Raw genomic sequence first — 139,895 nt, forward strand, 5'->3', positions numbered from 1 at the left:
GTCGGCCCTAGGTCGCATGCGAGACCTGGCTCACCGACTCAGTCGACTCCAGCATGCTCCTGTTTCCCGGGTACACCATCAGGCGCCGCGACAGAGAGGGCAGGACGGGGGGCGGAGTGGCACTGATCTGTCGCAACACGCTCAAGCTGGACGTGATGCGTGTGCCATCTGCCGGCTCCACACTCGAGGCGGCGTGGGTACAGATCACCGATCGATCTACCATAATCGTCGGTACCGTCTACCGTCCCCCATCCGGCCCGTACGCTCCAGCTGTCGATGATCTCCAGCAGCAGCTGACGCACGTGCTGGCACAAGGTCGACCGACATACGTCCTGGGGGACATCAACTTCGACCTATCCCGTCCCGACAAGCCGGGTGTTACAACATACCTTCAGCAGCTTGCCGAACTCTCTCTGCATCAGCTGATAACCGAGCCGACCCACCCCGGAGAGTCGCCGTCTATTCTCGACCACCTTATAACGAACAGACCGGACCTGACCTCCAATGCCCGGGTCATACCTTGTAACATTAGCGACCACGACCTTATCACTGCTTCGATCACCAACACCAAGACACGACATGTGCCGGTCACATGCACCGTGCGGTCCACGCGCCGTGTCGACACTGCTGCCCTCTGCCTCGACCTGCTTCTGGCGGACTGGGCGGAGGTCGACCGTGCCGACTCCATAACCGACAAATGGAACGGCTTTCTACGCGTGTGGGACCCGGTGATTAACCAGCACATGCCGATGAGGACCGTCAAAATGAAGCATCGACACCGCCCCTGGATGGATGATGATGCTGTGACAGACGCGATGGCGGCTCGAGACCAGGCGCGGATCGACAGAGACACCATCCCGTGCGATGACACTGACCGAGAGTTTCGGCAATGCCGTAACGCCGTCAAAGTGGCCATTAATCGAGCCTGCGCCTCCCACTATGCCTCTCTGTACAGAAACTCGCGACCCAAAACGTGGAAGAGCATCAGACAGTTTTTGATTGCATCAAAGAAGGCCGAACCGAGGACTACCGACCTGAATGCTGCGGACAACGGGTGGCCAGATCGACTGAACCGATTCTTCGCGTCAGTCGGCCCTGACGTGGCTGACGCCCTGGCCTCGGAGGACACCGGGGACAGACTGACACCCCGTCCGCCACGTGTGTGCTCGGGTGCATTCAGACCGCGGGCCGCCACTCTCCCCGAGCTTTCTGCGGCGCTCCAGCGGTTGGGATCCTCGCGGGCGTGCGGATCAGACGGCATCACTGTGCACATGTTGCGTGAAACGTTCCCAGTGATTGGCCCCAAGCTTCTGGCGCTAGTCAACAGTTCTATTGTTAGTTGTGACGTACCTGTGTCATGGAAGGCCGCCACTGTGACTGCGCTTCACAAGAAGGGTGACATTAGCGACCCAAACAATTACAGACCCATATCAGTGTTGCCTGTTGTCGCCAAGCTGTGTGAAAGAGTTGTTTGCTCCCAGCTAGTGACGTATTTAAGCGAGCACCACATCCTGTGTCCCCAGCAGTACGGGTTCCGGCCGGGTTTGTCCACGGAGGCGGCTCTGCTCGATGCTGTTACGTACGCGGTGACGAACATCGATAGCGGCCGCGTGACGTCACTTGTCACCGCTGATACGTCGAAGGCCTTTGACAGCGTTGAGCATGGCCGTCTCCTGGACAAACTCGGTTGGTACGGGATTGACTCCGGATGGTTCTCGGCCTGGCTGAGAGGACGCACACAGTGTGTGAGAGGTGGGTCAATTGCTATGAACGTGTCTCATGGAGTGATCCAGGGTTCGATTTTGGGGCCGATTTTGTTTTTGATTTTCACCAATGATTTACCTCAGCACATTCCACATGGTAAATTAGTCATGTACGCTGACGACACCCAGTTCCTTGACACTGACTCTTATGCAAACTTGCAAAACTTGAAGGACCGCATCGAAACTTCTCTCTCAGTTGGACTGAGATGGTTCACCCAAAATCGTCTGAAAATTAACCCAGCTAAAACTGAACTGATAATAATTAAATCTAGACGTCAAAATCTTGATTCAACATTCTCGATTCATTTTGGAAACGATGAGCTTAAACCAAACCGCAGTGTCAGGGTTCTGGGGGTCGTCATCGATTCTCACCTGATTTGGGATGAACACATCACGGGTGTTGTTCGTAAGTGCTTTTGCGTGCTGGTGTGCCTGGCCAGGATCCGGCATAAGCTACCGAGATGCACAAGACAGCTGATGATCGAAGCTCTAGTATTTCCCCACATACGTTACTGTTTAAGTGTGTGGGGAAGCTGTACGGTCACACAGAAGCGTCGCATCCAGAAAGCTATTAACTTTGGTGCGCGTATTGTTAGCGGTCTTAGACGGCGCGATCACGTGACTGCGGCGCTACGGGAACTGGGGTGGCCCACCGTAGACGAGTTGATCGCCGAGCGTGACCTCGCAAACGTCACTCGCATCATCGACTCATCTATCACTCCCGAACTTCTGCGCCAACAGTTCGCACTGCGAGCCGATGTGTCATCCCGCAGCACCCGCGCCGTGTCCGACGGCCGGCTGCAGCTGCCCCGGGTCCGTACCGAGTTTGCCCGCCGAAGTTTTCTTTATCGTGCGGCGAGTGCGTGGAATAGCCACAGGTAGTCAGCTGTCACTTGTCATGTAGGTATAGGCACGGTTCTCACATGCGTTTTATATTCACTGTTTTATGCCAGTGTGTCATTTTTTATGTAGCACCTGTCTTGCCTAAGCGTTTTTACAATGTCTGTTTATTTGTCATTGACGTAGACACCATAAAAACCATGTCAATGGAGGGTCTTAATAAACTATCTATCTATCTATCTATGCGATAAAAACTCACGCAATAGCTACCGCCTTCACATGTTCATTACAATAATCACGGAACATAGTTTGACCAGTGATTTATTTCGTGCATTATGTGTTGTGTATGTACCTACGTGTGCAGCAATTTTTTGTACTTTTAATTTATTGCCAGGTGAGGACATTGCATGCATTTTTGTCAGGCGATATAGCTGAAGTGGCAGGGATAATTTGATTACTGTGCCGCTCATTCACATGTAGGTAGGCACTTAGAAGCACCAATATATTGTAGGCATACATTGTCGTGAAGAGCGGACTGTGATTTTGTTCTGAGACGGATGGCTGCAAAGGAGCTGCATAAGGGTGCAGTTAAGTGGAAGTAAGGTGATAAGCTACTGGATATTCGTCCACAGACATGCGAACTGCAAAGCTCGCATACGCTTTTCAAGGTTGTGTCTCCTCCAATGAGAGATCAACGGTCGCGTGATGTGGTCATATAATGAATCGATGACTGTTGCGGCTTTGTGATGCGTTATATCATCAGATTGCTCAGAGGGCTTAGTGTGAACCGTTTGACGGGCATGAGTGGACTTGGTATCAGGTATGGAATATGGATAAACTTCAGCTGACGTGAAACGTTTACGACATCCGGTTCTGTCAGCTGAGAGCAGCCCGGAACCAGGCCAGCTGGTTGGTTATTCTCTTCTCAGACGTTGAAACTGGTCCGAACTCCATCTATATCTAATTTTACTTTAAAAAATAGGTATCAGGAAGTCTGGCATATGCGGGGAATGCTTTGTTCCATCCGCTTTACACTAACCAATCATCAACATTTCAAACCAATAAGTTATGGCGAATGAGAGGGGCATAGTGTTGGTTAGCCATACCCCTATGAATTGTATTCCAGTTGGGTTTACGTGTGGGCATTAACAGCCTATCGATCCATTGCTATTGGTTACGATTCAAATCCCAAGATTCCCGTCAGATTAGAAGTACGGCGCACCGTCTGCTTGAGTTTCGATCAAATGCATTCGACGATCACTTATTTATGAACGTGCGTGATTGAACGATGCGGATGCCTATTTTTTGTCTGTCGCTTTCATCTGCCCATCTTCTATCACGATTGTGATGCTTGAGAGGGATAAGAGATGAGATGAGGGATGAGAGATAAGCTTTGTATTTGCGATAGACTGGTCCCAAACCGAAGCGCCTTAGATTGTGTTGTGTATAGATGCGTCGCTTATGAGTCCGAAAATACACTCCATTGTAGATTGATGATCGGTTTTGCAAGAAGTGAAATGATAGATTTTGAATTTTTGAAATTGTTTAAAAGTCTTCGATGGGGCACGCATAGGTTTTAAACCTATGTGTGCCCCATCGAAGACTTTTCAATACAAGTCGGAGTACCGGGACCAATAATAACTTTTACCCACTACCCAGTGAAAGTCCGTTAAACAATTTCAAATAAGCATTTACCTGGGTATTAACTATTAAGACATGACTCTTCAGTCTCACTTATAGATTTTGAAGTTTGAAGTAACAGACTCTGTCTTACCGGTCTTGGTCCTCGATCATCGGAGACATGTTTACTGATGGGCTTTATTGGTTCGTGATACATATCAGTGCTGCACGACGCCATCGCCTCTAGCTTGAGCTTGCATGATCTTCCAAAGACATCAATGCGGGTCGGCAGCTGGGCTGAAGTCAGGTCACAGGGTTTTGCGACCACTTGCCGGTGCGGCTCGCCGAACATTAGGTGCATCCCCTGCATGACACTAAACGAAATAAGCCTGTCATAAAAGATTCCTTGTGTAATCGTTGCTTACATTGCTGGGGCATTACCGTTTCACCCAGGCCAGATTGTTTGCTTTGGGCTAGAAAAGGCCTTATTTTAGACATTGTTTAGCTAAGGAAAATGACATACTGATGCTTGAAATTTCTTTCAGACGAACAGATTAATGGTTAATGTATCTTTTGGCAAGGAAGACATGATGATAAAACGTGTTAATGATATCACAATGACCTATCAAAGATTCGAAGTTTGGGGAGCAGCGCTGCCACCTACAGGCAGACATGAATCACTTTTAGTTCGATACTCGCCATCAGAGGCAAATTCACCGGCGAAGGGTGCGGATATTATTGAATGCTGTCGCCAAACCAATTGAGTGATGTTGCTGGTTTTAGCGGCATTGTGACGCAAACAGACCATGTTTCACGCTCATATAAACTTTTCAGCCTAAACACAACGCAGCTTTCGATTATGCAGTGAGACGTCGATATTTTCACTTTATCCAAAAACTTCAAGGACGTTAATCAGGGGTCAAATTTTTTTTACGAATTTTTCATTTTTCTCGACGGATTCGGAATCAGCATGAAAAAATGCATCAGAATCGAGGCTTGGAGCGGTGATTCCGCGTACTTTGCCAAAAAAATGGCCACCCTGCTCTTCATGAATGCTAAAAACTAAAAAGCGAGCGGAAACAGAGTAGGTTCGCATGGCATGGGGTGACGCGTAGGAAAACTCGCCCAATAGATGGCAGTAGTAAAACGCCTGCAGGTAGTCTGTACCGCAGTGCACCACTGCCACTTTGACAAATCGTCATATTATCACTCATGTTTAAATACTTTTATCTAAAAATACATTGGAAAAAATGCAATTGGAACTCAAAAATTTAGTAGTTAGGAGTTTCGGTCAGTATCTTTAAAAGAAACTTTAAGTGTTTTGCGCTATATTGCTTTACTTTATTTTAGCGACGGCATTTTTTGCTTCTCATCTGCGATTGCGCCGGTTTTCGTCGCAGAGTGATGTTTACGTTCGTTACGTTCAGTCAGTTTCCGCCACGCAACTGCTCCACACCCAGCTCGTTTCCTGCTGCCGGGGCCGGTTTGATTTCTGGTTAGATTCCTGTACTGATAGGTTACGCCGACCCCCACCGGACACGATTTGGTAGCCGAGGTCTGTGACGTCAGCTGGGCGTGAAGTTTTCCCTTCACCATAGGCTTTACACACAAATTGGCCAAAGTTCATGCCAGGATATCTCAGTCTGGAAGTGCAAAAAGGATTAAATCTTGGCGTCATTAGATTCAGTGTTTCATTTTATATCTGTAAACGTCCATTATTAGGCCTCAAAGAAGGTACAAGTACTCGAAATCGAAGTTCAAGAAGATGCTGTCGTGTGCATGATCTGGTAGCATCACGTGACCTCTTTACAGCAGTTTATTGATAATTTCAAAATCTAGTTACACGATTGCTGCTTCAAACAACATAAATAATACATCTTCAACATTTATTACTTCCGTTAAGGTCACAACATTGCAAAAAGCGAAGATCACCACCGTAGTCACGTGACCAAAGGTGTAGCGGGGGGTTGGGACAAACGCTTGAAGGGTTCTAATTTTTTAAAATAAATTATATAGTTTTCGTGATGAAATTGAAAGATTGTAATTTTTCATTACATAATACGAATTTTCGTATGTGGGATATTTTATTTGTAGGCGGAATTCTCCACATAAAAAAATGATAATGACGTCACGGGGGCTTTACTCAAAACCAACTCAAAGATCGGACCCGGCCCCCGCCGAAGTTAGTTGGTAGCACTGCTGCTCCACGGCGTACATTTCCTACCAGCCCATAGGGTTTACATGTTAAATGGCCTGTTTTCGGCGAGCGATATCTCGGTCAACCTTTGAAGGAATCAATGGTTCTTAGTCTCAAATGATAGATCGATGAATTTTCTTTCGACAATTCCTCTACCATTTTTCACGAAACCCAGCCGATCTTCTACGGCGTACAGGGTAAAGATTTCTCTGCACGCCAGCACCCGCGATCCGCCTCTCCGATCGTCGGGTCGCGGTCCTCGGTAGCGCAGTCGGTAGCGTATCGGGCTACAGATCCGAGGGTCGTGAGTTCGAATCCTGGGAGCGCCGCGAGATTTTGGCTAGAATTAAATGATGTAGATTCATGAATGTTTGCATAATCAGTTATTAATAGCTAATTGAATGTATCTGCCCACTAATCGGCCCTTAACACCTGTTATTTAAGAAATTAAAGAAATGATTGTCACGTGCGCGTCACGACTGCAAAAACATAAGCGCTACCATATTCTAGATTGAACTAACTTTTTGCTAGTCCCGACCACATATAGTAGGTTTTCTAGTAGTTATACTAGAAATTCCTACCAAAGTTCGTCCTACCCTTCACTCAATATACCCTGGATCGACGTGCATAAAGTTGCATTATATTCACATTCAGATTCGCGTGCACATTCGCGGACCCCTCAGATTTGGCTCAAAATTGCACAGCTTATAGATTTTGAGCTCCTGATTGCGAAAATCATGTTTTTATTTCACGCCGTCAAGTGGTTCTCAAAATATTTACATTTGTATTACTGCTAACATATTCTGGACCGTAACCCTTATTGGAAAAATCGGACCCCTCCAAATTTTTCAAAAACTCCTGAGTTGATGTAAACATAAGCGCTGATCCCAAAAAACTAATTTGTACTTAACGCCGTCCCATAGTTTTCTCAGGATGAGCATCTAAAGTTCAAGGTCGTTCAAGGTCATGTACCTTTTCTCACCTTTTGGCGCTATTTGACACGTGACAGCTTTATATTTATGATGGACATTCGCACTACCTCCTACAAAAACGATATACTGAAATCCAAGGGGCGTTGCTGTACCAAAATGTAAAAAAGGCGTCAAAACCTCTTTCATACAGCTAACAGTTAAATACAAGGGATATTCGAATTTGCCACACATAAAGCAAAGTTGTCGGACATGGTCGGACCCCTCCGATATCGTTCAAAATCTCAGGAATGATGCTCCTTGACCTCCTGAACATGAAAATGGTACTGCCTTTGAACGCCGTCAAGAACTTTTCCAGATATACGCATCCATGCACAATGCACATTCAAATTACATAGGTGTTGCATATGGACGTTCGGCGGACCCCTCCGATTTCGTTCAAAATCTCAGGAATGATGCTCCTTGACCTCCTGAACATGAAAATGGCACTCCCTTTGAACGCCGTCAAGAACTTTTCCAGATATACGCATCCATGCAAATTCAAATTGCATAGGTGTTGCATATGCACGTTCGGCGGACCCCTCCGATTCCGTTCAAAATCTCAGGAATGATGCTCCTTGACCTCCTGAACATGAAAATGGCACTCTCTTTGAACGCCGTCAAGAACTTTTCCAGATATACGCATCCATGCACATTCAAATTGCATAGGTGTTGCATATGCACGTTCGGCGGACCCCTCCGATTTCGTTCAAAATCTCAGGAATGATGCTCCTTGACCTCCTGAACATGAAAATGGTACTCCCTTTGAACGCCGTCAAGAACTTTTCCAGATATACGCATCCATGCACATTTAAATTGCATAGGTGATGCATATGCACGTTCGGCGGACCCCTCCGATTTCGTTCAAAATCTCAGGAATGATGCTCCTTGATCTCCTGAACATGAAAATGGTACTCCCTTTGAACGCCGTCAAGAACTTTTCCAGATATGCGCATCAATGCACATTCAAATTGCATAGGTGTTGCATATGCACGTTCGGCGGACCCCTCCGATTTCGTTCAAAATCTCAGGAATGATGCTCCTTGACCTCCTGAACATGAAAATGGCACTCTCTTTGAACGCCGTCACGAACTTTTCCAGATATACGCATCCATGCACATTCAAATTGCATAGGTGTTGCATATGCAAGTTCGGCGGACCCCTCCTATTTTGTTCAAAATCTCAGGAATGATGCTCCTTGACCTCCTGAACATAAAAATAGTACTCCCTTTGAACGCCGTCAAGAACTTTTCCAGATATACGCATCCATGCACATTCAAATTGCATAGGTGTTGCATATGCACGTTCGGCGGACCCCTCCGATTTCGTTCAAAATCTCAGGAATGATGCTCCTTAACCTCCTGAACATGAAAATGGCACTCCCTTTGAACGCCGTCAAGAACTTTTCCAGATATACGCATCCATGCACATTCAAATTACATAGGTGTTGCATACCTATGGACGTTCGGCGGACCCCTCCGATTTCGTTCAAAATCTCAGGAATGATGCTCCTTGACCTCCTGAACATGAAAATGGTACTCCCTTTGAACGCCGTCAAGAAGTTTTCCAGATATACGTATCCATGCACATTCAAATTGCATAGGTGATGCATATGCACGTTCGGCGGACCCCTCCGATTTCGTTCAAAATCTCAGGAATGATGCTCCTTGATCTCCTGAACATAAAAATGGTACTCCCTTTGAACGCCGTCAAGAACTTTTCCAGATATGCGCATCAATGCACATTCAAATTGCATAGGTGTTGCATATGCACGTTCGGCGGACCCCTCCGATTTCGTTCAAAATCTCAGGAATGATGCTCCTTGACCTCCTGAACATGAAAATGGTACTCCCTTTGAACGCCGTCAAGAACTTTTCCAGATATACGCATTCATGCACATTCAAATTGCAATTTGAATGTGCTTGGATGCATATACTTAGAAAAGTTTTTGACGGCGTTCAAAGGGAGTACTATTTTCATGTTCAGGAGGTCAAGGAGCATCATTCCTGAGATTTTGAACGAAATCGGAGGGGTCCGCCGAACGTGCATATGCATCACCTATGCAATTTGAATGTGCATGGATGCGTATATCTGGAAAAGTTCTTGACGGCGTTCAAAGGGAGTGCCATTTTTATGTTCAGGAGGTCAAGGAGCATAATTCCTGAGATTTTGAACGAAATCGGAGGGGTCCGCCGAACGTCTATGGGGCATTCCACGTCAAGTGGGACAAAAAATGATCATTTTGAACCTCACCCCCTCCGATTTTTGCGAAACTTTGTGAAACTACTCATCTATATGTGAAAAGAAAGGAGACATATTTTTGTCAAGATATGACGTCACGTTTCCGAGATACACGTCATCAAACATTGACTTAGGCAAGGCACCTTATCATCTTTAAAGCGTCATAACCATTGAAGTTTTAGACATATCACCACGAGACAAAGTGTGAAATAGAGGGAATAGGTCAGGCTTTAATTTGAGGATAACAATATTGACGTAATTAACTGATTAGTGAACTTAATTAAAATTCAAAAAATAAATTTTAGTTTTCTGAAAAATGGGTACCCTTCGATTTTGCTGATTTTTACATATTTTATTCTCCTATACATTCGCTACATCATATAAAAAATCCAGAATGGGCCGACGTCTACGTAACTGTCTTTTGGACTTCGTAATGTCTGGCACTCGCGTGTTTCGTTTTAGCAACCAAGTAGAGGCGCTACCTGGAGATGCTTCTTTCTACCTACCCCAAACCAAAGCAAACCTAACCTGACCTGACGTGACCTGACCTAATCTAACACGCGTAAATATGTACAGCCCTCACGGCAGTTGCCAACTGGTCAAATGCTACCTAGATCCGAACATTAGCCCTCACAACTTTGCCGGCTGGCCAGATGCCACAAAAACAAATGTGTGTTAAACACTTCAGGGCTCAGGCTGATCCGCTGCGAGCCAGCGACCTTTAGATTTCGAGGTGGGTACATTCGGCACACTTACTACTAAGCCACGAAAATAGCTGGTCATCGTAAGCCAGTTTTTTAATGATGAAATTGGGCATTCTCCGGGCAGCGCCTCCCTTTGGTTGCAAAAAGAAAATACGCCAGACTCTCCCAGCGCTAGGGGAGAAAAGCCCGGTTTAGACAAAATAAGGTATTAAAAAACGGAATTTGAATTGTAGGTGGGGCGGTGGGGAACTTTATCGTGTGCCAATTTCATGGCCCTAGATCAATACATTCAAGATCAAATGAGGTTAAACGTGATCAAATTTGCTATAGTGACTATTTTGCGTTTATACGCCCATAGCTCTAAGAGATACTGGCCCATTTTCCTATTTCTTCCTTTATACGACATTTGTAGTGTTATGAGAATCTCTAGTTAATCTTACCATAAATTTGGCAGTTAGTGGCATAGGTGTAGCAACGTATCTCTTTGGTGAAGGATACCTTTCACCAAAGTTTCAGATTGGTGAAGGATCCTTCACCAATCTTGGACAATGCAAGGGAGGGTCTTCACCTACCTATGCTTAGAACTACTGGATTCGACGGTTGATCAAATGTCTGTTTTATAACCCGCGCCCGGCTGGGGGTCCTGGATTTCCACGCCCTGCTGGGGGGGTGTTTGAACACCCCCCCCCCTTCTAACTCGGCTCCTGGGCCACGTAGCGATACGCGGAAGGCGGCATTCGAAAGAGCGCCAAAAATAATGACGAAATCACTTCGGTCACTTTTTTGGTCAGGTCAAAGGTCAGGTCACCAGAGGTCATTGAAGGCAAAATTTCGCCGATTTCCAGGTCGAATGTCGACAATTTCCAAGAAGCCAACGCATAGCTCGGGAACCAATAGAGCTACAGCGCCACGGAAAAGCGCATTCGATAGCCCTATTAACGCCCTTTCTGAGTAATTCTCTCAGATTTGACCTAACGTCAACGGTTTTGCCTGCAGGGGGCAAAAACTGCCAAAATAGACGATTTTTCGGGAACAGTTTTTCTGCAATAACTTTTGACTCAAGCCTTGCACGAGCTTTCTTTTATCGACATCGTGTTCCTCTTGTCAAGACGCATCGAATGAACTATAATTTGACATTGAAAGTTGAACTTAAAAATTTGACCTCTGGTCAAGGTCGTGATTTGACCGGACATTGTCATGTTGCATATTAGTGGATCTGTATCGTCGAGCTGAACATATATAAGACGTTTTCATCGCTCTAGCATGCCTCTTTCAAAAGTAAGTCGCAAAAAACTGTTAGATACCATTCGTGACCTGAGATGACCTTAGGGGCATAAACAGGGGTCACGGGTGCCGTTTTCATGTTGAGTGTGTCAAAGTTACTTGTAATTTGGTGTTTGAGAGTGTTTAGAATGACTTTCGTCCGAAAAAGACGGTTTTGAATTTTCTCCCATTGACTTATAATACCTAGAGAGGTCGCAAAATTGACCCGACCTTAGGTCACCGATATGAAAATTCCGAATTTTGTACATACTGTTGCACTTATCAATTGCTGAAAGCTTCAAAGCGATCCGTCACTTGGTGTAGCTATGGCATACATTGAAACATTTTATGATGTGTTTATGAGGTGAGGTCACTTGTAGCGACCTGGTGACCTGACCTTGAAGGACCCTGGTCTGAAATTTTCACAAAATGTATAAAATTGATAGATGATAAGGTGCCGCCGTTTTTCAGATATCCGCGAAAAACCGCAGGGGGGGGGGGGGTGTTCAAAAACCTCCCCCCCCCCTCCCAGCAGGCGCGGGTTATTAAAGGGACCCTCCCACCTTAGCATTAGATTTGAGTTGAGATAGCCAAAATGGGGTCCCTGGCTCACAATTACCGGTTTCGGCACTCACAACATCGAGAAATGCCTTAAATCGGAAATATTGAATTTCAAAATTGCAGCATTTTGATTCAGAGGGGCTAATGCTTAGGAATACCCCTCTGAATGTGTGACGTCAGCGCAAATATCTAACGATTTTTAAATGTTTGACTAAAACGTTTTGTAGCACGCGGTGGTATATGCTATTTGCGCGCAACATCTGCCGCAAACGCCGCACTTCTAAAATAAAGTCGCTAGAAACAGCGGAGATCCCAAAAAAGTAAACAAAAGTAAAAGTCTAATAGCTTGAAAACCGGTGAATATTTTTCGGTGAAATTTGGTAGATATTCGTTTTCGCTCTTTCTGAACCGAGCGACATCACTTTCATGCCAATTCATAAACTTTTTTGAAGGTGGGAGGGTCCCTTTAACACACTTTGACCATTTGCCCCAGTAGTCAAAATTCCTTAGCCGAGGCCCTGATTTACATCTTGCTGTCATGGCAAGATGCACAATTCAATTTTAGGCAGGCATTGAAAATTTGACGTTAATGGGATGATAAGGGCGTAAGATATCTGCGAAAAACAAGGGGTTGGCGAAATTCGCCCCCCCCCCCCCCGCTTGCACTGTGCGTGTTGGTTGACACGGTCCTGTCCCTTTTCATAAGGTTCAGGTGGCATCCTTCACCAATATTTTTGGCGCTCCTACACCCATGGTTAGTGGCTTGCTAAGAGTAAGATGTCGCCGGCAGAGGCGGGGATCGGCCGACGAGGGAAACGTCATAGTCACATATTGTGTTTGCACCCTAATGGCTAATAGTTAATTTTACCAGTTGATTTTCGTATTTATTTAAACATTAGGTTGCCTGTACATTTTTAAGCCTTCACACAAAATTTGACACGAATCGATCATAATCAGCGGTAAGAAGCGATGTGCAAAGATGGAACCGTCCTGCGCCGGCACAGTCTACCATACAGGCGGCAACGGCCGGTGCCGGCCGCCAAGCCGCTCCGACAGGATGTTTGACTTTACACCGCTATTACTAGAAAAGTTGTGGACCGATTTACCTATTTCTTGCGCGGGAGGATTTGCAATTCGATTTTGGACTGATACTGAAAGTTTGACGCTAATATAATAATTATGGCGTGAGTTATTGGCGATAAACAGGTGGAGTTAGCGAAATCGGCCCCTTCCAACGCCCGTGCTACGTTGCACTACTTGTTGCTATATCATCCAAAGTTATCGTTGGCCCACTCTAATTTTCTCAGCACATGTGCCTTACGTGTAGTGGAAGACAATATCTAAATTTGAGCAAAATCGAAGGGTACCCATTTTTCACAAATTACATTTTAAGAAATTAATTCAAAATAAAATAAATTCAAAATCACCAAAGAATGTAAAAATTGTCAAATTTTACTAGCATAACTCCTTATGTACCCGTTTCAGTTTGTTTGAAATTAATAGCTTCAAAAATGTTGAAGCTATAGATCTTTCAAGATTGCAATACACGTCCAATTCTGCTCAAAAAGCAGAAGTTTAGCGACTTGTATCTCTGTAGCCCGAGGGCATATGACAAAATCCTTTCACCCTCAGAGGTTTTACCCAATAGCGAATAAGTATACCAACTTTGAATAAAATCGCAGAGGTGACCGATTTTGGCTGTCCCGGTTGACATGGAATGCCCCATATATGCAACACCTATGCAATTTGAATGTGCATGGATGCGTATATCTGGAAAAGTTCTTGACGGCGTTCAAAGGGAGTACCATTTTTATGTTCAGGAGGTCAAGGAGCATCATTCCTGAGATTTTGAGCGAAATCGGAGAGGTCCGCCGAACGTGCATATGCAACACCTATGCAATTTGAATGTGCATTGATGCGCATATCTGGAAAAGTTCTTGACGGCGTTCAAAGGGAGTACCATTTTCATGTTCACGAGATCAAGGAGCATCATTCCTGAAATTTTGAACGAAATCGGAGGGGTCCGCCGAACGTCCATATGCATCACCTATGCAATTTGAATGTGCATGGATGCGTAAATCACGAAAAGTTCTTGACGGCGTTCAAAGGGAGTACTATTTTCATGTTCAGGAGATCAAGGAGCATCATTCCTGAGATTTTGAACGAAATCGGAGGGGTCCGCCGAACGTCCATATGCATCAACTATGCAATTTGAATGTGCATGGATGCGTATATCACGAAAAGTTCTTGACGGCGTTCAAAGGGAGTACTATTTTCATGTTCAGGAGGCCAAGGAGCATCATTCCTGAGATTTTGAACGAAATCGGAGGGGTCCGCCGAACGTGCATATGCAACACCTATGCAATTTGAATGTCCATTGATGCGTATATCTGGAAAAGTTCTTGACGGCGTTCAAAGAGAGTGCCATTTTCATGTTCAGGAGGTCAAGGAGCATCATTCCTGAGATTTTGAACGAAATCGTAGGGGTCCGCCGAACGTCCATATGCAACACCTATGTAATTTGAATGTGCATGGATGCGTATATCTGGAAAAGTTCTTGACGGCGTTCAAAGGGAGTACCATTTTCATGTTCAGGAGGCCAAGGAGCATCATTCCTGAGATTTTGAACGAAATCGGAGGGGTCCGCCGAACGTGCATATGCATCACCTATGCAATTTGAATGTGCATGGATGCGTATATCTGGAAAAGTTCTTGACGGCGTTCAAAGGGAGTACCATTTTCATGTTCAGGAGGTCAAGGAGCATCATTCCTGAGATTTTGAACGAAATCGGAGGGGTCCGCCGAACGTGCATATGCATCACCTATGCAATTTGAATGTGCATGGATGCGTATATCTGGAAAAGTTCTTGACGGCGTTCAAAGGGAGTACCATTTTCATGTTCAGGAGGTCAAGGAGCATCATTCCTGAGATTTTGAACGAAATCGGAGGGGTCCGCCGAACGTGCATATGGAACACCTATGCAATTGAATGTGCCTGGATGCGTATATCTGGAAAAGTTCTTGACGGCGTTCAAAGGGAGTATTATTTTCATGTTCAGGAGGTCAAGGAGCATCATTCCTGAGATTTTGAACGAAATCGGAGGGGTCCGCCGAACTTGCATATGCAACACCTATGCAATTTGAATGTGCATGGATGCGTATATCTGGAAAAATTCGTGACGGCGTTCAAAGAGAGTGCCATTTTCATGTTCAGGAGGTCAAGGAGCATCATTCCTGAGATTTTGAACGGAATCGGAGGGGTCCGCCGAACGTGCATATGCAACACCTATGCAATTTGAATTTGCATGGATGCGTATATCTGGGAAAGTTCTTGACGGCGTTCAAAGGGAGTGCCATTTTCATGTTCAGGAGGTCAAGGAGCATCATTCCTGAGATTTTGAACGAAATGGGAGGGGTCCGCCGAACGTCCATATGCAACACCTATGTAATTTGAATGTGCATGGATGCGTAGATCTGGAAAAGTTCTTGACGGCGTTCAAAGGGAGTAATATTTTCATGTTCAGGAGGTCAAGGAGCATCATTCCTGAGATTTTGAACGAAATCGGAGGGGTCCGCCGAACGTGCATATGCAACACCTATGCAATTTGAATGTGCATGGATGCGTATATCTGGAAAAGTTCTTGACGGCGTTCAAAGGGAGTGCCATTTTCATGTTCAGGAGGTCAAGGAGCATCATTCCTGAGATTTTGAACGGAATCGGAGGGGTCCGCCGAACGTGCATATGCAACACCTATGTAATTTGAATGTGCATGGATGCGTATATCTGGAAAAGTTCTTGACGGCGTTGAAAGGGAGTGCTATTTTCATGTTCAGGAGGTCAAGGAGCATCATTCCTGAGATTTTGAACGAAATCGGAGGGGTCCGCCGAACGTCCATATGCAACACCTATGTAATTTGAATGTGCATGGATGCGTATATCTGGAAAAGTTCTTGACGGCGTTCAAAGGCAGTATCATGTTCATGTTCAGGAGGTCAAGGAGCATCATTCCTGAGATTTTGAACGATATCGGAGGGGTCCGACCATGTCCGACAAATTTGCTTTATGTGTGGCAAACTCGAATATCCCTTGTATTTAACTATTAGCTGTATAAAAGAGGTTTTGACGCTTGTTTTACATTTTGGTACAGCAACGCCCCTTGGATTTCAGTATATCGTTTTTGTAGGAGGTAGTGCGAATGTCCATCATAAATATAAAGCTGTCACGTGTCAAATAGCGCCAAAAGGTGAGAAAAGGTACATGACCTTGAACGACCTTGAACTTTAGATGCTCATCCTGAGAAAACTATGGGACGGCGTTAAGTACAAATTAGTTTTTTGGGATCAGCGCTTATGTTTACATCAACTCAGGAGTTTTTGAAAAATTTGGAGGGGTCCGATTTTTCCAATAAGGGTTACGGTCCAGAATATGTTAGCAGTAATACAAATGTGAATATTTTGAGAACCACTTGACGGCGTGAAATAAAAACATGATTTTCGCAATCAGGAGCTCAAAATCTATAAGCTGTGCAATTTTGAGCCAAATCTGAGGGGTCCGCGAATGTGCACGCGAATCTGAATGTGAATATAATGCAACTTTATGCACGTCCTGGATCGGACCTACCTGTTTCTTATAGGTATCTTGGGTTACGCCATGTCTGACCGATTTTACCGGCTACGCCCCCGCGTTCCCTAACCATTCTGCGCACCATGGCCTTGGGACTGTGACCTCTTACTTCTCAGCAGCGGTGGGGTGCGGGGAAGTTGCTCGAACAGGAAAAGGACGCTGAAGCTGGGGACAAACGACTGAAGTTAAACTGCTGCTGGATATAAGTGCATTGAATCAGTCGGGCGCACTATGGTATCGGCAGTCCATTTATAGAAACGTTTCTATTTTTGGAAGAAAGTTCCAAAAATGGAAACGCTAAAAACCAACTGTTCCAATAATGGAAACGCTCCGTTTCTATTTTCGGAAACGCAAGGAGCACATAAACCTGTTCGGTAGTTTCCGCAATAAACCATAGATTTCCGCATCAAACAAAGGCCACCAATCAAAAGACAGCATTTCGCTTCATAATTCCAACGTTGAACAGAAAAATCGGCTGTTGAACAGGCTTGCACGGTCCACTTCCTTTTGTAAACAATAGAATTTTTCATGATAGGTGAACTTTTATGTGTCATTAATGAAATATACCTCATTTTTTTGTGGAAAAATTTGATTTTCACAAGAATGGCAATGTTTTAATTGACAGACTTGCTGTCTGGTATTCATTAATATTTTACATTGCTGTAAAGCAAGCCCTGAATGGCGTGTTGGTGACCACGTGCGGAGATCGTCTCTCCGGCTTTGGAAGGCGGTAAGTTGGAAAATATTTCGTACAGATGCTTCTAAGTGGGCAAACTGAACTTCTTAGCACCCATTTAACTTACGAATGTGTGAAAGTTGGTAGAATGTATGTAAATAATTGCATTAAAGGTCTGATATGTTACTGCTTGTCGGAAGCGATCCAAGCTGTCGTCCAGTTTTAAACGATTCAATTATATGAAAAAGCGATGACAAGGTGTTATAAACAATTTCTATGGATAGGGAAATGCTCAAACTGTACTAATTGCCCATTTTGCACCGTATTAGTTCAGTAGGCCTTCAGTTAGTGCCTGTGTAAGGCCCATTGAATAATGCTTTATGAAGCACAGTTTCCATTTTTGGAACAAATGACAAATTTTAACTCAAGCTGTACATACAGCTCACAGATGCAGTAGGTTATAAGTATTTCAACTCTTATTTGCATTTAATGTTTTTAGAAGCACTTTCTGCCTTTCTCATTTCTAATAATCCACGAGAAGGTTGGAAAAGGTGCACCCTCCGACAGCATGAAATGCGAACCGAAGCTTCTGAACCGACCTGATTAGGCCGAAGTTTAACTCCAACCTTACTTATAAAGCCTTGCTTTTCTTGGGAAGCCAGAGTCTGTTAACCACAATTCAGGGCACATCGCGACGCTTACTGCAGTCACGCATGCATGCTTGCAACAGTTAAAATATGTTATAATGTGGGTTTCGTAAGCAGTAGCAGCTTAGTAGGCAAGAGGGTTGGACAGTTCTGGGGTTTATGTAGGTGCCCAGAAATTGGGGACTTTCCCCAGAAGACACATTTCCGTCAGCATTATTGTACCAACATCGGCTTTCGGGCACTATGCCCAAGCAATTGGAGGACCATTCATACGAAGTTTAGATGCAAAGGGAAATCACCCATATCAGAACATGTACCGGCATCAATAGCTCGGCAATTACTAAGAGGGCGTGGGGTAGACAGGCCCACATATCAATAATATGGTGCTTATGCCTTTTCCTGTGTTGGCTCATAGTTTCCATTTTTGGAACCTTCCGTTTCCAAAAATGGAACGTTGACAAGGGTTTGCGTCAGGGCATCAGATTCGCCATTTGCGCACGATAATATTGTTGGATTATACTGTTTTGGGAGAAAACATATCGACGAAAAGACAAGCCAGCTGAAAAGATTACTATTAACTTAAGAAATACAGAAATATGCCTGCTTAAAAATTGGCGTTTCTAATTTTGGAACTGGCGTTTCCATAAATGGAACAAAGTGCCTTCCAAATTTGGAAACGTTTCCTTTAATAGATACGTATCCATAAATGGACTGCCGATACCATAGTGCGCCCGACTGGAATTTGTTACCTGCTTGGTTGTTTGTTAATTAGAGGTAGGTATTTCAAATTGTGTTGGTCAATTACTGGCAGGCCAGCCCACGCCCAATCCTGGGCCCAATCTTACCAAATTCCGTGAATGCGCATTCACAGCATTTGGTAACATTCAAAACTATTCCACATTCACTTATTCTTTCGCTTAGGCAACATTCATAATCATTCGCGCTATCAAAATAATTGGACAACATTAGCTGGATGTAATGAAAAAGGATATCTTTGGTATCAGTGCCGTGAACTGCAGCCAGTGCTACCAAATCCTATTCACGGCATTGGTAAGATTGGGCCCTGATCAATGTTGATGCTCATTCATCACATTTTCAGAAGCTTGTAATGAGTGTGACAGTAAATTCATTCTTACAATTTCAATTCGTATTCATGTGGTTTTGAGCCTCAATGACCATTTCAACGGTGCATTACATGAAGAAATTTATATTGGCAGGGAATGGTGCTTAAGTTGCAAGGTGCATGTAAAGGAGTTCTAGCATCATTACCTACCATGGGTGTAGAACTTGTGAAATAATCATAGTTAATCATCACAAACACTTACCTTGTGGCAAAATTGATGAAAATGATAATATTTAAGCTAACATTGTATCATTGCTTTAGCTCAATGGGATGGGCTGTGGTATTAACTGGGTAATTTGCCAGCTGGCGCCGTATGATGGTGCTAGCAGAGCTGGTTATATATCAATGCTAGATATACAAGACTAAATATCTATGTAATGATTTGTTTATTAGTGCATTTTTACATGTTTATGTCCATCTACTACCATGCTTAAATCCAAATGTCAATGGCTATCGTACGTTGCCAGATGGCCAGCCAGATGATGCAATCCAGATATTACTAAGGCCCAATGGTAGTTTGTTTTAAAATTACTGCACCACAATTGTATTGAAACAAGTTTTCAAGAATAGAAATAAATATTACTTCCACCATAATGCAAGTAACATTATAGGCTCAAACAAACCTTGTAAAATCTTGCAAGTTTTCATGAATTCTGCTCTCTTAAAAACCTCTCATTCTATACAGCCCTAAAAGATACATGGGTTTCCACTTTCCAAGCAGTGCCACTGATGAAACCTCCATTGAAGTCCAGAAGCTTACCTAGTTCCTGATGCTTGATCATGCCAACTGTTCATACATATCTCTTCTTAGTTGGATGGCTTAGACCTCAGTCACATGCTGGGCTGGATGAATATCAATCCTATTTAGTTTTTGGGACCTCCTTCCAGGATAAAAAAGCTGTTCTGTGCTGGTCAAGCACTGCTAGAGATTTTTAGAGCTGCTAGCTTCTTATCCCGGCAGTTGCTGGGGTATTTCGCCACCCACCGTTTGCTGGGGGGGGGGGGGGCGTTAAACGCCCCCAGCCGATAACTCGAGAACCAATAGGCGCAGCGAAACGCACGAGGTGGCAAACGAAAGAGCGCGACGAGACGCTTCAGATGAGTACTTTAAAGTTGAATTTTGAGGTCACAGGTCGGGTCAAGGTCAGGTCAAACACCTGAAATCGGGCTTTCAGTAGCATGGACTTCAGGACTTCGCAATGGGAGCCTCTCGTCATAAACTCTGTCAAAACTGTGCACAATCCATCATATAAGGCCTACAAGAGTGTCAGCTCCATGTAGGGGTCAGTCAAGCATAGGTCAGGGTCAAGGTCAGGTCAACCGGGTAGGCACATATCCCCGAAAATCAAACTGATATTCGCAGCCCGTGACACATGTTTTATGGGTAATTTGGGGCGTAGAACACGATGGTGACATTCATTTTATCATATGTGTACGTGTTTGGCTCAAAAAGTTCAATTTAAGAAATGCATGTATCATGGTCGTGAAGTAGTCACGAGAAATTGCCAAGATTCAGTTCAAGATTTTGGAAAATGCAGAACGATAATCAATAATCGAAGATAGCCATTTGATTGTTCATGGTATTGGCAGTCTAATGGCGTTTACTGCTGTCTGTATGTCTGTTCTGTGATTTTATATGATTTTTTGAACATATGCCGTTTTTGGTCGAAAACTCAGAAATCATGACGTCACTAAAACCTCGATATCTCAATTTTTTTTTTTTTCGGACCGATTTTTTTGAAACTTTGTCACAATAAACTTCAATCAATTCCCTACAGGTACCCAAAATTTGGCGCGCCTGCGGCGCGCCGTTTTTATGCTATGGCCCGGCGAAAAAAGTGGGGGCGTTTAACGCCCCCCCCCCCCCCAGCAACTCGCGGGTTATGTCACAGTTTATGAATTTGGATGCATTACCTGCATATTAACATTCATGAGCAGCCCACAGTTGGCAGATATGGGAATTGCTGCTCATGATGTGACTGATGCTAAGTGGATCATGCAGCTGGCACCTGGCTACCTGTTGGTTGGAACTTGTTTCAAATATTCCCTTAGAAATGCCCCAGTTGTGTAATAACTGTTACATAGTTAATAAGTCACTGAAGCTTAAGCTGTCTCCAAAATTTATACATCTCAATGAAGTTTTTATGTCTATATTTCTCCAAAAGCACTCCAAAAGGTGTTGTCTCTTAAGTGACACTTGAAGGAACTGGTAGGGATGCTACAAATTCTTCCTCTGACATGTCAAATGGCTTGGGTTATAGCTAGTTGCTGCTAGTGCCTAGTGGTCATTCTTATTTGGGCACCTATGTATAATGTGTCATTGAAATAAAAAAGCCAGTTTTTTTGTTAGCTATTTGAAACTTGATACACTGCTCTTCATCTCAGTATTTATACTGTTTTGCTTATGATTTTGCTCGCCTCGCTACTTCCAGGAAGTAGCAGCAAATGCCTATCGTCACCTGACGCAGTGGGCATTTGATACCACTGTTTCCATTTCAGGCCCTGTGTAAGGACTGGCAAAAGTCGCCATGCAGCGCGCCCTGATGAACCGGAGGGCGACCTCCTCCCTCGACGCACAGCGCATCGAGTTTGAGAAGGCTCAGGTGCGTATTGTATGGATTGAAAAGGCTAAGCTGTTTATGGTATGCACAGTGACTTAAAACTCCATTTATTACGCATGCGGCCGACCATCGCGATTTGTTTCGTCAGAGCAGGACCAAGGTGTCGTAACTGAGTGGCATACTATGAGATAGCTGCAATGAATGATAGTAGGTAGCTCGTTTTATGACTGTTGATAAGATAGTCAAAGGCATAACAAAGTGTGCGTTGAGATGATGTGTGATAGGCTGGCATTGTCAGCTCCGGGTGTTACGACTCTTTGCTGCTCGATCTCAGCATCTCAATCAGAGCCAGTGTGGCTGCTGTGTTTTCTCGGTCCCGTATAATTGCAGAGGAGACATTTATCATACGATACGTCATCTGTTGAGCAATCGCCTTTGCTATGCGGTTCAAATGGTTGTCTCGGTGGTCGGCTTTGCTCGCTGCTATTTTACCGTACCAGTGCCCTTTCTCCGCCCCGAGTTTCATTTCCCGGCCCACGTTTCTTTCCCCCTCACTCCATACCGTTCTGTCGGTCAACCACTGCATGCTTACATACTTACATATGTATTGTCTCCCGTTCTACAGATGCAGCACTTCTCCAAGGCGACCAGCTCGCAGGAGCTGCCCGTTAAAACCAAACACGTGCGTGGTCTGATTATCGGCACGCACCACGAGCGGTCGGCGCACACGTTCTGGTCGCTGGCCGAGCGGATACCACTGCAGGACCACCCGATCACGTGCTGGAAATTCTGCCACGTGCTGCACAAACTGCTGCGAGAGGGCTACCGCAGCACGGTCCGGGACACCTTCAACCGGCGAGAGATGCTGCGCGAACTGGCCGGATTCTGGGTGAGAGCGAGAGGGATTACTGGAGGGAATAATGCTCGTTTACCTGTTAATTGTTCATGATCCTCCTTTGTCATGCAGAAGTCGTTCAAAAAGGTAACAACTGACTGGCCTGGCCGCTCGGATTGTTTGACTAACGTGTCATACAAGTGTTTATTCATTGCCTAACCATGCATTTCCGATCTTGTTTTTTTAATCGTATGCTGAACGAGGAGATGTAATGGCAATTTTGTCATTGATTTGATATTGCGTTATCTTTCTCCATATAATGCACCCATTCCTGCTCATTGTCATCGGTACTACTGACTTGTTAAATGCCGACCGATGCTCCCGTCGTGACACCCAGCCCGCTCCGTTCTCAGGGCCACCTTCCGGACGCCTACGGAAAGCTAATCGAAAGCTACATCCAGGTGCTGCTGGCAAAGCTGCGCTTTCACGGAAAGTACGCCGGCTTTCCGGGCACGCTATCACTGAGCGACGACGACCTGGAGAAAATGGGCGAGAACGATCCCAACAGCTACTTTGAGATGGCCGTGGATATTCTGGATTACCTGGAGGCCATCGTCAATATGCAAACTGCTGGTTAGTGCAGCTGAGGGGATGAGAGCTGAATGGCTCGGAAACGGGGAACAGTGGCTTTCGATTTGTGCCGATACTCGTAACGTCAATGAACGCAGAATGTACTGAGCTTTAGTTCTCTCGAAATTCTCATTTTACTTATTCTTAAGGTCGGTTTCCTCAATACCATACCCATGTTTCGTTATTTTCTAGTATCACAATAGACGACAAACTCACCAGTCACCACCCTACTGTCTGGATTATTATAGTCTATCGCGACGGTACTGTATATCCGTCCGGTGCGGCATGCCTTCCCTTCCGGTCGGGGTCACAGCCCGCCGACCGCCGTGTCACCGTCACCGTTACCCTCAGCCGTGACGGCCGCTGTGCCGCGCCGGCCGTGCATGGGCGCACGTCCGTGACTGCCAGCCGTCTGTGGTATACGCGTCTGCGGTGAACCGGTATACGGACGTCTGGATATGTCCGTTATGACTCCGTGGATGGCTCTGATATGATATCCCACTTCTGAAAGTGTTTGACCTCATGGACTGTCTCTCTCTAACGCACCCTTAGCAGTTTCCCTGTGACTGCCTGTCGTCGTTCTGACCCACCTTCGTGCTTCCCAACAGCATTCTGAGCGCTGGTTGTGTGAATCACGACTCCCTGTCCCTGTCGCCGCTCTAGACTTACCCGCCTGGCCTATTCTTTCCGGCAGTGTTTGGCTCTCTGGACATGTCCCGTTCGTCGTCGATGACCAAGGAGGGCCAGTGTCGGCTGGCGCCGCTCATACCCTGCATTCAGGACTCGATCGCTCTCTACAACCACGCCATGAAGATCATGTTCCGACTACACTCACGTGAGATTCCGACGACGGACCGATGGGTGATGAGCATGACACTTAACCGGGACAATGACCACTAGACGGTGACCTTGACGTCCTGTGACACAAGCAGTGACGGCTGTAAATGACCGTGACGTGAAGCTGTGACGCTGGCGTATGTTGCCTTCGACTGTCATTCCTCTGTGCGACCTTGTCATATTTACGTCTGACTGTCCTGCGTCATCTCTGTCTTCCTCGTTACGTTTGAACTGACCAGGCTGCTCTACTAAATGTCTCCGTCTCCCTTATATGGACTATGGCGGTCCTACGTGGTTGCGTCAACTGCCAATATCGCAATCTCAGCTAATTTGCGTCAGATCGATACACTGCGATAGGTTGTTGACTTTCGTCGTAATCTATGTTCGATCGTGACTTATCGAACAAATGACTATCACGTGAGGTTTTGATAACGGGGTGATAGCGAGGCGATAAGTGGCTGAGGTGCGTCCGACTGACACACTGCGCGGTATTGTTGACGTTCGTCACGACCTGATGTGTTTCGTTTTGACAAACTATAACTACAGATAAGGTATTGATCAAGATTGTATTGATAACCGACCAGGGTGTTTCGCTACTCGTAGCCAGATTGGGGGAGTAGGGTGTTCCCAAGATCGTCAGCCGTTGTGTATGGGAAGAAGTGTGAGTGGGTGAGTCAGGTAACCGCTGACGCATCCCAAACGTTCTGTTTGCTCCTTTTGTGAGACTGATGCGCCTCAATCCATCCTACTAAATGATTCGTCGGACGTTCTGACGGAGTTCTGTTCTCGCTGCCGTCAGTTCTTCCCCCGGATCTACTATCGGGGCACAGACAGCGCTTCAACAAGCTGTTCACGGCACTCAAACAGTTCTACGCCAAGTCGGCCAACTTGCAGTACTTCAAGACGCTCATCCAGGTGCCCCAGCTGCCCGATGTGAGTGGAGTGTGCTACACAACCTCTGCAGCTGTATGGGTGCCTAGTGAAAGCCTAGGCTAGGTAGTGGTTCCTAAAGGGCTTGATGTGTTTTGGCAGAATCGATCGGCACGAAACTCCATTGTTAATTGTTTCATTTACTTCAGCAATATCCTAAGCGCTGACGTCAACGATCGGTGTTAAGCGTTTACCGACGCCCTTTGCCATTGAATGGTTATATATTCTGCGGTATGCGTATTTCGTCCTGTGTTATCCTTCTCCAATACAGGCATCGAATCTAACTCCATCGGTCTCTAAGTTTTGGGTTCCATGACAACTGAACCAGTGACAACTGAACCAGTGACAACTGAACCAGGGTCAACTGAACCAGTGACAACTGAATCAGTGACAACTGAACCAGTGACAACTGAACCAGGGACAACTGAACCAGTGACAGCTGAACCAGTGGACCACTGAACCAGTGGACAACTGAACCAGTGGACAACTGAACCAGTAGACAACTGAACCAGTGTCAACTGAACCAGTGACAACTGAACCAGTGACAACTGAACCAGTGACAACTGAACCAGTGACAACTGAACCAGTATGACAACTGAACCAGTATGACAACTGAACCAGTATGACAACTGAACCAGTGACAACTGAACCAGTGACAACTGAACCTGTGACAACTGAACCAGTGACAACTGAACCACTAACCAGTAGCCCAGCAAGCAATTTTACTCCGGGCCCAAGCAGGCTGAAGTGCGGCTTGCCCGAGATTTTTAGTCGGGCTAAAGTCGGCTAGCGCTTGGACCTAGCGCTTGGACGCCTAAAGTCGGCTAGCGCTTGGGCTAAAGACTAAAGTCGGCATATGACACAAAAACGCCGTCTAAAGCCCATGCTCTGCCGGAGGTATGACCTCTGGGCCTCTCGGCGAGCTCAGGACAGCCGTTGTTTAGCCCTAGTTGTGCGACGTTTGGCGTAAGCCCGATGTAAGCCCGAGCAGTGAATCCATTTATATACCGGAGATTCCTCTGGGCCCAGGCGGGCTGAACTCTGCCAAGCCCACGTTGCGTGCCCTGTCTGTCCCGAGTTAGGCCATCAAAGTGAACATTATTTATACGTTGCTAACTATTCGGGCGTCCCAGGTGGGCGTAACGGTTACCACACCAGTTCGCGACCACCAGGCTCTGTCAGCCCTGTCAGCCGTCGTACGGCTCTCGGCTCAACTAATGTCGGACGGTGCTCCCGGCTCAACTAACTAATGCTCTCGGACGGACACTAATAGATCAGACACAGATCAATTGGCAGACCGGCAGATTGGCACAGACCGTCCATCCAGCCACGCGCTACCTTATACCTATACAGCGCAGTACGACAGTAATTGTCCGCTGGTTCAGTTGTCCGCTGGTTTAGTTGTCCGCTGGTTCAGTTGTCCACTGGTTCAGTCGTCCACTGGTTCAGTTGCCACACTGGTTCAGTTGTCACTGGTTCAGTTGTCACTGGTTCAGTTGTCACTGGTTCAATTGTCTACTGGTTCAGTTGTCACTGGTTCAGTTGTCCACTGGTGCAGTTGTCCACTGGTTCAGTTGTCACTGGTTCAGTTGTCCCTGGTTCAGTTGTCACTGGTTCAGTTGTCGCTGGTTCAGTTGTCGCTGGTTCAGTTGTCACTGGTTCAGTTGTCGCTGGTTCAGTTGTCACTGGCTCAGTTGTCACTGGTTCAGTTGTCCCTGGTTCAGTTTTATTGGTTCAGTTGTCACTGGTTCAGTTGTCTGCCTACCAAGTTTTGTCCGTACAGATAGTGTGTATTCCGTCCGTTGGGCGGCGCCACTGACGGCCACCCTCACTCTCTGCAGAGTCCACCGAACTTTTTCCGGTCGTGCCAGCGCAGCGACCAGGTGGAGGCGGCCGTCATCCTACCTGAGGAGGAGGAGGAGGAGGTCGACCTGCTGGTCGACATGTCAGACACCGCCAGCACTGTCGACAGGTGCGGGGAGCGACGGGGCGACGGGGCATCAGCGGGGTGACTATAAGCGTTTTGATGTTGTAAAGGACATGCCCTTGGACGGTTATAGGGATCAGGAGCACGGAAAGGACGAATGGGGAAAATGGAGGTCAGGGTCTGGGATTTGGCTGGAAAATTTTGCCGGCATGTAGTAGATTACGTTGATTTGCACAGAATTGCCGGCCTGGCAAGGTTTCCTTGCGTTTAGCTGAGTGCAGCAGGGTAAGGCTGGATCAAGGCTGTATACTTCTAGCTGGGCAATGTTATGGCCTATCACCCTGTATATTTTCAGCCAGCTATGCGTTTCCATATGTCGGTGCCTCTGTCCGGTGTGTGCTGACGTCGATTCCCTTCTCCAGCCGCCTGGTGACCCCGCTGGACGTGGTGGACGAGCCGCCGCCGCCGCCGCCCCCGCCGCGGCCGGACGTCGAGGAGCAGCTGCGACACCAGCTGCTGGCGCGGCAGCAGGAGGCAGCTGCCCTGCGCAGCCGCGCCGAGCAGCTGGAGATGCAGCTGGCCGAGCGCGAGAGTCTGCTGCTGGCCGAACAGGAGAGTCGCGCCGAGCTGGCGGCGCGACTGGCCGCCGGCGAGCGCACGGCCGCCGCCGCCGCCGCGCAGGCCGGCCGGGCCGCCGAGGAGAAGTTCCAGAAAATGAAGGGCGTCTACCAGCAGCTCCGCGAGGAGCATATTCGGCTGATCCGGAAAAAGGCGGAGGTGGACCAGCAGGTACTGGCGCAACAGGAGGCGCGCCAGAGGGCCGAGTCGGCGCACAGCGCGCTGCAGGAGCAGCTGAGCAGCGTCTCGGAGCAGCGCTCCGTGGCAGAGGAGCAGCTGCAGCGGTCCGAGGCGCGCTCCGCCGAGCTGGCCAACCTGCAGGTCAGCAGACTGTGGGAGAGGGGGGAGGGGATGGACAGGACGGTGGGGGAATCATTGAGGCGGGGCAGCAACAGTAAGGGATGGGCTGGGTTAGGGGACTGAAAGGGTTAGGTCAGGGGAAACGCGGCGCCGGGCCGGTCAAAGCAGAAGGGATTCGTGGCAGGGAGGGGAAGTGAGATATGGAAACCGTGTAATCTGGTTCTTAGCTTTATTTGCGCAGTTTATATTTTTAGTTTTACTTCTTGCATTGCTTTTGCGCTTCTGCGCTTCTTACCAGTTGCCATGACCAGACGTGACCATGCCTTATGGCGCGACTCCACCCGTGCCTTGTCTAGAGATATGTCTTGACTCCAGAGAGACGAGCGACACCCTCGTTGTTTTGTGCCCTGACCGTCCCCCCCCCCCCTCCTCGGCCTCTCCCCCACAGTCCGAGCTGCAGTCGTCACGCAGTCGATGTGCAGAGCTGGAAGCCGAGCTGCAGGTACAGACCACTCAGGCGCGCCTGTCTCAGGTGGACAGCGACGAGCAGCAGGCGCGCTGTCGTCAGCTGCAGACAGAGCTGGAGGCTGAGAGACAGCGGCACCGGCAGCTCAACGACCAGCGGGCGGCCGCGGAGCTCGGTAAAGGGGTGGGGCATTGGTGGGATGGGTGAATTAGTGGGACGGGGGGGGGGGGCGGTAACCCGCCTAGTTACCAATTAAAAAAGCAACGGCATGTATTCTACAGTTTTTTCCTGGGTTGGCGTATTCGTAGTCAAATTGCTAAACAAAAAATCGGTTATGCTATATGTCCACTCATTGACGAGTTTTCGATAATGCAACGACCTTGGGCTGTCAGTTGACTACTCTGATTGTATAGAGAGTTGGAGACCTAATGGTTACCTCACCTGACCGTGTGGTGACCCCGTCTGACCTTTCCCGTGACCTCCGCCAGGTGACGCCGTCTCCACGGCCGAGCAGATGGTCCAGGGAGCCCTGGACGAGTGCGACAACCCCATGTTCTCCGCCGTCACCTGCACGCCAGGTGAGAAATGGGGTCGGGCTCTGGGAGCGCCGGCGTGAGCGTGCTGGTGTTTTGCATAGATATCTGGAATTTAGCCCGCATGTAATGATGGAACATCTGGGATTATTGGTCCAGAGCATATCAGTTTGCCGCTCGATGATCTTGACGTAGTCTTTCTTAGAAAACCAGCTCAACCTTTATTCTGTCGGTATGTTTTCTCATGTTTGAAGTAAATTTGACAATCAGCTCCTGGCGTACCCGAACAGACTCTCACTCGCCTGAATCCAGCCTCGCGCGGACCCTCGCTGATCCTCACTGACTCTGACTAACCCTCACTGCCTCTCCCGCAGAGTACCTGCTGAGTCTGGTGCCGGCGCTGGAGGCGTGCCTGCCCCCGCTGGCCGCCTCCCCCGAGACACTGACACCGGAGCAGCGCGGCAAGATGCTGATGTTTGCCCACCTGACGGCCCAGTTCCTGCTGCACGGCCGGGCCACGTCCAGTACCAGTCCCAACATTCAGCTGGGAGAAGGTAAGGACCAACCAGTCCCAACATACAGCTGGGAGAAGGTACGGGCTGCTGCACAGTGGGGAAAATGGAACTAGCAGTCAATTCTGAAGAACTTTGCATTGCATATGAAGTCCGATTAATTTATTCAGCATTCTTTCTTATCTCATGTAGGTGCGGACCGTTGTGGAAGCCATGTTTCAACAACTATCTAGTTGGCCAGGGGGATATCTGAACAACGCCGCTCTGACTGCTGTTACTCTTCAATCTGTTAGCGCTGATGTCTCTACCTAGTAATGACGACCTACCTCTGACCGCTACCCTCCCCCTTCCCTCCCCAGAGATGTGGTCGGCGTGCGGCGGTGTAGCCTCGGCCACCCTCCAGCTGCTCTCCGCCTGCCGGTCGGCGGCCGACCGCGGCCCGCAGGCGGGCGCCGTGCGCTCCGAGCTGGCCCGGCTGGCCGAGCTCACCCGGCGGGTGACGGACTCGCTGCAGGCGGTCAGTGCCGAGCAGATCGCCTCCATGGTGGAACAGGAGATGTCGGCAATGGACAGCGCCATCGAGGCCGCCGCCGCGCGGATACAGGTACGGGACGGGTGGGGCGGGAGGGGACAGTTAGGGTGCTGTTTTCTTCAGGAGTGTGAGGGATATGGAGAGAAGGAAGGGGTACCTATGACACGTTGGAGGGAGGTAGAAATACCAGAGTGAGGCGTTTAGTTCAAGGAAGGGAGGTTGGAATGAGAAAACACTCGAGGGAGATGGTGTTAGGTCAGAGAAAGACTCTGAACCCATTCCAGTCATGTTGCTGCACGTTGCAGGGCTGCAACGTGCAAGGTGGCTCCACCTCACTTGCCGCGGATCCGTGACGAATCTGACAGCTCCTTGACCGTCCCCTACGTCCTGCGCCTGCACAGGAGATTCTGACGGCGTCTCGGTTGGCCGACTCGGGTCTGAAGCTGGAGGTCAGCGAGAAGATCCTCGACTCGTGCACGGGTCTGATGCGCGCCGTCAAACTGCTGGTACAGCGCAGTCGTGACCTGCAGGCTGAGATCATCGCACAGGGCAAGGTTAGTGTCTGGGGGAGCCATGGAAGGGACAGAGTGAGGGCCGGGAGCGTCGCTGGGGACAGGTTAAGAGGTTGGAGACCGGACTAGAGCATCACCAGTGGCAGAGTCTAATGGCTTGGGGAATGCATTTGATGGCTGATGGCAAGGAAGGGACATTAGGGTTTAGGAGTATCACTCGTAGCGAGAAGAGGACGCACAATTTGTGATACACCTTGCTGAGTTGGCGAAGAACGTCAGTTGTCGCTTCTATGAAACGCTGACCCCTTCCGCAGAACCGGCCAGGCTTACCGTGCTGTTCTCTGCCCGTGCCAACGTCAAGCCAGGCCTCCGTGCGTCTCCCCGTGACTGCACGATGTTATAATTGTTGACTTTCTCAGTGAGCACAGTTCGGTGCTCTCGCAATGTCCTCGCTCCCGTCTCGTCTCTGTCTATCTCTCCCCGCTCACCATTCCCCGTCTATATCTATCTCTCCCCGCTCACCATTCCCCGTCTCTGTCTATCTCTCTCCGCTCACCATTCCCCGTCTCTGTCTATGTCTCCCCGCTCACCATCCGTCTCTGTCTATCTCTCTCCGCTCACCATTCCCCGTCTCTGTCTATGTCTCCCCGCTCACCATTCCCCGTCTCTGTCTATCTCTCCCCGCTCACCATTCCCCGTCTATATCTATCTTTCCCTGCTGACCGCTCCCCGTCTCTGTCTATGCCTCCCCGCTCACCATTCCCCGTCTCTGTCTATCTCTCACCGCTGACCATTCCCGTCTCTGCCGTCCATCAGGGCACGGCGTCGCCGACCGAGTTCTACAAGCGCAACCACCGCTGGACCGAGGGCCTCATCTCGGCCGCCAAGGCAGTCGGACTGGGCGCCAAGTCGCTGCTGTACGTATCTCGGGGAGTACCAGACACGGGTGATCAGCGTATGCTGGATATTGTTTGTGGTTTGTAGATAAGTTTGAGGGTCTCTCCACCTTGAACGTGGATTTTGGTATGACTGACGGGATGTTCCTAGTTCGACATTTAATTAGATAGTCGCTGTCTGTGACTGTCTTAGAATCGTCATAAAATGCAGCACTAAAGAGCATTTTGCGTGTTATATGAACCCCACCCCAGTGTGTTCAGCCTGTGCCCGCCACCCAGCAGTCAGCCAGCCTCGCAGTACCCGTGCCCTTGCCCCGCTAGCATCCTCTGCCCCTGTACTAGCTGTCCACCAACCACCCCATACGGCCCTTAGGGACGCCGCTGACCGGCTGGTGAGTGGTAACGGCAAGTTCGAGGAGCTGATCGTGGTGACGCACGAGATCGCTGCCTCCAGCGCTCAGCTCGTCATCGCGTCAAAGGTCAAAGGTGAGTAACGCCAGCTGGTTACAGCGTCCAAGGTCAAAGGTGAGACTCCAGCGGCCAGCTGTTAAAAGGCGAGAAACTCCATTTACTGATGGTGATAGCGTCTTAGGTCAGAGGTAAGTAACTCAAGGGCCCAGCCCCACATCTTGCTTATTCTCTCCCATCAGATTCACTCCTTGTACGTTTTCTTGTGCCACGGTTTGTGACCCTTATTACTGCCGGTGTGCCCCTACCCACGATTTGACTCCCTGTACCCGCGCTCTGACCCCGTATCCCGCCCCGCAGCTGACCGGCACAGCCAGAACCTGGCCAACCTGGGCCAGGCGTCTCGCGGAGTCTCTGAGGCCACTGGCTCTGTGGTGGCCACCGCCAAATCCTGCATGGAGCTGGTCGAGGACAAAGGTACGACTAAATGCTGCTGCATCGGTCCGGGCCTGGGACTGTGTGATGATCATCGCGGTTGGGTTGACTCCTTGCATACAGTCGTTTTAAGATAAGCTGATAATGAAATGATGACCCGGCTCCCCTCTTTGCGTTGCTGGTAATTATAAAGTGATGCAGAGCCCCTAGTTGCCGGCCGCCTTCGTCACAGGGGAAATGACACCCTATAAGGATCAATCACTGCAGTAGTATTTAGCGTTGGTGATCTAACATAACACGTCTATGCTTTCTTGCAATCCAGTGGACTGCTTATCTGTACCGCCCGTGACCTAACCTTTTACCACTTTTTTCCCCGCAGCGGCGCTGGACTTCAGTAACCTGTCGCTACACCAGGCCAAACGTCAGGAGATGGAGGCCCAGGTGCGGGTCCTGGAGCTGGAGGCTCAGCTGCAGCGGGCCCGGGTGCACGTGTCGGCTCTGCGCAAACAGCACTACCAGCTGGCTGGCGAGCTGGAGGGATGGGAGGAGGTGGATTCGCCGCCCCTCTAGGATCGCCCGCCGGCCGCTGACTGGTCTCAGGGGACGGGCGCACGGAGCGACAGCAACGAAACCTGCAGGGCGGCGAGCTTGGTGGGCGTGTGATCGAGTGTGTGTGTGTGAGAGAGGCGAGCGGCAGCGGAGGCGGACGCGACACACGGGACTCGGCGGGGAGACACTGGGCGGGTAGACCTCAGTCTAAGCAACAAGAGCGGAAACCAACGAAGTCAGCCAGATTCTGGGTTCTGCTGTAAGTGATGAAACGCTTCGGATGTCGTCTGTCCCGAGACGATATAATACGAGCCGCGGCTGACTACAATATACGATGTCACACTGCTCCGGATAATACGATATGACGTCACGACACGGTATGACGTCACCCACTGCCGCCGCTCTTGTTATTCTGTAGCGCATCGCTCTCTCGCCCGCCGCCGCCGCATGAAGCTAACTATGCTGTTACGAATTGTATTTTTCTGCGTGCGTTTTCGCATATTTTGCTGCACCGGTACGTGGCAGCGCTGACACTTTGATATATACTTGCCTTTGATAGTCTATTCTTGACCGCACGCCAATCATGAGCGAGCCGCCGCGCCGCTCTGATGCTTGGTATTGATGTACGTTAGCTGTAGTTTTGTTGATAGCTGTGACGCGACTCGGCGTAGAGGGGCCGGCTGCGCGCGGCTGCGTTCGTCAGGATCTTCCAGAAACGGTCCTGCAGTTACTGTCTACTTATGCGCACCGGTCGACAACGTGGCATTGTATTTTATGCAGGAGGCTTATCTGTATACGTTCAGCAGTGATAGTGTTATGTCAGTGCATGTGGAAAATAAAGCGTATCTGAGAGGATTTTCGACTGCTTATGACCAAGTTCTATGTCTTCGTGAAGAGTTGGGCGTTTTGATTTTGCCCGGCTGTCAAAAGTCAAGCGACTGCCGTGATCCTGTCCGTTTACAAATCTATCGCACACTCGACAACTGTGTATTAACCACACAAATGCGTCAGACAAAGATCATGTGCATACAACAGTGGCGGCAAAACAGACACTCAACATACATACCAACGGATAATACCGCAAACTGACGGATAATTACACCGATTAGTGCCAACATGGCAAACTGAGTGTGATGAATTACGGCAGCTGGCTATGAATTATGACCGACAGATTAACACAATGGTGTGGCGTAAAATTCGCCACTGCAGCCTTCCGGCTGGGGCAGTAGTTAATACCGCTAACTTGAGTACTAATCATCAAACGTGAGATCAGCAGGGTCGTCAAGAAGTGACGAACATATAATACTGGTCTGTCAACATGAGACATACCTAATTCACTCACCGGTACAGCACTGCAAGACCCATCACTTAGACGCGGGTCCCGCCTCCGTCTTCTAAGAGATTCAATGCCTCTAGGAGAGAGTGCGGTTCACAGCGCTACTCGGACGGAGTAAGAGACAGTCGCGCTGCCGGGAAAGCTCAAACATTGACACTCGCTGACACACCACTGGGTGGCTGAAGACGGGCCACGCTGCATAGGCTGGGATCGGCCTCCATCCGGTAAGACATTCACGCTATACACAGACTTCGGCGAGCCATCCGTCCAGCCCAGCGAACATATTGAACAAACGATCTACTGACTAGTGGTGATTCAGACTAGTTTATGCAGCGAACCTCCACACCTTGACTAGTGAGTAATCCTAGTACCCCAGGCCGTGGGCCTTCCGCCAATCTCAGCGCGCCGATGACACTCCTTAGAACACCTCCGCTCTTTGGCTTGACTTACTGACTGGATAAGGCCAGGCTTTCAGGTATGACCCTTACTGATTCCCAGAGGCCAGGCTCTCCGGCCCACCTATCACTGACTGCCAGATACCAGGCTCTCCGGCCCACCTCTCACTGACTGCCAGAGGCCAGGCTCTCCGGCCTGACTCACTGGCTGCCAGAGGTCAGCAGCGGCGCCTTGCTCGGCGACCAGCTGCGCTCGTCCCCGGAGCCGGGCCGGCGGCGGCGCGGGGATCCGGAGCCGGAGCCGGAGCGGGGCCGGGAGCCGGCCGAGCCGGGGCCGCACACCCTGCCCAGGAAGGCCGAGACGGCCGCGCAGTACTCCTCGCGGTGGTAGCGGTAGTGCTGAACGTGGGGCGAGTCGGCGAACCGGCGACTGGAGACCTCAACACCGCGCGCCCGCCGACCGGCCATAAACTGGTCCACGTCCTGCAGACAAGCGAAAGACGGGAAGTCAAAGAAACATCGGAAATGCACATCTAAAATGCATCAGACGCAGAGAGAAATAAACAAGGGCATGGCGGAAACAATACAAGGGTAAGACACGGAAGTGTTCAAAGACCGGAAAAAAACAGTCAAAGGTCACTTGCCGAATCCCGGACACCCTCTCAGCCCAGCTATAGCCCCCTTCCCCCGCTCAGTCCCACTCGCCGCCCGATGCTGTCCGCCGGACTGACCTGCGCCGGTGTGATGTCATCCTTGTCCGAGTAGATGAACAGCTGCGGCCAGCGGTCCGGACACTCGAGCAGACTCCAGGGGTGTGTGTCCGTGTCCGCGGAGCCGAGCGTGCACCACCAGAGGTAGCGACACAGCACCAGCAGCACGAACAGACAGGCCAGGAACCACCGGTACCAGGCCGCTCCTGAAGGGGAGACCAAGATGTTTGTGACAAACGTTACGTCAGCTCAGGATAATTTCAAGTAAAACTGGACTGCTTTCACGTCAAGCTGGTGCGGTCATTTCAAAGTAGTCGACTCTCCAAAACACGACAAATGATACGTGAACAAGTATTCAAGAGACAAATAAATCTTCAAGTCCGATGGCAATGCCATAAGCACGTTCGCTAGGCCATCCCTAGGCAGGTGATCCTCCAATTCTCCAGGCCATCCCCGCTGGTGAAAACCGCACCACTCCATATCATTCCGCAGTTGAGCGTTCTCCTTCGCGCCTCTCCGAATTTTTCGTAGACTCAAAATAACCATTCGGTGAGCTGTCGAGTCCCAATAGACAAGCGCACAGGCCGACCTCTCACCTTTGGTGCACTGGTGGATGGCTCTCCATCCGCTGGTGACGCGGCGGCGGATCGGGCCGCTGTCGAACACTGCGCCGCGCACGTCCAGCGAGAGGCGCCGCTCGCGCAGCCGGCGCGTCAGGCACCGGTAGACGAGCGCGCCGCCGTTACTAAAGCAGTGGAAGAGCACCGGGTGCACCTCGAGCGTGAGGTCGGTGATAAGGTCGATCAGCTGGTCCGACACGTCCAGCAGCTCGCGCGGCGTGAAGAAGATGTAGTTGGTCGGACTGATGTACCGGATGGTGACGCATCTGAAAGGTGAGGTAAGTGAGGGTCACAACTGCTGGGAAGATTAAATATTGAAGAAAAAAAGGGGAAGATAGATGTGCAAGAAGACATGGTGACATCGACAGTGATAAGCGACAGGTATCTTAGAGAGACCAGAAGATTGATACCAAAGTGGTTTAGGGGATAGTGGCAACAGTCATACTCTATTTGGTGACATAAATTGAGTGTGGCATACTAAAGGCACGTAAAAAAAAAAACAAATGTTCAAGTAAGATCAGATGCAGCAGTGCAGCAGTGAAAGAGAGATAAGATGAGTAAAATGAGGTCTACCTAAGCCTGATAGTACACAATTAGTGGGCTTCATAAATCATATGAAGAGCTTGGACTTTCAGGACAATATCAATTGCAATAACATGGAATATGACCAATATTTATGACAGCCTTCACTGCCTCATGCCTGAGGAGCATCCACTGGCTAGTGACCTTTGTGCTTATTTAGCAAAACTTACCCCAGATCCTTATACATCTCTGCATATTTGGACAGGTGTCTATCCTCACAGCCTGCCCAGCCAAAAAGGAAAACAACTGGCTCCCTTTCACTTTCTCCATAAGTATCTTCATTGAACTCTGGTGAAACTGCTGCGGGAAACGTTACATAGTACTCCAACTCATCTTCGTCTTCCTCAGGATCCATATTCATGTTTGATGGGTACTTTGTTTACTGTTATAAAATGGTGTAATCTGGAACAATTAAATAAATCATTTGTCAACCTGCTGATCAACACTTACAATAATGCAATTGAATGTTCTCTGTAGTAAATGTCTAAGGACTGCCTGTAGTCCAGACTGCAAAGTATGGCACGCAGGTCGACGAGGTGCAGCACCGGCCCAAGTTCAAAATCCGCACCAACCCCTCAAACTGAGCCGGAAAATCCGCACCAAAGCGGGCCGAGAGTCCAAAAAATTCGCACCGAACCCACAGGCAATGATAATGCAAGGGACTTATTCATCTCACTATAATTATTTCCCGTCCAATTTCAGTTTCACTTACGCTTGAGCAACGCTCAACACGGGACCGCGCCACGCACTTGTGCCGGAAGTTTGAAATAGAGCAAATAGACGGACGCCGCGGTGAAAACAGGGCGCCGGAGGGCATAGTGGGTCACGTGACATTCGGAACTTCTCCCCTAGTCTGTGGGCCTTCTACATGCTAAATGTCACGTGTGAATTTCACGAGACTTGATCAAATCGCCCCAACAAACTTTTGTACGAGCAAAACCAATGACGTCATTCCAAAGTAGTGTGCTGATTGGTAATCCAAACCAGCTGCTCGCAAATGTGACATACCAGAGCTCTGTTCGCATCCCGTTTATTTATCAGCAGGCTGCGACCATGCTGCTACTTCTTGGCTCCTCATTGGTCGAATTCAAGTGGTCTATTCGTTAGAGCAATGACAGGCCAAGTCGCGCCAGCAATAACTTCCTTATATGGGGAAAACCGACAGCACACTGATATAAAAACAGCGACCGAACAGGGCCCTGGCACCACCGCAACCAGTCTTCATTCTAATGACGTCGTCATCACAACAATTCCCGAGGCGATAATGGATTTGTTCTGCCGCAATTGTTAGTTCGTAGAGTAAACTTAAAACCTTGGTCCGTCACCATGCGTCACCTTGGTTGGCACCCATTTGTTGGGTTTTCAAAGAAGAGTCAACGAGGGAACCCGGCCGGGTAAGAAGACCAAGCGGAGTCCGCACCGCACCAAGGTCCAAGCCAAATCCGCACCACACCAGGCCAAATCCGCACCGCACCACTCCGAAATCCGCACCAGCCGAACAAGCCCGCACCGACGAGATCTCGTCAAAATTGCCATACTTTGCGGTCTGGCCTGTAGTTGAAGCTTAGTTCATTTTGTAGGTACTGGTAGGGTGGGACAGATTCTCTCCTAGTCCTAACAAGACTGCTAGGGGATAATCTGTCTGCAGGAGAGAAAGTACCTAGACATGGGGACTGGGAAGGGTAAACAAAATGGGTTCTGGACTGGCCCATTCTATGGAAAATATTGATATGCAGATTTAAAAGAACAATATGCAGACAGCCTGGTGTCTTACATTTTCTTAGCAGCAATTACTTAATTACTTCATTGTACATTGAATTATAAAAATGTTTACCTGCTTTGGGTTACATACCTTGCTATTTCTATTCTGCAAATAAATTTCACTGGCACTCAACTGGACTTCGATAAATATTGATAAATAATAAATATATTATCCAAGCTTTATAAGAGGCCTCCACGGTGACGTCACAAACTATTTTTCGTAACTGGCAACGCTGACTGGTAGGCAAAACAAACCGGGCGATCGCGGCCATTTGTCTATATAGGGCCTTGGGCCATTTGCACTGGCGTCTCGTGGTTTATCGGATTGTGAGAGCTGTTTTCGATAGTTTTTTCTCTAGTTTGTGTTTTTGTTCGTGATGTACGACTCCTCACGATACAAAGCAAAGCTCTGCCTGGGAGAGAAGGTATTTCCTGATCCGTACAAGATCGATGAGGCCTACTGGATCTCGGACAGTTTCGAGAAGCTCCCACTCGTGCTGTTTCCAGATATATTTGCGTATCTGGTCTCCACTTCTGGCACTTTCACGTCCGACAACTTGAAAGCTTTCAAGTCACTAGATGCTTGGAATGTGTTTTTGTCTAGTCATGTTGGCCCACTCAAGCTCTGCTCAGTGGATACCAGTGGTGTTTTCGTGAAGGCAGAGGTACAGGCCAGTCAGACGGCTTCAAAGTCGTATAATGCATGGGTGCTCTGCCACCCCAATGGCAGTGTTATGTCTGCCCACTGCCAATGCATGGCAGGACTTGGAGAAGTGTGCAGCCATGTGGCAGGTGTGCTCTACAAGATCCAAGCAGCCGTACTCCACGGACTGACAGAGAATGCACCAACAAGCAAGGCCTGTCAATGGAATCATCAGACAGCTACGAAGAAGGTGGAGCCCAGCAAGGTCCTTGACATTGCAGCAGACATGGGCATTCCTGCCAAGCGAAGCAGCGTCGAGTTCATCATGTCTGATGCTGCATTTCAGACAGAGCTGCAGGATCTGCCTGCTGGGTGTGCGCTGCAAAGCTCTCTGCCAGTCAGTGGTGATGTTGTGGATGGCAGGACTGAGCTGCCATATCCCATCTACAAGATGTTCTCCATCTTGAAGAAGATAGCTCCTAGTGATGCTGAGCCATCGAGGAAGTACTGTGAGATGCTGGTTAACAAACTGAAGAAGATGTACCCGAGTGATGTGATAGGGAACGTCGAGCGAGCTACTGTGGATCAGGGAGGATCGAAGGAGTGGCTTAACCAGAGGCATGGAAGGGTGACTGCTTCAGTGTTTGGTGAGGTGGTGAGCCATGTCGAGGGGGGACGACAGAGTGCATCATTGGTGCGTAAGATCGTGGAGCCAGCGTCCTGTAAGCTTACAGTGCCTGCTGTAGTCTGGGGACATACACACGAGGCAGATGCTTGTGTTGCTGTAGAAGGGGTTCTGAGCTCTATGCATAGTGAGCTGACAATTCGTAAGTGTGGGCTGTTCGTCAGCCCTGACCACCCCTACCTGGCTGCCTCCCCAGATGGTATCATTGAGTGTGCATGCTGTGGGACATGGGTTCTGGAGGTGAAGTGCCCCTTTAGCCTGAAGGACAAGTCTCCGCAGGAGGCTGGGTTTCTAGATGAGAATGGGCACCTCAAAGCAGAGCACCCGTACATGATGCAGGTGCAGGGACAGATGATGGTCTGTGGGCTAAAGTCATGTGCATTTTGTGTGTATGTGCCGGGGCAGAAGCCCCATGTTCTGGTGATAAAGTACATGGAGAGCATGGGTGACTACCTGGTGAAGGTTCTTGAAACCTTTTATGTGAAAGAGATTGTGCCAGCACTCCTGAAGTGATGTCATAGCTAGCGACTGTGCCGGGTGCCCATTAGTGCACATGTAGGTTGTTCTGTCACTGACACCAGATGGTCGTGTTGATTTTGCTATGCTGGCTGCATTGATCATCATTGTCTGGCTGACAAATATATCTTTTGTGCTAGCTTATCTTTATAACAAGGGTTTGGGTTATGGCGTGATGCTGGTGCTACAGGTGATGCTGATTACGAACTATAACATCTGTTTGTGACCTCACACAAATCATTTGCAAGTCTGTTTTATTCATCAACAATGTCACTGTCATGAAAACAAACTCAATTGAGTTTGTTTTCAATACATGATCGGAGCATGTTACCAGCACTTAGTACCATCTAATCATGCATTCCATGGAGTTTTGGGGCATCTCACGGAACCACACTTGGATGCAGGTTTATGATACCTGCACACACACAAACAACATCATCTACCTGCGTGTACATGGTGACTGGCAATGTAGACTTCAGAATGCGAAACTTCGTTCTCATTCTACCAATGACTCTTTCAACATGGATTCTAGCTCGAGACAAAAGCCTAGACTTCTCTACTTCTGCCCTAGGAAGCTGGGCTTGACCACGAACAAATGCTGGTGTCAAAACTTTGAGATTGTACAGAGCCATTTCTGTAGAAACGGTAAACCCCCGGTCCGCCAACACCACATCGAATGGATCAAGGATGTCAATGAGCTCAGATGACAGTGTGATCTTTTTGTCTGATGATCGACCTCCCCAGACTGGAGACAAGAATGTAATTGCCCCAGCTGGTGACACACCAATTAGAACCTTGCATGTGTTATGGTGTTTGTAGGAACTGAACATTTTCTTTCTGGATGTGAGATGCCTTGGCCTGTCTGTAAAAATTTCAAAGCAGTCAACTACCACTCTGACCTTTCGAAGTTCGGGATAACGGAAGCAGAGAGGGAGGTTGGCCTGTATGCTTTCCCTTGATGGCCAGATGATGAGCCTCCTGCACATTGCAGCCATTGGACTGAGGGTTCCTTGAACGATCTTTGATACCAAGGACCTGCTTACACCAAAACGCCATGCAAGATCCTGATTGGTTGTCCCAAGCCTGAGCTTCATCAACACCATAAGAACCATGTTGTGCACAGACAACCTGGATATTTTGCTAAGGTCGCACCCCAGACAAAGAACCCTTACAAACCACATGAACATTGCTAGGGATGGGAACCCGGTATAAAATTTAAATTCCTCTTCATTCTCTTTCAAAGTCTCAAATGAGTTATGCTTTTTGCTGTTCAACAGCTGCTCACACTCCTCCTTCAACGATGTGACTTCAGCCTCCAGCTTATGAATTCTATCAAGTAGAGCTGAGACGACTGTCTTGTGGTTTTCTCCCCATGTACCATCAGTATTGCAGCCAACCTCACGCAGTGGCGTATCTAGGATTTCTCTCAGGGGGGATCCGCAGTCAAAAGGGCCCTTGACTGACTAGGTTGAAAGGGCCCTTAAGTGGCAAAAGGGCCCTTGTAGCCTGAGTTGAAAGGGCGTTAACCCGTGCCCCGTAGGGAGGGGGGAGGCGAAACGGCTCCCTGTCCTCTTCCGTAGCTTTCTCCTAAATGACTGCAAATATCGCCACCAAACTTTCAGGACCTCTCTGGGCATCCATTTTACACATTGTGACTAATTTTTTTTCCCAGAGGCTATGATAGGTTGGCCGCAAATGACGTCAGAATGACGTCATGTTCTGCCATTTTCGACCAAAAAAAGGTTTCGCAAGAAGAACCACAGGCCTACAGAGCTGTAAAAGCATAAACATGTTCCGACTTAAAAGGTGTAGAATTGACAGGCCTAGGTCAAATCTGAGCACAGTTTACAGAAAGAGCATTAAAAGAGCTTTGATTGTTTTGTTGGGTTGGGCCCAGGCCCTTTCGGTCTGACGAGTCCATTTCAGAGCCCTGTTCGATCGCTGTTTTTATATCAGTGTGCTGTCGGTTTTCCCCATATATGGAAGTTATTGCTGGCGCTTCTTGGCCTCTCATTGGTCTAACGAATAGACCACTTGAATTCGACCAATGAGCCCAGAAGTAGCAGCATGCTCGCAGCCTGCTGATAAATAAACGGGGTGCGAACAGAGCTCAGGGCCGGAAGTATGATAGGAAAGGAATTGAGGGAGACATTGGTCTGGTCTGGGCGGGCACCTTGGTGAGTCACCGGGGCTGAGCCTGTCCAACAGGACAGGCCGACCAGCCCCCCAAGTGCTCACTGCACCCGGTTACGAGCGTGCTTGATTAGGAGCTGCAGTGCGCTCCAATGGGAGCCGCCCGCATGGAATAAAGTTGCCCGTCCAGGTCCAGCCCGGATCAGGGTTTGCGGCATGGAGGAGAAGGATTTGAATGCCATGAGGATGGAAACGGCGAAACGGGTGTTGAAGAGCTATTAACTACGCTTTTCCCCGGCACTGTAGCTCCACATTTCCGAGTCATGCGATGGTTTGTTGAAAATTGTCGAAATTGGATCTGAAAATTGGCGAAATTTGCCCTTGATGACCTATGTGAACTGACTTTTGACCTGATCTAAAAAGTGACCAGAGTAATTTCGTCATTATTGTTTGCGTCCCTTCAAACGCTGCCTTTGGCGTGTCGTGGCTCAGAAGCCGAGTTAGAAGCAGGGGTGCGGAGTCGCGGAGCTGGAGCTGCAGAGCCGCCGGAGCAGGCATATTTTGCCCGGAGCCGGAGCCGTGAAAGAATATAGCCCGGAGCCGGAGCCGGAGCCGGAGCATTCAAAAAAGGCGGCGACTCCGGCTACTTTTTTTTTGAAGAGGAAACAATTATTGACCTAGTTCGGTTTGACAGTACAAGGCAGTAAAACATGTGACATTCAAAACAGCCTTGCTATGCAAATACAGAAGCAACGTGAGCCAATACTTCATCTTTTCTCTTCCACCCGTATTTAACTGTAGGGGAAGTTGGGGGAACGCCGAATACTTTTTTTTCTGACGCCCGTAGCACGCAAGGTAGACAACATAAGCTATTCTTGTTGGCGTCATTCGAGAGGCCAGTCTTTTGCCTTTCAAACATACCAGGCGCATTTGATGAATTCGCATACCGTTAAGCGCACAAACTAAAAATATCAAAGAAGTGACTTTTTCGGCGCTGCCCCGGACAGCGGGGAAAGCCGAAAATGGGAGAAATGATCTACGGGGAATGCCGATGTTGTGGCGAGAACTAATTTAGTGGCGCTGACCGCGCAGCCGATTGGCGCGGACGCGCAATTATCGTTTGAGTTTTACGCCTTTGTTGATAGTGTTGGTCGTTGCGGTGATTATGATTTTATATTACGATCGACACTTAGTTAGTAATATGTTTGGTTCGAAATGGCTTTGTTCAGTTTCGATCCTTTATTTCGCATAACCTGTTCACCCCCTCTCTTTATGATTGCCAACTGTTTTGGGTCGTAAGGACGAAGAGGTGTCGAGTCACCTCTAGAGCTTCTTCCGTTCTTGACCTTGGCCGAGATAGTGCCATGTGTTTTTCTGTTGTGTGTGTGGGGGAATAAACCGCAAGTGAGGCGGACGCAGGTTTGTCCAAACCTCCCCCACCCCGAGGGCACAACAAGTGGCGACGAGGCGTAAGTTTTTACGCGGCCGTGATAACTGTCGGCCATGGATTTTTCGGTGGCCCCTGCGCCGTTTTTGCCGGCGGCCGGCGCCGAGCCCGGTACGGCCTGGCCGCGGTGGATAAGGATGTTCGATAACTTCCTGGTGGCCGTGGGCGGCGGCTCATTTTCAGCTGCGCGCAAGGAGGCCATCCTTCTCACGTGCCTGGGGGCGGAGGGGCAGCGAATTTTCGAGTCCCTCCCAGCTGCTGTCAAGCAGGAAGGCGAGGACCAGTACGCCTTCACCAGGCGGCGCCTGGAGGCCCAGTTCGCTCCTCGCCAGAACGTGTGTGTGGAGCGTTACCGTTTCAGGAGCCGGGTGCAGCAAACTGAGGAAACAGTCCAGCAGTGGGTGTCGATACTGCGCCAGCTGGCCAGCTCCTGTGAATATGGTGACAGAACCGACGAGTTCATAAGGGACCAGGTCATCGAGCGTACTAACTCTTCCAAGTTGCGACAGCGACTTCTTATGGAGGGCTCTGACCTGACTTTGGAGCGCACCCTCACCATCAGTGACACACTTGAGTCGGCTGAACGTGAGGCTCGGGTGATGGAGACACCAGCTGCTCCAGTCCCTGTTCAGGCTGTCCAGCAGCAGCAGCAGCAGCGTCGGCGGCCTCAGCGTGGTGGGGCCAGGACCCGTGCTGCTGGTCGGGTCTCCACTCATCAGCAACAGCCTCAGCAGCAGAGGCCGGCAGGGAGTAGCAGTAGCCTGTGCTGGGGGTGCGGGCGTGCTGGACACAGGCGAGGGGACCAGTGTTGCCCTGCTGTCAATGTGAAGTGCTCCAAATGTGGGAAAGTGAATCACTTTGCCCAGCACTGTGTCCAGAAGCGAGTGGTGTCCAGTGTTCAAGTGCTGGCAATCGGGGCATCACCAATGACTCTGACAGCCCAGGTGGAGGGGAGGGAGGTCGTGTTCACGGTAGACTCTGGCTCCCCAGTGTCCCTCCTCCCCAGACACCTGGCACCTGGGGCCCTTGAGCCAGCAGCAGAGCGCCTGTGCTCATATGGGGGGAGTGTGTTAGATGTGTTAGGGGTAAAAAGTGTAAATGTGTCATGCAGGGGGGAGTGTCATGATGTAACTGTGTATGTTGTGCCGCATGGTCGTGCTCTGATGGGCCTGGACATGATGAAACTGTTCAAAGTGTGCATCATTGGTGACAGTGTATGCTCTGTGTCCACAGACCCGTCCTGTCATGCCAGCCCAGTCCCTTCGCCCGTCGGGCCAGCCGAACCTGCCAGCCCTCACGCCGGTCAACCTGCCTCACCGTCCGGACCTGCCTCTCCGACTGGACCTGTTTCTCCGTCAGGAGAGCAGCCAGCCATCCTGGGCTACCAACACCGGGTGACCATCGACCCAGGGGTGGCGCCAGTGCGCCAGCCCCTGCGGAGGCTGCCCTTGGCAGTGCTGGACGAGGTGAGTGCCAGGCTCAAGGAGCTGGAGGAGCAAGGGATAATTGAGAAGGTCAGTGCATCTACCTGGGTCTCTCCTCTTGTGGTGGGAAGGAAGCGGGATAGGTCCATCCGCCTGTGTGTAGACATGAGGCGGGTCAACAAAGCTGTGATTACGGATGGCTACCCGCTCCCCAGGATCGAAGATGTCCTTGACCGCCTGAGTGGGTCTCAGGTCTTTTCCAGGCTGGACTTAAAGGATGCATATCACCAGCTGGAGCTCCATCCTGACAGCAGAGACCTAACGACTTTTATAAGTCATCAGGGACTCTACCGGTTCCGGCGCGTCAACTTCGGCCTCGCGAGCGCCGGGCCGTGCTTCCAGAGAGTGATGGCGTCCATGCTGGAGGGGGTGCCAGGCGTGGAGGTATACCTGGACGACATCCTGGTCCACGCGCCGTCCCAGGCCGAGCACGACGCCCGTCTGAGGGAAGTGCTGCGGCGTTTCGATGCCCACAAGGTGCGGGTCAACTGGCCCAAGAGCGTGACGAATCAGAGCGAGCTCTCCTTTCTGGGATATCTGGTCTCGTCAGCTGGTGTCCGCATCGACCGGGAGCGGATCAGGCCGTTATTGGAGGCGGCCGAGCCGCGGGACGAAAAGAGCCTGCGCGCATTCCTCGGTGCCGTAGGGTACCATGCGCGGTTTCTGCCGCGGTTCTCGGACGCAGTAGAGCCGCTGAGGGCCGCGCTCCGGGCGGACCAGTTCGAGTGGACGGCGGCGCTGTCCAGCGCGGTCCGCCGCGTCAAGGACGCGATAAGCGAAGCACCAGCACTGTGCATGTTCAGCACGGAGCTACGAACGGTGCTCTCCACTGACGCCAGTGACGTCGGCTGCGGTGCGTGCGTGACGCAAATGGACGCCTCGGGTCAGCCCAGGGTCATTGCGTACGCCTCGAAGTCTTTCTCGGCGGCCGAACGCAACTACTCGGTAGTGGAGAAGGAGGCGCTGGCATGTGTATGGGCCGTCGAGAAGTTTCGCCACTACCTGTGGGGTCGGCGATTCACCCTCCGAACCGATCACCAAGCTCTCTGCACCATTTTCGGTGTCAAGGGCTCCAACCGCGTCGGCCGGCGAGTCGCGAGGTGGGAGGCCCGGCTGCTGGAGTTTGCGTTCGACGTCGAGTACGTCAGGTCGGAGCGGAACGGAGTGGCGGACGGCCTGTCCCGTCTGCCGGTCGCCGAGACCTGGTGGCCTGATGATGATTCTATCCAGATCGCGGCTCTGTCGTTAGCAGCAGCAGTCACGGAGGAGGAGCTGCGGGACGCCTCGGCGTCAGACGAGTGTCTGGACGTGATCCGGGGGTACCTCGCCGGACGGTGGCCTCGCCAGAGGGATGTCGATCCTCGGGCGACTGGTTTTTACCAGGTGAGAGACGAACTGTCCCAGCTCGGACCGCTGCTTTTCCGCGGCGAGCGACTGGTTGTGCCGGCGGCGCTGCGTGAGCGCGTCCTGAGGAACGCCCACGAGGGTCACCAAGGTGAGACAAGGACCAAGCAGCGCCTGCGCGCGCAGTTCTGGTGGCCGCGGCTGGACAAGGAGGTACGTGACCTCCTGCGGAGCTGTGAGGTGTGCACGCAGCATGACGGCCACGTGCGGCAGGAGCGGCCCCCTCTCCAGCCGATTCCTCTTCCGGACGGTCCGTGGCAGCGCCTCATGATCGATGTGATTGGGCCCATGCAGGGGCCCCAGCACGAGCGGTACGGCATCGTCTTGTGCGACATGTTCAGCAGGTGGCCAGAGGTGGCGCTGTGTCGGGACGCGACGGCGGCGTCTATAATCAGCTTCCTGGAGGCGGTGTTCAGCCGCGAGGGGTTGCCGTTGGAGCTGGTCTCCGACAACGGTCCAGCGTTCCGGTCTGCCCAACTCCGTAATTTTTTGACCCGACTGGGGGTCAAGCAGACTTTCAGCTCACCATACTCTCCGCAGTCCTGCGGCATGGTGGAGCGTCTGAATCGGACGGTAAAAGACGCCATCCAGTCGGCCCGGCTGGCCCGGGAGCCGCGCTCGGAGTACTTGAGGCGGTTCCTCACTGAGTACCGGGCTACCCCGCACGCAGGTACGGGAGAGACGCCGTTCCGGCTGATGCGGGGGCGGGAGGCACGGACGTTGCTGGACGTCGTGCCAGGTGAGGTTTCCTCGCCGGACACCGGCGGTGAGCTTCGTGCGCGACACGAAAAGTATCAGGCGGCCTACAAAGCCAGATATGACCGGGGGTCGACCGGCGCCCCGCGCTGGCGCGTCGGCGACTGGGTTCGGGTCCGACAGCCGGTGAGTGGACGTGTGGAGGGCCAGAGGGCCGTGCAGATCAGCCGGAGGACTGGCCCGGTAAGTTACCGGCTCACCAGCGGCGAGCGTGTCCACGCTAGACGCTTGGTGCCCGGCCGGCCAGAAGGTGAGGACGCGGCCGCGCCGCGGGGTGGTCCCGGCGGTGGTGCTTATCCAGTTCCTGAGCCCCGCCCCACGCCAGTGCGCACCCGCTCCTCGGCACTCAGAAGTCCTGCTCACAGCCGCTGTCCAACCCCAAAGTGTACCGCCCCGGCGGGTGAGCCAGGGCCCCGCCGTAGCAGGCGGGGTCGCAGAGGCCCAGATCGGTTCACTCCGGGCGAGTAGCGTTTAGGATTGGGCTATCATCGTAAGTTACGTTTGATAGCTGTGAGTGTAATGGTTTCCGCGGATAGTGGGAGGCTTAAGAAGCGGGAGTGTTTCCCATTAAAGAGAGGGGTGGTGTTGTGGCGAGAACTAATTTAGTGGCGCTGACCGCGCAGCCGATTGGCGCGGACGCGCAATTATCGTTTGAGTTTTACGCCTTTGTTGATAGTGTTGGTCGTTGCGGTGATTATGATTTTATATTACGATCGACACTTAGTTAGTAATATGTTTGGTTCGAAATGGCTTTGTTCAGTTTCGATCCTTTATTTCGCATAACCTGTTCACCCCCTCTCTTTATGATTGCCAACTGTTTTGGGTCGTAAGGACGAAGAGGTGTCGAGTCACCTCTAGAGCTTCTTCCGTTCTTGACCTTGGCCGAGATAGTGCCATGTGTTTTTCTGTTGTGTGTGTGGGGGAATAAACCGCAAGTGAGGCGGACGCAGGTTTGTCCAAACCTCCCCCACCCCGAGGGCACAACAGCCGACATTGATGTTTTGCCACTTTATCTCAAACTTTATCCAAAATTTATCAAAGCTGACACGCGTTTTAAGAGCTTGAGGACGCTTAGTGCACACTGGAAGTTATAATTGTGTGATATAATAAGAAAATGCCAGGTTAATAATTCCTTATAGGTAACAGGCCGTTGTGTCGGTTGAAAGTGTAATTTGTGTGACTAAAAATTCGCGTTGCTATTCTACAGCAGTAAAGTCCACGTAGCGTGCTTTAACGTGCGTAATTGCACGTTTTCGGCATTACCCCAGCCAGCCATGCTTTCATTTGCAGGCCCATAACTTTTCAACGTGCCGTATAAATTTCAAATAGGCAGCACACTTATGCAAAGACATGCTGAAGATTACTTGACCGAATTGGCCAGACAAACGGTAGCATAATGAGTAAGAAATGCAGCTTCAAAGGCGCATGTAGTACAAGGAACGCGTACCTTGAAAACGCTCTTGGCGCCCTCACAGCCGAAGTATTCCGAATGACGACTCGTAACAAACATGCGATAATTGTAGTCACTTAAGCTTCAGAGCATCACTGACAGGTGGCATCCATGTCTTACGGTTTTCGAAATATCTCGAATTTCGGCTTTGCCCCAACTCCGGCATTGCCCCAACTTCCCCTATAGAGGATTACTGAGTTCTGGAGCCGGAGCCGCCGGAGCCGGAGCCGGAGCCGGATCCTATTTTTTTCTCCGGAGCCGGAGTCGTCTGAAATTTCCACGGCTCTGCATCCCTGGTTAGAAGAACCCTGGCCAGCAGAGGGGGGCCGGGGGCGTGGGTGCCACCACATCGTTATTTTTTTTTGCGACAGTTCGGAACACGTCGGCAACAGAGAGTCAAAACTGGGCATAGCTACCTAACCTTTGATGCAAACCTGGCCTTGTGACACCTGCATTTTCACGGGGGGCCTCTGGTCGTCTTAAGGACTCTCTGTTACCCTCAGAGGGAACCTCTGATGGCCTCTGAAGACCATCACTGGCCTCAAAGGGCCCTCTAGTGGCCCCCATGGTCCTTCTGAGTACCCAAAAGGGCCCTCTGTTTTCTCTCCAGGGACCCTTTTTACCTCAAAAGGTCCTCTTTTACTTCAGAGGCCGTATGTTGGTCTAATACATGAGACCCCTGGTGGCCTAAAAAAGCCCTCATATCATCTAAGGGGACCCCCTGTTTGCCTTAGAAAAGAGGTCCCTCCGGGTGCCTGAGAGGCCGTTTGTGTCCCAAAGGGCCCATTGTTCAGGCCTCATAATGTCCCTAGTTGGCCTAAAAAGTCCTCTGATTGTCCTAAAGGGCCCTCTGTTCGCCTCATAGGGCCAGCTTTTTCCTCAGAGTGCCTGATGACCTCATAGAGCCCATAGTGGCCTGACATAGCCTTCATATCACCTCAGAGGGCCCTCTGTTGTAAGGCTCGAGTGGCCTTCTCAGAGGGCTCCGACTGCGCTGTGACTGACAATTGTCCACTCTTATCCCCCTTTTGGGTGACCTATTTCCCCCTCTGACACTCAAGCCAAAATACAATTTTGGGACACTGACTCCGAGGGCCAGTTGATTTTCAGAGGGCCCTCTTTGAGGTGTATGTGAGGGCCCTCTGTTCGCCTCAGGGGGCCCTCTGGTGGCTTCAAACTTCAGAGGACCCTATTTTGGCATCAGAGCCGAGGGCGCCTCTCTGTGACATCAGAGGGCCCTCGGCTGCCTCAAATGGCCCTATTACATCTCAGAGAGCTGTCTTTGACCTCAGAGGGGTCTTTTTTACTTCTTTATGGTGTCTAAGGGGCCCCTCTGGCCTTTGTTTGCCTCAAGGGGCCTCAAGGGGTCCTCCGATGGCTTCCAAGGACCCTCTTTGATCTCAGAGGGCCTGATGACCTCATAGGGCTCATGATGGTCTGACATAGCCTCATAGCACCTCAGAAGGCCCTCCAGTGGCCTCAGAGGGCGCTTTGTGGCATTTGAAGGCCCTCCATTCGCCTTAGAGGACCCTCTTTGATCTCTTTGATCTCTTCGACCTCAGAGGGCCCTCTTTGAGGCGGCTGAGAGGGCCCTTTGTTCACCTCAGAGGGCCCTCCGGTGACCTCCAGGGACTATCTTTGATATAAGAGGGCCGTCTGGTGGCCTCATAGGACACCTTGTGGCCTGAAATTGACCTTGGTACCTCAGAGGGCCTTCTGTTAGTCTTAAGGGGCCCTCTGCTGGTCTTAGCGGGCCCTTTGTGTGTCTGGGAGGCCCCCCTGAGTGCCTGAGAGGGCCCTCTGTGTTTGAGAGGGCCCTCTGTGTGCCTGAAAGGGCCCTCTGTGTACCTGAGAGGGCCCTCTGTTTGCCTGAGAGGGCCCTCTGTTTGCCTGAGAGGGCCCTCTGTTTGCCTGAGAGGGCCTCTGTGTGCCTGAGAGGGCCCTATGTGTGCCTGAGAGGGCCCTCTGTGTGCCTGAAAGGGCCTCTGTGTGTCTCAGAGGACCCTCTGTGAGCCTGAGAGGGCCCTCTGTGTACCTGAGAGGGCCCTCTGTGTGCCTGAGAGGGCGCTCTGTGTACCTGAGAGGGCCCTCTGTGTGCCTGAGAGGGCCCTCTGTGTGCCTGAAAGGGCACTCTGCGTGTCTCAGAGGCACAGTGATGCAAATGGGGTTCACGAGTGGCCATAAATACGAAAAAGGCCCAAAATTCAAGTTCACTTAATCGAATAAATCGTGATATGGTCAGTCAGGCAAATGTTTCGGGTGTCTGAAAAAGTATTATTTTAATGTTGTTGTCAAAACCGGCCTCGTGTAGGATTGTCAGAAGTCGAGACATTTTCGATGTCGTAAAATGACTATCAGGTACTTGAAATTCAAGTGCCGCTAACGTGCGTTTATGTCATACAAACTGCAAAAATTATACATGAAAATGATCCTCGAAACCTGCTGCTTCTAATGCCAGATCATAAACAGCCGTATCTATTTTGGTTTGGCGGTGAGCTAACTATTTGTAATCATGTTACACCGCAGTTTTTTACCAAACATATTTGCTTTCAATTCACCTACAGCACTTCACACAGTGTGTGCCCGTTAGTGCACCATATCATAGCATTCCCTAATCATTTCTGAGTCGCATCGTGAAAGAATTAAGGCGCTAGCACAGGGCTGACCGGCGCTACAGAAGTTTTCGTCCGGCACGTTCGGGTGCCGCGGCGCAGCGGGCGGCCCGGGCGGCCGCGCCGCCGCGCGCCGCCCGGACGCCGCGCGGCGGCAACCACCCGCCCACCTCGCGCCCACTGCGGCACCCGACCGCCCGGACAAAAACCTCTGTGGCGCCGGTCAGCCCTGTGCTAGCGCCTTAATTCTTTCACGATGCGACTCAGAAATAATTAGGGAAGGCTATGGTATGGTGGACTAACGGGCACACACTGTGTTAAGTGCTGTAGGTGAAACGAAAGCAGTTTTTTCTTAGTAAAAAACTGCGATTGCAACATGATGATATATCGTCAGATTACCGCCAAAGCGAATGAGATACGGCTTTTTGTGACCCGGCATTAGAAGCAGAAGGCTTTGAGGATCATTCCCATGCATAATTTTTTTCAATTTGTACGAAATGAACGCAAACCAGCGGCGTTTGAATTTGCGAGTGTCTGACCGTCATTTTACGACCTCGAAAATGTCACGACTTCTGACGATTATACACGAGGCCGGTTTTGACAAAAACATGAAAACCATGTGATTTCAGATGACCCAAACATTTTTCTACTCGGCCATATCGCAATTAACTCGATTTGGTAAACTTGACTTTTGGGTATTTATGGCCACTCGTGAACCCCATTTGCATCACTGTGAGAGGGCCCTCTGTGTACCTGAGAGGGCCCTGTGTGTTTGAGAGGGCCCTCTGTGTGCCTGAAAGGGCCCTCTCTGTACCTGAGAGGGCCCCCTGTTTGTCTGAGAGGGCCCTCTGTGTGCCTGAGAGGGCCCTATGTGTACCTGAGAAGTGAGAGGGCCCTCTGTTTGCCTGAGAGGTCCCTCTGTGTGCCTGAAAGGGCCCTCTGTGTGCCTGAAAGGGCCCTCTGTGTGCCTGAAAGGGCCTCTGTGTGTCTCAGAGGACCCTCTGTGAGCCTGAGAAGGCCCTCTGTGTGCCTGAGAGGGCCCTCTGTGTGCCTGAGAGGGCCCTCTGTGTACCTGAGAGGGCCCTCTGTGTGCCTGAGAGGGCCCTCTATGTGCCTGAAAGGGCGCTCTGTGTGTCTCAGAGGGCCCTCTGTGTACCTGAGAGGGCCCTGTGTGTTTGAGAGGGCCCTCTGTGTGCCTGAAAGGGTCCTCTCTGTACCTGAGAGGGCCCTCTGTTTGCCTGAGAGGGCCCTCTGTGTGCCTGAGAGGGCCCTCTGTGTGTCTGAGAGGGCCCTATGTGTGCCTGAGAGGGCCCTTTGTGTGTCTCAGAGGGCCTTTGTGTGCCTGAGAGGGCCCCTTGTGTGCCTGAGACGGCCCTCTGTGTGCCTGAAAGGGCCCTCTGTGTACCTGAGAGGGCCCTCTGTTTACTTCACAAGGCCCCTCATTGGCCTAAAGGTGTCCTCTTATAGTCCTCAGGGGGTCCCTAAAAGAGTTCTACAATACTTTTTCTTTTTGCGAATAAAATGGGAAGTGGTCAAAAGGGCCCTTGAAGTCATTTCAATTTTTTCGTGTTATAAAAAAAAAAAACGTTTTGTCTAGGCTCCAGGGGGGATCCTAGGACCCCCAGGGTCCCCCCTTGGATACGCCACTGACCTCACGGGTGCCAGTTGCTGCTGACATCTCCAGCAGTGCCTCTGCAGCTCTGGCCTCTTCAATGCTGACCTGCAAGATAACAAAAAGTAGGCATTGTTATCAACAAAATAGAGATAGTTACCTACTTCTTGGTGCCAGGAAAACTGGTTGAACTGGTAGGTACCTAAGTAGCCAATGTTTGTAGCTCACCTGAGACACTGGTTCTTCGGCTGTACACATTTCATCTTGATCTCCAGATGAAGCCGACAGGTGGAGAGACGCATGCTGTTTCTGAGCTGATCTTTGTTGGGCCCTTTCTGCTCTCTTCACTCCGCCGATCCCAACGTTGCTGGCATGCTGAGATGACGGGAAGTTGAAGACACTTGGTACCCAGTCAGGACTCCCTTTCTCACTGACTGGTGCCCCTGTAATTGAATAAATATATCAAAATTTGTCTAGGTGGTGGATCAACTTTCACTCACAAACCATAGACAATATGTTTGATAGCCTGAGATGCCATGCAAAAATATTGTGGCATTTTGACTCCACAATTATGTATGACGTAGAAATGACATTCATATTAAACATGTACACAGTTTTTTTTTAACTAGGTACTCACCAGTGATAAAATGCTTAGAGCATATCCTTGCCCCAGCGCCGGGCACAAAGTTTTTCCTCCTGGTAGCACGTACCCAAGCATTCAACCGGTCATTATCTTTGGGGAACCGATAAAAAGACACCTTATCTTTTCCAGAGCGAGAAGTGCAACCATAAGCAGCACAAGAAGTCGGCATTTTTCACGATAAAACGTGATTAACCTCCACCATCCTCTCGAATTCCCGCCGCACCCTATAGTGGCGCAACGCCTACCACGGAATGTTTTGCCTACCAGCAGCTGACTGCGCCCGGCGGCATTTTCCGTGACGTCATCCACCGGCCTCCGTGGAGGCCTCTATAAGAAACAGCAAAATAACCTGTAAACAAAAAACTAGACATCTTCGGCGCAGCTGCTTCGAGCAAAGCATAAAAAGCAGCTAGTAAATTAAATATAATGTCCATCACCTCAAAATAGAGTCTCAAACTTTACAGAAAAGAGGAAAAAGTCAAATGAAGTTCATTTTTCTGATTTTGATGATAAAAAATTTAATATTTTATCTTTGAAACGGTTAAAAATCGCCTCAATGCTTACCATTTCTCATCGAAACTCTTTCATTTATCTTATTTCCTGGCAAATTTTATTTTGTTATTTCTTTCGCTTTTCATATTTTGGTAACAATAGTCAGAAATGTGTAAAAAGGAATTTTAAGAAGAGAAACTTATCTATATATCATGGTTACATACGAACTAATCATAAAATGAAACCGAGCTTGATTAGATTCATAGGCGTCGTCAGTTACGAGAAATGGGAGGTTGTTCCTCAGGCATTACCTAAACGGGTGTTATGAGGTGTACAAGGGCGTTTAAATGGTGTAACTCAGTGGTTGCTTCAGTAAATAAGTGAAACACTCTGATTGTGAATTATTTTTTATTTAAAAACCATATTGGATGACGGAGAATTCCCCACAATACAACTACGCTCGAATCCGCCATTGAAACAAAACAAGAAGATCACCTCTGGTGTGTGTGTGTGAGAGGTTAGCTTTGGGTTTTGTTTTTAATTATGATGGCTCTCGGTGGTGTTGAAGTGCACCGGTAATGTGCTGGAACTGTGTTCATCATTCCTCGATTTAGCGTACCTATAAGTTAACGCTACAACTGATGAGCCAGTGTGATGGAAAAAGATGTGAGGCAAAGGAATCGGCGTCGTGCCCGAGCACAGCGTATGAAGGCTGTAGGTGAGAAAAAATGTGAAAACGGAAACGAAACTGGGGACGATGAGGTGGGAGTGCTGGAAAAACCTCAGAGACCTATTCATCGGCGAAGAAAGCTTCGCGAACCTCTGTATGAAGAAGATATCATTGATGGATTCGCAATAGCATCCTTCAAAACTTACAGTGATTTGGAGGTGAGTCAAATCATTTTATATCATTGCTCCTCTCAATCTGAATTCCATATCAACATCATTCCCATGCTGATGCTTCTATTTGCTGCTTCATGATGCTGCTTCCTTACCATTTCTGCTGCTGATCCGTGACTGAGGAATGCTCGTCATCATTGGCTGCACAGTTTTCTTATTAACCTAATTTGATCCAGTGGTGGCAGAACACCTTCAATTAAAGGGGGTCACTGCCCACTTTTTGTCCAATTCTGATTATTATTTTCATGCAATGCCCATAGGGCTAGTGTTAAAATGCCAAAATCAAAGGGGGCCAGGGCACAGTGCCCTGGTGCCCCCCCCCCCCCCATTTGATCTAAGTTGAAATGCAGAATATCCACCATGTGTTTGCTTCCTAATGCAGGAACTATGAGTTTTATACTTGCCTTGAGGGATCTACCTTCTTTTTTATTGTAATGGTGTGTTACAACTCAAGTGATGTACCTATGTTCTCTTGAAGTTTTGGCTACCATCTCTCAGTAACTTTTTCAGCCTTTAGATGCTGTTATCAGCTTTAAGCCGATCCAAGTTTTTGAGGAAATGAAAGATAATGATATGCATTTTGTGACCATCAAGATACCTTGTTTTTCCTTCCTGACTATGTGAGATATGGCTAGTATGGTTTTCAATATTTGGGCAGGTAGCCATTGACATTGCAATGGAAAGATTTAATGCTAAGTTTCTGATCAGTACTTAATGGTCAAAGGTGACATGTTTCAGCAAACTCTCAATTACCTTTCTTAGCCTCAAGTTTGAGCCTCCCCAACTTCCATTTATATCCACTTGTACAATTTAGGTGCACCCTAGGTACATACTTGCTACACACTCACATGTAATTGCTTCCCCTGGGCTGTTGTTACCCCTAAGAATTGCCATTTAGTAGCAGTTAGGTACTTAACATGGTTATTGGTTATGCCCAACAGCATGCTACATTGATATGCTGGGAAACCAACCCCAGTGTCTTGGGATGTTGTTTGGGTTTCCAATGCATGATTCAATAAAACTTTCTTCTACTGCCTTGCTAGCTTCTTAACTGCTGTCTCTTATCCTCTTTGTGACACCCTTGTCTGGTCTGACCGTCTCATTTGTCAGTCCAGCCTTGCTGGGAAGGTTTGCTTATTTTGGGCTCAGTAACATCATTCTTGCATTGAAATGGTGGTTGGCTTTTCTTGATGATGAGCTCAATAAGATTTGTCAAAAGTGAGTGAGTCATTTACCCTTTGGTGTGAGGTGATGTTATGGCAAATTGTGATATCCTGAACTTTGTGATCTCTCTGTTCATTGGTGACTCTTTGACCGTTGCTTGTGCTTCCAAGAGGGTTTCAGGTTACTTCAGTGGCTCCATCACAATGCTACGAGTGACGAGGGCTCGCCAGTCCATCCCCTTGTTATAGGTGTGACAGGTCCGTCCGTCAGTCCGTCCCACTCACTGTTGTGCGACGGTTCAGTCAGTTCGCATTCCGTTCCCCGAAATGTGACAGATCCGTCATTCTGTCCCGCTGGTATATTTGTGTGATCCATCAGTCCAGTCCGACGCACCGGGCACCGGTACCTACGGGTCTCGAGTTCGCGAGTCTGTTCCACCGGAAAGCGTCCCGTGTCCGCCAGTCCATTCCACCGATAGTGCCTCAAGTCAGTCCAGTCCGTCCCGCCGACACCCGTCTCGGGTCCACCAGTACCTGTCTCGGGTCCGCCAGTCCGTCCTATTGACACGTGTCTCGGGAGTCCATCCCACCAGTACGTGTCTCGGGTCCACCAGTACCTGTCTGGGGTCCGCCAGTCCGTCCCATTGACATGTGTCTCGGGTCTGTCAGTCTGTCCCACCAGTACATATCTCGGGTCCACCAGTCCGTCCCATCGCGTGCCGTCTCGTCGTTCCGGCGTCACAACTCGCCGCCGTCTCGCCGTCCGACACACACATTAAATCGCCATTAGCAGGTGTCGGCGATGACGATGCAGACATTATCCCCCGTGGTGGCGTGTTCCGGCGAACCGCCTGATTCCTGTGGCCGCGGACTAATTCTGCCCACCCACGCCAACTTGTGTGCAGTCTGTGCCGGCTGTGTGGGCCGTCGGTCGGCTTTGGTCAGCTTGGGACGGCATGGGGTTGAGTGACCCCCTCCCTCACGGAGATGACTACAGGATAGCTGAACTCTGAAGGCAATCGTTTGACGAAAATTGTGTCAATCATGGCAAGCGTGTTGGTTTCAAATGTCTGAGATGTGTTTACGACTGGGTTCTTCGAATTTTGTCTCGTTATAAAGTTGTTTTGCTCGAGTTGGAGTCACTAAAATTCAGCTCAGGCGTCCCTGCCGAATGTCGATGTCGGTGACTGATGTCCCGGTGCGGGGTGGACAGACCAGGTCCGCGTCTCGCCACGTCCGGTGTGGGCGGCCTTCGGTGCACCGGTCCGCTCCGGCGGGATGAATGGCGTGAGGCGACGGCCTTGGAGGCCGAGCGACACCGCCGACCGGGTCACCGACCCGAACACCGCGCCGACGGCGGCGACCGGGGGTCGACGGCAGACTGCAGGTCGACGGCAGGCTGCTGGTCGACGGCGACCGCGGGTCGACGGCAGACTGCTGGCCTCCGACGGACCGACGGCCGACGGGGGTCGGAACGGCAGGCTGCCGGCCTCCGTCGGCAGACTGCTGGCCTCCCACAGGTCGACAGGAGACCGACGGCCGACGGACGGATGGACCAACGACGGGCGCTGGAACGGCGGCTGGCTGGTGTTGGATCGTCGAGTCATCAACCCGCTCTCTTCCTGGAGTCGGTGTTATCCTCCTGAAATTGACCGGAAATATGTTGATAAAGGGAACTCACCTACCCGGAACTTGGAGGGATTGACCTGGGATAGAGTCGAAACCGTGACATATTGACATGAAACCGCTCGAAACCATCTGACTGCTTTGCAACCCACCTGAAACCGACCCGGAATCAGGACCCCCACCCGGGACTCCCACTGGGATCGTGACTCGTGGTTATCAATCCATTCGCTGGAGAGGTGCTCCTCAGCTCAGTGTCAAGTGGATGTTAGTCGGCCGAGGCGCTCCTTTATCTCAAGTAGTTGATTCTGAGATCCGCGCCTCGAGTGCGGACACAGCGGCTGGCTGAAGCTCGTAAATGCGGGATTAGCCGATAGGATTTCTACCACTGATGACATTATTGAGGGGTCTATTCAGCGATCGCCGTTGTCCGGTGCCGATAACCGCTCAGCAGAGGGCTGGGTTGTGATTAGTTGGTGGGCGTCTCCCGTGCGCCGGCCGGCGCGAGGTATGTGACCGGGCGAGGCGATGGGCACGGCGGTATGAGACGCGGCTGTCCAGGAATTCCATGCCGGACATAACTGCCACGCCGAACGGACGCCGCCGCCGCGTGGGCCGAATGACGACCCGACGCCCGGCGCGGTGTCATGACACCGGTGTCGTGTCGTGTCGTGTCGTGTCGTGTCGTGTCGTTCTCCGTCATGGCCGTCAGTCGCCCGTGCTGCCGTGCTGGCTGGGAGCCGCCGTGGCTCTCTGAGGCCCGCCACCGGTGTCGTGCTCCGACGGCCGCAATGCATGCCAAGTGCGCGTCCGCCGCCCGCCCGCAGGGAGCGAGGGAGTTATGTGCGCTGCCGTCACGGAGCGGAGCCGAAGCCGACGCCGGCACGACAGAGGTGCAAACCGGCAGAATAGAAGTGCAGACCGGCACGACAGTGGTGCGATTAGAGGTGCAAATTGCCGCCGGCGGGCTCTCAGCGCCGCCGCAGTGGGTGTGTTTCAAACCGGACAAGCTGCATGCTGGGAGAAGGTCGGTCGGCTGGTTTGTTGGTATGCAAATTGCGGATGTTGAGCCGGAGCTACGATCAGGGCTGGGTCTAACACGCCGGAAAGATATCACCTGGTGTCAGTGTGGGTGGGGACTGGGGAGTGTGGCTGCGATTTAGCGGGCTGTGATTACGATGACTCTGAACCCACGGCCGTTCTCGTGTTTTGTTATCGCTCTATTTCGCACGTAAATGTCTGCTCTCATCCGGTCTGCCTCGCGCCTTCTCCACCCCAATTACCTGCTCTGCCCGTCATCATAATGCTTTTGGATATGCCCGTCTGGATATGTACCCGTGTGTGAACACTCCTCTGACACTGTCGTATGTCTTTCCGCTGACCCTCTCCGACCCGCTCCCCGTGTCCGACAGCGGCTGGTGACTCTCATATCTATCCTATGACTCTTACCGGCTGTGACTCTTCGCTGACTCTCGGTTAATCTCCGCCCCATATTCCGATATTACGACTCTCATCTACCTCTCCCGTTTTCCGACAGCGGGCGGTGAGACAGGCGGAGCGGCGAGGTCTGAAGACGCTGGAGCCGCTGCCGCCGCCCGGATCGACACCGGCCACCGTCCGGCGCCGCCGGAAGAGCAGCGACGGACGCACCCAGGTACTGTCTCGTAATGGGGACCCACCCCGGGCCTTGCTGCCAGTGTGAGGTCTAACGATTGGAGCCCTGGGCTGTAGGAACCTCGGTTCAGCGTTTGATGCATACCGATGTCCTGACTCGAGCGGGGCGGCCACAGCGGGCCTGGTTCCCGACACGAATTCCCCGGGGAATGTAAACGCTTGTTTTCCTGCCAAAACAGTGGTGTTTCCCTTCGTTTTCTGGCGGGACTGAACTGCTGCTCTGTCCCGTGTAAACAACGGGAAACGCCACATATCATCCCTCGCGTGGTGAACGTTTTATTGTGGCCAGAGCCGTCCCTGTATTGGAGACCGACGTGTGGTCCGTGGCACTGTAATCATCTTTTGTTTGGTAGCACCAAGGTATTGAAATGCTGCAACCTAGAAACAGTTGTGCTTCGTTCAGGTGTTGACTGTTGAGTTATATTTGGTTATTGCTGCGTTTTTGTTCTGTTTTCCTTTGTTTGTGCTGAGCGATAAGTATACTGACTGTTCCAACATTTGCTTCCATTCGCTGCTATGTTATGTTACTGTTGTGGTGTTGCAGTGTTTGTTTCCAGTCCCCGCTTTGTTACTGCCCAGGTGTTGCAGTGTTTGTTTCCAGTACCCACTATGCTACAGCGCAGGTGTTGCAGTGTTTGTTTTCAGCCCGCTGTGTTACTGTCCAGGACGTGTCGCGGTGTTTGTTTTCAGCCCGCTGTGTTACTGTCCAGGTGTTACAGTGTTTGTGGCCAGTCTCAGCTGTTACTGTTCAAATGTTTCAGTGTTTGTTTCCAGTCACAACTGTTACTGTCCAGTGTCCAGCTGGTGTCCAGGCTGTCTTGTGTTGACGTCTGTCCGCGCCCGTCATGGGAAAACCCTCCAATCTGGTGCGCCGAAATGCTCGGCTCCGAACTTTTACAACCGAAACTGCTAACCAATTCCCAGGCAGACCAGATTGTCAAAGCCACACGCGACACCGGTTTCGTGAAAAGAAACGGCGCTGACACGGGTAATCGCTGTCAAATGCCGGCATGAAAAGGCGTTCTACACGCGGTGAAATCCGCCGGAGCGCTGTCGGCGTTATCGGCTTGTGCGACAAGCCTTGTCGTGTCGTCGGCACTTTTGTCGACGAGGCGTGTCATGTTGTCGGACCGGCGTGTGCCGTTGCTTTAGGTCAGGGCATGATAATCCCTGCCTCCTCGGCTCAGCCACGGGCCGGGGGAGGAGGGGGGGGGGGGGCGCCCTGATCTACCCCCGCCCCCGACTGACGACCCGCCGGCGGTCGGTCGGTCGCTGTCGTCGGTCGGTCGGTCGGTCGCGGAGGGCTGGCGCTGCCGCTGCTGTCGGCACCGATAAGCCGCGCCGGCCGTCGCTCGGAGGATAAGCTGTCGTGTTGTCATGTCACACGCCACCACTTACCGGGTACAATTAATACGGCAACACGACGGTGCGTCAGGCGACCGGCCGGCCCGGCGACTGGCCAGGGTGGACGGAGGGCTTGTGGCTGCGGTGGACGGTGGGGTCTGGGGCCATGGTGGACGCCGGACGGTAGACGTTTGTTAGAGGGAACGGTGGGTTTTAACTTCTGTAGCTGTATGACGAGAGGCATGTGGAGTGGAGTGCGGACGGTGCGGAATCTTGGTAGGCTGTGGGATTGGGTTATGTGGCTATGGAAAGTGGGGAAGTGTGGCCATGGCTCACGTTAGGAAGGGATGGGGTCGAATCACCCGAGCGTTACAGTTTACGGGTGCAACCGCGGCGCACACATCGGCCCTCAGTGGCTAAGTTGAGACTGCAGGCCTAGGAGGTCCTGTTGAGTCCCTATGGAGGCCGTTAGGAGGCCTTATGGAGCTCCTGAGGAGGTCGCATGGAGGCCCTATGTCGGCTGTACGGAGTTCGTGCGGTGCACTGCCAGTGTCGGTGCAGCTGGTGGCGCTCAGTGCACCAGCCACCCTGCCAAGTGGTGTGTATTTCGGTCCGTGCCGCCGCCCTCCCCCCCCCCCCTCCCACCCCCGTCCGTCCAGGCGGGGCCCGGTGCTGGTGCCGGTCCCCCGCCGGTACTACTCTCAGCAGTACCGGCTGCCGCTGGGATTCATTGTCTGGTGGCTGTGTTATCGCTGCTGTTGATTCGCTATGAAATTTCGACACTCATTATCATGGCGAGCAGAAGCTATCTGATTTAAGCTAATCAAAGATAATTCGAGTATCACCTCGCCCCGGTGACACAGGCTGCAGGTGGGAACAGCTATCGAATCGAGCGGCTCTCAGTCTGTTCGTGTGCCCGAATTGTTTTGACAGGCTGGATGTGACATATAGGTATGTCTTGTTTAACTTGTTCATTTGGCACTTACTGTGAGTTAGGTATATAATAATGTGTAGGCGTGTTTCCTCTGCTTGCCAGTACCTTGTTCAATGTTTGAGATTTATTGGGCTCCGCATGAAGTTGATGATGATAAGCTAGGATGGGGTAAAGTACTTTTTAATTTGCAGGAGCAGGCTTATCTTTTATGTAGAGTGCATTCGGCCGTGTTATCCAAAGTTATTACAGCATGAATCATAAGATCCACGCTTCAAAAGTTTATTTTAATCTGCGTACTAAGTAGTGGACCGTCTTGAATATCTTCATTGATGCATCTCCAGTAAGCAGAATCATTTGAATAGAACAACAAGCCATGCATTCATAAAACATGAACCGAGTAGGTATTGTTGATAGAACAATCTGAAAAGGATACCTATATGCATTAGGGACAAGGGTCATGTATTAATTTACCATCGTAAGTTAGCAGTTTGTAGACAGTTTGCAGGCATGCAAATTGGCACTAATGGGACAATAGGGACATCATAAACGCATATGAAGTATGGGCATAACTACGAGTCACCGTCTGCCCTCTATCCTCGGCACATGATCCGTCCCAGGGTGACTCTCCGCTGCCTGTCGATCACTCCGATCGCTGGTTTGAACACCTACCTTCTGTGGAGGGCCGCGGTTGGGTCGGCCGGGGACCCCACAGGTGTGCCGCTCTGACCGTGGGTAGAAGTGGGTCAGATGGGCTCTGACAGACTGTTTCAGTAGTGTCAGTGTCTGTATGTGTGATATATTTTTTCTGGTTGTGCGAGTGCTTAATAGGTATGTCATTGTTGGAACTCTGCATTGTTGTGCTTTTGCGGGTACTTTTCCGTCTGCCTGTGTGTTCTGTGTTAGGACCAGCGTGATTGTGACTATAAGTTTCAGCCGTCCGCTACGTTAACTTGCGTGATATTTTGTGCTGCATTATTTTTTTATAGTGCCACAGTTCTTTTTAGCAGCATGTCACCCCCGATGCTAACTCATGCCGTTCTCGTCTGTTTTCAGGGCGGAGGGCACAGCTCCGGCGATGGCTACTTCGTAAGTCTCCACCGACCGACTGTGCCGCTACTGGTCCGCAGACAGTATATACGGATCATAGAGCTCACGTCACCCGTCACAGGTATCCAGCTTATTCAGCTTTGCTAGGCCGAATAAGTTGGATACTCGCGCTAGTCTCTGAATTGGCCAAAGGCCATGCATGAGGTGATGACTGCATACATGAGAGTGGGGTCATGTCCAATGTCCATGTAGGCAGACTTTTCAAAGTTTTTGTGGTTGAAGCCGCTGAAATTGCTGTGAAGCCGTTTGCGATTTTGATATTGCTGTGCATTTTGAAGACGCACATTGTTCTCAATGTTCGTGTCGGTACTCAATGTGACCCGTGTCGGTGCCACTACTTTTCCTCCCGACTCCCGACTCCTCTCCCGCCGAACTCTTCCAGGCCGATCCGACAGGGCTCCTCTCCTCCCGCCGGAGAGGCCGCTCCGATCCCACGGATGCCGCTCCTGTTATCTACCGAAGGTAAAGTCCGTGTCCTCCTCCAGCGAACAGTTAGCCCCTCTATCCTTTTGCTTCATTTGGTTTCAAGGTAGATCAACAGTTGACGCGTCACTACCACTGATTTTCATCCTTTTATGGGCTAACTACAAGCGAATTGTGCTGTATATGCTGATCTGTAGTTGGTCTGTGACGATGATAAGAATTTATGAAACCTCAGTAGCGTTTCTCATTTAATGACCGTAGAGACCCTTTTCTTCCGTATCTTGACACTAGCATTTCATCACACTGTTTCTCGCTTCCTCACGCTTCCAGTGCTGGCATAAGATCCGGTTGCAGATTGGTCCCATTCTGTCATCTGTCTCGCCTCTAAACTCCAAATCAGCGACTGCCCGCACCTGTATCCCCTCCATCCCATACCGACGGCTGCTCTCAACTCTGTTCTATACTGACCGTCGTCCCCGCCTGTTTCAGTGCGACCACAGTGCCAGCGACGACGGAAAGGTACGTCAAAGTGTGCAAAACGCACGGTGTGTTGTATGTTTCCCGCGGGGTGTGCTGACAAAGGCAGGTTTATTTATGTGTTCTGGTCAGCTTTGATAGCCACCAGTGACAATACCAAAATGACCTCACACTCTGATACTGTCCTGTTATAAAAAGCTCTCCATCTCGGGCATCTGTTAATAGGCGCCCTTGAAGTCGTCGCTCGGTGGCGCTTTGTTGGCCTCCCATTTGTCCGTTTTTGTGATTGTGAGCGGATTTTGTCCAGCGTGCGGTCTGCAGTCACATAAAGTTTTTACGGCCGGCCGCGGGTGACGGCGGCCTCGGCGGCGCCCTCACAGGCTGTTACAGCGGGCTCCGACGGCGGCCCAGGCGGCCCGCCCGGTCCCTGTCCTCTCGTGCCGACCGTGCCGGCGCGGCCCGGCGAGCGGTCGGCTTGTAGTCGGCGTGCGCGCCCCTAAACACGCCACTTTACCGCCTGTTTTTGTAAACGATGAAACAACCTAATTAGCGTTTGTTCTGGGTTCATTTTCGTTTGAAACTCGCAAACTTGGCCGATGGCAATTCCAAAGTTCGGACGGTGTTTGGTTCGGAGCAGTCGGCGGTGGTCGGGTAGTTGGCGGAGTTGCCGCCTGGCGGCGCTGCCGTCGCGTCGTTTGGGTTCCCTTTACGAGCCGTCGTCAGTTCGGGCCGAGTGCGCCGTGTTTCTGGACGTGCGGTTCGGTGCACTGCCGTGTCGCTGTGGATTCCGTGTGTCGTTGCCGTTCCGTGTCGGTATCAGCGGGAGCGTCGGCCCTCCGTCGTCAGCCTGACAGCGTTGGCCGTGCTTCGGCTGTGGAAAAGAGATCCAGCTCAGTGTCGCTGCGCTGGAGACCAGAAGCAACCCCAGTCTCTCTGCGTTTGAGAGGAATTGGTGACCAAAGCCCGTCTCAGTCACTCTGTGTGTGAGATCGTCTGCCGACTTGCGACTGGAATAATTCGTCTCAGTCGCTCTGCGGTGCTGGAGATCAGAAGCCTTCTCAGTCTGTCAATGAGAGTAGCCGGCGCCTAGAAGCCGTTTCTCCGTCTCTGTCTGTGTGAGAGGGTGACTGGTGACCGCTGACGGTGGAGTGGTGAGCGCTACGGCGCTGCTCTGTGACCGGTCCGACGCCGCGGCAGTCGCCACCACGGGGTCTCTGGAGCTGACCAAGGTGAGACCGGACGGAGACTGCGCAGGGCTTCAGTGCCGAAATACTCATGAAGTTAAACGTGCGGCTGGGCGCTGGTCATGTTCGCTAGAGTGTATATTGCGAGGTTATGTTTTATGGCTTGGGTGATAAGCTGCTGTATAGGCTGTAGGCGAAGAGCTCCGCCTGAAGTTCGTGGCACGGGAGGTTGGTGACCAGAAGCCTCGGCGATGCCCGCTATGCTGTTCCCTGCAGTGTTGTAATCCCCGCTTTGCCGATTAACTTCAGAGCGACAAACTCTGTGGTTGCGGCTACTGACACCCGGTGATCTGGGTATTATCCATTGTGATGATAGCATGGAAGTGGTGTTTGTTTTTTAGGGTGGCGGATGACAGCGCGGAAAACAAATATCTCATCAGTCGCTGGTCTCTGCCTCTGCCGCTGTTACTGGGCTCAATCGGTGTCCTCTGTTGCTGGTATCTGTCTCTGGTCTCTGACGCTGGACTCTACCGCTGGTCTTTGCCGGCATTCCGTTTCTGCAGCTGCCTGCGACTGCTACCGGCCGGGGCCGCCACCTTGGGCCTGCCGTGACGGCTCCGTTCCGTGCCGCGGCGCGGCGGCGGCGACGGTTACGGCCGTTTTATGTGCCGTTGTCATGTCGCCGCGCTGTTAGCCGGCCGCACGAGGGCCGCAGCCACTAACTGATGGCCGGCATTAGGCAGCCGCGCCGGCGGAAGGGCCTCCTTGGGCCATGGGCTGCCGCGCCGCCGGACGGCCGGGCTGGCTCCACACCGACCATCAGCGGCGTCCGGCGGCCCGCCCCTGAACCGCCTCTGGGAACCGCTCCGGTACCCGCAGCGCCGGCACTGGAACCGGCCCGGTACCCGGTACCGACACAGGTCCATTGACACCTCTCGGAACCACTCCGAGTAAACCGGAGCCAGAGAACAGCTTTCTTTCACCACAGCGGGAACGTCGAGAGCTCCTGAGACTGCTGAGATGTGTTTGTGACTTCCACCCACAGCCTGTATGTGCTCTGGCTTCTGAATGGTTAACTGTCTGTGAGTGTCTCCCTGTAATCGGCTCCCTGTGCGTCTGTGCGCGGCCCGCACCCCCGCTGACCCTTGTGACGTCAGCGAGCGGTGCCGGCCGGCGGCAGGCACTGCGGTCGCGGCGGCCCCTTACTTGGCGGCGGCGCGCTGTCACGGCCAGGATTTGCATGCAGCACGGCGGCGGGGGCGGCGGTGCTCCATTCGGGCCACGTCCCGCCGTACGTCCTCGGTGGGCGCCGGCGCGGTATTGAGCGCTCCATCTGCCGCGCCGCCGGCCGCCGCAGCCCGCCCGCCCGGTCGGCCAGTCGGTCGGCCCCGCTCCTCTGCACCCCCTGCCCTGTCCCCCCGACCCCCCTACCTCCTCCCGGCACCGTCAGGCGGCGGTCGGACGACCACAAAACTCACATATCACCCCACAACTTATCTTTTTATGACGGAATAAAGGGTTTGATGTGGGCGATAAACTGGATAGATCCATAAAACGGCATTGATTTTATCGTGGTCGGGAATCCGCGGCGAGTAATGGGGGCGTAAAGGCGCGCCTGCTACTCTGCCAGAGATGTCGGCTAAATGAACTGGTCATGTTAACCGAGCATCAATCGGAATGGCGCCGCCGCAGTGCGAGCTGTTTCGTGTCGTTGGCTTCTGTGTCATGTCGGTGTCATGACTAGGTCGACCTATGTCATGCCGGGTATGTCGTTACAATTCCTTGCCATCGGAGGTGTGGTTCCTTCAGCGCCATACCGTTCCGTGTGGCACTGGCATTCTGTGCCAGATCGGCCTGCACTGTGTCGTGCCGCACGACTTCTCATACCGTGCGGTACTACGTCTTACGTCGTGCCGTACTGTGCCGTGCCGTGCGGTATTGTGCCGTACCATGCCGTTCTGCGCCGCCCCTCGGCTCCCCCGTGCGCCACAGACTCCTCGCTATGGCCGACGCCGTCCGCGGCGAGTGGCCAGAGGCTCGCCTAACGACGTCCCTGATTGCATGTGAATCACACATGAGAGCTTCTCATCTGCGCTTTACGGCGCGCCGGCTATGATGGGCCGTTACGGGCGGTCTAACGCCGTCGTTCGGTGGTCGTGCGGCGCCGGAGCCGCCGCCGGCTGACAAAGAGCGTCCCGGCGCCGCCGGCCACGGCCTGCAAGGAGGCGGGGCAGGCGGAGCAGTGGGAGAGGTGCGGGGCGGGGCTGTATATCGGTTGGTTTGTTGGATATGTTGGTGATTCGCCTCAACTGGCGAAACCTCTCAACTGGAGAGGTTTTGATCTATGTAGAATATTGATTGTGGAAAGGTTTAATTTTAATCTACGCCGTCTGGTATGCTACCGATAGTGGTTGGTGTCTTGTCAGTGCTACCTGCCTATGCTGCCTGCATCGGAGGGGGGGGGGTCTGTGCTGCCGACAGTAGGCAGTAGGCACGGACACTGGGCAGAGGTGTCTGCCCAGTGTCCACTGTCCATGCCCCAGCCGGGTCTGCGGCACCTGGTGTCTCTCGTCTGTGCCTGCTCTGTCTGTCGCTCGGCGGGCAGCTGCCGCCGTCGGTCCCCGCCGCTCGCTGCCGGCGGCTGCCCACAGCCCGCCGACGACCATCGCTCGGCGGGCAGCTGCCGCTGTCAGTTCCTACCGCTCGCTGCCGGCGGCTGCCCACAGCCCGCCGACGACCGTCTCGCGGCTGAGCCCGCCGGTCCGACCCGCTCCCGGGGGACCGATCGGCCCGCCGCTGCCGCGCGCCATTTGCAAGTCAGATGGCCACCATTGGCCGCTATGAATTCAGCAGCGCGGTGGCCGCCGGCCGCCGACACTCGGCCCCCTAATAGGATTGCTGTTTTTCGGTAGCCGGAGAGCTGCTTACGGTGAGACAGTGACGCCCTGCCCCGCCGCCGCCGCGTCCGGCGCTTTGTGGGTCTCCTCGCGGTGGCGCGCCGTGTCAGGAGCCGCAGTCCTTCCAACACCTCGGCTGCGAGGCGCGCCGGCCGGCGGCGCGATGCGGCTTTACGATAGCGTGACTCCAACACGGGGCTCTTAACGACACTGCACATGTCTAGTTGTGATGCACATCTGTTTTGCGGTTGCATTACCGTGTGGTGAGCCGGCTTGTTACATGCGGCCGGCGTAAGTGGCCTTTCGTGCAAGGCGTGCTGTGCGATCAGGCGTTGCATCAGCACTGTGGCGGCCGGAGTCGGAGTCGGTGCCGAGCCGGCGACTGGATGGCCAGGACCGTGAGGCCGTGGCGAATTGGTGAAGGACGGCGCTTCGATACGGTCCCCTGGCCCGTCTGAAGGTCTGACGCGGACGACAGTATAGGGGTTCTACTGTGGGGATATTGGTGACGGCTGGTACCCGGTGCAGGAGTGTAGTACGGGCTGCCCTTCATGGAGAGGCTGGCTGGAAATTCCAGCTGTCTGACTGAAAGTAACAGTGGGCATTGATTGATCAGCAGCTGCAGTAAGCGAGCGTACTCCCTGAGCGGCTGTGCCCAGCCAGTCTGCGTCCATTCCGCCGACCAGTGGATGTATCTCGGCGATTGAACCGGACGGCTGTGCCGTGCCACTCCACATCCCTCCCTCGCTGGTCGGCGCATCTATCTTGCAACACACCTGACTGGTGTGCCAAGTACCCACGGCCCTCCCATCTCCGACTGTAGCTCTGAACCACTGAGACCTGAGAAGTGAGAACCACGACTGCCGCGCGCTCGTCCGGCCCGCCCGGCACTCCGACCAGCCCCGCGGCTGTCGCTCTGCCAAACGGCCGCCGCTCTGAGCTGCGGCGTGACGTCTGTGGGCGGTAAATCGGTCACTCCACCGTCCCCGTCCAGCTCCACACTAGCCGAGCTCATCACATAAACACCGCCCGCCACCGCCACCAAAGGAGTTGAAAACAATTACCGCGCGGTAATGTGCCCGGCGCTGGGACGCCTGATGTCTGTGTAATTGGCCGGCGGCTGGTCCTAAATGAGCCGCCACTCCCGGCCGCCGCCGACCACACTCCGGAAAATTGGCACCGGGCGGGCCGCGCTGGGTGGGGGCGGGGCACGGGATGGGTGGGGGCGGGGCGCGGGATGGACGGTGGGCGGGACCGGGGCGCAGGTGCGTGGTCTGTGGTGGATGCGTATGTGGAGTGGAACCATTGCAAATCACATGGTTACGGGGGCACACAAATGACAAGCACGTGCCTTGCAGTAAATAAATCGGGAACAGTTTTTTTTTTTTAAGTTCTGAAAAATATATTCGCCTGGATTTAAGATAAATCGTTTCATATTTAGAGGGTTATGCAGCATGCATACGGAATGAGACGGCGGATAGATGGGGGAAGGAATTGCTAATGAAATGTCAGGTGCGGTGGCTGTGATCGCAGATACGTTCATAGACTGTCCTCTGTCAGATAACTCTGAGACCGTCCATCGCGCCGTGATGACCCGGAACAGCGCCGTGTGCGACCCGTGCTCCCCGCGGAGCCGGTACCGCACACCCTCCACCGGCTCTCACTCGCGCTCCGCCGCCCAGCCGGCCCCGAGCGGGCCATCACCGAGCAGTTTGTGCGGCTCAAACTTCCACTGTCGGCGTCTGCCGGTCGAGCTGCCGGCGCCAAAGAGCCGCCGTCGGGCCCACGGCGGCAATTACCGTCCGCGGCGCCCTGCGGCCACAGCGCCAATTACGGTCTTAGTGTCGACTCGTTTCCGAGCCCTTTACTGGTGTTAAATACACAGCGGGCCCGGTGCGGTCGGCGGCCCGGCGCCGCGTCGGGTCGGAGCCGTGACGAGGGGACGGGTCGCGGGGTACGGTACCAGCCCGGTGTGGTAGTGAGGTGGAGCGCTGGTCTTGTTGGAGGGCTGGTGGGGATGTTGACGTAAGGACAATGGCTGGCCTCTTTGATGCTGGGTCAGATCTCAGACCCGTGTCCCTCTGCGTCTATGTATATGCCAAATGTGTTCTTATATCTAACCGAGTCTGTGCGTTGCAGGTGTCCGACTCTGGATCGGTCATCTTTTCGTCAGCGGGGAAACGCGAGTGTCCAACTCCAAACAGCGTGTCGCTGGTAAAACGTGAGTGGCAGCGGGCAGGGAAGAAGTATTGGGTAACCTTGAGCGACATAGGGTAACGAGATAGAAAACTCGTGAATGACATACCTAGGTTACCAAGTAGAAAACCTGTGAGTATCGTTGGTTTGTCATGCTGAGTGTGTTGCGTTGGGTATCGTGATTGTTGTTAGGGAAACGAAAGTGTCGATCAGCTACGATGCAAACACTATCAGAGTGTTTGACGATGGGTGCTAAGTGGCCTATCGACCGTTGAGATACGTCACCTCATTGTGAAATTGGTGGCTACTTCACTGTACATTTGAGCTGTGATTGCTGAGCTCATATCTCGTCACGGGCTTCGCACGCCAGGTTTCTGTAGTTCGATGTGCTTGATATGCAGCCGTTGTGATGCAAAGGCTATCGGGTGGTCAGCTCTGGCTGTGTTGTGTCACGATGCCCCTCCCCTCTCACCATGGCTCGTAACCCCTCCCGCGCTGACCCGCCTCCCCCTACCTCAGGAGAGAGTCCACCACCACCACCGAGCACCAGCGCCAATGGTGCCCTGGTGACATCTCCACACACCACGGCCGGCACCACGTGTGTGACAGCGCCGGCGGCCTCGCGCAGCCTGCCGGCCCACCAGGTCTGTACCGACCCGGCCCGATGGCCTCCCCGGGACCGTGTTATAGTTGGCCGCCGCCGCAGCCCGCCCCACACAAACGCAGCTGTTTGCCTTTATAGGCATTTTTACTTTTATACGAGCTACTATTAGGTTTTGACGAGTCTTTTTACGCGGCCGGGCAGTGCTATGGGCACATTTGGGCGGCACTAACTCTCGGGCCGTAAAATTGTTACGGCCGGTTAGTTGTGTCGGCCCATACGGTATAATGGCGGCCCGGTGGCCGGCGGCGGCCGGCGGAGTGACCCGGCTCTGCGGATCGGGCAGTGCCCACCGCCGACCGCCGACCGCTCGGCAGCTGGGCTCCGACTGGTGGGTCGGGCTGACGAGTGTCATGACCAACATGTGCGGATGATTACGGGGAATGTTGAATAAATAGTGTCGAGGGATGGATAATGGTATGCTCTTGACTTTGATCGTAGACGTTGTCGATCTGCCTCGTAAACAACAACAAACTTATGATTGTGTATGCTGAAGATGATGTAGTATAGTGATGTTGATACGATATGTTGATGTTGCTGGCCGAGTGTTGATGGCCGTTCTACGTATTGACGGGTGTCCGCCCCTCCGCCAGGTCACCATCGTCCCCCGGTGTACGGCGCCGCCCAGTCGCGGATTCCTGCCCCACCCGGGCCTGGCCACGTACCCGGCACCGTCGGCGGCGCTCCGAGCGACCGGCGGCGACCCGACCGGCCGGCCGCCGCCGCCGCGGACGGCACCCGACACTGTGCCACCGCCCGCCGCCGCCGCCACTGCCGCTGTCAGTGTCTCTTCCGCCGTCACCGTCACCGTCCCCTCAGCGGCAGAACCGCGACTGTCGGCGGCTCCCACCGCCGCACCACCCCCGCCGCCGCCGGCCGCGTCGGCCCCGTCGGCCGCCGCGCAGTCGCCGGTGCCGGGCCGCGCGCGGTTCGCCGTGAGGGACCTGGTGTCGCCGTCGGCGGCAGCGGCGCCGGTGGCGGCCGCCGGCCCGCCGCCACCTGGCCGCAACAATGGCTGCTCGCCGGCACCGGCCTCCCTGCCGACGGCACCAGCGGCCAGCCGCGCCAAACCACCGAGACATAAGGTGAGCGTCGGCGAGCTTCGTGTCTGTTTAGTACAGTACAGACGGGTCAGGATAGTGTAGCATGGTGGCTTTAGTTTAGTAGTCAGGTGTCGAGCGAGCTAAGCCCGTGTGCGTCCCGCAGCCGCCCGCTGGTGTGTCATTACCGTGCTACTGGCCCACCCGGTGGTCGCCGGTGCCCCGCCGTGCGTGGGTCGTTACCACGAACCTGACTGATGGTGAGCCTCATGACATAGGGCTGGCATGGAGGGGACCAGGGGACCCGACACGACATAGGGCTGAAATGGAGGGGACTAGGGGACCCGACCATACCGGACTGGACTGCATTGACTGTGGTCTTTGGACTAGACCAGTGACCATGGGACCACGTCCAGACTCGGCACCAGGCCAGCAACTGTCTCTACGGAATTGACTGATCACATGTGAATGTCTGTCCGACTGTCTGTGTGTCTGTGGAGTAGCAAGGCTTGCTGTGCCTGCAGCTATGTAAGCAGCGACAGCGTGTAGTGTGCCAGGAGGCCCGTGGTATGCAGAATGGCGCAACTGATGACCTGTTGACGTGTGGCACTGTGCTAGTATAGCCGACTTTCGAGCTTGTTGGGCCTACTGCTGGTCGGAGGGGGTCTCACCAGATTCGGGTTAGTGCCAGTACTTGTATCCTTTGTGTGTTCATACTGTTGTGGTGGGAAGGGACTAAGAGGCTGTCGTCGCCTCTGCCCCCCCCCCCCCCTGGCTGCCAAATAACCCCTCCCCACCGCATTCCTATCCGCTGACCGGCCTCCTCGGCCCCAGTTCTGAGTGAGATGTCCCCGCTCTCTCGTCAGCCGTGGTGCGGCCCGTCTAGACGTCGGCCTATCTCCGTCTGTCACTCTGTGTTTGTTTATACAGCCGGACCTGTCGTGTATTTCGTCCCTAATTTGCTGCCGGGCAGATTGTGTGGGCGCTGGTGGCTCAGCGATATGTCATAACTGTGCCGTGTCAAAATGTCCGTGTGGGGCGGGCTACGAAATGTGTGGCGTGTTGCAGGCTGTCAGTGTGGCAATGTACAGCAGACTACACAGTGTGACTGTTTCTACCCCTGTTTGTTTGGCACTCCTTGCTCTTTGAGCGGTCGGATGTCACCGTAATGGTTCTGCCGCTCGTTTTGGTCTGTTCGCTCAGTTTTAGCCTGGGGTTCCAGTACTGGTCCAGTAAACCCTTTGCTGGTGTGGCCTTCTAAACTAGCATCTTGCACTAGCCTGACATGCCTTGTTAATTCTGAAGCCCCGTCGTAAGTCTGACGTCTCGTGTTGGTCTTATTTCTCGTGCTGTTCCGAGATGGTGCCGTTCTGACCTCTCTCTCCGTGTCCCCCTTCTCAGACGAGCAGTGGCAGCCCGGCGTCGGCTTCTTCCCGGCGTCAGAGTCCGGCGCTTGACCGGCAACACCCCTACAGGTGAGTCTTCTGCCGGGTTTCTGCTCATTTTTAGGACTATTCGATCGGCAGATATACACCAATACATTAGCAGGCATTGACATTCCATGCTGTATCCTGTGCTTAGTGTGTTGACTGGAGACCTCGCCTGGTGAAGACATCCATTAGTGAGCTGTACCAAAGCCCTAGTTGTACAGTGTTTCCTGTCTGCCGCGTTAATCAACTGCTGTCGGCCGTGTCTAACCGCCGATTTACGTGTCACATCGTCTGAAATAATCACAGTGAGTTCAGTCGGTCGAGGGCGATGGTCAGTGTGTGTATGTATGTGCCTTGCCCAGGCCGTCGTGCGCTGACCTTGCCTCTTCTCTCCGCAGTGTGGCCGGCCTGAGCCGACTGCCTGGCCCTGCCGGCGCCGCTGCCGGGCCGGCCCCTCAGCGCACCCCGCCGGCCGCCGCTGTCCGGTCTCCCATGTCGATGGGCGTGTTCGCTCCGCCGCCTCCGCCGCCGCTGCTGGCAGGAGCCGGAGGACTGGGTCTGCCGCCCGCCGCGCCCGCTCCGCCTCCGCCGCCGCTGCCCGGACACGACGCAGCCAGTAAGTGATGGCGATGGGGATGGTACAGCTAGTCACAGATGCCGGCACACGGACACAAACTAGGTTTTGCATATGCATAACACACTAGCATACACATACCCGCTTTAGTGACACAAATGCACCGGCAGATACCGGAGATATCGGCACACAGTTTAGAAGATACATCAATAACACATGGGTCGGCATACTAGCTTGCAGAGATACGAACAGGCACAACTGCAAAGCAGATGCACTGCACGTAGAGATCCCGTTGGAAGGGATGCAGCTCTCACCCTTGGGCGTTGGCCAGCGCCACCTGCACTAGATCCGAGCGTGATGAATGGACCCTTCCGTTTCTCTGCTGAGCTGTCAGGACCGCCTTCCCTGACAGTCAAGGCTAGAACGAACTGTCTCCAGCGTATAGCGTCGTCTTTCTCGAATGGAGACTGAGGCGCTCCGAGTTTGCAGTAAACAGCGGCTGCTACGGCCGACCATGATAGTCTCTGTCTCCATTTGTGTGGAACACAGTGCCCGTTACTCTGGCTCGGGTTAACTTGTCGTTGTGGCTCCCTCGCCGCAGTCTGTTGGTGATGTTGCGGTTTTATTGCACGACTCTGTACGACTGACTGTGCTCTGCTGTGTAGGCGCCGACGGGACTGAGTGTCGTACTAGTTTAGCGAGATAGTGGAGCTGTTGGGGTTGGAAGAGCGGCCGTAAACCCTCCACCAGCGCGACAACTAATCGATCTTAGGGTGCCTGGCTTTGGTGACTTTGACTGGAGTGAAGATTGTGAAGTCAGAACTGGACTGCGGCCTAAGCACTGCGGGCACCTCACTGCGGACTGGACTGCTGGACTGAACTAATGACTGCTGTGCGGACTGAAGGCTGTTCCCTTTGAACTAAGAACTGCGTAGTAGAGGACTGAGGCACTACAGGACCGGGATAGGACACAGCCGCGTCGTCTCAACCAGATGGTCTTTGCTATCATAATCCTTTGTAAAAAATAGTACCGACAGAGCGCGGGCTGATAGCAGCAGCGGTGATGTCGACTGAAGTTGCCGCCCTAGCTCCGGTTCGGCAGGATGAAAGAGATCCACGACAGCCGTCTGGGGTGGGCTGCTGCTCTGGAAATAAAGCTGCAGTCTCAATAGTGCTGTTAACGCTGATTGATTTCAGTAGTTCTCAGAATCGCACAGCCGCTGTCTGTTATCTGAGTTCTGCATGTGATTGAGTTCTGACGTGCCTGGAACTACGGACTTCTCTGGTGATGCGTTTTATTTCATTTGTTTTGTGAAGAGATATGTTTGTAGCTCTCTGGTCTGTATATTTTATGCATTCCTTGTAGTTCTGGCACTCTGTGCAGTTTTTGGAATCCCGCGCCGTTTCAATTTCCTTTTCTTCTTCTTTGAACTCGACACATGTTTGCTGACTTCAGCTGTATGCCGACTGAGTGTAAGCCGTCTGTGCTATTTCTGGTCTGTTTGCTTTGTGCGTGATATCACTGGTTTTTATGATATCACTGGTTTTCACTGGTATGCCGCATACTGCAGCCTGGCTGCAAGCACCTCCAATCCCCAGCCTGGGACTGTACATTGATGATGAGACCATTCGTATAGCGGTAGCCCTCCGACTAGGCCTGCCCATCTGTGAGCCCCACCAATGCAAGCTATGTGGATGCTCTGTGGACAGGCTGGGACACCACGGCCTATCATGTAAGAAGAGCGCCGGTCGCTTCCCACGGCACGCAGCCCTAAATGACGTCATTAAACGAGCACTGGCGAGTGCGGGCGTACCATCGATCTTAGAACCTGTGGGGCTAGACAGAGGAGATGGAAGGCGCCCCGACGGGCTGACAACGTTCCCCTTCAGTGCCGGTCGAAGCCTCACATGGGACGCCACGTGCGTTGACACGTTTGCTGAGTCACACGTGGTGAAGTGTGCAGTGGACCCTGGCGCAGCGGCAGCCGTCGCCGAGAACCTGAAGCGCATGCGCTACGCCAGTCTCGCAGACCGCTACATCTTCACTCCAGTAGCAGTAGAGACTACCGGCGTAGTCGGAGAAGCAGGGTCAAAGCTGCTCCGGGATATCGGAGGTCGGATTTCTGCGGCGACAAAGGACCCCAGAGAAGTGTCCTGGCTTCTACAAAGAGTCTCGATAGCGATCATCCGGGGAAATTCCGCCGCTATCCTCGCCACAGCCCCTCCTGACGCTGGTCCCCATCACGTTGGGTGCGTCGCAGGACGGACGTCTGGCCAGGCAGAAGAGTCTGACTCAGCCGTAGACGGCGAAGTAGCTCCACCGGCTTCTTCATCAAAATCCAGCGTGTTTGGCCAGCTCATCGAGAATGGGAGAAAGCTAGCCCCAAGCGACTTCGAGGTTCCATGGGGCGAAATATTTGGTGCAAAACCAAAGCACTGACGGAATATGAGTGGTAGTGTCTAATGTGTCATCGAATTGTACCTTATGGTAAAATACATCACTAGTTTTGCCTTTGATTAACTGCTGTCTAGACGCTTTGTATCAATACTCAGCTCTTTGTAGATAGAGATCAAGTCGAGTGCAAGGGCAAGAATGCCCTTTTTTCAATTTGCATCTAGTGTTGATATTTTTGCCTTCTCTGGTATTATTTATTCCTCGTCATCACTAAGGCCCTGTTTTACCAATGCTGTCACCCTGGGCATGCCACTCCGTGTATAACCTCTGCCTACCTTTTCCCCTGTGTGTTAATTTCCCCATCTGACCTGTGACCGCCCGTCCACCCACAGACAAGGCGGACCTGCTGCGGCGCGAACTGGACACCCGTTTCCTGGCCTCCCAGGACCACAGTATCTCTGTGGGCCCGCCGCCATACCTGCGGCCCACCAGCGCCGAGCTGCACCAGCAGTCGCACCAGCACCAGCACCACCAGCACCACCCGGCACCACCGCCAGCGCTGGTCAGTCGCGGCGGCGCCGGCTGACGTGTGCCCAGTATTGTTTATTGGCCGTTCCGCGCCGGCTGATTCCGGTATACGGGCCCATTATGCGGCAGAACGGCCAGCTAGGATTGGACCGATAGTGGCCAGGATGCATTAGCAGGTGCTCGTTTCGGGATGCGCTGACCGTTTACGATCGCTCGCCGAGGGTCAGTTCGGTATGGGTATGAATATTTCATCGGTCGAGTCTGAAAGGTGGACACGAATAGCCTTGCAGTTCAAACGTCGCTTGCCGCGGCTGAGTCGGAGCATTAGGGGAGGTATATGTTAGTGTGGGCGTGCCAGCCACGACACGATTCGCAGAGACATGTTTCGGCTTTAGCTATAATCTGAGGAAGTCTGACCAGCCGCCTCCCGCCCGCCCGTCCGCAGCTGAAGTCTGTGCCGAAGCTGGGCTCGGTGAACTCGCCGTTCTTCCCGACCGGCTCAGCGCCGTCGATGGCGACTATGTCGCCGCTGTCGGCTCGGCCGCCGGCGCCCTCCTTCCTGCCCGGAGCGCCGCTACAGTTGACGGCTCCGAAGGTATGTCGGAACAGGGACGGAAACGGATACTGCTTCTGGTATGATTTTGGGTGAACATCAAAGTAGGCAAAGGGAGAAGACTTGCTGCTGTGAAGTGAGCCAGCTGTGACCTTATGACTTATCCCGTCGGTTCCTAAACTAACGGTCGTCATTATTTGCTTCGTTTTTTTTATTCGTGCCTTTGTAATGCCCCATTGCTTGTCATCGAAAGAGCGAGGCACCCGCACACCTGCCTTCTTCAGCGGCCCTTCTCTGACCTATGCCACCGCTCCGCTTTCCGCCCACAGAAGACCGGCCGCTGGAACGCTATGCACGTGCGGATAGCCTGGGAGATCTACAAGAACCAGCAGAAGTCGCCGGCGAGTGCGTGCGGCCCGGAGCGGGGTTCTGCCGGCCCGGTGGGGCCGCGGCCGGTGGAGCCGCCCCTCCTGCCCGGACCCGGCACGCACCTCCGGCCCTCGCTGATAGATGTGACGGGCGCGCCGCACCCGCTCGGTAGGTGACTCAGTGGTGGGATGTGTCTGAATGGGGAGGCTTTATGTGAGAGTCTAAAGCGAGAAAATCACTGCCGGCTTGGCAGATAGTTGTGATTTACGTTCCGGGCACTGAGCATTTTCAGTCATAAAAGAAACAGTGTTACTCATGCTTTTGGGAAGGAATTGTCATGCTCGTAGTTTGGGGTGCCCAAGTACCATGACTAAGCATCTCCGTTGCAAAAACTTTTCTGGCCTGCCGCCTAACTTGAGCTGTGTCCAGTCACTAGTGTACAGCCGCCTCACCCCTGGTCCGTTCGTGGTTTCAGCACCTGCCGGGTTCCCGCGCTACCCCAGCCTGGCGCCACCTGTGAGCGGTGCCTTCAGCGGCCTGCTGCCGCCCCCGCCCCCGCCCGGCGCCTTCCTGGACCGCCACGGACCGGCGCCGCCCGCCGGTGGACACCCCTTCGCGGCGCTGGATTCGTGGAGCAGGTAAGCACGGGGAGGAGCGTAGTACAGCCTTTTGATATTGTGTCAACGTGAATCGTCTGTGCCAACCTCATTTGTCTCTAGTATAGACTCATTGACTGCTCGAAGCCAATCATAAGTTCCATTGTGACTAGTCCGTCTGTGTGGATACTGTGACCGGTAATTTAGCCCCTTAACCCGCGCACCGACGGGGGGGGGGCGGATATCCGCCCCCCCTGAGGTTTTTCGCGAATAGCGGGAAAACCGCGGCGCGTAGCGCCGCGAAATTTGGTATGACTATTCCCTTATCAATTTTACACATGATGTGCAAGTTTGAACCTCCTACCTTTCAAGGTCAGGTCACCAGGTCACTTTGAATGACCCAACCTCAAGTCACTTTTTTGCAACTTTGTCACCGTGCCAGAGCTACAGTAGATGTCGGAGGCCTTTGAAAGTCGCAGGATGTTATTAGGTCATTAGTAGCTACAATTTGTATATCTCGGAATTTTGATATCGGTGACCTAAGGTCAGGTCAATTTCGCGACCTCCCCATTATAAGTCAATGGGGGAAAAATCAACTCCCTGTTTTTACCACTAAAACGGGTCGGAATGGCCCCATATACCATACATGACTTCATATACGATCAACCTTCACTACCTTGAGGTCTGTTTTGCTGTTGGGCAGCTGTGAGGTCATGTGACGTCATCAAAGGTCACCAAAGGTTTTTGGCCAATAACTCCGTACAGGAACAAGATACAGACGCGTGGATGGTCTCATTGTGTTCAGCTCGTCAAGACGCATCGAATGATATACATGATGACCTCGAGGTCACGTGACCTGAGGTCAACCTTTGACCTTGACCTTTCGAGGTCAACATATATATCATTCGATGCGGATTGACGAGAGGATCACGATGATGCCCTTAGTTTGTTCCTATCTTGACTAATTCGAAAGTTATTCGAGAAAAACTCTCTCCATATTTAGCGCCGCCATTTTGACTTTTTCGACCCCTGTGACGTCATCTTTGACCTGACCTGAAAATGACCTTAGTAAAAATTGTAGATCTTGACCGTGCGTATCCGATGCCGTTTACTGCTTGTCGCTATCTTGCTTCGTTCTCGAGATCTCAGGGGGGGGGCGGTCATCCGCCCCCCCCCCCCCCCCCCCCCGTCGGTACTAAGTTGGCGCAGACCCCCGTCGGTGCGCGGGTTAAGTGACACTGACCGTCCTCTCCCCGACAGGCTGGCGCGTCCCCCGGTACCGACCAGCTCCTGGCCGTCTCTGAAGCCGGAGCCGCCGCCGGCCGCCCCGGGCCGGCCTCCCTACAGCCCTGCTCTGGAGGAGCGCGACCGGCGGCCCAGCTCCGCAGAGCGGCGCCGGACGGCGGCCACCCCGCCGCGCCGCGATCACTCGCGGTCACCCATCCGACTGAAGGCGGAGCCGCCCGAGCCGCGGCGGGACCACGAGGAGCGGCCCCGCTCCGCCGACCACAAAGGAGCGGCGGCGGCGGCAGCGGCGGCGGCGCGGCACATAAACGGCGTGGTGCCGCACCCGGCCGACGGGCGCGCCGCGGCCGCTGCCGCGGCACTGTACGCCGCCGGCCGGCCGCCGTACGGGTACGGGCCTCTGGAGGCGCCGCGCGGCCCGCCACCGCCGCCGCCGCTCGATCCGTACCAGGCGGCGCTGGGCCACGACGCGCTGCGGGAAACCCTGGAGCGGGACCGGCAGCTGCAGCTGGCGCAGCTGTACCGCGACCCGGCCGCCGCCGAGCTGGCCCAGCTGCAGTCGCGCGAGCTCGAGCGGCTGGCCCGCGACCGCCAGCTGCTCGACCACAAACTGCTGTGGGGACTGCACGCGCCGGCCGCGCCGCCTTACGGCATGCGTCCGCCGCCGCCTCCGCCGCACGACTCGCTGCATCTAGTCAACAGTTTCAAGTCGCCGTATCCGGGCGCGGTACCGGGGCTCGGGCCGCCGCTCGGGCCGCTCGCCGGTCTGGCCGGCTGCTCGTCTATGCCCCTGCGGAGGCTGGAGCCGCCGCCGGCGCCCGGCGCGCCGCCGTTACCGGGCCTGCCGCGCCGGGACGCCGACCCGGGTCGGTAACCGGCCGCCCCCGCGCCGCGCCGCGCGCGTCTCACCGCCGTCACCTTTAGAAGCCGTTTATCGTGTTGTTGAGAGCCGATTAACTGTCTGGTGCTGATTTACCGATTACTTTATACAGTCTTGTTGTGCGCGTGGACGCGTCAGTCCGCGATCGTCGACTCATGTGACGCTCCGTGCTCCGCTCGGCGTTTTCTGATCTCATTCGCCCGCCGTCGCTGCCTCTCGTATGTGCGTGTCCGTGTCAGTGCTCCCACGCAGCCGGCGGGCCCGGCCCGGCCTCCGAGGGCCGCCTCCTATCTGTGGTATTTTTGTAAAATAGTCGTGGGTCGACCTCGTGTTGTCGTTGATTTCGGAGCTGCTCCGTATACTATGCGAGTGTATATATGAATAGTGATTTTTAATAGAGCGAGATACCAGTGACCGAAGAGCCGTCTGTTGGTGGGGCCCGCGCTGGAGAGCTGTCGCAGTGTCCCGTGGGCCGGCTAGGACCTCATTCACCAGCCGTAAAACGCGACTGGAGGGCCGACATAATCCGCCGAGCGGTTATTAAAGTTTAACGGCGCGGCCATCGGTCGTTAGCGCGGTGTCGGTGGGTGCGGGATCCGCGGCGGATGGCAGGGTGGGACCGTGACCGGCGGCGCGACTCAACGAACGTCTGTGGGCACGACACTTCGCCTTGGGATGGAGACGTTACGGGCATTGCACAGATTGAATGGTATTCGTTTGAAATGTTGAAATCCCGCTCAAGGCGGACGAATGCGCTTAATCCCACTATCGCGCATCGAGTAACACACGATCTGAAACACGCAAACAACTCACAAGCTCAGGACATTATCAAGTTTTATCGTCGCAATATCTGGATTATCGACAGCAAATGCATTCACGGCCAATGCACGCATCAAGTCCAACACATGTCAAGGACCACACGTTGTCACTCGTACCCGCCCCCCGTCAGCATAAGGGGACAGAGTGGCGGAACCCACCCAAAACTCTCTCCCTTCCGCCACACGCACACAAACCATCCCTGACATCGGCAGTCGTTCGGTAAGTCGATCGTTACAACTGGCTCCGTTGTCGAAACTAAAAAACACCCGACCACGGCACCACAGCAGTTCATACCTCACTCACCCGCCCGGTCAGTCTCTGGCGGCGGCACGATCGCTCCTCTCACCCTTTGTACAACACGGCGGGGCGATCACAGAAGTGGCGGCGGGCCCGGCGGCGGAGCCTCCCCAAACGCGGACACGAGGGGCGGGCTGGACGCCCTGGCCGGTCCTAACGCGGTCACAGTTCGGTAGAGAGAGGCTCTGGGGGCTCACGGCGCCCCCCCCCCCCGCGGAGCCAGCGCCGTGGCACGCTGGCAGGACAGTCACTGCCAGTCTCAATCGGTCAGCTAACCAGTCTGCCTTGGCCGGCCTCAGCCAGTCATAGCAACTCACAGTTGGGCTTGGATAACAATCCAGCCAGTCTAAGCCAGTAGTGAACTTTAGCCAGCCTTGTCAACTTATAGTCTTTGCTGACCTCAGGTCACCCAAGCTGACCGCAGCCGACCTCAGTTGACCTTCTGTCGACCTCAGCCGACCTCAGTCCTCCACCACTCAGCTCAGATGACCGACTCCTTCATATACGCGTCCAGCTCGGCGTCCAGCTGGCTCTTGGTACTGGCCATGTAGTCATCCAGCTGGCGGTCGAGCTCCTCGCGGGTCATCCGCGGCGCGCCGCTGCCGCGGCCCCGTCCGCGCCCCCTGCCCCTGCCGCGGCCCCGTCCCCGGAACCCGCCGGAGCCGCCGACACCGGCCGACCAGCTGCGGGCACGGCCGCGCACCGCGCCGCGACCCCACGGCTGCACGCGGCCTGCGGGAAGGGGAGCGAGGTTAGTGTGATAATACAACAGGCACTTGACTAGCTGATGTTTGTATCTCTTTTATCATTCTTTGAGGAAAGTCTGCTAGATTCTTAGATTTACGTTCCAGATTCGAGACTGAGAAGAGTAATAGAAACATTGAAAGGACGCCTTTATTCTTCATATTACCTTCTAAACAACTATCTAATATTCAGTTTAACAATACATATTCGACACCATTGCACCCTAGTTTCAGGTGTTCCACCAACCTCGGGTCGGCTGGAGCCGTTTCACAGCCGGCCGGACGCGGCCCAGTCGGGTCAGAATGCTGCGACCGCCGCCGGTGGCGCCCCTGGCGGCCGGACTGCGCACCACGCCCAGGCGCGCCTTCACCGAGAGGCGCTGTTTGATGGACTGGCGCGTACGGGGCGTCACGGCCGCGGCCGCTGCCGACATCGCCATCGCCGACGGAGTCGGCTTCTGCGGGAAAAGTGCCGGTCAGCTAGGCTTTACAGCAACGTTTAGTGACTAGCGGGGTACATAAAGGCGACATGGACCCTGGACGAGAAATATTTGCAAGTTCTTACAGAAATATGATAGTGAAGTACTAGCTCGAAGTGTATTGGGCATAGACCAACCTCATCGATCTTGAGAAGAGCACGACTTATATTGACAGCTGCATCGGAATAACCAGTACAGCCGCTTTGTCACCAATACAGTATACAGGGTGTCCCATAAGTTCCTTCTCACCTAAATTTTTCTTTTAGAGGCTCTCTTATTTAAAGCCACGCTTAATTTATTTTGTAACTGAGCTTTTGGGGTTGCCATGGCAACTGTGAATGTTCTCCACGGTAACTAATTCGTCTAGACAAAATATTTTTTGCCAGAGAGTTCACTTCCTGTGGAGACGGCTTACGCCGCAACATAGAGGTCTCCGATACGGGAACGTCTCGGTATTTAGTCCGCACTGGGCGATTCACGACGGTTGAGGGTGATTGAGGCCATCCAGTATGTAGCCAATGTCTGTCGCTAACCGGACGCACAGTCAACAAGTGATGCCAATGATTTGTCGGGAGTCAATCGCTGCAAGTTTATGCTCTTTTTTGTCAACTTTCACGAGTGAGCCATGTGACCAAAACTGTGTGGCGCCAAAATGGCCGTCAAAAAAGTCTTAGCGTTAGAAAGTTGGTAAACAGGCTTTTCAGGATGCATTACCAGCTGTCTAAGAGTATCATTTCGGGGTACCTTACTCAAGGTGACTTAAGCTCTACTTACCGGAGGGCTCAAAACAGTCAAAAACGTCTTAAAATGGCCAAACATGTGTTTCGTTATGCCTGAGGCTAAAAAAACTGGAGGGCCGATGACATCAATGTGGTCATCTGGACTACCTAGTCCGTGCTCGAGATAAAACACCCGTCCAAACCCCAAAACGGTCCCATATGGGCGACGGAAAAGGCCTTTGTGTCATCCCGCTTTATTCCTATGCAAAAGGCCAGGGTCACGGAAATGTGGGGTAATATGCGTCCAGACACTGATCACGTTGCGATTGATACTCCAGAAACAGTCTTGGGACGCAGAATGCTTCTCCAAGAAGATCTAGGAGAAGTTTCAGCTTTCTAGCTTAACTCGAACCGCAAGTATGACCACATTTTTTAGGAGAAAATGGCATCCGGGAGGTCGTAGGCCCATTTTCAAGCAAGACAGTGCATCAGTGCACAGGTCAAGCAAAGCTTAGAAGCAGTGCTAGGAGACTGTGATAGGCGTGTGTGGCAAGATCACATCCCAGGCAACTCATCGGATCCAAATTTCATAAAAATGTGTTGGGAATATTGAAATCGAGGCTCGTCGAAGCGAAGCGGTGTTCCAGCATTGAGGAGCTCACGGCGCATGCCAAGTCAGTCTGGGCTAACTTCAAGCCTGCTATGCTGCCAAACATGCCGGTTAGCATGTCGCAGCATGTATCATGTGTTTGCCTATGAAATGGGGAGCACATTGAGGGGTTATAAACATATCAAAACGCAATGTACTCTGTTTTACATGCAAATATAAGGTGAGAACGAACTTATGGGACACCCTGTACAATGCAATACAGTATGAGCGATTCTGTTTAGCAGCCTCACAGTCCCGTTACGTTACTGCCTGTTTATTCTACTGCCGGTAACGCAACGTTACGTGCAGTTACCGCCAGCCCGAGTCTGTGGCCGTGCCGCGGCCCTGTTACGTTACCCCCGCCTCCACCAGTCAGTCTGACCCGTACCGCGGTGCCGTTGGCGCGCAGGGCGGCCAGCACGGACGGCCGGCTCTCCATCTGAACCGCCAGCCGCTGGTTGGCAGCGCTACTGGCGGTGGCCGCCGGCAGGCGCGGCCGCACCACCGGCGCCGCCGCGCCCACACCCGCCGCCGCCGCCGCCGCCTGGCGCTGCTCCCGCAGCTGACGAAAGTGCGAGAACCTGCCGACAGCCGGCGTAACCATCACATTCACAGCTACCGCTAGGGCATCACGACCAGACCAAACGGTTTTACAACACACTGGCCGTAGCGAATCAGGCATGAAATGTAGTCGGCACCTGTTCATCTTCTTGAAAAAGATAACAAGGATCGTCGAGCACATTTTGTCATAACAAAGAGACGGTGATTTACTCAATGCAGCTGATGGGGTGTTCAATCACGTACCTGTCATTTAACGACATTGTTGTCGTTTTAGGAAGAACTATGCGCCCAATCATGATGAATCACTTATGCCTGGAAGCAACAGAAAAAAATGCATATGATCAACTGTCACCCGAATTGCATTTCACATAAAATCTACATTCCACCCACTGACGAAGAGCGTAAGGCCGATCTGCAGCCGCGCTCAGTCTTGGCACCTCAAACATAATAACTTAAAAGGAATTTTCTGATGGATACCCACCAATAAACCAAGTTACAGTTATAGGTATATCCCCACCCAATACATAATTATTTTAAGTGGAATAACCTTGACTACCCTTACCCCTGCACTTACGGGGAGGGGATCAGATGGAGCGACCTATTGCCTTCGACATCATTCCTCTACAAATTAGTTTTGTTAAAAGCGGTGGACTGCGACAAACTTTTTCAGCACCCTCAAGATAATCAATACTATGCCAACCCTGGGAACTCATCACCTTGATCTAAATTACACCAGTTACATCCGGTGATAGCCCCGAAGGGTGGACCACGCACGCAGCCTATTAACCTTACTCCCGACCAGCTTAACACATACTTTACATCCATTGGGACTGAAACGCGTGACAAAATCAAGGCCAACTTTAACCAGTCCGGTAAAGAGCCACTGGACGTACGTCTCCCCCGTGTGAACACTGGTAAACTAAACATAGTTCCCGTGACTCTGGAGCACCTGCGACGGGTACTTTTCTCGCTACCAAACGAAGCGGCAAGCACTGATGACGAAATACCGCTTCTGATTTTGAAACAAACTTTTGATGTCACTGGGAGAACGCTTCTAAGAATAATAAACAAAAGTATAGTCTCAGAAACTGTACCTTCTTCATGGAAGAGAGCAGTAGTATTGCCTATTCATAAACGCAATGACCCATCGGTGGCTTCTAGTTTTAGACCCATTACTCTCGTACCGACAAGTTGCAAAATCATGGAAAAACTTGTTCATGAACAAATTGTAACGTATATGAACAACCAATGTCTTTTCAGTTCTGATCAATACGGATTTTCAGCTCACCATTCGACCTGTACTGCTCTAGTAACTGTGACTGATGCGATTCTACAAGGCATGGATCGTTCGGAGGTATCTATTTTAACATTGATGGACTTAAATCGCTGCTCTGACGTGATTGATCACACCAACCTCCTCACGAAGCTTCAACAGCTCCAAATATCTACCGGATGGCTCAGTAGCTACCTTGAAGGCCATACTCAACGCGTAAGGGTCGGCGACACTTTATCAAACCCTTTAAACATCTCTATGGGCACGTTTCAGGGAAGCTGTATGGGCCCATTGCTCTTCAACATAGCGACCAACGACATTGCATGTTGATATTCCGCTCGAAATTAACGGTTTTCGTGTAACTTTCGTAAGGTATGCAGACGACACGCAGATCGCTCTCACAGGCCCTCGTAGTAAGCTATTCGAAATGCGAAATTCACTCGAAGATGTATTAGACGTACTTTGCGCATGGTTCATGCAAAATGGAATGATGGTTAATGCGGATAAGACAGAAGTTCTTTTGTGCGGCGACAGACGACAGCTTAGCAAAATCACTACGTTTATGCATTACGTTTATGAAGCAGCGGCTCGAATACTCGACTAATGTGCGAAACCTTGGTGTGATTATGGACCCCACGTTATCGTGGGAGCCACATCTGACAGTTGTAACCAATCGGTGCATCGGAATACTCATCGCTCTTTTACATGCCAGACATGTCATGCCTATAAATGTCTTGCCTCAACTCATTGATGCCCTTGTGTTCTCGCATCTTCGCTATTGTGTACAAGTTTATGGAAGTGGAAATCAAACAGTGATAGGAAAACTGCAAAAGGTGTTCAATTTTGCAGCAAGGGTGCTATCTGGCCGACGCAAGTACGACCATACCTACAACGGATGTTCTCAGTAGACTTGGTTGGCTGAACGCTTAACAGTTTGTCCAATATTCTGACATATGCATGATGCACAAGATTTAAATGAGCGATGCTCAGAGGTAGAGCATTGGAGCGCTAATACAAAGGCCCGGGGTTCGAATCCCCATACAGCCCAAATCTTTAACGAGCTTGCAAAAGATGACTGATGTCATCACTGTCAACCGTGGAAGCTGTATGGCTACCCATCTACGCTGGAGTACGAAAAACATCATCTCACGCTCTCAGTCCCAGCGGATAAAATCCCAGCGGATAAAAACAACACCTAAGAACCATCTGATCTGACCAAGGGTCAGATCAGATGACTCTCAGTCGAACAGCCAACAACCGTGACGGCAGGAGATGTTTTGTGCACCGTGCGGCCAGGCTTTATAATCAATTTGTTCTTAGCAGCGGTATTGACGTCACTTCGTTTTCCACATTTAAGACTCGTGTCCGCGATATGATATACAATATATGTGATGTGACTGTGAGTGCATTATATCTTGTATGACAACGGTCTGTGAATAGCCCAATTATTGCGGTTGGACCGGATGATGTAAAATAAATAAATAAATAAATAAATAAATAAATAAATAAATAAATGACCTTTGCCCTTCTCAAAAACCATGTGCAGCCAGATCAACGCATGTCAGCCCTCAGCACACATTATTTGTGTGCTTTCATGGTTTGATCACCACCCCTGTGGTTTTTGGCATACCTTATCACACATCAATTCTGCACATGTTGTGAAAAGTTCAGACAAAGGTCATTCAAGGTCAGGTCACCAGGTCATTTGAAGTGACCACAGTACCTCATAAACAGTTTCAACATCTGCCATAGCTACACCGACTGACCGATCGCTTTGAAAATTTCAGCAATTGCTAACAGCAATAGTATGTACAAAATGTGTATCTCATAATTTTGATATCGATGACCTTAGATCAGATCAATTTTGCGACCTCCTCATGGGAGAAAACTGACATGCACCCCTTTTGGACGAAAGCCATTGTAAACACTCCCAAACACTGAATTACAAGTAACTTAGGCACAGTGAGCGTAAAAAGGGTGTATGTGACCCCTGTTTATGGCCCTGAGGTCATCTCAGGTCACGAATGGTATCTAACAATTTTTCGCGATTAACTTTTGATAGAGGCATGCTAAAGCGATGAAAATACCTTGGATGTGTTCAGCTGTAAGTGTTCAGCTCGACGATACGGATCGACTGAATGGACTGATATGCAACATGATCCTTTCCGATCAGGTCATGACCTTGACCTGAGGTCAATTTTTCAAGTTGACCTTTCAAGGTCAAATTATAGTTCATTCGATGCGTCTTGACGAGAGGAACACGATGCCGGTAAAAGTAAGCTCGTGCAAGGCTTGAGTCAAACGTTATTGCGGAAAAAATGTTTCCGAAAAAAATCGGCTTTATAGGCAGTTTTTGCCCGCTGCAGGCAAAACCGCTGACGATAGGTCAAATCTGAGAGAATTAATAAGAAAGGGCGTTGATAGGGCGATTGCGCTTTTCCGCGGCGCTGTAGCTTTAGCAAGTCAATATTGACATCAGTCATCACAGAAGCAGTAAAGAGGCTACCTGTCTAATGTCTTTATATCTATGGGCTAGGTACATATTCAATGGAATGCTGTTTGGTCATGCAAGCAAGCATAGGCTAAAGCAGCATCATTGTTGTAGCTTTGATGAGCACAAAAATACCTGGAACACCAGGCTAGGTCTTGTGCAGCCCTACGACCATACAGTGTAGGTACAGTCCACAGCAGAAGTAATATGTGGTTTCAGTCATGGGTATGTTCTGCTTCTGAAGCCTAGGAACGATTAGCCAGACTGCAACGAGACTTTAAATGTGGCTTACATGTATCTTCACCCTTGCAGCTACAACTTTATCTATTGATGTCTTCTTTTCAATCAGTCCGCATTTAAAATCGTCAGTCAAAGCCATCCGTTGAGATTGGTAAAACCACACATTACTTTAGCGGTGGGCTGTTATGTACCTCCTGACAACTCATCATTCATTAGTTGTTGTGTTGTTGACTAGTCCAGGATTTGTCCTTCTGGATAGGTTCCAACTCCTAAACTAGAGTGGCCCGCGCAACATGAATAAGGAATATTTTTGATTAGTGGGGTTTGGGTTGGTCTTATGTAGGTCGATCTTTGTTAGGTTATGTATCCATTCAACCAATTGCTTATTGATTGGCTTAACATTTTGGCTTAGAAAAAAATATCCATCACATTCAAGTGCTCATATCCGAGGGGTGTTCACGGGCACCACACACTGCTGCGTGCGGTGTGTGCTGTGCGTCCAGCAGGCGTGGGGGTAGGGGATGGGTAGGCGGTTCTGGTATCGGTAACCCTGGCGTCACCGGTAGCTTTTTCGTTCAAGGCTAAGGTTTCCTGTATCAGGCCGCCGTGCCAGGCCGAAGCATGCTGTGACGTCACTGGGTAAGAGAAGATAACGTAAAGTACGACTCAGACAGACTCAAATCGACTCAGGCAGACTCAAACTGACTTGAACCGACTCAAACCGATTCAGATCTACTCAGACTGACTCAAACTAACTCAGACCGACTCAACCAACTCAAATTGATCGACTCAAATCGATTCCAATCGACTCAGACTGACTCAGGCAGACTCAGACCGATTCAGATCGACTCAGATAGACTAGAACGACTCAAACTGACCCAGAACGACTCAACCGACTCAAATCGTTCCGATCGACTCAGACAGACTCAGAACGACTCAGACAGACTCAGGCAGACTCAAACTGACTCAGATAGACTCAGAATTACTCAAACTGACTCAGACCCACTCAGCCGACTCAAATCGATTCCGATCGACTCAGACAGACTCAGAACGACTCAGACAGACTCAGGCAGACTGAAACCGGCTCAGGCAGACTCAAACCGACTCAGGCAGACTCAGACCGATCCAGATCGACTCAGATAGACTCAGAACGACTCAAACTGACTCAGACCGACTCAACCGACTCAAATCGATTCCGATCGACTCAGACAAACTCAGAACGACTCAGACAGCCTCAGACAGACTCAAGCCGACTCAGGCACACTCAAACTGACTCGACCGACTCAAACCGATTCAGGTCTGATGATTCAGGTCAAACCGATGGGTCTGTCAGAGTCGGTCTAAATCGGTTTGAGTCGGTTAAGTCGGTTTGAGTCTGCCTGAGTCTGTCTGAGTTGTTCTGAGTCTGTCTGAGTCGATCCGAATCGATTTGAGTCGGTTGAATCGATCTGAGTCAGTTTGAGTCGTTCTGAGTCTATCTGAGTCGGTCTGAGTCGATCTGAATCGGTTTGAGTCAGTTTGAGTCTGCCTGAGTCGGTTTGAGTCGTTCTGAGTCTGTCTGAGTCGATCGGAATCAATTTGAGTCGGTTGAGTCGGTCTGAGTCGATCTGTATCGGTCTGAGTCTGCCTGAGTCGGTTTGAGTCTGCCTGAGTCTCTCTGAGTCGTTCTGAGTCTGTCTGAGTCGATCGGAATCGATTTGAGTCGATCGGAATTGATTTGAGTCGGTTGAGTCGGTCTGAGTCGACCTGAATCTGAAAGCGTAGTAAGTAATCTTCTCTTCCAGTGACGTCACAGCATGCTTCGGCCTGGCACGGTGCTCTAATACAGGAAATCCTAACCTTGAACGAAAACATTACCGGTGACGCCAGGGTTACCGATACCGGCGGTTCTGACGTCACGGCTGCGTGCGGTGGACGGTCCACTGTGGCCAGTCCCGACCGGTCACAGCAATCGCTGTGTGCGGTGACGGAAGGCTGACTTAGGAACGCAGTGGGCGGAGCTTGGAGGCTGTGTGCGGTCCGACCGCACACAGGGCCCGTGAACAGCCCTCTGATTAGTGATTAGCAATAGCATGCCTTCTACTTTACAACAGATGGCAAGGTTATTGAAAGCCATTAATGAATTTCACATTGTCACCAATTCGAATTCGAACAGTACCTATCAACAGCATATAAGCAAATGAAAATAGATCGATCACTGATCACTGATGCGACAATTGCAAAGGAACTTATGAAGACTAAAAAAGCTCTAAAATATTATAAACGTCCTTCTCCCCAGTCTCTAAGCATTAATGTAAGTATATGGCGACAAAAAGGAAATAAAATGTTTGCTTACCAGGTCACCTTCCAACAATTCCAAGCAAATTATCCTAATTCTCAATAACCACCCAACAATCACGGACACGCCTAAGAGCTGGACTTTTTGATGACGTCTTCGGGTGACGTCATGTCGTGTGTGACGTTTCGTGAGCAGGTAAGGAAAAGTCACCACCGCTGGCGAACATTGGTGCGGTAAATGGCAAACACAAATGCTGCGCAGAAAAGACAAATGTGTAACTTCAGACAACGTCCGAGGAGGAGAATCATAACTTATACTGTGTTTTCTCTGTATTATTAACATATTCATCATATATACAATATAAGGCCCACATGTTTTTTACAGGGAGACATGTCAGACAGCCCAGTAGGATGAGGCTTCGTCAAGCGTCATTTTTAGCAAAGCTTGAAAGCTTTTCTTGCTTAAAAGTTAAAATGACAACACTCACTGGGAAAATGGTGATATGACATTATTTTAATGGCCATTGAAAATTCTGTATGTCAGATTTGATATTCCGAACAGCTGTTTGGCAAGATATTTTCAGTATCTAAGTAATCCACTTTGCTAGAGTACTTTTGTGCGCTTTTAGGTGCGTGCATCCGTTTCCCCCTGAAATAAACTTTTATAGTGATATCATTCAAGCACCTTTTTTCATTGTGTTCAAACTTTGAATTTCAGCGCCAAATGCTGGCTCTGTTCAACCTTGGACCCCCATTTACAACAGCCAGAATCAAGATCCTTTGTCTTCTTTTAAGAACTGCCGGAATAACTTTCCTATCTTACTTCCCGTAACCTGAAACTTGTGTTTTCTCCACCAGGGTGCAAAATTGGTATAATGGTGGTCAAATTTGATTACCATGACATCATCACCGTAGTCATACTTAGCAAAGCTGTAGTCAAAAACAGTATTGCTAAAAATGACCACTCTTGACCAACCAAACCTCACCCCACTGAGTTCAAACACCATTGTCAAAAGTCCTTACACTTGACTCCCAGCTGTTGTGTCTTTGCTATGCGATGTTAAACATATAAAACATCTTACTATTCATGTATGCGCCATGACTCATGTAATCTTTTCACAGCCAAGACGCTCCTAAGGTGCTGGGAATGTGGGGAGTGCAGCAGCATCAGTGCAGCACCGATGGTCGGATGCGACGGCTGCGATAAATGGTACCACTTCCGTTGTGCGGGACTGACTAAGGAGCCAGGTAAGCGCAAATGTTTTCTGTCTCAGTATTTTTGTTGCAGCTATGGTGATCAATGAAATATTTTCCGCACTGTTCAGCCAAACATGTATTTCAAACAATCACAATCTGCTTCCCAACCAAGGGCGTCACCACAGGGGGGGGGGGGACAGAGGGGATCTCGTCCCCTCCACTTTTTAAAATTTTAATATTACGCCTATGGCGTTGCATGGAAAGAATCGACTTGAAATGGTCCTCGTCCCCTCCAAAATGGTCAATGTCCCCGCCAGTCGTCGCACCGTGGCGTCGCCCCTGTTCCCAACTACACAAATTTAGTCAAACAATGTGCCAATATGGAATTTTCAGGTTCAGTTGAATGAAATAGGAACAATGATAATTGTAGATTACGTATACCTGCAAGAGAGGAAAACAGAATACATTGTATTGCTTGTCCTTCACCGATACTGTTATTTTTCCATTTCTAGAAACACCGACATGGCGATGCAGGTGGCGCTGCCTGGTGAGGCCGCGGTCTCCGGAATCGCCTGCAGACGAAGTCACCTGGCGTCCATCTGCACATCACTTGCAGCAGTGAGGCCTGCTGACAGCGTCTGGCAGTGTCGGCAACGTGCCAGACAGCTATCTGGAGTCCTGCTCACCGCAGGTCGCCGACAGGAGGGGCGACGCATCGTCTCCGAGGTCGCCTCAGCAGCAGTGAGACCCCACTGGCCGTCTTCTTAGGCTTCAACTAGATTGCGAACAACCTATGCTGAGACAACGCCCATGACGTGTGATCTGGTACCGCTTCCGCACTGCGTGCCTGTGCCCGCCGTGAGCCGCTAGTGCATGGGTTCGACCATGAGAATATGTGTTTATGTTGCTTTTACTATTGTTTATACGTTGAAGTGACGAATTGTTTATTTTTCGCAAGCCTCCGCTGTCCGGTTGCCTGCAGCTCCATGCAACGCCAGCTGTACTGTTGTTTTAATGTTGTCTCTCCGCTCAGCTGTGCTGTTGCCTCTCCGCTCATAACAACCTATGCTGAGACAACGCCCATGACGTGTGATCCGGTACCGCTACCGCACTGCGCGCCTGTGCCCGCCGTGAGCCGCTAGTGCATGGGTTCGACCATGAGAATATGTGTTTATGTTGCTTTTACTATTGTTTATACGTTGAAGTGACGAATTGTTTATTTTTCGCAAGCTTCCGCTGTCCGGTTGCCTGCAGCTCCATGCAACGCCAGTTGTACTGTTGTTTTAATGTTGTCTCTCCGCTCAGCTGTACTGTTGCCTCTCCGCTCATATATGACACCCTCTATATGAATGGCACCACTGATTGTCACACCCACTGTCCGTATTGTCCGTAGTGGTGTCTGAGCAGTAATCGCCACGCACTTTCAGAATGTGGATCGCTCATGATTGTTCAATTACAATACAATACAATACGCCCATGTTCATACAGCGTGCAGAATCCAGATTCTATTGAGGAGAGTTGAGCCAAGTCACCATAGGCTCGGGAAGAGAGCAACGTGGAGGCCCACTGCCCCTTCCCCGGCCCCCACTGGGGGCGCCAGCCACTAACTTTTGACTGGATGTCAAGAGCGTCGCCACGAGGGGAACGAGTCGCCGGCCAGCCAAGGTAGCCAACGGCGTGTGAAGGTTGCCTGACCTCGAGGAAACTGAGATGGCACCAACGGAGGTTTTGTTAAGTAGGCGACCAAAATTCGAGCGGCAGCAGCCTGGGCACCTTCACAGATAGCAGTGCCGCGTATCAGGGCGCCTTGGACGTTGAGCTGGGCGCCGATCATCAGGACGCCGGGGGAATATGACCCAATATCCCTCGTAAAGATGTGCCTCGGAAGGGAGACCCAACCATAAAACTGAAAGCTCGCCGTATTTTATCCACTATTTTTCGAGCAGTCCATAGATTTCCGTCCTCAAAAGTGCGGGGATATTCCCCAGTGTTTGAGTTGGATCAGGATGGGACTATAGTAGCGTTTACACCGACAGGAGATTCCCATTGCCGGCTGTGGGAAACTACTGTCGGTGTAAACGCCATTCATATTTCCTGCGTCACCCCTGTGGGGACGCCCTTACTCCATGGTGCCGAGCTTATCAATTTGGATATCAATGGAATCAAAATCTCTTATCGATCGATGAAGAACTAAATTACCCCGACCCGGAGAGCGTCTTTGGAATCAAAGCAGTAGCACATGACGCAAGACTTCAGGCAAATAAATCCTTCTTGTCTGAAATAAAACATTTGTGTATTGATAAGCACGTTTTATAAGCAATGGTAGCAAGATTCTCCATGTATTTAGTTAAAGTGATAATTTAGTAGCAGATACTTACCGTCGCATTTCGTTTTTTTTATTTAATAATTTATATTGTCAGAACTAGCAACATGTCTCTTCACTCAACAATAATTACAAAAGTGAAAAGGAAATGATAGATTGCTTATATTTTGGTGAAACTAAAAATTAATTCAGCACACATTTTTTTTACAGCGTTGAAGTCCAGCTCCAAAGGACAGCTGACGATCGTAGCCGAGCAGGCTGTTTGGTACTTCTTCACTATTTCTTAGAAGTACCCGTTGGCACCGATAATGTCTCACATAATAAGCTATTGGAACAAAAATATGCATGTTCTTCTAATTATTCTCCTTCCACACTTTAAATAAATACTTTTGAAATGCATTTACTAATAAATTTCACAAAAACGGCTTGAAATTTTACAACGTCAAAATACTTATTCCAATTTCCATCATGAAACCACCACTATATTACTTGCTTACAGAGCCGTGCGCACAGTGCGCGCAGTTTTATCGTGACGTCAGAGGGTGCTTCCTCAGTGGCGCCCCCTGGCGGGGAACGCGTGCAAAAAGTCCAGCTCTTAGGCATGTCCAACAATCACACAGCGGCATGCAACGGCGGACGACGCACAGCGAAGAATAGTCAACAAAACAAATTTAATGCTTGGAGTGCATAAGTTTTGTGACGTCATCAACTTTAAACCTGTTAGCAATGAATCAGAATGAATCATGAACTCAAAATTACCTTTGACTCCTGAAAAAAAAAAATTGAGTAAGATTTTGCTGTTGATTTTGTTGTTGAATTTCAATATGAATACCAATGATATTTTATTTTTGAAGCAAACTATACCATTTTCCCTTAAACTTTGTTACGTCATTTAGCTGCGCAGAAATAAAACAAGTTGTAAAAGTGGCAAAGTACAGATTTGGCGCAACTTCTTCAAAAAATAGCGCAGGCGACGGCCGTGAAGGACGCTGAGCAGGGTTACCAAAGCTTGGGATTTGTCCCAAGATCTTGGGATATTGAACCCGACCTTGGGACCTTGGGATTCAACAGCAAACCTTGGGATTTGTCCCGAGCTTACGACTCCCGCTAATTTTAACACATTTTTTTTTTAATTATTGGAAAAAGCAAAAGTATTAACCCGCGAGTTGCTGGGGGGGGGCGTTAAACGCCCCCACTTTTTTCGCCGGGCCATAGCATAAAAACGGCGCGCCGCAGGCGCGCCAAATTTTGGGTACCTGTAGGGAATTGATTGAAGCTTATTGTGACAAAGTTTCAAAAAAATCGGTCGGAAAATTTTTGAGATATCGAGGTTTTAGTGACGTCATGATTTCTGAGTTTTCGACCAAAAACGGCATATGTTCAAAAAATCATATAAAATCACAGAATAGACATACAGACATGCCGTAAACGCCATAAGACTGCCAATACCATGAGCAATGAAATGGCTATCTTCCATTATTGATTATCGTTCCACATTTTCCAAAATCTTGCACTGAATCTTGGCAATTTCTCGTGACTACTTCACGACCATGATACATGCATTACTTAAATTGAACTTTTTTAGCCAAACACGTACACATATGATAAAATGAATGTCACCATCGTGTTCTACGCCCCAAATTACCCATAAAACATGTGTCACAGGCTGCGAATATCAGTTTTTATTTTCGGGGATATGTGCCTGCCCGGTTGACCTGACCTTGACCCTGACCTATGCTTGACTGACCCCTGCATGGAGCTGACACTCTTGTAGGCCTTATATGATGGATTGTGCACCGTTTTGACAGAGTTTATGACGAGAGGCGCCCATTGCGAAGTCCTGAAGTCCATGCTACTGAAAGCCCGATTTCAGGTGTTTGACCTGACCTTGACCTGACCTGTGACCTCCAACTTCAACTTTAAAGTACTCATCTGAAGCGTCTCGTCGCGTTCTTTCGTTTGCCGCCTCGTGCGTTTCGCTGCGCCTATTGGTTCTCGAGTTATCGGCTGGGGGCGTTTAACGCCCCCCCCCAGCAAACGGTGGGTGGCGAAATACCCCAGCAACTGCCGGGTTAATAAAGACCAAACAAAGGAATCAGGAACACATCTATCACAACTTAATTGTTGTTTTTTGTAAACCGTCCTTTTCGGACGAACACAACCGAGCGTTCTTTCGTTTGGTTTCACTGTACCTTACCAAGCAACCAACGAAGCACGAAAGAAGCGCTAGTTCCAAAAAAGCGCTAGTTTAAAACTATTGTTATAATTCCTATCGTAAACCATCGGACGCTCAACGATGCATTGGCATAGGTCAACATTCATTCATTTTGATTCATCATTCTGTGATCATCTCGCGGCTCGGTTCGTTATTATACCTTGTGTTGTACCTATTGTTGATATTTTTGTGAGCTGTCCCAATATTTGTTCGGGTTATCGATGCTAGTCAAGAGCGTACATTTTGGATGGTTTTGCCGCCAGACTGAAACCGCGTGAAACGGGAAATAAACGTAAAACCCAGACAGGTAACTTGCTGTGTGTCTGTACCTATGCCTGCGTGTGTAACTGTGCCGAATGCAAGTTATGTTAACGATATTGATTTATTTAGTCAACCAAAGATTTGAAAATACGTCAAATACACTTTATTTGCTCTATATTTGGTTTCTATAGACCTTGGGATGCACATTGGGCTTTGATCCTGTCGACCTTGGGATATGGAGCTCGATTTTGGGAAATTCGCGCGGCGATCTTGGGATTTAGAAAAATTCCCGTTGGTAACCCTGACGCTGAGGTCGTTTGTGAAAGTCGACAGCGCTACGGTTAGGTCGAGACCCGAGTATTTTTCACCTGCCGTGTGTTTGAGACTCGCTGACTGCTGCACATATTGTATTTCTTTTAAAGACCAAGAGCCTCTGCTTCGTGGGTGCTTCCACTGCCGCTTCGGCTTCTGTGAAACTTAAAAGCACATCAAAATGGCCTGTGGTCCTAAGGCTATGATCGGTCCATCAATTTTGAACTCTGATCTTTCTATGCTCTATGATGAGTCAGAAAAGATGATAAATTCAGGCGCAGACTATCTTCATCTAGATGTGATGGATGGTCATTTTGTGCCAAACCTGACGTTTGGGCATCCTGTTGTGAAATGCTTACGACAGAAGATCCCCAAATCATTTTTTGACATGCATATGATGGTTGAAAACCCAGAAAAGGTTAGTATATAAGATAAGCTCAGTGCACTATCACCTATTTGCCTTAGAAGTTAGTGCACTCTGGAAGGTGTTGTGCTTTCTGCCAACAAGTGGCAATCCCACAAAGAAGGAGGCTGATCTGACTTCATTCTTAGACAAGTTGTATGCTGATATTTTGTCTAAAAAATGATCAGTATCTGTGTCATTTAGGTACCTGATTCAAATAGCAATGAATGAATAGGCGCCCATTGTATTTGTGTGTGTTATGTGTTCTGCAGTCACCTAGGTACATTCTGTTCACCAGTGGGTGGAGGCCATGGCTGATGCTGGTGCAAACCAGTACACCTTCCACATCGAGGCCTCCAAGGATGTTCCAGACCTCTGCAGGAAGATCAAAGAGGCAGGGATGAAGGTGAACATTTGTACATGTGTTTTTCAATAGCGACTCAGTCTTATCTGGTAGTAAAGTTAATGACTGAAAATAATTTCTTAATTCAATGAACTCAAGTCTCAATGAACAGATGAAATGCAAAAATTATAATCCAGGGTATGCTGATATGGCTCTCTAGTTCTCTACACAGTACACACTTGTAAATGGTACCTGCCAGAACTGCTTTGATCCTGCCATGCTTCATTAGGTACTTAGTTTCACCTTGTTTCAGTCCACCACCAGATAACAACTACCCAGCACCCACACCCGTCCACCCCGCCCACCCTGTCTCGCAGGTGGGCATCGGCCTGAAGCCGGGTACCGACGTGAGCGTGGTGCTGCCGTATGGCCCGCTGGCCGACATGCTGCTCGTCATGACGGTCGAGCCCGGGTTCGGCGGACAGAAGTTTATGGCCGACATGATGTCCAAGGTGGAGCGGCTGCGCGCCGAGTTCCCGCTGGTCAATATCGAGGTGGACGGCGGAGTCAGCCCGGCCAACATCGACCAGTGCGCCAAGGTGGGTCATGGGGGGGGGGGGCATTGACGACCGACCGGCATCTGAATTCTGAAACTTTATCGATGTGTCGCTATCCGGCACGTTCCCTTGTGCGCTTGAAAACCCTCGACTTTTTACGTCACCCTCCCGTGTCAGCTAACCCGAAGATATCGCGAGGCATCGCATGTCAATATTTTTCGCATGTCGGTTTAACATGGTCCAAACGTTGCCGTTCAAAGTGTATCTGAAGCTAAAAGTCGTCATCACGGCGCTTCATCTCTCAAACTAGCACGCCGCTCTTCAGTGTCCCTCGGGTGCTACCGTCACCATCATTTAACCCTTGCCTCTCGTGTTCGTTCCAGGCCGGCGCCAATATGATCGTCTCCGGCAGCGCGGTGGTAAAGTCGCCGCAGCCGGCAGAGGTCATCAGTCAGCTGAAGCAGGCCGTTCAGAAAGTGTTCCCCGAGTGACGTCATATTACCCAGCGTGACGTCAGCAGGGGTGGTGCAGACGGCGGGCTCCAGCACGGCTCTATTCCATGTTCCGCTGGTGGATAGGCGGCGACTGAGAGGATATCGGGTGGACAGGTATGTTTTGCATCGGTTTTCACGAATAGATACTAGGTCAAGTGATGGGAGCACGGAACAGTGCCGGGTAGCGAAGCTGGTGATACCAAAGTGTTCCATGATGGACAAAATATTTCCGGTCTGTAAGACAGGAGGAGCTTGTCATTGTTAAGACGTTCGTCAGTGTCGTGTCGAAAATGAGTATTCAACATTATTTTTAGCAATTTTATGCTGGCTTGTGTTCTAAGCGGTGTATTTGTTTTTGGAGAAACATTCCAAGCGTGTTGCATGACGAATTATGATGGTGATACTCAAGAGCTCCGTTTACATCCACATTAAATACTATTTGTATCCGTTTATATTTCATGTTATTGGCATACGTGACTCAATATACACTTATTGCTGATGACTTCACCGGCGAATTGGATGAGCATAATGGAATGAGAAGGAAAAGTACACCACCTTGCAACGCGCTGTCAGAGGAAACAGCCCTCCATTCCACACATATTTCGTAACACGCACCTTCCAGCCTGACGTCGCCCACAGTATGTGCTAGGCACCAGCAGTCCGCAGTACCGTAACGTCACGAACCGAACCCCCCTCCGCCGCCCGCTCACCACGAACTGAAGCTGCCAAAATCGTACGACGCCTCCTTCCGCTTTTTGTTCGGCTGCGGCGGCGGCTCGTCGGCCTTCCTGTAGGCGAGGAGGGAGAGATTCACTGTGGGCCGGAGCCGAGAGTCCCAGACAGCGTAGTGCATGGGCGATGGACGTATGAATATTCAACATTATCAGCCTGCGGCATGAGTGAGTGAGTTGGCTAGGACAGGGCCGCTAACCGGCAGCATCACATTGGAAGGGATGTGCAAATCGGATGGTTCAATTGACGCCATTTGACTTTGTTATAGACTGCCAGTGCCGTCCCATGCCCCCGAGCGGGGTGAATTGGTACGCCGGCCAGGCGGGAATGATGCTCACTTAGGGGGAGTCAGTGATGTCCAGCTGCCACAATAGCATGCCAAGAGAGCACGAAGTGTGCAAAGAGCTAATTGATATAAAAGACGCAAGAAATGTTGGTACAAGCCTCCCCATAAGTCCCCGATCTTCTGCCGATGTCCGTTGTTCGCTCACGTTTTTGACGCGGCGGCCGCGGCGGTGGCTCCGGGTGCGATGTACTTTCCGACCCCCTCCCGCAGAGGTTTGAGCGGTCCGCGCACGGCGTTACCGCTCCGGGCGGAGGTGGAGGTGACTTTGGAGCCCGACTCTGCCTGCAGCCGCTCGGCCTCCTCCGTCCTCAGCCGGGCCAGCTGTGGGCGGACCGGGGAGAGATGCGGGTCAGAATGGCACGGACAAGGACAGACAGATACCTACTCCAACAGACTCGTACTGCCCGGGCTAATACATGTAGGCACTGGTCAGAAAGATACAAGCTAGCATATACTCTAATCATCTCGAATATAGAGATGAACAACATCGCTCACTTATATACATTCGCAGACATGGCTCATAGTGACTGAATAACACGGAACTCGTAAGAAAAGTCACTAGCAACGGCACACCTCCCTCCAAACGGTCAGGCGACGACAGCCTCTGGTACGCTACCGCAAGCTGGTGCCAGAATAGCCGTTCAGTCTAGCAGGCTAACTCCCAGCCTGGATACTGGTCGAATATTCGCATTTCCCACGGATACCTAACCGGCAAGGTCACGGCGACCCCGTTCTCAGCTCAAATCTTACAAGCTGTTACAAGTTACCTCCCACAACACACTACACTGACACCTTCGTCTGCCCCCTTCCAACAAACATATATCTAAAATCTAAAATGTGATCTGACTATCCGATACTTCCCTCGCCTGTAACCTCCCTCCCCCACGTTGCTCCTCACCTCCTGGTCGGCCTCGGCGAACGGGTCAACGAACACGTGCGCCGCCGTGATGACAATGTCCTCGATGGGCCTGTCCTTGTTGTCCACCTCCACCTTCTCGATGGTGGACAGCGTGTCCAGACCTCCGACCAGGCCACCGAACACCGTGTGCTTGTTGTCCAGGTGCTTACACGAACGGTACGTGATGAAACTAGAGGGAAGGGGACGGGTCAACGGGCGGCCGGACAGTTCCGTAGCTTTGATAAAACACCAGCTCTAAATTGGGTTTGAATTATTCGCACGAATCAACAGCCAAGAGTGAGATGACTTTTTTTTTACAGTAACGTTGTTTGAAAAAAAAGAAGAAGATAGAACGAGCTTATAACGCAGAATGAACACGACTGAATCAACATAAATTGGCATGATCCTCAGGTACAATGCTGTCTGGTTCCAGCTCAGCCTGCTAATCTGCTGGGCTGGCCGGCAGATGCTCGTCAGTGCATGTATACTCACAACTGCGATTTGTTGGTGTTTGGCCCCGAGTTGGCCATAGAGAGCACTCCGCGACCGTTGTGGCCCAGGTTCGGCCGGAATTCGTCGGCAAACGGTTCTCCCCAAATACTCTGTCCACCCTCACCGGTTCCCTGGGGGTCGCCTCCTTGAATCTGTGGGACAAACAGGGAGTAAAGACTCTCCCCAGATACTCTGACCGCCCTCACCGGTACCCTGGGGGTCGCCTCCTTGAATCTGTGGGACAAACAGGGAGTAAAGACTCTCCCCAGATACTCTGACCGCCCTCACCGGTACCCTGGGGGTCGCCTCCTTGAATCTGTGGGACAAACAGGGAGTAAAGGCTCTCCCCAAATACTCTGACCACCCTCACAGGTACCCTGAAAGTCGCCTCCTTGAATCTGTGGGACAAACAGGGAATAAACGCTCTCCACAGGGCACAGATACTCAGATACTTGATGGGGGGAAAACATTTCGAATGAGCGCTTTAACTCTATTCACACGTTACAATGAATAAAAAAAAAAAAACGGGACGATTCACCAGCAACCGCTAGGCTAGTGTGCGCGTCAGTCGTCGTCACACCGCAATCATACATCATACCGCAGACCTTCCGACCAGAGAATATAATCCCACCACCACCATCCCCCCCCCCCTCAAACTCACCATGAAGTTCCGTATCGACCTGTGGAACTTTGTGCCGTTGTAGTAGCCGCTGGCGCAGTGCTTGATGAAGTTCTCGCAGGCGCGCGGTGTCTGGTCACAGTGCAACTCCAGGTTCAGAGGGCCCACATTGGTCACAAGACGGACGTACCCTGGCGAAAAGGTCAGGTCGGGTTAGATCACAGTACATACCAGAAAGGCCACAAGATCAATTGTGATATGCGGTCACTCACGACCTGCTGCTTTTGGTCAATGCCATTAATAATTCGTGTCGAAATGACATTTATTGAACGTATGACGTATGTTGAAGTCAGAGCCCATGCCAGCCGGCTTTTCAACCCAGTTCACGTCAAAACCCTGCATATTTTACCAAACAAATGTGTCAAACAAGTGTTATTCTTCTCCCCTGACTTGACATGAGCTGCCTCCTCACCCGGCCCCACGGACCTTTCTTTTTGACGTGTTTGTATCGGACCGTGTCGTCATCGACGACGGCCGCCTCGTGCTCCAGCACGGGCTCCATGGCGGTCGACGTGAACCCGGCCGCCACCACGCCCGTGGAAAAGTGCGCCTACCGACCACACGAAGAACGTCAGTGGTCCCACGCAGTACACAGTCAGACGTGGTATCAGCGGTACAGCGTCAGTGGTCCGAGCGGTAAGAGGGCACCACTGTACCGTGAGCGGGCAAGATTACTTTCAGGGAAAACAGCAAGAAACATGCGCCACTGATGCTGAGGAATGGATAGACGGGGGGCACATCAAAGAACTACCAAGCACACATCAATTAAAGTTGAAAATACAATAAAAAGGTAATCCGTGATAGAACGCCAAGCTACCTACTAACGCATTCTCCAGCCAGATCCTTGCCCAGAACTCACCGCGTTGAACTTGTCGGCCTTTTTCTGTTCCTTAACCTCCTTCTGTGCGGGTTTGTACTCGCGATCGAGCTCCTCCAGCACATCCTTGGTCACCGAGTTGACCTTCTTCAGGCGCGCCTGAGGGTCCAGTCGACTGCGCTCCGCCTCTGCGGGTCGGATCAGGAGCGGTTACGGCAAATGAGAGAGAAGGTGCAGCTCGGCAGGGATGTACCATCCCTAGTAGCACACAACATTGATACAACATTGAGATATGTTGAAATCAGGTTGATTGTCAATATTGGTGCTTCAACACGAATTCAATATTGATTCAACGTTGATATCACGTTGATATTTGGTTGTGCTTTGTCGAATCTTGGTTGAAGTTCAACATTGTAGTTCAACATCGATACAACATTGTCCCAATGTTGAGTTCACAATATCGACAGAGGTAGCATTTCAACGTTGTGATTCAACATTGATACAACATTGTCACGATGTTGATTTCACAATATTGATAAAAGTAGAGTTCCAACATTGTGATTTAATTACTATATTGCCCCGCAGTTGTGTTGACACTTGACAGCATTAAAGGGGGCGGTGTAAGGGGTCCCATGGGCTGGCTCGACAGGTCCTAAGGCGTCTATCGGACTTTAAGGGTGGGATCACTGAGGTTCCAAATAGACGAATGGTCGTATAGATATAGTACCTATTGGTATCTTATAGGCATATACGTCTTGAGTATGATATATAGAGAGTTATAAAGTGAATGGATCCTTAAATAAAGATAGCTCCACTTAATAAAATCCTTTTATAACATCCTCAACCTACGTTGAATTAAGCAGCATTATTGTATCGGCATTATTTTATTCGGGTGCCACTGCACCGGTGCCATTCAAGTATCACGGTAGTTAGTGCCTTGGTCCCCTCCCACCAGTCGTGCGCTGTGCTTTTTCAGAGACCGTACCGACTGGAATCTAACGACCGCTGACCGTTTTGAAGACTGCACGCGGCCGGCAGCGGGCGGTCCCATCCTCGCCTCCGGCTAGAGAGGGGGAGACCGCGACAGGGGACCGCGCGTCCCCCGTCCCGTTGTGCCGGCTCGCAGAGTGCGGACGGGTGTGTTGAGTGTGTTGTGTCCAGTGTCGTCTGGCGTCTCCTCTTTCGATCCGACCATGTAGCCGTTTCCGCCAGTTTCTGCTGTGTGACAATCAGTGCATTTATCCTAGTTATTGCAGTGATAAGTTAAAAAAACTGACGCTGAAACGTTCTCTTCAAAATGGTGGCGATCACCGTCGTCACTCACTTGCCTGCGGCAAAGAGAAAAAGTGCTGCCGGTGGCGTCATGTAGCGTCATGACTTGAAACAGGGCCCGGTAAGTATAAAAGAATAGATTCATGGTAGTAGGACGTATAGGTTCATGCGTGATGCTAAATGCACTTACATAAATATCTATTATCTGAGCTGAAAATGACTGAACTGAATTTACTCAAAGGCCCAATTTATTACCGTTGTTACATAGGAATCTCCGCTTTGTTACAGGAGTGCGAGGCTCGACAGGCGACTCAACCCCCACGGCCCTGACTCAACCGCTCAAGATGTGAAGATGGCGGAGACTGAGCGGCGGCCGAGGTTGTGTGACGTGATATGTGAAGTGTAACTGACTCGAAAAAAGTGAAGAGCTGTGCCGGCGGCCGAGGTTGTGTGACGTGATATGTGAAGTGTAACTGACTCGAAAAAAAGTGAAAAGCTGTGCACATATCATAGAAATACATTTTCCCCCGAACATTGACTGTGACGGTGACGCTGGAATATTTTAGGTAATTACGGGATCCTACGGGATTTCGTACACGATAGGTCTGTCCACAACAACATCGAGACAATGTTGTATCAACATCGAGACAATGTTGAATCAACCAAGAATCAGCATCGAGACAATGTTGTATCAACATCGAGACAATGTTGAATCAACCAAGAATCAGCATCGAGACAATGTTGTATCAGCATCGAGACAATGTTGAATCAACCAAAAATCAACATCGAGACAATGTTGTATCAACATCGAAACAATGTTGTACAATGTTGCCCTGTCAATATTGATACGATGTCGAAATGCAACATCGTATCAATGTCGAAAGTGGCTAACAGAATTACATCGATACAACATTGTTGTCAATATTGATACAACATCGATACAATATTGATGTGCTACTAGGGATAGGGACTCAGGGAGCGGCGGATTTGACTTATGTTTATCACAAGGAGGGAGACTGAGCTATACCACAATTAGCTGGATTATACCATGGGGAGGTGGCAGTAGCAGAAACGCGACCAAATTGTAGTATTACACCGTCCAAAACACATAAGCCAGCTAATTCGCGCCATGCGGCATAGCTCCCGCGAATATCCTCACCTTCGTCGGTGACCTTGATGTTGTTTTTGATGTGGTAGAAGGCGGACAGGTTGAACTTCTGCAGGTTCTTGGGGTCCTGTATGGTGATGATGTCCTTCCTGGTGAAGGGCTCGTCCGTGACCAGCTCCTTCCAGTTCTGGGGCTTGATGTTCAGCTCCTCCACCGCCTGCCGAGTCAGATAGACATAGTCAGTCGGGCATTGCTGAGATCGACGGGCACCAACAGAAATTAGGAGCAAGCGCAATGGTGCATCATTTAGTAGCACTATACGAAATAAACGGTAGCGCTCGGATCATTTGACTGTACCATTGTACTGCTTCCGAAAATCACTAAATATGGGCAATAACTGCGAGCTCCTTCCCTGAGCTATATTCTGTATGAGTACTCTTTCTATACCTAGTTCTCAAAATTTATGTGCGTAAGGTTAGAATGGAAACCTTTTTAGTTAGTCTTTTTTCAAATGGCAAAACGTCAAATAGCGCCTTTGAGACGGCAATCCATGCTACAATACGTCAATCATTGCACCAGGTGGCGTCGATAGCCGCGTCACACTAGAGACCTCTACATGTCGCTATGCCAAAACTGAGCTTACATACCCTACCGTGCAGACCCCACCGAGCCTCTCAACACAGGGCACGCGTCCTAAGCAGCCCCGGCCCCGCCGGCTTGCCCCGTGCTGCCCTCACCTCGTAGGACATGACGTTGCCGGTGGTCTTGATGGCCACGATGTGGGAGTTTTCCGTGAACACCTTGAACAGCACCGGGCAGTGGTACTTCCCATCGCTGTTCTTGAAAAAGTTCAGCTTGATGAGCGCCTTGGCTTCCAGCGGCTGAAAACGTGGAGATAGACAATTGAGAAGTTATTGTGAAAACTTTCCCTCATTTGCCACCTATTGGACAATGCAGGCATGGTATTACACACAGTCATGGCAGTGGAAGTCATCAACCCATTCCCATCAACCAGATCTACCTACCAGTTACACCCTCTTCAATTCAAAGATACGCTCAGTCCCCATCATTCAGCTGAGAGGTAGCCATATCACGGCACCCAGTGTCCCGAACGCGACTACCTCCGATACCCGCCTTCCCGAGACAGTGCTTACCTTCCCCGTGATGGGATCGATCTTGTATTTCCGCACGAACGGCACGACGTGCAGCAGGTCGAACACGTGCCCGTCGGCGGTGCAGAGCGGGTTCTCGAAGGGCTGCAGCGACAGCGCGCAGTGGGTGAACGGCAGCCGGCGGAACTCGCGGTCCTCGGGACGCGTCGGACGGTGGCCGCCATACTGGGTGGCCCACTCAGTGGCTGTCAGGTACCTGGAGTGGACGAAATTGCAGACTGTGAGCGGTGTGATCAATGACAGGCTGAAAAACTGGGCAATCTCGCCTGCGTTCGGACGTGACGTTTTACGTGTAGAATTTCCACGTTGAGGAATTCCTCATAAAAACAGCCCTTTGGACATCGCAAAATGCGAGGAATCCCGCGGGATCTTGTGAAACGGGCTTGCTTGAACGACCGTTTCGTCAGGAATTCCTCGACGTGGAAATTCCACGCGAAAACCGGCACGCCCGAGTCCCGACTACCGGCTCAACAACATCTGGTGTAACTGTGGAGGCATTCATTCGCTGCATGTGGTGAGAAGAAGATTAAACGTGGTGTGGTGCAGGATTTAGCATTCTGGATGAGCAGCAGGGTGCCTATCATGCAGAATGCACCAGATGTATTGTGATCAGTGGTCCAAGAAAATAATTGGCCTCCTTTTGATATTTTACATTAAGAATGTGTAAATATCTCAATTTTTTGGTTAAATTTAAGGTCTTTTTCAGGCTGGCTGGTGCTCATTTCAGGACGTCTGACCTGTCAGGGTTTGTCACCCTAACTGCCAACTGGAGTGGTTTTTTAACTGTGCTGCCATGCTTTGCACTCTGAATTATGTGATGGCATTCATAAGTAACTAGATACATTCCTTGCACATAACTGCGGAAGAGCCATAACATTTAGGTACATTGAAAGTGTGATTGCTCCTCACACCTCTGCATGTAATACTTTGTTGGAAGGGATTTGAAATGTCATTATCAACTGACTGATGAATAAATGTAGTTTTCATCAGATGACTTGATAAATGATTTATCAATTACAACACTTACCTACCAAAACTAGTTTTTGCTCAACCTCAGTAGGTGGAACTATGGTCATGAGTACCCAAATATAGGAACGTTCCCATTTTTGGGAACGGAGTTCCCAAATATGGGAACGGGCGTTCCCATTTATGAGAACGGAAGGTAATTTTTCGGCCGTTCGCCCACAAAAACTCATTAGTGCATCACGTCTCAAAAAAGTGCACGCTAATTTGAGTATCTACTAAGTCTCTATAAAATTATCTTTAATCTGACCGTTGAACAAGGAAATTGACCGTCGAATGATATTTTTAATGATTTTTTGAAATGACGGAATGGTGAAAACATGGGTTATACTACATTTAACTTGCAATTTTAAGGAAAATGAAGCGTTTTTTACATTTTGAGGTCAAGTATAATAATTTTCGCCTGGTTATGAAGTTTCATACTAGCGACACCAGATGCTGACATATGCAAGCGAACACGCGGACAGTCCCGAGGTAATATTGTTGACATTTGGTGTCGGGGCGCACGACCGCATGGAACGTCAGTGATTTTACCGAACTACTGTTGTAAACTCAGTTTCAGTGGTTTAAAATTATTCAGCTGTATTTTATCATCCCGGAAAGACATATTTTATTTGGATGCTAGCTGTTTAGAGTTGTTTTATAAGGAGCGTCATGAGCGTGGTTTTTGTCTTCCGTGTTTCTAAGCGTGATCGTTTTGGGGGAATTTCTCTTATACAGGTCGCTCTGTGTGGCTTCTTTATAATTTTTATGCTGATTTCGATCATTCCTCGTGCCCATCCTACCAGGCCTTTTGCCACTTACACTCATCAAGAAAGGAAAAAACTAGATTTTCATTGGGACTAGGTGTTTTGAGGGTGTAACATATTCAGCGTTCCCATTTTTGGATACTTCCTTGTGCTCGTCAACTATCGGTGATAAACAGACAGGTGCTTGACATGTCTCCACCCTCGGCGCGGACGGTGGATATAGGTATGGAAGACCTTGTTGAACATCGCTGAGCGTTGTGAATTACGTAATCCTGCAGAGGGGGGCGTGCCCGCTGCGAGATCGACGGGAATAAAAGCGCAGAAGACCGGGCGAAACATGCGACGGTCTTGCCGGAAAGGTCATCTGATGATTGTTGCGTTAACAATAATTTGCGGCGTTGGACGTGATGCTAGATAATGAAAAGAGCCCCTGAAAGGCGTCGGTGAAATCGTTCCCAATTTTGGCTACGCCGTTCCCATAATAAGGAACGCTTGCAGCGCCAGTGTACGAGAGCGTTCCCAAATTTGGGCTCGCGGCCCGGATGATGGACTGCTTTAGAAATAGGGTAACGATTTGAAACTACGATGGGCCTTACAATATCAAACTCTTTCCCAACAATATTGAGACAAATATCAGGCGGTTCACGATCGTTTTATACTTTTTGGACGTCATTTAACGGTTCTTTTTCTTGTTTTAAATAATGCCTATATGGCGTTCCCATATTTGGGTTTATCGTTCCCAAACATGGGAACGAAAATGCGTTCCCGAAAATGGGTACGCTTGACCATAGTTCCGCCTACTGACCTAGCATAGCATGCAGAATGCAGCTATCAAACAGGATGATATCATGAGCAATAGAACTATAGAACATGATGTGTAAACTATCATGTGATTAATAAAACAAAGATGAGAAGCATTATTTGTAAGGAAACCTGCGCTTGAGCCAAAATGACAAGAACTACTCGGTAATACCCCACTCCTCCGATTCAAATCAATTTCATACTTACAATTTATCCTTCTGATGTTGCTTTTTACCCATTTCTTCTTGACCTTTTTGATAGCTTGCTTCGTGAGTATGTTGAGAGGCGTCTTAGCGATATATTTACGACCTTATTGTCGCAGAATCCACCTAATATTGATCAATCACAACACACAAACAAACAACACACCACACACATACACACATCAAGATTGCTAATTATATGACGTTAAATGTGTAATGTGAAAAGTACATAGATGCTAGAAAACCGGCTCCCACACCCCTGCGCAAACAAGCATTCTATACCCTGGCTTAGTGCTTAGTATCCCACGCTCCCTCTCGTCTGCATATGCTCGAGTCATTGAAGACCCAAGATGAAGACTTGATACAAGACAATGAAATGGACGCAAGAATAGACCTAGTCTAATGACAGTCCATTAATCTAAACTTAAACTTAAACTTAAACACACGCTCGATCAAGTGTTCAAGGTTTACAAATATTTTGCATCCGTCTTCCGCTGCTGTTGGTCTTCATACGTCATCAATTGATGATAAGCTGACCAATCACAGCTAGCGTTTTGTGTATTCCGGTGCAGCATACTTTCAGGCGTTTGTCTCTGCTGCCATCTATGAGCGAATTTATAAGCATAAGTCGCAAACGCTCTTTACGCAACTTACCAGTTACCAGCATTATCATTTAAACGAAAAAGTGCACTTTTACACGAAGTCAGGTATGGTTTCAGCATTCTTAGAGCCATTGCTATAAACTCTTATAGTAACCTCACTTGATGCGGTGACCTGACCTGACGTATAACAGGTCACTCAGGGCCTAGGCTGCCGCCTGCCGACCACCGCGCCGCGCCCCGGACGGTGCAGTGGTGCGGTGGTCCGATTGTGAGTTGCAATCGAACCACCGCCTCCATGTGTTACACCATCCATAGGCGGCGGAACGGGGAGGGCACCGTGACCGGGGCACCATGCTCCCCTCTGATTTTGGCATTTTAACATTAGCCCTATGGGCGTTGCATCGAAAGAATAGGACAGAAAGTCGGCAGTGCCCCCCCCCCTTGTTTAAAGGTGTTCCGCCGCTACTGTATGGTCTGTATGCATCACATGGAGACGGTGGCGTGGTGCGGCCGAAAGGGGGCGGGGGGGGGGGGGCAGTCGGTGTTCATTGAGGCTATCCAGTGGCGGATCCAGAGGGGGGCCATGGGGGCCATGCCCCACCCCCTTGGGCCTCCCGGGGGCACCACCACGGAGTTTTTTTTTTATTCATCATGGAGATCACCGACGGGAGCTTCAACCCAGAGGTCTCCTAAGGGGGCACCATCCAGGAGATCTATCGGAATAGGGTACCGTTTTCGGGGTCTCCTGGAGGCCCATTTCTGTCCCTTGCCTCGGTTGGGGCTATTTCCATCCCGAGGTCCGCGGGGGCACCATCTCAAGTTCTCCGGGGGCACTACCCCGAGTTCTCCGTGAGCACCACCCCAAGGTCGCAGGGGGGCACCATCTCGAGGGTCCGGGGGCACCATCCCGGGGTCTGTGGGCACCATCCCGAGGTCTGTGGGCAGAGGGGCACCATCACGAAGTCTCCGGGGGCACCATTCCAAGTTTCCAGGGGCACCATTCCGAAATCCGAGGTCTGAAGGAGCACTCTCCCCGGGCCTGAGGGGGCACGATCCCGGAACGTAAGTGGCCGAAATCCGTGGATGTTTTAGGGGGGCACCAAATGCCAGGGGGCACCACAATACCGTATGCCCCCCCCCCCCTCCTTGACGAAATCCTGGATCCGCCACTGAGGCTGTCTAGCTGCACACACACACACCCTCCCCCACCTCTCCCACCCGACAGTACGTATGTAAGCGCCATTTGAAAGGTACGTCATGGTGGGGAAGGATGCTATTTGGCTCATACCCAATTATCTAAAAAAGTAATAATAGGTAATAATTAGAAAGCTTAAAAGACATGGAAGAGGCAATAGATAGCTCGCTATGAGGTCTTTCAGAATTTCACCCTGCGCGGCATTATTGAGAGTGTCGGTAAATATTATCTGACCGGGAGAAATCCTGCTGAATGTTATTAGTCGGTTGGCAGTGTTAAGGCAAGTCGATGCAAGGTACCTAATGTTTAGTCCGCTGAATGTGTCTCTCAAAAGTCATTGTTCAAACTTTCTGGTGAATGTGTCTCTCACATTCCCTGACCTCACCTAGCATGACCTCAAAGGCATTGTGGTGTTACAGGCATGCTAATCTGGCGTCTACAGTATGTATGTACATGCATGTGAAGCGGCACAGCTGAAGCGGTGAAGCAATATTTCAGCACAGCGTTTCGAGAGTGTAGATATTTGGCACTCGTGGCCACTCCACCACCCCTCCCTCGTCACTGCCCGCCCATCCCCTCCCCTCAGGTCCGTCAAACCTTGCACTATTTCTGCACTCAGCAGTAGCACCCTCTGCAATCCGCTTGCTGCGCGACGATTTGTTTGTTTAGGCTGGTTTCCACGATCAGGAGGCTTGCGTGGAAAAGTGCTATCAAAGCAAATACACTTATCATAGCTATCAGTTTTAAAATTAGTGACGTAGATACATGAAAATAGCGTTACAGCTAACTTTTCCTAATACCACCATAGGCAATTAATGCTGAATGAAGACTTCTACTCGAGAGCCAGAACAACCAAACGACTTATTTATCCCGAACTCTTGTTATGGGGATTTTTATGAAGTGAAAGCCCGGCACAGAAATGGTCGGACGAGCGAGTTCTATTCACACGCGTGGAGTTTGCATTAGCCTGCTCGATCCGATCAGCGCGCATTTCGCTCGGACCCTCTCCAATCAGCGCGCATTTCGCTCGGACCCTCTCAGGCTCTCACCTGTACCCATCACCCTGTAAGATACCCGCTAACCTGGTCCCTCTCTGTGGTGTGGGCGTTAGGGCGAGGTCACACCATCACAGTCCCCTCCCCCTCCCCCTCTGCCAGGGGGAGGTGGAGCAGACTGCCAGGCGCCGCGTCGACACCGCCTGACCTCGGAGTGGCTGCTGGGAGCATGGCAGCCTCTCTGGACAGGTGCCAGTCGGTCCACAGCCTTGAAGAGACCAACACTAATAAAAGATATCACATGTGGGCTGGGCTATTTTCTATTTTTCTCTCGGTCAAACGCTACACACCACCGTGCTCGTTATTTGTGTTTTATTCTGAAACTCTATTTTCGGCAGCTATTATTTACGTCTGTGACGTCGGAATTTGCCGTGCAGAGGTCTAGGAAAATCGACCCTTTGACGCATCAAGAGGGTTAAATCCATTTGTTTTTACTTCAGAAGATGTAAAATTGATGCGAGAAAACGTACTAAAAGTTTCGCTTTCCTATTCCTCAGCGTTCGAGAGCTATCGCTAATATTCGCCGGGGGGGGGGGGGGGCGAAAACGTCCGCCGGGCCCGCGAGGGTTAGCGCCGCGGCCTGCCACTTGCACTACTTTTGATTACGATTTTGTCTTGGCAAGCTGTGCCACTGTGGTGCACGAACTGGAATACTTTCGCACCGTTCAATGCTAGTTTAAGCATGGTTCACGCAACAATCACGCGTACGGCGTACTTAACCAAGTAAAGTTAAGCTAAGTTAGTTCACGGCGATTTGTCGAATAGTTTACTGAATGAGCACTCATCGCTGTTCAAATTGCACGAACGAGCTGTCGCGAGGAGTTCACACAAAGCTCTCTTTCTCTTTATCTCTCTCTCTCTCTCTCTCTCTCTCTCTCTCTCTCTCTCTCTCTCTCTCTCTCTCTCTCTCTCTCTCTCTCTCTCTCTCTCTCTCTCTCTCTCTCTCTTTCTTTCTCTCTCTCTCTCCTTTGTTCTCTTTTTCTCACTATTTCTTTTACAGCAAACCCGTCATAAACCCAATTCATTAGCCCCAGACCTAATACGAAGACATTTACTCTTTTCTTGACAAACCTGGAATCTCTCTTTGGGTTCCAGGCCCAATGAGCAAAGTGATCGCATCAATTTCATAGGCGGGTGCATTTTGTTTGAGTAGCCTCCTAAAGTGGGCTTATGTTTGATTCATATCAAAACTTCATGCACAAGATACGAAATGCCTGGCGAAGATTTAACACTGAAATGACATGGATGATAAAAAGTAAACATAAACCTAGGCCGAGTTCTTATCCACGGCCGAGCTAAAAGCAACGAATGATGAGCTATCCCCCGCCCCGCTGGGGGGGGGGGGCAGCATTTTCCGTCTTTCTACGACATTTTGTTCAGAAATTATACAGGGGGCAGACTCCCCCTAGATGGCCTGGGCGCGATGGCTGAATAGCTTAGCGGGGTGCAGGTAATGCATTCACCTATGCACTGGCATGCTCCTTTGTCTGGATTAAACCCCCCACCCATGGTGCTTTCCGACCATTGTGCCTGAAAACCTGTACGGAAAAACCAGCGGACGCAGTCAGCCAGACAGTGCTGAATGTGTGGAACGAATCTCATGCAATCACAAAGCAAAGGATCGTTTTCATACCACATGAGCATGCCGTGTCGACACCTCATTGTGACTGTGATCCATTGTTCACTTCGACACCTTCCCGCATGCCGATAGCCAGCAGTGCTGAACGGGCCGGGATGTCGTTCCCAAAGACCGGTGCACATTGTCGGTTCTGAACACGCGGTGAGTTGAGAGGACAGTGTGAGCTGGGGGACAAGGAAGAGAACTGAGTTGACGCACGATGACAAACTGAGAGTGTTACTGTTCATGTAGCATGCTTCTCGGACATAAAGGGACATTTCACCAATCACCATCGTAATTCGTATACTGGCGCTTTCATATCTGCGCTGCATTTCTACACCAATAAATCCAGAACAGAGGCCGATCATGATTCTCTTCTTTCCACTGTGTCCGTCTTGCGTTTCAGTCCCCACGGCATGGCGACCGACCGAGTGCCGTACCCCAGACGACAGATTGTTACGACCCCCTCGCCGTTTCGCCCCTGGTAGAGCTAGCGCGTCGCGGAAAAAACGAGCGTGTGCGCCGTTACGAGACGCAGAGATTGGTACCCAATTTTACGGTCCCAGGTCAACCGGTGACCTCTGAGGTCAGGTCAAGTGCCCCAAGGTACGGTTCAGGTTTTGGTGAATAGCTTCGCAAAAAACGGCCGCAGAGCCGCGATTTTGGCAGCATCATGTTTGCCTCGCTCAGACGCGTCGAATGATATACTTTTTTGTCCGGGTCAGGTCAACTTGGGGTGTTGACCTCAGGTCAAGGTCAGGTCAGCACCCCCAGGTCACGAAGCTGGTCAAAAGAGGTCATGTCGCATATCATTCGATTCGGCAGGTCTTCCTGAGTCCATTGGTGGCTTTTCCGACTCGCTAGCTCAATTTGATCAAGAGTTATTGACGAAAAACTAATATCACCTTGATGACGTCATAAATGGCGACACGCAAGGTCAACATTGCAAAAGTGACGCATCTAACCTTGCAAGGAGTGCATCAAATCACGATTCTGTGTGCTTGAGATAGTTGGAGATCGTTCCTGGCGCCAGAATAGCAGTTTTCATTTTTCCCCATTGACTTATAATGGCACCCTGAGGTCACGAAAATGACCTGACCTCATATCATAGGCGGCGGAACGGGGAGGGCACTGGGGCACCGTGCCCCCCTTTGATTTTGGCATTTTAACATTAGCCCTATGGGCGTTGCATGGAAAGAATGGGACCAAAAGTCGGCAGTGCCCCCCTTAATTAAGGGTGTTCCGCCGCTTCTGCCTCATATAACCTTTAGGAAAAATCCGAGATAAACAAGTTGTGAGACTCATAATGGATACTAGATCCTGCAAGTTTCATTTCCCTGTGACATCTTCTCTGGCAGTGAGGGCGTTGCGAAGTTGCGACATCTGAAGACCGTGCAAAGGTTCACTTATGACGTCATAGGTCAGTGACCTGACTTGACCCAAAAATGCGGTTGGTGTCAAAAGATCCGGCTTGAATCAAAGGTCAGCTCTGCCAAGTTTCATCTCTCTATCGCCAGCGTGTTCGGAGCTATCGCGAAAAAACCCTATGGGGGGGGGGCGGCACCCGCCCCCCGCCTCGGCCGGGGAGCAGTCAGTAACATAAAAGTGGTCATATCACGAGTGAAATTTTCCGATTAAATGTATCATGTTTACCTGTATCCCGATATTTGAGGGTGTTTTCGTTCAGAAGATTTTCAGAAGGGAGAACATTTCAATTTTCTCCCATTAACCCACGCCGCGCTGGAGGGGGGGGGGGGCGTTTTTACGCCACCCCCTAGGTTTTTCGCGAATATCTCAAAAAACGCCGTCGCGCAGCACAGCCGTATTTAGTACACCTGTTTATACATCTTTTCACACATCTTGTGAGAATTTCAGACCCGGGTCGTTTAAGGTCAGGTCACCAAGTCACGTCAAAGGACCTTACCTCAGAAAAAGTTCCAATGTCTCGCTATAGCTACACCGACTGAACGATCACTTTTGAAAGTTTCAGAGATTGATAAGACTAACAATATGTATAAAATGTTTATCTCAAACTTTTGATATCTGTGACCTAAGGTCAGGTCAATTTTGCGACCTCTCCATTACAAGTCAATGGCCAATGGGAGAAAAAATGAAATGCGCTTTTTTTGGGCGCATGTCTTTCAAAAGTCAAAACCCTCTCAAATATCGGTTTATAGGTAAAAATAACACACTGAATCGGAAAAATGCACCTGCGACCCTTCTGTGTGTCTCAGGGGTCATCTCAGACCATGAACGGTCACCAGCAGTTTTTTGCTATAACTTTTGATAGAGACATGCTAGAGCGAAGAAAACACGTCAAATATGTTCAGCTGATCGAGTGATATGCAGCATGACCCTTTCCGGTCGTCATGACCTTGACCTGAGGTCAGTGGCGGCGGATTCGATTTTGGCGTGGGGGGGGGGGGGCAAGATCCCAGTCGAGATGATGTCATAGGCCGATCCAGAAAGGCGTTTTCGACGCTGTAGGGGACATACCCCCCCCCCAAAAAAAAAAGTGTCCAAAATCCAAAAACTCCTCGGATTTCGATTCCTTACGGACTTACTACTGAACAGCATAAAGCCAAAAAAAACATAATAAAAGTGTTATTATTAGGAAACATAAGGTACGTTTTGTCTATTCCGGGCGATGCAGGGGCCAGGGGGAGGGGGAGTAAATATTTGCTTTAAATGCCCGCTCCCTGGATCCGCCAGTGGACGATGTAACGCTTTTCGTATTGCTGTATTACAAAAAAGCTCCAATGGGAAAAATTGTGCCATAACCCGATCGGATATCAGATGTTGAAGAACGGTAGGGGAGAGTGGGGTGGGTTGTATCAGTTTTTACTCCGAGCCTCGTAACTATCCGTGATAAACTCATTATTTCCATACTATCTCCTTCCTTGATTCTTCTGCTTTTTTGTGCAAAGTAACTTTTCCGCTACCTCTGCCAGTTTTTCTTCTACGGTCTGCCGAATGGAGCAATGTTTTTGATACAACTTGCCCCATGGCTTTGGTGAGTTGTATCACATGGTGGGGTAATTTGTATCACTAGGTATTTCACGTTTCAGGGAGTGTGCTTGCTACCAGGGGCGCCGCCACGGATTTTTGACTGGGGGGGACGGACTGACCGACTGAAAACCCTAAAATAGACATTCTTACCGTGGCTTTTTCGGTTCGACGTATTGAACGTTTAAAGCAAATATGCCACTTTTAACATAGGATTTTAAACTGAAGTAACAGTTTTGTAGCTTGAGCTGAAACAAGAATTAACAAATCAAAAGCTTTTATGGCCCAACGATCAACCTAGCCAAAGATATCGGTATCGATTTTAGGTTTGAAGACTGAAGTCATTCCCATAGACTCAGGCGCGGATACAAGGGGGGGGGGGCATGGGGGCCATGGCCCCCCCCCCTTGGCCGATTTTTTTCAAAAATAAAATAAAAAGTTAAAAAGCTGAAAAGGGGGCCTCCTGAAAATAAAGTGGCCGAAATCCGATGAGTTTTTTTTTTAACCTACCCACTTAGTTATTTCTTAGAAGACTAGCTGAGAAGACTTCTTTGTTAGAAGATTGGTAAAGCTTTTCATAACTTGGAGGTCTCTTATACTCACAGAGATGACCACTTTTACAGGGCCTCCTAACCTGCACAGAGGGCCTCCAAGCCTGCACAGATGTCCTAACAAACACAAAATCTCTTAGCCTACACAGAGGCCTCCACTCGCATCCGAACAAAGGGCCTCCTAGCCAACACAGAGGGCCTCCTAACTCACATAGAAGGTCTCCTATCCTGCACAGAGGGACTCCAAGCCTGCACAGATATCCTCTTCGCCAACACAGGACCTCTTAATTTCCACAGAGGGCCTCCACTCGCATCCACACAAAGGGTCTCCAAGTCTGTACTGAGGGCCTGCGCTCGCATCTGCACAGAGGGCCTCCTAGCTATCACAGAGGGCTTCCTAGTTCACATACAAGGCCTCCTAGCAGGGGCGGATCCAGGGGGGGCGATAGGGACTATAGCGCCCCCCCGGGCGACTTTCTTATTTTCTTTTTTTTTTTTTTGCAAAAAAAGCATGATAGGGGGCCCCCAAAAATAAAGTGGACGAAATCCAGGCTTAAACTTTTGGGGGTAGGTAGGGCCCCCATCGATGGGGGGCCCCCGATTCGGAATAGCCCCTCCCTTGGCAAAATGCTGGATCCGCCCCTGCATAGACTACACTTTGTCATTCCATTACCGAGGAATCCATTCCCTTACGGAAAAATGCTAGCCAATCAGCATTCAGCTGGTTTGAACTACGAAATACGAGTATGCTTTGTCAACGCGTAATCAGCTTCCGCTGCAATATGTAGCCTCTACGAAAGATGGAAAATAGGTCTTATGTAAAAATAAAATAAAATCCTCTTTGCAAATATTCATTATGTTATTTTCTGACCATTTTAAGCATAAAAACTCATAACTGTGGCAAAACAACTGGTTTGAGGAAAGTAGTTTAGGTATGGCTATAGACCGATTTCCCACCAAGTACCTACCTATATACACATCCGATGTCCGATTCAATTTGAAACGGCAAAACCTCCAGTGCTCTATCAGGCTATAATTGCTGATGTATGCCACTAATCTGATCGGTAATGCATATTGCATAGGAAATGCATATTGCATACCCGCGTGGGGGAGGGGGCGTTGTACCTATAGTTAGTAACAATCTGTCTTCTTGGATTGTGCATGAATCGGCGCGAAGCGCCGCGGAAATTGGCAAAAACATCAGGCAAAACTGCTCAAAATATGGATTTTGCAGCCCGTGTAACAAGCTTGATACCAGAAAACCTTAGGCCAGGTCACCAAGTGAAGTAGTCAAGTCGCCTCAAAGTTTTGTTGTCCTCTCAACCGTATAAGCTTATTTCTTAGAAGCGGAAATTTAGTGTCGTGTGACTGCAGAACTGTGGGGTCGGAGCCGAAATCAGTCGGAGTTGATAGTTTTGGCTATGGTTTTGGCTAGAGTTGGAGTTGAAGTCTTCGAAATTGTTCGGATTTTGACTTCGATGTCGGATTGGTTTAAAGTCATGCTCTCTTGGCTGGTTTGACGAAATATACGAGTATTAGGCCCATTTTCGGCCAGTCGTGTTATACGACACACGTTGATCACGATATCAAAAATCGGCAGTTCCGCGATAACAGGTCGGACAAGAGCTGGAGATTTTGTTGGCCGAGGTGTCGGGGGGTCAGACCAATGCATGTAGGCCTGCACACCCCATATACCTACTGAGTATGTAAACCTCCTGGACCCTCTCAGATTCGGCACCGTTCTATCTCTTCCATCCTCAGGATGCAGTCAAATCCTTCTCCTCCACACCGCAACCCCCCTGCTCCGGGCTGGATGGGCAACTATCCCTTGCAGGAATGGCTCCACTGGAGCTATAGTCCTTTGCCGGGTGCATTGAATGCCAGTGGGCTGGGCTGCCTGTTCAATTGGTCGGGTTCAGCCCAATTGTGGGTCACTGGGGTGGCTGCCCAGACCAATGTCTCCCACTAATTCTTTCATCCTTCCGCCTCTGAAATGGTCTCATTGGACAGACGGGCCTAAGCAAATTTCGGGTATGGATAACAACCAGTAAAACGCCTTTTAGGGCGACCAACGGAGCGAGCGAGAGGGTGGGCCTTGCACGTGCGAAATTGCAAGGGGGTACCTCCAACTAACTTGTGCACTGCACCCTACTAACCGGTCCCTAACGATGTGCCAAATTTGAGCGCAATCGGCCTAGCCGTTCTCGAGCTCTGGTCTAGAAGTGGCACCCTGCACGTGCGCACGTGCAAAATGGGTCCCAACTGACTTTTGCACGGTACCCTACTAACCGGTCCCTAACCATGTATCAAATTTCAGCACAATCGGTTCAGCCGTTCTCGAGATCTGGAATCGACCCCTGCACGTGCGCACGTGTAGCAGCACCCCAACTGTAGCACATGAATATGCATTGCCTAGTGGGTACCTACCTATACATGCCAACTTTCTTTGCCAAAATTGTTACAAAACTGACGCCTCTTCATTTTTCACGTGGCACGTGCATAAGGGGTCACCCACATGCATCGAGAATAGTCCAACACTTGTTAGAAGGAATAAAGCTACCCTACCGAAAATTATGGCGTGTAATTCGGTCAAGTGGCTGCTGAGATATAAGCCTCGCAAAAGCGTGCCGGCCGCTCACACTCAGAAATTTCCGTTATCTACGAAAGACTAAGCTCGCTTCGCTCGCTCCGTTATGAGTTTGGGGGGGACGTCCCCCTTCCATTCTGAGAGTGGGGGGGACGCGTCCCCCCCGTCCCCCCCGGTGGCGGCGCCCATGCTTGCTACTGGTTTTGAACATAACAACATTAAATGGGGTTAATGCAATGTATATGCTCAATCAAAGGCTTCACTTTTATTAGACCAAACTTAGGTCAATGCAATCCGAACGAAACATCGAAACGAACGAAACATCAACAGACTAGATGCAAAAGTGGCCCGTTAAGAGCAAAGAAGCCAACGCATTGTGCCGAAATGGAACGAGCATTGACTAGCTACCTACAAACGCGAGACAGGGCTTAGCTTTCGCGATCAAAAGCAACATGCCCATACATACATACATGTTACAACACACCCCACCCGGCTCTGATACAACATGTACCTCGCCGCCATCTTGGAAAAAACATCCTCGTGCTCAAAAACAGCGGACAGCTGGAGAAATCCATTTTCGCTCACGCAGCCTTAGAACCTACCCTCACCACCGCTACGGAGATCTTTCAAATTCGTGCACATCTAAATGCCCAAAACACACATTTTCTTGCAACTCATTTTTTTTTAGAATGACATTAAAAAAACATAAAATCGGTTTTCACCCCGAGACGCGTCCACCCAGCCACACGACAGAACAGGGAAAGATGGCGCCCGGAAAACCTCGTCGGCTGGTCGTGTCACGAGCGCCATCTATTGGATAAGTTTGGCACAATTCGCCCTGATACAACTTGGACATGATACAACTCTCCCCGCTCTCCCCTACCAAACCTTTTGAAGTAGGCGAGCGCTATTCTCTGCAATGAGGTAACTCGTTACCATTTCCTCTGTTCATTTTACGTTCGATTTCCGTTTAACCTTCCTTTAAAAAGTATTTCTGAGACAGATATCAACACCGTTCCGTGCTTCTATCCTCAGGATACTGAAATCCTTCTCCTCCACGCCGCAACCCCCCTCCGGGCTGGACAGGCAACTTTATCTCATGCGGGCTGCTCCCTTGGAGCGGCACCGCTGCTCCCGAGGGAGCGCACCCCGTAGCCGGGTGCAGTGAGTGCCTTGGGGCTGGGTGGCCTGTCCTCTGGACGGGCTCAGCCCCGGCGACTCACTAGGGTGCCTGCCCACACCAATGTCTCCACCTATATCCTATCATCCTCCCGGCTCTGAAATGGTCTAATTGGATCGAAAGGGCCTAACCCAACAAAACAAACAAACAAACAAACAAACAGATATCAACTGAAACTAGCTCACAGCGGGAGGAGACCGCTCAAACATTCAGAGACAGTCGGTCGCATCTAAACCTATTGGGACAGCGATCCGCCAGAAACAATCCCCAAGGCAGTAGTTCGCCAAATAAGCTCACCGAGACGGGCTGTCTCGATGGGTTTATACAGTAAGCCTACAGCAAGGCTTAACTAAGGCCCAAACGCTCGTCAAGCTGGGAACGGAGGGGGAGGGAGCGTGGCGGCGGGCTGAGGTGAAGGAACGGTGGACTGGAACGAGAATCCAGAAGCTCTGGGTGGGGCGTTTCTTTATTAGGGCTTTAGGGTGCGCTGACTGCGGTAAGGTCCAAATTATCACACCAAATTTTGCCACAACTACCGGTTCAGGCACTCGAGAATCAGTGGCCAGTGATATCTGCAAAGACGAAGCATTTCCAAGCCAGCTTCTTCCTGGTGTCAGGGCGCCTCAGGTGGCTTTGATTACAGTTGCACATACCAAACGACCTCAGTGCAGCCAGTCTGTGGCCGAAACCATTCGACTTCATTCGACAACAGACTTCAACGAAAAGTGAGACAAGGTTAGTGCCATCTTTAAGTGCAATTATAGACTTGGGCCCCGTTGGCTTGACCCACTGGAAAATGGTAGTAATCGGACGCTGCGGGGCGTACTCATTTTTCCAAAATGCCTTAGATTTTGCTTTCGTATTCATAGGCGGCGGAACGGGGAGGGCACCGGGGCACCGTGCCCCCGTTTGATTTTGGCATTTTAACGTTAGCCCTATGGGCGTTGCATGGAAAGAATGGGACCAAAAGTCGGAAGTGCCCCCCCCCCCACCCCTTAATTGAAGGTGTTCCGCCGCTACTGTTCGTGTTTGATGCTCTTTATTCTATAGCCAGCCTTTAGACAGAGGGGGGGGGGGCACTAATGATCAGTGCCCTAACCCTCAAAAGTTTCCATCATTAATTGTTACTTTTTTAATAGTGAAAACTGAAATAAAGCGGATACTGAACTGTGAACATCCAGTTTTAACACTGGCCCCACACAAGCCTCCGAATGCCCAAAGCAGATCTCTGATGACTGGTCTTTGGGTTTCATACCATACCGTGCATTGGTCAATGTGGTCAATGTGTACGACCTCGGCGTTTACCATTTTATGCGCTGGAAACTGTTGCGCTTGAAAAAAGAATCAGGGGAGTGGCTTATTATGAGCGCGCATCAGTCCGGAATGGCTAGCCCTTCCGTCTCCGCTCGCTTGCGATTTGGCATTTATGTAGGTACAAAATAGCGGCAAACGACCACTGAAGGTATGAGTTGCGTCTCTTGCACACTTAAAATATCTCTAAAACGAATCTAAAAAAAACAAAAAAATTACAAAGCAGAAATGGTTAGCATTTACACATATTCAAAAGGCACCGTTGGACAAACTGTAGGAGCGCATAGCTGCAATATCAGGTTATGGAAATTTTCCTCATGTTTAGGGCACAAATTATGGAGGGGCAAGAATATACGTTTGCCCCTCCTCCAAAAGTTTCTTAGGGGACGATGCCTCCTCTGCCACCCCGTATCTGTCGCCTCTGTAAGCGGTCACTGAAGGCCTGGGTTGCCGCTGCGTCACGTTGACGCTTATAATGCCTCCAAAACTAGGTTGAAGAGAGGAAAACTTCAATTGAACGCGAACGCTTGTCATTTAAGAAAGGCAACGTATGAAAGTATATGGGCATCTGGTTACATCTTCAGATGATCGAACAGAATAATCAGGTATATGGTTTCTTGTCTAAGCTTTGTCACAAATTATGGGGGGGGGGGCAAAAAGATACTTTTGCCCCCCACGATTTTGCCAGGGGGGGCAGCTGCCCCCCCCCCCCTGCCCCCCCCCCCCCCCGAATCCGCCGCCCCTGCCTGAGGTCAACTTTCAATATGAATCTTCAAGGACAACGTATAGCTCATTCGACGCGTCTCGACGAGAGGAACACGATGCTGGCAAAATAAATGTCGTCACTGTCTTGAGTCAAAAGTTATTGCAGAAAACGTTTTTCATTCAAACTGCTACTTTTGGAGTTTTTGCCATCTGGAGGCTAAACCTGAGGTCAATTCTGAGAGCCATATTCATAAAGGGCTGTAACAGGGCTATCGAATGCGCTTTTCCGCGGCGCTGTAGCTCCATTGGTTCCCGAGTTAGCCGTTAGCAGTTTCCAAAATTGTTGAAATTGACTAAACTTGACCGTTGCTCGTTTCCCGAATAGAGCTTTTGGGCACGTTATATTGGGTATTAATACACATATACCAATGACCTCTGGTGACCTGATCTTTGATCTGAGCTGAAAATGAATGAAGTGTTTCCGTCATTATTTTTGACGCTCTTTCGATTGCCGCTTACTGCGTGTCGCTGCGTGGCTCAGGAACCGAGTTAGAGAGGGGGACGTTTTCGCGCCCTACCCCACCCCATGACACAGAAAACACAGGCCACTAGCACGGCGCGGGTTAACTTATAGGCAATGGAGAGGTCACAAAATTGACCTGGCCCTCAGTGTAGATATTTTGTTTGGGGATTACGCAAGGCGAATGTTCGGGGTGAGATCAGCATGTTTCTATGGCGCTTATTCAAAGTCGATCAAGCACACTCACATCATCAAAGGTCGTATTCAATGCTACGTCGGCCGAAGACATCCTTTATCCTTCATGCCACTATATGGGACAGTCTCACGCCTCACCCATCTGGCACTCATGCAGTCATGCATGTCCACAAGTAGGTAGGGGCTGCGCACACTAGACATCGAATTGTAAAGGTGATTTGTTGAGAAAAAAGAGCATGCAGAACGTATGTCAGCATTCGTTTGCCTCTGACTGCATTGTCAATGATATGACAATGAGTTGGGATCTCATGGTGGATCTCATGGTATTAAATATTCAAGTTTTTCCTTGATTTCAATTTAGGCAATTAGTCGCAGCGTGAATCCTACATACGTGTGGTTTGAGATTCTAAGCACGGCCACCCCGGTCGACCAAAAGCACCCACAGGTCACTTTGGATCAGTGAGTGAACCTGTTTATTTTTTCCCAAAGAATAAGGATTGTGCCTATCGATCAACCTACCTATAACTTACCATTTCGAAATCGCATGGATGCGTATTTTGAGAATAAAATGTCCGTAGCTCGTTTCCTTAATCGTGCTTTGAATATTCATCAAGATCAAGATTTTCTTATAAAAAAAAACACCGGGTTGCAAATAATATCAGCGAAACCTGGTTTTTATACTCGCATTTTGCAACACCTAGTAAATCATGCATGAACATGACGTTACATTTTAGACTAACGCCCCTATCACTACCTGACAATGGCGCCCCTCTCAAGGGAAAAAGTCACCCCCTCGAGCACTATGCCCCCCTTTCGCTGATTTCTGGCTACGCCACTGGACACGAGGGGACTTTGCTCCCCCCCCCCCAACAGGACCTGGAACCTACCAGACCTCAACGGGGTGCGGGATAAAGGACATTTCTCGTAAGCAAGTTTTGATCTTATAGTTATGTAGTTGTGGATATTGCAATCATTATGATGTGGGCGATCCTATTGACCCGGGCGGCATCTATTGCAGCTGACGCTGAATGACATACAAAAAAACATGCAGCGCAGAGCACATTGTGTCTACGCCCTACATACCATCATAGGGAGCAGCCTCTGTGCTTTGGGTATAAAATGGGGGCTCGAAACCGGGCTAGGTCACACCAGTGCAGTCCTCCTAGTGGTCCGGGTGAATGGTCCTATTTAATTTAGCTGTCTTGAAAAGGTTCCCTGCGATCACCCTGTCATGATGAAGCTCACACTAACCGCTCTCACTGCTCTGTCGATTTTTGCTGCTCTGGTATCAATGGCGCACGGCCAGCAGAGTGGAGAGAGCATGGGAAGATGACGCGGAAGAGGCAGGGGAAGAGGACGCGGCCACGGCCACGGCAGCGGAGAGACTACAACGGTATGGTTGAGCTGTGTTAGAAGAGTTGGACATTTTGCTTTTTTTCTCACACATGATGCCATTTTGATTTTACATCGTCATTATATTGTCATCGCCTGTTGAGCTGCGTGCTTTGATGGCTTATGTCACCCATGTAGAACAGATGATCCAGCACAAAATGTTAATTGTTTCGCCTTTTTTATTGGGTAATCCAAGGAAGTTATCTTGATCCAAGGGTATATTGGCACTGCCCTCTTGGAAAAAAAAAACATATTAACGCTATCAAACAGTGTGGTTGGATGCAACCCAGTCAAATAGTGACAAACTTCTTTTTTACAGATGAGTCCCTACTCGTGTTTCACGAGAGATGATGGTACCTGCGATGGTAAGTAAATAATGGCGCAAAAGCCTTACGACCTGTTTCGTCCTCGTCTATCGCAGCTGGTTGAGGATTAGTTGTATAGGTATACAATGGCTTGCGCTCATCTTGCTCTCCTAGAACAGGCCGCATTGATGCATTTTTTTTTTCTATTCTTCATCAGACCTCATTTTTAATCCGTCCCCCCTCCCACCCCTTTGGTACCTACTTATTTCCTTATCAACGTTACTTACGATGAGTTTAGCTGTCCTTAGAAATAGAGCACTAGTATATCTACGTAAACGCTTAACGTATAGGTACAAATTTAACCTTCGCCGGAACAGGCCATTTTGCGTCCTTCGACGGCACAAGAGGGGGGGGGGTTGGTACGATCCCCTCTCGCGTTTGGCCCCTGATTGAGGTAGAGCTTCGCAGAAAAAACGAGCGTGTTGCCCGTCACGAGATGAAGCCGATGACACCCAATTCTAAGGTCCTAAATCATCGATTGACCTTCCTGGTCAGGTCAATGACCCAAAAGTAGGAAAAATCAGGACCTGTTAGAAAGTCGTAGAGTGTACACGGAGAAAAATAATTACTCCCCCGGGAATCACGATCCCCTATTTGGGAATCAACTGACACCTATGGTGTAATCCGATTCCGAAAAACAGTGTCCATACACCGTTTTTTAGTGTAAATTGATCTCGGTCAGAATCACATACCCAAGGGTCATTTGACTCCCAAACTTTTGACTCCCATTTTAGGTGTCGTGTCAAAAGATCCTGCACGGTGTCAGTGTAAAATAACACATCTAAGCGTTTTTGACGCTATCGTGAGGAGTTTTTATATCCTATAGGTGTCATTTCACACAGTTGAGCGTTTTCGCAATCCGTGACTCCCTTATTAGGTGTAATTTGATCCTCAGTGGTGTCATAATATACCGTTCAAATGACTTATTGAGTGTAATTTGACCCTCGGTAGTGTCATAATATTCCGGTGTCATTTGAGTCCCATTGGGTTCAAATGACGCCGGAATATTATGGCACCACTGAGGGTCAAATTACACCTAATAAGCGTGTCACGGATTACGAAAACGCTCAACTGAGTGAAATGACACCCATAGGGTTCAAAAACTCCACATGATAGCATCAAAAAACACTTAATTATTACAGAAATTGTTTTGACGTCACTGGTGGTATACCACCATCTCTTGACTGCAGAGTCAAGAGATTTTCGGTGAATCAGATTCCGAATCCAGCTCCGGCTTCCAATATCGACTCCGACTCCGACTACGGCCAGAACTGTCGTTTCCAACCGACTCCGACTACGGCCAGAACTGTCGACTCCAACGGACTCCGACTCTGACTCCGTAACCCTGGTGTAGGTTCAGTGGTTTGAATCAATGCCCCGAGTGACGTCATGTGTGAGCTAGCCATGGCTGGTCCGCTACGAAGATGAAATAGGCAATAGCCCAATCAGCAGGCTGCACTGTCAATTTGCGGACGAAGATTTGCGAAAAAAATGCGAGACGAAGAAATGCGGAAACGAAGAAATGTGCGGACGAAGAAATGCGAGACGAAAAAATACGGAGACGAAGAAATGCGAGACGAAGACATGCAAGACGAAGACATGCGAGGCGAAGAAATGGAGACGAAAAAATGCGAAACGAAGAAATGCGAAACGAAGAAATGCGAGACAAAGAAATGCGCGGACGAAGAAATGCTCGGACGAAGAAATGCGAGACGAAGAAATGCAAGACGAAGAAAGGCGGAGACCAAGAAATGCGCGGACGAAGAAATGAGCGGACGAAGTTTTGCGGACGAAGAATTGCGCGACGAAGAAATGCCATGCAAAGATTTGTCCGGATGCGCTGCGGTATCAATTGATTTTCGGTGACCCAGACTCCGACTCCAGCTCCGGCTTCCAAAGTCGCCGTCGACTCCGACTCTGACTCCGGCCACAACTGTCAACTCCACCCGACTCTGACTCTGACTCTGTAACCCTGGTGCGAACCACAGCTCAGGTCCAGTGGTTTGAGTCAATGCCCGGCCAATCAGCAAGCTGCATTGTCGTGTGACGTCATTTGTGTTCTAGCCATGCCGGTCCGCCACGAAGATGAAATAGCTCGACCTTGCAGGAAAACCGTTAGGAAAGCCGTTGACTTCAGTTGCCGGAAGTGTGCCCACGTGGGTGCGTGTGGTGTGAGCGGGGAGAGGAACTTATTTGAATTAACGCGCTTTTAATGTCGCCAAACGTTGTTTAAAGTGTAGATTTACTTCAAGTAATAGTGCTTTAACGATAAACTTCAGATATTATTTGCAGGGGCGTCGCCGACGGGGGGGGGGGGTCGGGGGGGTCGCGACCCCCCCCCCCCACTCGTGAGAACCGGGGGGGTCGACCCCCCCGCTTTTGGCGACGCTGAGTATGCTTTTTTTAGTAGCTATCATGTCAGTAAAGTTGGCGTCAGCAACATCAACAAAGACCTACAACGTCGGATTCAAAATCGCTTCAAGAGCTCCCTAGTCCCTATTGCCTATAGGTCAATAAGCTGTGGGCGTGGAACATCAGCATGACAATATGCATTTTAAAGTAGCCACTATTCTAGTCTCTTTTGATCCCTCAAAGGAGTGAGCGCGCCAAAACTGACCCAAGCGTTCGTCTGATTGTCAAAATAATGGCTGCAGTCGATTCGTCGGATGACGTATCAGTAGCTACGAGGTACAGGTCTCGCGGGTTTTAGCGGTAGGTTTTGCACCTAAAGTTAAGTCTTCACAGGATATATCTTCGTCGTCTTCGTCGTTGAAGATGCGATCGACTTGTTGATTCACAAGCCGGCCGTGATCGTGTAAAATGGCTTCATCGTAGATCGATTAGTTTCTGAGATAAAATATATAAGATAAAATATATAACTTTCTGGGATAAAATATATAACCGGAAATGTAAAAGTGCAAAACCTACCGCTTAATCTCGTGAGAGCCGTGCCTAACTAGCCTTAGCCCTGACTACCCTCGGACCTGCCTGCATAGGGGGAAATGGGGTCAGATGGTGGACCCCTCTCGGGCTTTCCCAATTCGACGCGCAAAAAGGAGCCTATTGCAACGAAACTTCCAGTGACCTCGAGTTAATCAATTTTAAACCTACTCTAAAAATGTATTGGCCCTGATTCGAAAATAGATGACCTTGGTTCACTTTTTTGAGTTTTATTTGCTTCCACTTAACCCGCGCCCTGATGGGGGGCCATTTTGGCCCCCCCCCCTGTGGTTTTTCTTAAATAGCGAGGCGCCGCCAAATTTTGGGTACCTTACTGGGCATCAATTTGACACCTTCACACAAAATTTCAAGTCACAGGTCACCTCAGGTCAGGAGTTATTGAGGTCAAACTGAGGTCATGTTCGAGCAAAAATGAGCAAAAAACATGACATCTTGAAACGCTCACCAATTCTACAGTTAACAAGCAATTTTAAAGTTCTTTATGTGGTTGTGTAGAGAAAAGACGGCGCTACAAAACTGCTATCTCGGATTTTCGAAATTTTGGGATTTTGACCCCCAAAAATCAAAATAATTTTTTTTTAGAAAAACTCAAAAAAATTTTCAAAAAAAAATTCGAATTTAAAAAAAACGGAATATATGTGATAGTCCCTGCGCTCTTCGATATACATACCAAATTTTAGATCGATACCTCTTTTTTTGGCCAAGTTATAGCGAAAAAACTGTTAAAAATTGATGACGTCAAATTTTTGAACTCAATTTTTAGCAATTCTAGACCTCGTAGCGCAAAACGGAGACCACCAATGAACTCCCCGTGACGAGCTGCATCGAATCGATACCCATTTTATGCAAAAATATCAGCTTTGAAATTTGACCTAATTTGACCTGACCTTGACCTGACCTTGACCTGATCTTGACCAAAACGTGACCTAAGCTGGCCCTAAAGTCTGTCTGACCCACATAATCGCATTTGTCATGTAAAATGGACCATAAAACATGTATCACACGACACTTTCATATTGTGACCCCCCCAGTGACCTGACCTCTGTGACCTGACCTGGTATCAGTGACCTCAAATAGCAAAATATGTGTTTGAAGAACATTTCTCCATCGATGATTTTCAATGAAATGCATTTTACTCGATTTTACAACGCATTTCTTGAAATGCCTGTAAACGGTGAAAATTCGACCTTTGACCTGACCTGTGACGTCATCGGTTTGACCGAGGTCAATGAAATTGGGTCACAAGGTAGTTCCCCGCTGGGGCTATCCAACACCGTTTACTGCTTGTCGCTATGTTGCGTGGTTCTCGAGATCTGAGGGGGGGGGGCAAAATGGCCCCCCCCCCATCAGACCGCGTTGCTCGGCAGACCCCATCTGGGCGCGGGTTAAAAGGGTAGTTTTTGGAGCTGATTTCGAGTTTAGCGCCCGTTTGAACTTAAGAAGTAGTTTTGATAAATGGTGGTTTTGTAACATGTTACGAAGCGATCGTTGGTGGCTGTCGTCCACTCTAGATGGCCGGCAGGAAGCCTGCTGGTCGACCTGACCTGACCCGACCCGATCTACCCCAAATGCATGGAGTCATCATCCTTGTTCAAAACTAACATCGAACTCGTACTCGGGACCCCGATGACGGCTACGGCTCACAAAGTTCTAGCAGGCCAGATTTTTCTGCTTTTGGGCGTTGACCTAAGATAGATGACCCGGCAAAGACCTTGAAATTGGGCATCATCGGCTTTCTGTCATCACGGGCAGCATCCTTGCTTTTCCGCGAAGCTCTACCTCGATCAGGGGCCCAGCCGGAAGCATACCTTAGCGTTACGTTGGTAAACGTTTTACCTTAGCGAACCGTAAAACACGAATAAGAGCTACAGCGACACAGAAAGCGTATTCGATAGCTTTTTCAGATATGACTTCGGGTCTATGGCTTGTGTACCACAGAGGCCAAGCAGCTAAACGGACGGATTTTACCGAAACACTTATTCTGTAACAACCTATGATTCAGTGAATGTGTATGATATTCATGTTATCACCATCGTGTTTGTTTCGTCGGAACACGTCGCATGGCTTAATTTGAACTTAAAAACTTAACTAGAAAACTTGACATCAGGTAAAGGTCATGTCCTGACCGGAAGAGAACCTGCTGCACATGGATCGATCTGTGTTGCTGAGCTGAACACACTCCAGGTGCTGTCATCACTCTACAGCGTCTCCATCAAAAGTTGTTGTGTTGTCGAAAATGTGTGAGACCTTTGATGACCTAATGACTGACCATTCGAGTCACCACTGGTCATTAGCATTTGTCTCTAAAATGAGCAGAGCTGCCATGGCTACAAAAGTATCTAGCGACTAGCGTTTTAAGCATATTCGTTCAAAGCAGAGGGCATTCGTGCATTTTCCCATATCTTATCATGATTGGTGAGGTCACATATTTGACCTGACTTCACTTCTCAGATGTAAAAACCAAGATTCATGAACTGTTGGCACTTATTATCCCATTCATTACACCAAATTTCAGGCTTACAGGAGACAATCTATAGTAATGACAAGATTGCAGTTTTAGAGGCATTAAAACTGAACTTGACATGACATTGTGACCGACATGACACTGTGACCTGACCTCAGGTGATCTGTGCTTGATTTTTATGCGCGATGCAAAAGTTATGTACAGCCCACCGCTAAAGTAATGTAGGGTTTTACCAATCTCAACGGTTGGCTTTGACTGGCGATTGTTTAATGCGGAGTGATCGAAAAGAAGATGTCAATAGCTAAAGTTGTAGCTGCAAGGGTGACGATACATATAAGCTATATTCAAAGTTTCATTGTAGTCTGGCTAATCGTTCCTATAAAGCTTCAGAAGCAGAACATACCCATGAACCCCGCATAACTTCTGCTGTAGACTTTACAATAAGATATACCGCTGCTTTCGTGGCGCTGCGCGTCGAGGTTTTTCTCAACACACACACACACAAAAACGGGAGTATGGCTAAAAACACCCCTACCCACCAAGACGAAGACCGAAAACCCGACCCCCCCACTCAAAAATCCGTGGCGACGCCCCTGATTATTTGTAATTTGCTCAACATGCGTATATTTAAACAACGAGGCGCCCTGCACTCGGCGAAATTTTGAAGTAGGACAAGATAGCAACGCACCATGGAGACTGAGGTAAGTTTTTATGTCATTAAGCTGCAGAATAACTCTACCTAAGTAAGTAGCAATAATCACCGGTTGATGGAACATTGTTGAAATGTGAGTAATTCCTTACGGTGAATGGAGTCACGGACCCATGAGCCTTACGATAAGTTTTCGTTAGATCTCGCCATACATTTCGTGCCCAAATGTTTTGGAATTTATTGTTGCATATAAAATAAAGAATGACATGCATGTATTGTTAATTTGCGTCACGTGGTTAACAACTGCAATTATGACTCTGTTGGAGAGTGTATTTTGATCCCATAAGGTGTGTGATTCCGAGAATCATTTGACAATATCTGGTATGAAGACTGAAATGAAGACGTCATCGTCAATAGATAAAATTGTAGCTGCAAGGGTGAAGACAATTGTAAGCTACATTTGAAGTCTCGTTGCAGTCTGGCTAATCGTTCCTATAGGAACGATTAGCCTTTATACGATATACCCTTTATACCATCGCCGCAGCTCGGTTCGAGTGCATCCCTCACCCCTGCACACAACCCGGAACAGGCTCTGAGCCGGTAGAAAAACCATCCGAAGAGTCATTTGACACCGTTGAGGTGACACCTACGAGGGGTGTTTTTTGAAGCGATACCAAAAACGCGCAGTTTCCAGGAGTCCGATTACACCCGGAATCAGACACCCCCCGAGGTAATCTGACTCTGGTTGGGAGTGTATTTTATACCACATGTCGTCAAATGATTCCCGGAATCATACACCGTGTGGGATCAAAATACACCCTCAAAATCCGATTACTCCCTGAAGTGACACCTAAAAGGGGTGTTTTTTGAAGCGTACCAAAAACGCGCAGTTTCCAGGAGTCAGATTACACCCGGAATCAGACTATTATGACTCTGTTTTGGGGTGTATTTTTATTCCATAAGGCGTATGATTCCGGGAATCATTTGACGCCGTACGGTATAAAAATACACCCTCAACCAGTGTCATAATACCCTAGAAAGTGTCTGATTCCGGGTGTAATCGGACTCCAGAAAACTGCGCGTTTTTGGTACGCTTTAAAAAACACCCCTTTTAGGTGTCATTATTTTTTTCAGTGTAGCTGCTATGGTTTTTTTCGGGGTACTGATCACGAATATCGTGTTAGTTTTGAGCACAGATGACGTCTTTAAGCATTTAGACCAGGTCGGGTCAGGTCAGGTCAAATCAACCGTGACGGGTATTTGTAGTACGTGTCAAACGCCTCTGACAGCTACGTAGCATGTTACGAAGGCACCAAAACTACTTCGTAAATGTTCAAATGGCTGCTAAATTCGAATTCAGCTCCAAAAACTAGCCAAGAAACATGCAAAACTCGAAAAAGTGAGCCGATGTTACCAAAGATCAGTGACCTAACCTGACCTTCAGGTGACCTTGACATCCACCTAATGCATGGGAGCAGCATCAAATCACATGTTTGAACGTTTGAAACCACGAAAAGCTTGCAAACGCGCGGCTAATGCGCGCCGGCATACGCCGAATCGCGATTCTGGTCAAACATGGTCTCGGAAAAGTAGGTCACAGGTCAAAGGTCATTTTGGTCAGGGTCATGAAATTTTTAGGGTAGGTGTAAAATCGATAAATGCTAGGGTACTGAAAGTTTCGTCGCGATCGGCCGCTTTTTACGCGAGTTATTCGCGAAAAAAACCCTTAAGGGACTGGTTGCCTCACCCCCCCCCCCCCTGTGCCGGCGATGGTTATTGGTTAACCCTCGCATGTGTAGGGGGGGGGTCGGATGGACCCCCCCCATGGTTTTTCGCGAATAACTCGCGTAAAAAGCGGCCGATCGCGACGAAACTTTCAGTACCCTCGCATTGATCAATTTTACACCTACCCTGAAAATTTCATGACCCTGACCCAAATGACCTTTGACCTGTGACCTCTTTTCCGAGACCATGTTTGGCCGGAATCGCGATTTCGCGTATGTCGGCTCGCACTAGCCGCGTGTTTGCAAGCTTTTCGTGGTTTCAAACGTTCCAACATGTGATTTGATGTTACTCCCGTGTGTGTCAAGGTCACCTGAAGGTCAGGTCAGGTCATTAACCTTTGGTGACCTCGGGTGACCTCGGGTCACTTTTTCGAGTTTTACATGTTTCTAGGCTAGTTTTTGGAGCTGAATTCGAATTTAGCAACCATTTGAACATTTACGAAGTAGTTTTGGTGACTTCGTAACATGTTACGAAGCTGTCAGAGGCGGTTGACACGTACTACGAATACCCGTCACGACGCCTACTAGTTGACCTGACCTGACCTGACCCGACCTGGTCTAAATGCTTCAAGACATCATCTGTGATCAAAACTAACACGATATTCGTGATCAGCACCCCGAAAAACCCCTTAGCAGCCACACTTTACGACTTTCTAACAGGTCCCGATTTTCCCGACTTTGGGTCATTGACCTGACCTGGAAGGTCAACCAATGACCTAGGACCTTAAAATTGGGTATCATCGGCTTCCTCTCGTCACGGGCAACACGCTCGTTTTTTCCGCGAAGCTCTAGCTCGATCAGGGGCCAAACGGCAAGGGGGGGGTCCAACCGACCCCCCCCCCTACACATTAGAAGCTGGCAAACGCCGCACACATGCGAGGGTTAAGGTTTCACCGACACCGCTTTCGCCGACATTATCGTATTCAGTTCAACCATGTTTCGTCCATCCTATTCAGATGATGGTGAAAACACGTGCCCCTGCCCGACTGGGTTCTACCGATGTGCCGGCCGCTGCTATACTGCTGTCACCGAAGCGCTCTTCTACGAGGCGGCAGCGGAGAGGTGCGCCAGCCTCGGCGCCCATCTGGCCACGCCCAGGAGCGCAGAGGAGAACAACTGCACTGCCATTCCGGCGCTGACGGTGCCGAACTTCTTCTGGATCGGTTTCCGCGGCAACTCGAGCGAGGGTGCATATCTGGGCGAAGATGGATGCGGGCCAGTTGGTAATTTCTCCAGCTGGCCGGCCGGCGTAGAGCCTAATCCCGTTGATAACTGGTGTGTGCATATTGGCATCGTCCTTGACGAAATCATTTGGGCAGAACTCCAATGTGACAGCGGGCTGTTCCCTGCCGTCTGCCAGCTAGACGGCTGCTACCGCCCCGACTGTCTCTAAATGTGCCATAAATGCCGATCCTACCGACCCAACTAACACCAAACAAGCGCCGGAATACTGATTCTTGTATCTTGATCAGCTTGATCCTGGATAACCGATTTGATCCCGTGAGTCTATAGTCGATGGACCCTATACCCTAGTGCATAAAAAAAAAACATAAAACGGTGCTCTTAGCGAAAATTCAACTGCATTCTATTCTTTAAAGGGACCCTCCCACCTTCAAAAAAGTTAATGAATTGGCATGAAAGTGATGTCCCTTGGTTCAGAAAGAGCGAAAACGAGTATCTACCAAATTTCACCGAAAAATATTCACTGGTTTTCAAGATATTAGGCTTTTACTTTTGTTTACTTTTTGGGATCTCCCCTGTTACTAGCGACTTTATTTGGAAGCAATAATTTGGCAGCCTTAAAGTGCGGCAGACGTTGCGCGCAAAGCAGCGTATACCACCACGTGTTAACGATGGTTTTAGTCTAAGATTTAAAAATCGTTAGATCTCCGCTGACGTCACAAATTCTAAGGGGGCATTCCAATGCATTAGCCCCTTAGAATCCGAAAACTGCAAGTTTGAAATTCCATATCTTCGAATTAAAGCATTTTTCGATGTTGTGAGTGCCCAAACCGGTATTTGCAGGCCATGGCCACCATTTTGGCTATCTCAACTCAAAACTGATGTTAAGGTGGGAGTGTCCCTTTAACGTGAGTATCGTTGGTGGTTGGTTTTCTACACATTGCCGTTTGTGGTTGACAAATGGAGCGGAAATATGAAATCCGCCAGCACATTTATTGCAATCGTTTCTTCGCAACGTTTTTATTCTAACAAGCAATTTTGATTTTTTTGTAAACGTTTTCCGTGGACTTGGCAGCATTTTCTTTTTTGTATACCAAGGGGATCCGAATTTCCGCCGCCTTTATGTGTTATAACCCGTCTCTTTAGCACTCAACACTTCGATCTTCGGTGTTTGAAAACAACATAACATGCTATCTGTTGTGTTTTTATTTAGTCAGGATTTTTATCCTATGCCTTTGAAGGAAATAATTGAACCTTCGAATTCAATTAAAAAAAGGAAGTTTTGTGTGCTAATAACTCGCTTGTAGATGCTGAGTCACCGTGTATGGTTTGTCACAGCTTGTTTTCATTCGCAATACACTTATTTTGTGGGGCACGTCCTTCATTATGCTGCAGATGAATGATGAAATTAACCCGCGCCCTGATGGGGGGGGGGGGACATTTTGGCCCCCTGTGGTTTTTCTTAAAAAGCTAAAAACGGCGGCGCGCAGCGCCGCCAAATTTTGGGTACCTTACCGGGCATCAATTTGACACCTTCACACAAAATTTCAAGTCACAGGTCACCTGAGGTCAGGACTGATGGAGGTCAAACTGAGGTCATGTTCGAGTAAAAATGAGCAAAAAACATGACATCTTGAAACGCTCACCAATCCTACAGTTAGCAAGCAATTTTAAAGTTCTTTATGTGGTTGTGTAGAGAAAAGACGGCGCTACAAAACTGCTATCTCGGATTTTCGAAATTTTTCGAATTTTCGGTCCTAGGTCATTGGTTGACCTTCCAGGTCAGGTCAATGACCCAAAAAAGGGAAAATCGGGACCTGTTAGAACGTTGTAAAGTGTGCCTGCTATGGGGTTTTCGGGGTGCTGATCACGAATATTATGTTATATTTGATCACAAAGATGTCGTCATACATTTAGGCCAGTTGGGGTCAGGACGGGTCAGGTCAACCAGTAGGGGTCCTGCCGGGTATTCGTATTAGGTGTCAACCGCCTCTGATAGCTTCGTAACATGTTACGAAGGCACCAAAACTACTTCGTAAATGTTCATATGGTTGCTAAATTCGAATTCAGCTCCAAAAACTAGCCTAGAAACATGTAAAACATGTAAAAAGTGAACCGAGGGCATCAAAGGTCAATGGTTATCAAAGGTCAATGGTCATCAAAGGTCAATGACCTGACCTGACCTTCAGGTGATCTTGACACCCACCCGAATGCATGGGAGCAACATCATATCACATGTTTGAACGCTTGAAACCACGAAAGGACTGCAAACGCGCGACTAATGCGAGCCGACATGCGCCAAATCGCGATTCCGGCCAAACATGGTCTCGAAAAGTAGGTCACAGGTTAAAGGTCATTTGGGTCAGGGTCATGAAACTTTAAGGTTAGTTGTAAAATTTATCAACGCGAGGGCACTTCTGAAAGTTTCGTCGTGATCGGCCGCTTCTTACGCGAGTTATTCGCGAAAAACCGAGGGGGGATCCGTCCGAATCCCCCCCAAGGTATACGGGTGAGGGTTAAAGCTCTAGGCACCCCCAACCATTTTCACAAATCGACACCCCTGTCGGGCAGGACAGTCGGGCCGATTGCGCTCAATCGGCCCAAGCTCATTTTGGTATACACCTCTGAGAATAAGGGGAGGGTGGCCCAAACAGTTTGGGCATGATACAGGTGGCGTAGCGCGGTATTCGGGCCTGGCACAGCGCGAGCGAACTGCTGTGTATGTAGGTGCCGGTCAGTACACGAGGGCGCCGTCACAGCGCACACGGTGACGGGCAGACAGGCATCAGGGGAGGGTCGCGGGCACACCCGCAGTGCGTACTGCGCAGGCAGCGCTCGAGCCGCCGCCGTTCGTCGAAGCTGTGGTCAGCGCGGCCCCGCTTGCCGCTCATGTCAGTCGTGTGATGAGACGAGAGGGCCCGCTGCCAGCGGTGACGCCACCCTGCTGAGAGACGGCCGCCGCCGAGGCCAGCTACGCCGAATGTGTAGGGCCCGCTGCCAGCCGCCGCGCTGCCAGGCCGGCGGATGGTTCGAGGAAGGTGAGCCAGCGCGCGCCGCCTGGCGAGAGAGCACGGAATCATGAACCAGACGGCAATTTAAATACACACAGACTGACGGACAGACAGCCCATGGAACACATGCCGATGAGCTCAGGGAATCTGCCGTTTTGCCACAAGCGCACAGTCACTATGTTCTAGTGGAATATTTGGAATTGGTTGGCCGTGAGGCCTGCTGAGATTGGCTTCCTGTCATCTGTCTGAGTGACAGCGATGGTCAGAGTCCGACTGAATTAGCTGCCACAGTCGTTATTTTCGGTATGCCCACATAGTTACCAGAGGCTCAGCCTAAGCTCACTGTAACACATCAAATTACACTGGCGCGATGATGCATCAGTCTGCTATGCAACTTATTACACGCTCTGCAATTAGCATTGTGGAGGGCTGCTGCTAACTCTGCATGGGATCAGGTGGTAAGAGAAACGGTAAATTCAACACATTTATTTCTGGTCGCTTTTACAAATGCAGACTGAGTCAGCCTCTTGGTTGCCAAGAATAGACTCTAAATTTCAGTCAATGCTATCAGACTAAACGGAGTAAAATGGACATCTAATAACACTTTGACTGCGAGGTCTGCTTGAGCTACACAAGCAACTCTATGAAATTTAGCTGAGGGTGACGACATGAGGGTATTTCTGCACCACATTGGATCAGGGTTGTGCTTGACTCATGAGTCGAGTCAGAAATTTGACTCAACTCTGACTCAAATGAGTCAGATTTGAGTCGAGTCGGATGAAATGTTGAGCTGTTGAGTTGAGTCAGAGTTGAGTCGGACAAAAATATTAAGGTGTTGAGTTGAGTCAGAGTTGAGTCAGTAAAATAACTTTTGACATTGAGTTGAGTCAAAAAACATTAAAGAACATGAGTCAGCTGACTCAACTTTCTAGAAACACTATATAGTATAAGTTTTTCATTCTCCCCCCGCTTAATAACTTAGGCCTGGCCCTGCTGCCGGATTTTTTCACCCCCCCCCCCGCTCAAAACTTTTTTCTCTGAGTCAATTTTGAGTCAACACATTTGACTCAACAAAAAATTTGAGTCAAGTTTGAGTCAACTCATATTTTCATTGAGCCGCTTGAGTCATGAGTCGAGTCAAGGGAAAAATCAGCTCCTTGTTTGAGTCAGAGTTGAGTCAGGGCATTCTGAAGTTGAATGATGAGTCGAGTCGGCAAATCTTTTTGAGTCGAGCACAACCCTGCATTGGATCATATCTCTTTACCATGAAAATCATGACGAAAAAATAATCTGCCAAGTAAATACGGCTTTTTCTTTTCGCCAGCCACGGCGCATTGATAAGTAATTTTTCTAGAAACAATAAATACCTACCTTGCATTTTATCCGACATGCGGAGGAAAGCATTCTTACACGTTGAAGGCTTCAGGCTAGAGTCTTATGGGAGAGAGGAGAGAGATGAGAGAGAAAGAGAGAGAGAGAGAGAGGGAGAGGTGGAGCCGCCACCCCCACCCCCCCCCCCCCATTACACCTCTCTGACCTCACCCGGGTGACGTCTGTGTGTCTGAGAGGAGGGGGACAGGGGGGGGGGGTCGTCTCTCATCACACACCACTGAGCTCACCCCAGTACCGCCTGTCAGCGCGGCAGTCACCGGAGCTGTCCACAGAGGCGGAAATTTCTGCTGAACTGGCTCCCGCTAGCAGCTGGAGGCACACACGTCTGGCGTCATTCAACACACTGGTTATCACGGCACAAAGCGTTACGAGAAAAAAAGATATATCTACGAGACGGTTTAGAGAAATCCAGCGACAGGTCACCTTTTTATCTGTATAACGTTGGGTCTACATGCATTGCATATCTTCTACTGGATATTTTCATTGGCGTTTCTTAACATCGATTTCGACACTTCATGCAAAGTACATAACAATGTGTATTTTAAAACGTTTGATGGAAATTATTTTTTCATTTTTTTTCAATGTTCCTCGCTCGCAATCCATCTCCTCCCTCGGTAAGCTTCAAGATTCTTTATTCCTGCAGCATTAGTCCTTGACGTTTATCCCCTGTTGCCGTCTGGAGAGCCTGAAGCGCTCTGTCTCTCGGAAGCCAGCCGTGGGTTCGGACGAGTCGTCTGTTTGCATGCACTGTGGGTGATTTCGGTGATCACCGGCACACCAGCCTGTCTTTGGAGGATAAACATCCGTGTGTCGACTGTCGTGCCCCGAGATAAAACATCGCTGCTGCTTCTTCCTGGACGGCCCGTTTGATTGCTCACTTGCTGCTTCTTGTTGTCTGCTTTGATGATGGAACTGTAACTGATAAGTGATAAGTGATAAAAGCAAAAAAAAAAAATCAGACAGGTTCATTGTTCCTCTGTGATTTCACAGCATTAAAGGTTTAATGTGTACATGCAATGAGTTGATAGGCTAGAGCAAAATAG

At 50.3% G+C, this 139,895-nt stretch overlaps 8 protein-coding genes and 1 long non-coding RNA gene across 19 annotated transcripts; 5 read left to right on the forward strand and 4 right to left on the reverse strand.

Annotated features, from left to right (window-relative positions):
- The first annotated feature begins 5,638 nt into the window (after positions 1 to 5,638).
- On the forward strand, positions 5,639 to 33,563 carry LOC122366908 (huntingtin-interacting protein 1-like). 5 transcript variants are annotated; one of them, XM_043339566.1, is made up of 19 exons: positions 5,639 to 5,739; positions 16,801 to 16,994; positions 18,843 to 18,878; positions 21,727 to 21,830; positions 22,414 to 22,677; positions 23,037 to 23,256; positions 23,948 to 24,088; positions 24,890 to 25,023; positions 26,862 to 26,992; positions 27,370 to 27,886; positions 28,314 to 28,506; positions 28,820 to 28,909; positions 29,239 to 29,418; positions 29,736 to 29,980; positions 30,310 to 30,462; positions 31,237 to 31,337; positions 31,690 to 31,802; positions 32,085 to 32,201; positions 32,539 to 33,563. In XM_043339566.1, the coding sequence occupies exons 4-19, from the start codon at positions 21,756 to 21,758 to the stop codon at positions 32,727 to 32,729; spliced, it is 2,865 nt and encodes a 954-aa protein (XP_043195501.1). In that variant the 5' UTR covers positions 5,639 to 5,739; positions 16,801 to 16,994; positions 18,843 to 18,878; positions 21,727 to 21,755; the 3' UTR covers positions 32,730 to 33,563. The 5 variants fall into 5 exon arrangements, with proteins under 5 accessions (XP_043195501.1, XP_043195502.1, XP_043195505.1 ...); XM_043339567.1 differs by having other exon boundaries at positions 5,653 to 5,718; positions 16,901 to 16,994; XM_043339568.1 differs by having other exon boundaries at positions 5,664 to 5,718; positions 16,898 to 16,994.
- A 113-nt stretch (positions 33,564 to 33,676) lies between these two features.
- LOC122366901 (transmembrane protein 53-like) lies at positions 33,677 to 38,334 on the reverse strand. Of its 3 annotated transcripts, none has more exons than XM_043339558.1 (5): positions 38,204 to 38,334; positions 36,522 to 36,753; positions 35,746 to 36,035; positions 35,171 to 35,355; positions 33,677 to 34,922 (listed from the first exon to the last, which is right to left on the reverse strand). In XM_043339558.1, exons 2-5 carry the CDS (start codon positions 36,710 to 36,712, stop codon positions 34,641 to 34,643), a joined length of 948 nt encoding a protein of 315 aa, XP_043195493.1. In that variant the 5' UTR covers positions 36,713 to 36,753; positions 38,204 to 38,334; the 3' UTR covers positions 33,677 to 34,640. The 3 variants fall into 3 exon arrangements, with proteins under 3 accessions (XP_043195493.1, XP_043195491.1, XP_043195492.1); XM_043339556.1 differs by lacking the exon at positions 38,204 to 38,334 and adding an exon at positions 37,064 to 37,223; XM_043339557.1 differs by lacking the exon at positions 38,204 to 38,334 and adding an exon at positions 37,028 to 37,062.
- Positions 38,335 to 40,196: 1,862 nt separating this feature from the next.
- LOC122366904 lies at positions 40,197 to 53,822 on the reverse strand. Its single transcript, XM_043339561.1, has 4 exons — positions 53,492 to 53,822; positions 53,083 to 53,297; positions 52,894 to 52,962; positions 40,197 to 41,353 (listed from the first exon to the last, which is right to left on the reverse strand). The coding sequence occupies exons 1-4, from the start codon at positions 53,664 to 53,666 to the stop codon at positions 40,337 to 40,339; spliced, it is 1,476 nt and encodes a 491-aa protein (XP_043195496.1). The 5' UTR covers positions 53,667 to 53,822; the 3' UTR covers positions 40,197 to 40,336.
- LOC122366903 (uncharacterized protein K02A2.6-like) lies at positions 43,148 to 48,125 on the forward strand. 2 transcript variants are annotated; one of them, XM_043339560.1, is made up of 2 exons: positions 43,148 to 43,558; positions 44,770 to 48,125. In XM_043339560.1, exon 2 carries the CDS (start codon positions 45,126 to 45,128, stop codon positions 47,646 to 47,648), a length of 2,523 nt encoding a protein of 840 aa, XP_043195495.1. In that variant the 5' UTR covers positions 43,148 to 43,558; positions 44,770 to 45,125; the 3' UTR covers positions 47,649 to 48,125. The 2 variants fall into 2 exon arrangements, with proteins under 2 accessions (XP_043195495.1, XP_043195494.1); XM_043339559.1 differs by having other exon boundaries at positions 43,148 to 43,508.
- An 872-nt stretch (positions 53,823 to 54,694) lies between the features above and the next one.
- On the forward strand, positions 54,695 to 80,176 carry LOC122366905 (basic proline-rich protein-like). The gene is made up of 16 exons (XM_043339562.1): positions 54,695 to 54,877; positions 59,213 to 59,329; positions 62,681 to 62,713; positions 63,647 to 63,676; positions 69,855 to 69,936; positions 70,431 to 70,555; positions 71,166 to 71,351; positions 71,478 to 71,657; positions 73,014 to 73,087; positions 73,441 to 73,658; positions 76,404 to 76,573; positions 76,985 to 77,134; positions 77,422 to 77,629; positions 77,937 to 78,099; positions 79,318 to 79,618; positions 79,856 to 80,176. The coding sequence occupies exons 1-16, from the start codon at positions 54,695 to 54,697 to the stop codon at positions 80,174 to 80,176; spliced, it is 2,541 nt and encodes an 846-aa protein (XP_043195497.1).
- Positions 80,177 to 81,779: 1,603 nt separating this feature from the next.
- Positions 81,780 to 94,888, reverse strand: LOC122366906 (chromatin target of PRMT1 protein-like). The gene is made up of 6 exons (XM_043339564.1): positions 94,867 to 94,888; positions 90,789 to 90,851; positions 84,693 to 84,761; positions 84,277 to 84,469; positions 82,289 to 82,499; positions 81,780 to 82,030 (listed from the first exon to the last, which is right to left on the reverse strand). Exons 3-6 carry the CDS (start codon positions 84,743 to 84,745, stop codon positions 81,780 to 81,782), a joined length of 708 nt encoding a protein of 235 aa, XP_043195499.1. The 5' UTR covers positions 84,746 to 84,761; positions 90,789 to 90,851; positions 94,867 to 94,888.
- A 1,839-nt stretch (positions 94,889 to 96,727) lies between these two features.
- On the forward strand, positions 96,728 to 99,342 carry LOC122366900 (ribulose-phosphate 3-epimerase-like). Of its 3 annotated transcripts, none has more exons than XM_043339554.1 (4): positions 96,728 to 96,772; positions 97,740 to 97,847; positions 98,162 to 98,383; positions 98,725 to 99,342. In XM_043339554.1, the coding sequence occupies exons 2-4, from the start codon at positions 97,752 to 97,754 to the stop codon at positions 98,830 to 98,832; spliced, it is 426 nt and encodes a 141-aa protein (XP_043195489.1). In that variant the 5' UTR covers positions 96,728 to 96,772; positions 97,740 to 97,751; the 3' UTR covers positions 98,833 to 99,342. The 3 variants fall into 3 exon arrangements, with proteins under 3 accessions (XP_043195489.1, XP_043195488.1, XP_043195490.1); XM_043339553.1 differs by lacking the exon at positions 96,728 to 96,772 and adding an exon at positions 97,029 to 97,456; XM_043339555.1 differs by lacking the exon at positions 96,728 to 96,772 and adding an exon at positions 97,052 to 97,071.
- LOC122366899 (RING-type E3 ubiquitin-protein ligase PPIL2-like) lies at positions 99,272 to 109,566 on the reverse strand. 2 transcript variants are annotated; one of them, XM_043339552.1, is made up of 12 exons: positions 109,522 to 109,566; positions 109,132 to 109,233; positions 106,334 to 106,547; positions 105,917 to 106,060; positions 105,231 to 105,396; positions 102,842 to 102,987; positions 102,409 to 102,532; positions 101,965 to 102,113; positions 101,304 to 101,455; positions 100,812 to 101,001; positions 100,059 to 100,234; positions 99,272 to 99,623 (listed from the first exon to the last, which is right to left on the reverse strand). In XM_043339552.1, exons 2-12 carry the CDS (start codon positions 109,161 to 109,163, stop codon positions 99,542 to 99,544), a joined length of 1,575 nt encoding a protein of 524 aa, XP_043195487.1. In that variant the 5' UTR covers positions 109,164 to 109,233; positions 109,522 to 109,566; the 3' UTR covers positions 99,272 to 99,541. The 2 variants fall into 2 exon arrangements, with proteins under 2 accessions (XP_043195487.1, XP_043195486.1); XM_043339551.1 differs by having other exon boundaries at positions 109,132 to 109,253; positions 109,522 to 109,565.
- Positions 109,567 to 124,812: 15,246 nt separating this feature from the next.
- LOC122366912 lies at positions 124,813 to 134,865 on the forward strand. The gene is made up of 3 exons (XR_006253969.1): positions 124,813 to 125,045; positions 125,364 to 125,409; positions 134,224 to 134,865. It is a non-coding gene; the product is annotated as an uncharacterized LOC122366912 (long non-coding RNA).
- Positions 134,866 to 139,895: the final 5,030 nt, after the last annotated feature.

Source organism: Amphibalanus amphitrite, unplaced genomic scaffold, assembly GCF_019059575.1.
Source record: "Amphibalanus amphitrite isolate SeventyFive unplaced genomic scaffold, NRLGWU_Aamphi_draft 000838F_arrow, whole genome shotgun sequence".
Classification (NCBI taxonomy): Eukaryota; Metazoa; Arthropoda; class Thecostraca; order Balanomorpha; family Balanidae; genus Amphibalanus; species Amphibalanus amphitrite.

What these genes read in the sequence shown, in the direction of transcription:
- LOC122366908 (XM_043339566.1), top strand. Translation starts at nt 21,756, where the DNA reads ATGCAGCGCGCCCTGATGAACCGGAGGGCGACCTCCTCCCTCGACGCA. An exon ending in CATGTTCCGACTACACTCAC is followed by an intron (nt 24,089 to 24,889) that starts GTGAGATTCCGA and finishes CGCTGCCGTCAG; the next exon opens with TTCTTCCCCCGGATCTACTA. An exon ending in ACCGCCAGCACTGTCGACAG is followed by an intron (nt 26,993 to 27,369) that starts GTGCGGGGAGCG and finishes TCCCTTCTCCAG; the next exon opens with CCGCCTGGTGACCCCGCTGG.
- LOC122366901 (XM_043339558.1), bottom strand. Translation starts at nt 36,712, where the DNA reads ATGAATATGGATCCTGAGGAAGACGAAGATGAGTTGGAGTACTATGTA. An exon ending in GAGATGTATAAGGATCTGGG is followed by an intron (nt 36,036 to 36,521) that starts GTAAGTTTTGCT and finishes CTCACCTTTCAG; the next exon opens with ATGCGTCACCATCCGGTACA. An exon ending in CATCCACCAGTGCACCAAAG is followed by an intron (nt 35,356 to 35,745) that starts GTGAGAGGTCGG and finishes TCTCCCCTTCAG; the next exon opens with GAGCGGCCTGGTACCGGTGG.
- LOC122366903 (XM_043339560.1), top strand. Translation starts at nt 45,126, where the DNA reads ATGAGGCGGGTCAACAAAGCTGTGATTACGGATGGCTACCCGCTCCCC.
- LOC122366904 (XM_043339561.1), bottom strand. Translation starts at nt 53,666, where the DNA reads ATGCCGACTTCTTGTGCTGCTTATGGTTGCACTTCTCGCTCTGGAAAA. An exon ending in CTCTAAGCATTTTATCACTG is followed by an intron (nt 53,298 to 53,491) that starts GTGAGTACCTAG and finishes ATTCAATTACAG; the next exon opens with GGGCACCAGTCAGTGAGAAA. An exon ending in CAGCAACTGGCACCCGTGAG is followed by an intron (nt 41,354 to 52,893) that starts GTCAGTGGCGTA and finishes CCACTGCGTGAG; the next exon opens with GTTGGCTGCAATACTGATGG.
- LOC122366905 (XM_043339562.1), top strand. Translation starts at nt 54,695, where the DNA reads ATGAAGGCTGTAGGTGAGAAAAAATGTGAAAACGGAAACGAAACTGGG. An exon ending in CAGCGTGTCGCTGGTAAAAC is followed by an intron (nt 69,937 to 70,430) that starts GTGAGTGGCAGC and finishes CCCCTACCTCAG; the next exon opens with GAGAGAGTCCACCACCACCA. An exon ending in TACAGTTGACGGCTCCGAAG is followed by an intron (nt 77,135 to 77,421) that starts GTATGTCGGAAC and finishes TTCCGCCCACAG; the next exon opens with AAGACCGGCCGCTGGAACGC.
- LOC122366906 (XM_043339564.1), bottom strand. Translation starts at nt 84,745, where the DNA reads ATGATTGGGCGCATAGTTCTTCCTAAAACGACAACAATGTCGTTAAAT. An exon ending in ACAATGTCGTTAAATGACAG is followed by an intron (nt 84,470 to 84,692) that starts GTACGTGATTGA and finishes GGCTGTCGGCAG; the next exon opens with GTTCTCGCACTTTCGTCAGC. An exon ending in TGCGCGCCAACGGCACCGCG is followed by an intron (nt 82,500 to 84,276) that starts GTACGGGTCAGA and finishes CTTTTCCCGCAG; the next exon opens with AAGCCGACTCCGTCGGCGAT.
- LOC122366900 (XM_043339553.1), top strand. Translation starts at nt 97,220, where the DNA reads ATGGCCTGTGGTCCTAAGGCTATGATCGGTCCATCAATTTTGAACTCT. An exon ending in TGGTTGAAAACCCAGAAAAG is followed by an intron (nt 97,457 to 97,739) that starts GTTAGTATATAA and finishes TCTGTTCACCAG; the next exon opens with TGGGTGGAGGCCATGGCTGA. An exon ending in TCAAAGAGGCAGGGATGAAG is followed by an intron (nt 97,848 to 98,161) that starts GTGAACATTTGT and finishes CCTGTCTCGCAG; the next exon opens with GTGGGCATCGGCCTGAAGCC.
- LOC122366899 (XM_043339552.1), bottom strand. Translation starts at nt 109,163, where the DNA reads ATGGGTAAAAAGCAACATCAGAAGGATAAATT. An exon ending in AACACCAACAAATCGCAGTT is followed by an intron (nt 101,002 to 101,303) that starts GTGAGTATACAT and finishes CCTTCCCTCTAG; the next exon opens with TTTCATCACGTACCGTTCGT. An exon ending in TCGCCGAGGCCGACCAGGAG is followed by an intron (nt 100,235 to 100,811) that starts GTGAGGAGCAAC and finishes GTCCGCCCACAG; the next exon opens with CTGGCCCGGCTGAGGACGGA.